This window comes from Falco biarmicus, chromosome Z (assembly GCF_023638135.1).
Source record: "Falco biarmicus isolate bFalBia1 chromosome Z, bFalBia1.pri, whole genome shotgun sequence".
Taxonomy (NCBI): Eukaryota; Metazoa; Chordata; class Aves; order Falconiformes; family Falconidae; genus Falco; species Falco biarmicus.
Window position 1 is genome coordinate 22,890,237 of NC_079311.1, and position 143,452 is coordinate 23,033,688.

The following is a 143,452-nucleotide window of genomic DNA, read 5'->3' on the forward strand; positions in this document are numbered from 1 at the left end:
AGTAATTGTTGTCACTATTTCAAGTTTATTTTTTAATCTAATTTGGACAGTATGACTGGTTTTGCTGTAAATGGACTTTTTATGTTTTCTCTTTCTGATCTGCAAAGTCTTGTTTCCATGTTAACAAGCAGTGAGTGTGTCTTGCATCTTCCAGCCATATACCCAGAATAAAGGAGGCAAAAATTGTGACTGTAATTGACATATGTGTGTTGCTGTACTGGTTATGCAGTTACAGTTCCAAGTCACACACATGCTCAGTTAGCTGCTTAAAGTGTAAGGACTTACAGGAACTACAAATGAAAAATGTAGAAGTCCACCATTCTAAAAACATAGCTTTTTAATTCTGATTAAAAATTTAATTCTGATTACTAATTTAATCACTTTACTCTCATAGTGAGCTGTAGGGACTAGAACTGAGAAAAATAAAAGTAATCATAAAAATTTAGAGCTCTAATGCACCCATTATGAAATCAGTGTCAAAACTCTTATACTCTTCCAGTTATAGCAATGCCAGGCCACACACCTGCGACAGACCAAGTGACTCTATTTGTGTATGGCAGCTTTGCTTTTGTGAACAAATATTCCTGCACTTGCTCCTAGTAACCACATCTTTGCCAGCCAGCCATTTTCCTCATACACCTAGGAACCCCTCTCTTTTCTGCAGGGCACACTTCCCTAGAGAACCTTCATTATGTTGGTAATGCATTCTCATCTGCCTCGAACTTATTTGAGGTTTCTGGAGTGCTGCTGAGAGTGGCCTGAGTTAGTAGACTCTTGGCCTTTATGTGATGGGAAGAAGAAAATCTCCTGACAGCCCAGTTCTTTGCAGAAGCCACAGAAAAGGCCAATAAAAAGCCATAAGAATGTTTATTGCACTTGACTGCATTAATAACCAGTTACTGACAAGTAGCACAGGAGCTGATAAATTAAAAACTCATGATGAAAAAGTGGCAGAGACAGCTGCTGAATAAGGTCTTGAAGCCCCAGCATGACTGATGCTGTCAGCAGTGTGACCTATGCAGTGTGCCAGTTTCAAACACAAGCAGCTGCTAAGGTTGTTGATTGAATATACAAATGCGTACCAGGGACAGCATCCAACTTTTTGCTGTGGTAAGGTTTGGCCAAAACTAAAACTTTCTGTAATTTTGCCAGAGCACATTTCTGTCCTCTGCTTGCCAGACCTAAGAAGGAAGGAATTTTGGAAGACTGGGACATGAACTTAAGACTATCACCTTCATCACATTCAGAACGATTTTAAGAAAACCTTTGAGGCTTAAGTAATACATTAGAAAACATTTGTGTTTTACTGGCCTGCCTTCAATCTCTTTTTCTTTGTTTATTTCAAGTACATTTGCAGGAACCATTTTCTTTTTTTTTTTTTCTCCTTTTATAACAGGAAAGGGAGATGAACAAGAAGAGCCGAGAATGGAAGATGATGTGAAAATACATGAGGAAATTTTAGAGAATGGAAAAAACAGAAGGAAGGAATTGGAGGAAAAAGGAAGGAATGGGATGAATTATTAAGACCTCAGATTCAGTTGTCATTTACACTTATAAATCAGGAGTGAAGAACGCTAAAATGATGTGTTCATTTGGAACACCTGAATTTGTCACACGGATTTGTTAAGTTTTTTCATTTCCCTTCTGGCCTTCCACTTCTAGTGTGAAATCTGGACTTGAATCAGGATTCAAATAAAGGTTTACTTTCTTGAAAGACATAATGTGTGTTTTACAGAAAGGAAAGGAGATGGTAGTTTAGAAGAGCAGATGTTCCTATGGCCATTATGAATACAGCTTTTTTATATACCTAATATCTATATTCTTCTACAAGCATTTACAAAAGCTAAGCAACTGACTCCAGGCCTCTTTCTATATCTTGTGCTTTTAGTTTCTTTGGAGTTGCCTTCTACACAGAACAAAACATGAAAGCCAAGCACAGCTTTATTCAAAAATGAGTTAGGGTGAGTGGAATAGGCACTCGTGGGGAACAGAAAAGGGATCTTCTGTCTAGCCTGGAGTTCCTCAGCATCTGGGCCAAGTCAGGCACTGGCAGAAGGTACTGGAGGACACTGACACTGGGGTGTGGCTGCAAAGCAACAAATCTTTGCATGTCTAGGCTGTCAGAGCTGCTAGCACTCCAGGACCGTTCTCTGGAGATAATTGTTCTCTGGAGAGAAAGGGAGAAGCAATGACCACTCTCTGACCCCATCAAATAAAGGGGAGCTGATGGGGCCAGGTACGATCATCCTGTAAAGAGGGCTTCATAGACAGTCAAAGGGCTGAATGCAGGCCAAGTTACCTGTAGACAGTAAAAGTTTACTGTTGGTTTCTAGAAAGGAAAAATACAGAATCTAGGCCTTTAGTAGCTATCAGGTGCTTCTCAGATGACACCTGGTGGACAGAAACTGAAGAGGTGAAAGCAGACTGCTTTCACAGCGCAGAAATACCAACGCTGCTTGCATCTGCACTACCGCATTTACTGCCGGTGTACCTATCAGGTGCCCTCCCTGCTCTGTTTATCCCCCACCAGAGTGCATTATTACAGCACCCCAGAATAAGCACATACCATCTATGTACCTGTAACTGCTATTTTTTGCACCTGCTTCCATTTTTTTTATATTCTATTCTGACACATGAGTCTGAGGCTAGGCTAGAATGGAGACATCGTTTTCAGAAACAAAAATACAAGGAAAGCCTATGTTGTTAGCAGCAACTGGGTGCTTTTATAGGCTAACTAGACAATTTTATGAATGTCTTCACAAGTGGATAGTTGTATTCATAGGGTTAAAGGCGGTGATTTTTATTGACCATCAGTTTACTCTTTCTCTTTTAAACCACTTCCAGTTTGCTCCTCTAATGCTGGCTGTCTTTCCTGCTTGATACTTTACAACTGCCCTAGTGCATTCCCGTTGAGGATGCAGAGATAAAGCACCGATTAAAAAAAAAAAACCAAAAACAAACACCACCACTCTGAAGAGAAACATCTACTTAGAAAGATTTGCATCCAGTGAGTGGATGCTTATGCCTCCTGGTAAGACAGGTGGTTTCCTCCTCAAGGATCTCATGTACAGGAATATGATGTTACTGTGCAGTTCTTTTTCTCTATTTGACTTGGAAGGTTTCAGGGAAATGGGAGGTACTGCTGAACTAATACGGTGACAGATGAGGCCTCTTTCATAAAGAAAATATGCTGCTGTGATCAGTTCTTCAATTGCTAGCATTACACCTCCCAGGTTAACAGGGCTTTTTATGTTATTTGAGGGGTTTTGTTCTATGTATACCCAATTCCTCTAAATTTTAACAGCTTTATTTTTTCTCTGTATATTTCCATGCTTTAGTTTTGTGCAAAATCTTGAAAGATTTTATGAAGAACATCATACACAGTAGTCCGTGATTTAATAACTTCAAACACCAAATGAAGCGAGAAAAAAATGTGGGAGAGGTCAGGATTACCCTATGTAATCATCTGCCTTGTTTCTTCTGGGTCTAGATTACCTGGTTACAAAAGGGACACAGAGGCCACTCAACAGTTGTGGCATTGTACATGGCCTGGCTGGAATGGAGTCAACATTCCCCACTGCAGTCCACATATAGCTCTGCTTGTGTTTGTAGCTAGAACAGTGCTGATAAGCGCTCCAGTGTCTGGGCTATGGCTGATCAGCGCTCACACAGCATCAGGGCTGTCTCTCCAGCACCACCCCTCTTAAGGCCCAGGGCAAGAGGCTGGAGGGAACACAGCTGGGACAGCTGACCCAAACTGACCAAAGGGATATTCAATACCATATGATGTCATGCTCAGCAATAAAAGCTAAGAGTAAAGGGGGGGGGGGGGGCATTTGTTATTAAAGTGTTTGCCTCCTAAAGCAACCGCTACATGTACTGTGACAATACTTCCCAGTAAGTGGCTGGCCATCACCTGCTGATGGGAAGAGGAGAATGAACCTTTTTGCTTTCCTTTGCTTCTGGGTTCAGCCTTTGCTTTTATTCATTAAACTGCCTTTACCTCAACCCACGAGGTTTTAATCTTATTTTCTCCCCCTGTCCTGCTGAGGAGGGAGAGTGATACAGGAGTTTGGTGGGCACCTGGTGGCTAGCCAACACCAACCCACCACAGGCATATCTTGGCTTAGATGAGTCCTGCTCCACAGAGAGAATGAAGTAACATTCTGGCCCAGCTGAAAGCCAGGGTTCATCTTTATACAGCTCGATGCTTGACCTCCCCCAGTGTTCAGACCTAGAACTAGCCAAGCCTAGCCCTGCTCCAATACCTGAAATATCTCTGCACATGGTTTCTAGGGCATCCCTGTAAAGTCCTCAGGATTCTGAGTAACTCATGAGTACACAGATTGACCATTCAGAAATTGGTGAACTATGTAACAGTATCTGAATTACACCATGACTGGAGTCACCTTGCTAAAATGCTTGTTGAAAACAGGTGCTTGCTGTGGAGCTGTGCTGACCAGTTACCAGTGGAAACTTTGGAAGTGCTGACAGTCACCAAAGGAAAGCAAATGCAAACAAGTTCTAGAAGACAGTTTTTTCTCTGGCGTCCAATCGTAATGGACAAGACAAAGACAATTTTGAAAGACTGCTGTGGAGAAAATACTTTTACAAGCCATTTCAGGTAGCAATCTGTGAGAACAATCTTCCTTAATTTATGCTGATTACTATTTTCAGGTTTTGAAATGTTCTCCTTTACTTGTTAATTCCTATTCAGTAAATACAAAGAAATCAAATGTAAGCACAGTCATAACATATAGAAGAAAAATATATCAGGAAAGTGCTCTTAAAAACATCAATTAGGCAACAAAATGCCCTCAGCTTAGGCCATTTGTTTAGCATCTGTGGATGCTTTTGTGCTCTGCAGCTGGGAAAACACCAGTTGGTAGAATCTCTTTAGCTAGAACTGCCACTGCATGAATAAGATTATTTCTATTCTGCAGAAATGCTAACTGGCAACTCATTAAAAGTTTGATTGGTATATGTGAGTGAAAAACAGTATCTTGAGAGTCCCAAAAATGTATGGAATAATGCGAAACTCCTTATTTTCTCTCAGGTTAATGAGGATAAATGAAACCAGGCCCATTAGCAAGCGTGCTCTGTTAATTTAGAAAGGGCAAAAAAAGTGTTAAGTCATATAGGCAAGACAGTTAATCGGTCATAGTCAACTTACAGCCATACACGGCTCTTCCCAATTAACAATTAACCTTAGAAGAGCAGGCCAGGGTGCCACCCTACAGGTTTGACGCATCCCTGCGGGCATGGCTCCTCAGCAGCCCGCCAGCCAGGCCCACTGCCCACTGGCTCTGCCGCGGGTGACCGTGCCGGGACGCCAGCATGCAATGCCCAGCCCGCGGCCCCTGAATTTCAAGACAACTCACGGGGCTCTGCCAGCACCGGACAAGAGCGTGGGGCCTTCGAGGCCTTTCACCGCCCCACACCCACACCGCCGCAGCCGCCGGCAGCCGCTGAGCACTTCCCCCTCCCAGGCGGCCGCTCGCCTCACACACGCACTGCCCGGCTCGGACAACGCCGGGCAGACCCTCTGCGCCTAAAGCACGCCTTTTTCCTGTCGAAATCCCAGGATTTCAGGACGCTTGCACCGACGACACGCCGGGCGCGGCGCCGGCCGCCCCTCAGCACCCCCGGCGGGGCGGGGCGAGGCGCCGCCGGGGCCGCCGTCAACATGGCGGCGTCCGCCCGGCAGCGGCAGGTAAAGGCCGCGGGGCGGTCGGCCGGGGTCCCGCCGTGTGGGCCCAAGGGGGGGCTCCCGCCTGGTGTGAGTTGTAGGGGTAAACGTTAAATGTACACCTGTGGGAACAGCGCGGGTTTGTGGGGCCGGCCTCAAAATGGCAGCTTTGCAACCTGAGCAGGCGGCTTCCTCATCCGCGTTCGGAGCAGTGGTTGTGTTAAGGATGCTTGGGGCTGCTGCGAATCTTAAGAGTTGGCAGTTTGCAGGAGTTATTACGCATTTTTTCAGAAGTTAAGCAACGGCTTTTCTCGGACAAGATGAAATGGGGGTAATCCACTTAGTGTAGATCACATGCCGGTGGTCAGGCAGGTGGGTGACCGAGCCATCAGGGGTGATGGCTCTGAGGCATAGCCGCTGCCCGGGCTTGGTGCTGCGGCATGGTGAGCAGCCTGTCTGCACTCTCCATTTTTCTGTTGAAAAATGCGTTTTTGTATACAGTCATCAGCTTGCCATCACTAGTTTTACACCTGCGTGGCTTAAAATTAGTTGAAATGCACAGGTATAAAACTGAAGTAATGCTGTTACTCTGCACTGTGGTGTTGTCTGCTTAAAAATAATGAGTGATTAAAAAATAAATACTGTTTTTCAGTAACACTTGATTTTGTTATGCACAGAATGACAGCTGTTCCAGTACTGCAGGTGCTGGTCGACAGTTTCAGAACTGGAAGATGAAAGCTGCACAAGCTAAAAAAGTTGAATTTGTAAGAACTGCAGAAAAGCTAAAAACTCAGTAAGTTAAACACTTAATCATAAGTATATTTTCATGCTGTTCTGGAGGTTATAACCCAAGGTTCGAAGTAAGAAGTTATGGTAATGAAACCTTTAGGCTAAGATTTCTTTTTGAGCTCCAGTGAGCTCAGGCACATTATTGTGGTGGTTGCAGGAGTTCAGGATGGGCTCATGAGCTCCAGAATGCCCTGTTGTTGTAATTACCATTTGGACTTTCGTCAGTCATCTTCTTTGGTAAGCCACTGCTGCACTAGATGCGCAGAAATTAAAGTGCACGTGGCATAACTGAGTTCTCAGTTTTTCTGCTCAGCTGTGCTTACCCTTCTAAGGACCTAAAGCCCTTAAGACATACCACCAAAAGGGGAATTGCAGCACTGGCCTGGTTTCAGGTGGGGTAGAGTTAATTTTCTTCTTAACAGTTGGTGCAGCGCTGTGCTTTGGATTTGGTGTGGGAATAATGTTGATAATATACTCATGGTTTTAGTTGTTGCTAGGTGATGTTTACACTCAGTCAAGGACTTCTCAGTTTCTCAGGCCCTGCCAGCAAGAGGGCCGGAGGGGTACAAGAAGATTGGAGGGGAGACAGCCAGGACAGCTGATCTGAACTACCCAAAGGGATATTCCATACCATATGATGTGACATCATGCTCAGTATATAAAGCTGGGGAAGAAGGAAACAGGGGGATGTGGGGAGTTACAGTATTTGTCTTCCCAAGTAACTGTTACACGTTATGGAGCCCTGCTTTGTTTTGCTTTGCTTGTGTGGTTTTTGCTTTACCTATTAAACTTTCTTCATCTCAACCCATGAGTTTTCTCACTTTTACCCTTCTGATTCTCTTCCCCATCCCACTCGTGGGGGGAGGGAGCGAGTGGCTGTGTGGAGCTTAGTTGCCAGCTGGGACAAGCAGCATTACAACAGCTTCCTCAGGGAACACTGAAAGCACTTCACCTGGAATATCTAGGCCACTGCTTTGTACAGTTGGGGTTCAAGACAGCTTGAACATGAAAGTGATTTAAATCTGTTTCCCCTCATCTTGACTAAGTGCTGTAACTACACTGGCAGCTGAAAGAACAGGGAAGTTTCCTCTGGAATGGATGAACTTTATGAGGAAAAGCTGGTATAGCCACCTGGCTGAAGGAGAGCTTTGTAGTTATGAATACTGAATAAATAGTGACACTTAAGTCTCACAGCAGTGTTTTACACTGTCTGGCTAATCAAGCTTCTCCTTGGTTATTCTGGATCCTGGGTTATGTCTCAAAAATTGACTGATGGATAATGTAGACATTCCTATGCAGCTTCAAACAAGGTATGCCATTTAACTATGGCACATTGTCCTTCTGTTGTGCTTTGAAGGCTTCTAGTGCACCATGTGGGGAGATTTAGCACTTGGGTCTGGTCTGTGAATTCCCATGGACAGCAACGTATTTAAACAGTGAACCATAAACTGCACTGTATAGGAGTTTGAACCATATAGTAGCAACAGTCAGCTGAAGAACCAGGCTACTACTGAGAGAGTTTCTTGGGCTGTCGGTAGATTTGCTTATCGTTGGGAAACCTGCCAGATGTCTCTACTCTGGCACCAGTGTCCTCAGGACTGCAGTCGTTTTGCATGTGCTGTTCTGTAAGTCAAACCTTAGTATACTGCCTGGTTGTAGTAAGGGAAAGCACATCCTGCTTGGAGTTGTGCTCTGAAGCTTCAGACCTTAGTAAGAAAGTATAAGTCACCTGTAGCTCTCTGTACTGTACATAAAACAGTCAGCAAGTAAGGTAGCGGCTTTAATATCTTTAATACCAAAGTTATTTAACTGTAATTAAGTTGAATTTTCAGTTGCACTGGTACTAGTTGACTAGTGTTAAGGCTGAGGGAATGTACTTGTTTTGTCAGTGGTGGGGCTCCATCTATGTGTGTAACTGCATTAATACAGCCTGTCTATCCCTGCGCTTTCCAACGGCAATTGTCAAAAGGCTGCCAGATAGTAAGTGTACAGATGAAGTTTCAGGCCATTTCAGCATGTGAACCACTGCCTGCCAGCAAAGTAATTCCCTTGTTGACTTCTTCACATTCTTGAGTTACTTTGGTGTGTAGTCTTTTAACTGTAGAAAGATTGTCCTTGAAAACAGCTGGAGGAACAAACCGGTGATTTGTATAAAATCTAAGACAGCCCTGTTGACACAGCCTCAGGTGGATACTAACACCGGGAAATCTTGGGGCTTTGCTAACTCTTTATGTCTTACTCAGAATGGCAACCTTTTTTTCCAGGCTTGCAAATATAGAAAAAGGAAAAAATGGACATCTTTACAATAGGAGGAGTAATTTCAGGGTAGAATACAGCATGCTAAAGGAACTGGAACATAGCATGACTGTCAGCAGGAAAACTGAAAGTAAGTTGCCGCGATTGAGAGACGGGACGCAGCTTGATGCAAGCAAATGTCACTTTAATTAGCCTAATATCATGATTATATACACACAGGTAATTGTTACATCTTATTCTGATTGGTCCAAAAACTTGCTTATTCTATAACTGTGTGGCAACTCGCGCAAAGATCTCACGCTAGCTATTTAGCAATTCCGCAACACTTAAAGACAACAATGTCTGCAGTTCTTGCACCACTTCCTTGGGCAAGCTGACAAACCAACCACCTTATTCCTTGTATAGTCTCAACTTGATACTTATTACTGAAGGGTACAGAAACAGGGACTTTCTCATGTCCCTTATCACCAGGCCTTGTGACCCACAAGCTGGAGCACATTCCTTTCAACTAACTGATTGTTCCTTGTGGTCCTCTTCCCAGGCCCCCTCCTGCTGTAAGTGGGGTCTTATTTAGGGTTTTTTTTGCTTTTTTTTACTTTACTGATTGTTTAAATGGTTTCATAATCAGTAGTACAGAGAGACTAGCTCAGGTGGAAGGCAGATGCTGATAAAAGTGTAGTACTTCACCATGTGTACTGCTTATAAAGAAGACTTCCACAATTCACTTGCAAAACTCAGAAGCATAAACATTTTGGGCCTTCCATGTCCTTAAGTGTTTTCTTCTAATCCTGAATGTATCTGATACCACTCACAACAACTTTGGTGGAAAGTTACTGTTTTGGAAACTTTGAATCAATTTTGTGTGTATATTTCAAGATCTAATGCAGTCTATCTAAAGTACAAGAAATATACATTTGCTGCTACAGAAGTTTTCACTCACTAATTGCTGCCTTTAAATGTATTTCTAAAGAGTTCTATGTTTGCATTTTTCAAATTCATCGGTAATAAATGTTAATAGTCTAAATGGTCCTGTGAGATGGTGAACAGCCTGACCTACAGTATCTGTTCCGTTTATGAACCAAGTAAGTACTCCAGGGAAAAAATGGGACTCCCTGGTCACAGTACCTACATTCTTTCCAAAGTAATCAAATAAACTATTCTATGCCTTCTGATACAGAAGATCAAAACAAAATAAGTTGAAGAAAGGAAAGGACATGTAAAGATAACTAAAAACATACTTGCCTTACAAATGTGTATGTGTCCTAATGTGCATCTTTTAATTAAGAAAACTTATCATATCCTTTACATCTTGCAATCCTTAAGAAATTTAAGTATTACTGAAGAATGACTAAGATAAAAAGTTCAGAAAATTTTACAGGGGTAAGAAAGGATCTTGGAAGTATGGATGGAGATACTGGTGTGAGATAGTAAAGAGGACAGAGATGAGAGGCGTAAGGCACTGCGTGTGACATGTGAAGGAGTGTTAGCATATGATCTTTTAGGGTGTGTACTACAACCCCCAAACTTCCCATTTACTATGTTTAAGGTCTTTCGGCACGATCTATGTGCTTTTACGCTCTCTGTGGTCTCAGCAGGAACTAGTAGGGTGATGACGTAGCTGCGTTTTATTACATTTAAGTCTTGGACTCTGCTACCCCTTCCTTAAACCTAATCTTTTAGGACAGAAGATCCAGCTCCTTAGTACCTAAGATGTATCCAGAACTACATCTTCATCAGTATCGTATTTATGGACGTAGGAGAAGCCAAGTGGTAACAAAGCAAATAAGTGCATGCATGCGTGGAGTACATGGAAACATTGATTCTACTTTAGTTAATACAGCAAATAAATAAATTTTTGCCGAAGTAGTACATTCACATACGCTTCCCAAATTTGCTTTCTTTTAATTGATGAGTGTTTTGAAGCCTAGGTCAGAGTCTCTGTCAAAATTCTAGATGAGTTGTCATCTGCGTAGGCAATATTCTCCAAATTCTAGTCACCTGATAAAAGGTTTTGAAAAACAAATAACCATATCAAACTGATCTAATCTAGATATGACTATCCTGTTGACCCCATTAGAAATAAGAGCTACTAATTTTAAAATCTGTTGCCACCGTGTGGGGAGGTACATGACCTGTGCAGTCAGCTACATGCAGTTACAGTCATGTTAAAAAGCTTAGTGTTACAGCCGTTTCTTATGATGGAACAGAATTCGTGTCCCTGCTTAGATGAAATCCCCGGTTTATTTTGGACACTTATTGCCCTTGTTCTTGTATTGAATTTAATACACAAATAAACTGTTAGAACTATCAGCACTTTATTTTTTGTTTGACAGGAGCTAAAATCCTGGAGCAGCTGTCAAAAATACAAAATAATGTGAAGACACTTCAGCAACAATTAAAAGATGTGAAGCCTACCCCAGGATGTAAGTTGTGATGACAGATTTAAAAACATTTTTCCCTGTAGATAGATTTCTTGCATAGCTGGGCTTGTGAACCTGCTGCAGACTTGGGATACTCCTCCAGTCTGCTTTGCCAGAAATCTGGGAAGAGAAGAACACAGAAGTTTAAGAAATGGTGAAAGATTGTGCAGTCTGTGTGGAAACAGAGAAAATTCCTCTGTCTTAGAAGTGGTGTTGGTTTGTTTCTTTAGGCAGTTGAAAACCAGGTATTTTATCTATGTAACTCTTTGCCTTATGTAAAATAAAGTTAGTATTCTAGTGCCATTCAGATATAGCTCCCTTTCATCTGGTAAGAGGTCACAGAGTGGTGTCAACAGGGAACTTATTTCTAGCCATCCACATGACTTGAAGTGTGAGTTGGAATATTCTATGAAAAGTGCTGAAACAACTCATCCCGTTGGGTTGTTTTGAAACTTTTGGAAAATAGGCACTGAAAGGGCTTTCTGATGCTAACTAAAGTAAGTCTCATGTCATTTCTTCAGTGTCTATTCTATAAAAAAATACATTATGTTTTTAAGCTGTCAGCAAAGATACTGAGAACTAACAAGGCATGAAAGCTGAACTAAGTTTTTGATGATGTAACTGTATTAATTTAGTTTATTATCTTCTAAAGCCAGGTTAGTTAAACTATGTGTTTAATATATGTCCGTAGAGATATGCTCATTTCAAAACAGTTTTTAAAACTTTTTTCTACCATTGCAAAATATATCTTCTCTAGCAGCTGTCTTACTGTCTTTCTTCGTATCAGGGCTACAGCATGCTGACAATACAGGACAAAGTCTTTGATGTTTCTTTGTCAGCTTTGTAAAAGTATGTTAAATAGGATTGCTACAGCCTGGTATAAATGAAAAATTTGCGTGTACTTCTTAAGTCACTACCTGCGTTGTTACAAAAAAACAAAAGTGGAAAGTTTTTAGGATAAGGCTGTCTTATGTTGTGCAACAGTTGAACGTTACTCAGAATCAGACTTGTTTAATGGAAATAAACATTTATACTGGCATTTGCATCTAGTTAGCTAAATCACTGTGAAATCACACATTTTGACTAAATGAGAGCCTGTCTTCTAAGGCAATGTGTTTAGGATGGAAATGCATGCTTTTTTTGTAGACTGAATTAAAAGTGTCCTATAAGTCTCTGCAACTGCCTACATTTCTGGATAGTGCTGAATTAGTGGTAAATATTACAGACTTCTGAAGTTATATGCTCGTTTCTTCTTTTCCTTTTTAGTTGTTGACAGGCTCAAGGAAATGATGGAAGAAGTTGAAAATGCAATCAGTGCTTTTAAAGAGGAACAGAGGCAAACGTATGTTTAGACGTACTTCAGCTACAAGAGAAAGTGCTTTCATAAGACACAATGAAAACTTTGCATTAATCAAGTAAACTGTTCTTTTGATTTATTATTTTGCTAGTGATCCTGTGGTATGTAAATCAAAACTCAAGCTATCAATGTTAGAATCTTGATAAACAGCCTTTTAGCTGTTTATATAGCTATTGGAGTGATCCAGTATAAGAATAATTTGCTTATGAGAAAGGCTGAAGATGACATTGTGGGGGTTTTGTTGTTGCTGTGTTTTTGGTTTTTATGTGGGTGCCCCCCACCCCCCCTTTCTCTCTGCTGGTATCAGGAGGGGATTGAGTTAGTTGTTTAAGTGCCATAAATGTGTGCTTTCATTAAAAGGGTAACTTAATTCTGATTGTGTAGTACTTTTTTATGGGATCATTACAATCGTGCTGCCATTTGTGCTATCCTTTCAGTTCTTAATCTTTGAAGAATAGATTTTGTCTGGCATTGAACAATTCCAGAATTCATTTTTGGTGAATGTACAATGAATACTGAATTTTTTTCTTACATTTCAGTGTTTGTTCTCTTTTCAGATATGAACAGCTTTTAAAGGAGGAAAAAACTGCCATTAATGAGCTCAGTGTCTTTGAGAGAAAAGTGTGGGCATCAGGCAGCTCAACAACAGAAAAAGTTCTGAAATTACTATCACCCAGGGCCTCAGTTGGTGAAACACTGGAAAATCATCTACCTGAAGAAGTAGTAGAGTTTGAAAGATTTCTTCAGCGAACAGGAGGACGGCAAGGAGGCTGGGATGATTATGATCACCAAAATTTTCTGAAAGTATGGACAAAACACAAAGGAAGGCTGTCTTACATGGATGAAGCCCTTGGGTATCTCTGTGGAAGAACAAAAAAGGATATTGAACAGCATGACAAATGGTATCAAGAATTTCTAATTTTACAGGAAAGAAAGAAAGAGGTAAAATAACCCATCTAGGGTTTTTGTAACTTTAAGAAAAAGGACTTATTTTTTAAATGTATATATATCTTATTTTTGTATTTGCCTCGCTGGTGGTGGTGCTAGGTGGATTTCTATTATAGTTGATGGTATACAACTGAAGTCCTTAGCATCCACAATTTGCCAAAAATATTTGTCTTGAAGAATTACCAATAAGCACAGACTTAACAACACACTGAAATGGACTGTGTATTGCCAAAGTATATTATAAATGCTTTTGGTGGCAACAGTCCAGCAATTTATATGCCAATCCCAGAGCATTAAGTGATCCTGTGTGAAACTGCAGTCTTTGTGGCATCTGTCCTTAAGTCTGTCCCACTGTAGGGGTAGTATACATATGCCATACTGACATACAGAATTATGATTTCTTCCAGAACTGTATCTGAGTGATAAAAAATACACTGACAGAGTTATAAAATAGTAGGTGGATTTTTTAACTTGAAGAAAAAAATGAAGACCTGAAATATGATTGCATTAAAAAAAGCATATTGCGCTAACATTCGCAACTACCCAAAGTTAGTATGAATGCCATAACTTAAATAATTTTAGCATTCATGTATTAAACCTGCCTGTGTGATCCATAAAATAGGGGAAAAATACTGTGAGAAAGCAGCCGTAGGTGCTTCATTGCCTTAAGTTTTGCCCTTGGCAGACTTTTAATTCTTATATGTGGTTTGTGTCCTTGGAAGGTATGTTTTCATCTGACTTAGTCAATGGGAATGTGTGGAATTTTCATGAAGACCCCTTTTTTCCCCCTGGTATTCTCTTGCAGTCAATTAGGAAGTGGAAAGAAAAGCAGCAGCAAGAAAAAGAAGGAAACTTGAAGGAGAAAAAGAAATCAGAAAAAATGCTCAAGGAAGAATGGCTACAGCATGAAGAAGCTCAGAAGCAAAAGGTGGAAAAAGAAAGAAAAAGACAAAAAACAGCAACTGAAGCATGGAAGAAACAGAAAGCAATAGCATTTGCAATGGAGCAAGCATCACAACTGAAAATCGAAGAAGAGAAGGAGAAAAAGCAACAAAAAGAATGCCAGCGTCAATGCCACATTAAGTTACTGTTGGAAAGATACACCCTGCAGAAGAAAGAAAAGGAGAAACTTGAAAAGCTTGAAAAGGAGAAGAGAGAGGAAGCTGAAAAGAAGGAAAGGAAGAGAATTGCTGCAGAAGAAATAACTAAGTTTCAAGAGCGTGTGCGTAATTACATATCCATTTGTGCACATTCTTTGAAATATGTCTGCTTCCTCCTACAATATAATCTGTTAAACACTTTATAACATCTAAGTTTCATTCATGTAAATCTATTTTTGATTCACTATGATATAACAGCATCTGTTACATACAAGAAACACTATGAAACTATTTTAGACAAAGATGTTCCTTTTCCTCTAATGTCAGGATGATTCAAGCCACATGTTTATTTCTACATATAGAAGTGGTTTTATTTAGTTTAATGTGAAAATGTTTGGGGAAAAACAGCTTGGGCTGCATTGCTCTCCATGCTACAGAAAAAGTCGGAAGACCTTGTTGTTCTAGCCACACATGAAATAAAGAGATGTTTCAATGTCCTGCAGGTTTCACTAGCTGTAAGGTCAAGTTAGATCCTATATCTATGTAAATCTGGTTATTGGAGAACTGATATTATTGTCAGCATTCACATTTATATATATAATTCTTATAAGCAGAGATTCTTCAACTACTATAATCCATTTTTTTTACCAAAACTGTAACTATCATTTATGCAGGACAAGTGATAGCAAGTAGTGTAAATTTATTCTGTACTATGACAAAATAATGTAAAGACAAAAAAAAAATTTAGATGTGAAAAACCTGCACATGTACTTTCAGAGAGCTTGTTTTACTTCCAAAGAAAGCTTGCTTTTACATTTGTTATATGTTTCAGGATCTACATAAACTGGAGCTAAGGATTCTACAAAAGCAAGCTAAAGAAGTAGAGAAACAAGAAAAAGAAAAAAGATTGGCAAAGTTAAGAGAGAAGGTAACCGGTGGGTTGACCTTGGCTGGATTCCAGGTGCCCACCAAGCCACTCTGTCACTTCCTGCATCAGCAAAACAGGGTGGGGCGGGGGAGAAAAGAAGATGGAAAATAACCTTGTGGGTCAAGATATAAGTCACGCACACGGAAGCTAAGGAAAACAAAAGATGTTAATCTCTACTTCCCATCAGTAGGTGATGTTCTGCCACGTCCCGGGAAGCAGGGCTTCAGTACCTGTAGCAGTTGCTCCAGAACACAAACACCCCAAATAACAAATGCCCCCGCTTCCTCCTCCTTTCTCTTAGCTTTTGTATCTGAGCCGATGTCGTATGGTGTGGAATATTGCATTGGTCACTTTGGGTCAGCTGTCCTGGCTGTGTCCCCTCCCAAGGTCTTGCCCACCCCCAGCCCACTGGTGAAGGGGGGAAGGTCAGAGAACAGCCCTGCTGCTGTGGGACGCTGCCCAGCAGTGGTCAGAACACCGCTGTGTTATCAGCACCCTTCTAGCTACCAGTACAAGCACGGCCCTACGAGGGCTGCGGCGCGGCTCAGCCGGGCCCCATACAGTAACTTACCTTTTTTTTTTGTTTTAATCTGAGGTGTGTGCAGCTTGGTTGGTTAAACAACCTTTTTCCTCATGGATCTAAAAAGTAGTTATTTTATTTATCTAAATGGTTGACAAAGAAAAAAAATAATCAGTCATGTTTGTTATCAGGAGTCAAAAATCCAACAGGCATAGTTCTTCTGTTCAGAAGAAAAGAAAAAAACAAACAACCCAAACCAAACCAAAACAACAACAACAAAAAACAAATGCAAGTATTTATTTTCCTCCCAGCAGTATTTATTCTGGGAGGATGTATATATGTATACATATATGTATATATATGTATGCCTATAGGTCATACAGATGAGCTGCAATATGGGTGGTAGGTTTTAGTTTTTAAAGTTTTCTACCATCAGTTAAATGAGCAGGCTGGCTTCCAGAAGAGTTTTGGGAACAGTGTTTGGGTTCTTAAAGAGTTTAACCTTTTAAATTACTGAAGTTTAATGAAAGCAAGCAGTTGTTGCCTCTCTACTGATTTCACGTTTCTGCTGTTTCCTGTGATAGTGTGGAGGGAAAAGTCTTGTTAGCCAGATGCGTTTCATTTACTCTGCGCCTCTTCATATGATGAAGGCGTAATGACTGTATGTGGTGCATTCTGTGATCAATGAAAATGACCGGTTTGTCTGTTTCACTCTGAGGTCGAGATTCATGTCACCAGAGACCAGACCAGGCTGTACAGACCGACCAAGGGCTGGGAGGAACGCATGAAGGAGACGGCACCATCTGCCGCGGAGCCGCAGTCCCGTATTCCTCACAGGTAAGGTGGGTACGATGGATGCATTGCGTGACAAAGGCACAGTTATATATGAGCTCCTCATGCTTTTTTGCCTCGTTTTCAGAGCTATCCCACCCTGGAGACAAGGGTTATAGATGAGCTGCTGCCTTTCCCCCTCACTGGGCGATGACTTCCTTGACTGCGAAGCGGCCTGCAGCCCTCGGGAGTTGTCACAAACCATGCTTGACACAATGACGTACATTACCCATGTATTTGGTGTGTGTGTGATTTGAAACGTCACCTATCAGACTGGCAGGGTTTGCCTGAGGGCATATTCCCGTGTGCATCAAAAGCGCCTTTCCCCGCCGGTTCCCGCCGCACGCACCCACGGGGCGCGGGGCACGCCGCGGTGACGTCGCTGCGGAGCGAGCGACGCAGTCCGGGCGCGACCGAGTGCGCGCGCGGGCGGCGCCAAGATGGCGGCAGCGGAGCCGGAGCCGTGCCCGGGGGAGCCGGAGCCGTGCCCGGGGGAGCCGGAGCCGTGCCCGGGGGAGCCGGAGCCGTGCCCGGGGGAGCCGGAGCCGTGCCCGGGGGAGCCGGAGCCGTGCCCGGGGGAGCCGGAGCCGTGCCCGGGGGAGCCGGAGCGGCTGGAATTCCTGCGGGAGCGGCATGTGCGCTTCTTCCAGCGGTGCCTGCAGGTCCTGCCCGAGCGTTACTCGACCCTGGAGACTAGCAGGTTAGCGGGGCCGTGCTTCGGGGCCGCCGAGCCCCGTCGCCCTCGGGCTGGCGGCCGGGGTGTGGGCGCGCCCCCGTCGCCCTCGAGCTGCGGCGTGGGAAGGCGGGACAGAGCCCGTTGCATTTCGCTCCGCAGCCCCGTCTCGTCCCGGGGAGGTGGCGGCTCTTCCCTCTCGGACGGGCGGTGGCGTTGACGGGAAACCCCCCCTCCCCCCCGGAGAGGCGACGGCGGGCAGGCTGCAGCTCAGCACCGTGCCGGCCGCCGTGGCCCAAAGGAAAGGGCTGCCTATAGATCCGCCCACCAGCAGACGGCTCGTAAAATAGAGGTGTTGGTGTAGGGGTTTGGGCTGTGCTCGCTTGAACTCCCCGACATCCGTGAGGGGAGACTCATGGTCCTTTCAGTCCACATTCAGGCCTGTGATTCGCTTCTTTTAATCCACCCTGGAAGGCGATTTTGAAATAAATTACTTAAGCCTTTTGTAGCTTGTAATCAGCATGTGGAAGGTTTTTGTTTATGTAACAGGAATAGTTAACTTTATACTAGCTAGTGAAGATGTAGAAGTACTAGTGAAGTATGTGCCTTGCTTTGAATTAGGCTGACATGACAAGCCTGTGATGGCTTCTGAATGCATTTATTTCAGATTCTTAAGGTAGTCAGTTACATCTGAGGCACAAAAGGATCAGTAACTTGATTCTTGGGCTGCACTTGATAAAAAACTTCGAGATATGTAGAGGGTTTGGTATCTTACTGAACCACTAAACACATGGGATGCTTTTTGCTTTGTAATCTGCAAGTCCTGCTGTGAAGAATGCTTAACGGCTTTGATCTTCATGCTAAATCAAGCATCATTTCAGTTGAGAGTACAAGCAAAAACTTGGCAAAAACATGTAAGGACTAGTATGGATAGTGCCAGACTGTGTGTGGAATAGTACATAACTTAATGCTCAAAAGGAAGGTTATAAATTTTCCTTTCAGAGTGTTACAAATACCGTACCCAAGAAAACTCTCCAAATAAGTGACAGTTGAGAAAGACGACATTCGTTTATTGCAGTGCTGGGTGCAGGGGAGATCTTTCCTCCTAACATGCACACCAAGGTACTCAAGGGTACACATTGTATACCATAGAGTATTTGCATACTCATTGTAACCAGTCTGTCAGTGAATGACAAGTTTCTTACTTTTCATGCAAATTAGTACACATCTCAGATAGCTCTATTGATGCTTTTCACCATACTCCCCAAGGCGGGGGGGGGGGGTGTGAGGGTGGGGGGAGCTGTTTGAGTCGTAGGTCCAGATCTCCCACTGCCACAATTACTTTTGTCCTACTTCCAACTGACTTTCTGTTGGTGTGTGTGGACTGGAACACTTTATCAGTTTGTCTCTTCTTAGGGCCAGAGCTTTCTCACTTGAAGGTATCTTTTGCACAGCATAGATGGCAGTGTTCTTTTCGCTTTCTGTCTTTGTTTCCCGACCTTGTGACATCAGCAAAAGGGGGGGAGCTGGTTCTATGTTCTTTCTAACTAAATTGTGTAAGTCTTTGGTATCAAGAGGTATAAATCATTATTCATTAAGAATTAGATGATATTTCAATGTACTTTGTCGTTTATTTTAAATGACAGAAAAAGGAAGTCTGGGCATGCTATACTCTTACCTCTTTCTAGGCATTAAGAGTTACAGTAACACGCAGACATACCAGAGTCCTAACACAAAAGGCCAACCTTAGCCACACTGACATACGGAGAAAGGCCAAAGAAACGGCATTTGTTCAACCAAGATGAGGGAGGATCTCATCACAGTCTCCCATTACTGAAAAGCTAGTTACAAAGAAAGGTGAAGGTGCACCTTTCACAAGAGATCACAGTGATGGGGCAAGAGGCTATGGTAGTGAGGTGCTTCATAGAAAAATGTCTGGATATAAGAAAAATGTTCTTCACTGTTAGAGCAGTTAACCACAAAGAGGTTATTCAGTGAAGCGGTGGAGTCTCCCTTGAACAGTTGACTTGTCAGGATCTTGGGACCTCTCATCTAAAGCCCCACATTCTGCAGAAGGTGACATCAGTGGTCCCCAGAAGCCCTTGTCAACCTAGACATTTCTGTTCTGTGATTTACAATGCCAAGCTGTTGCAGTTTGCCACTGAGCTGAAACAGAGAGTCTAGTTTACATGTGGTCTTCCCCAGTCTTACTGAATAATCCTGACAGGAATGCAGATTGTTTTGAGAACTCTTGAGAAATTAATGTGCTGTCTGAGCTTAAATTTAATGTGTGGTCATAGTAATTGCAATACATTAAATGACCAGTGCCCAATGTATTGTACATAATGGCTGTGCAGGACTGAAAAAACTGATTTCTGAAAATTGGAACCATCAGTTTGAAACTATTACAGGATGCCTAAGTTTTTGATTAACGAGCAGTCTAAGTCTTCAATTAAAATAAAAATTGTCATTGTTGAAAATCATGCATGTTTTGAGTTCGTGAAGTTTTTACTCAGCCAGAGTTTTTTTACTCCTGTTATACTGATTTTTAGATCAGTGTTCTGCAGGTGTGCGTACATGTCTGTTAACAAGCGCGGAATTGAACCATAAATGTGTCATCCCCCAGTTTCACCTTGGAGGTGCTTTTTTTGTGTTTTGTTGTTGTTGTTTGCCTTTTTGACAAGTTCAAGGTCAAAGAGTTCAGCAATCCTCCTTGAGCTGGTACTGCTGCAGAAAGAAATACTTTTGCTCTTTTAGTCTTACTTTCCTTGTTCCTGCATTTATGTGGTTCCATGGTGAATTAGATAGGGAAACTCAAGTAAATTAAAGAGAGGCTTGTTAAAAAAAAATTAATAATTTGTCAGTGAATTAGTTTTGGCTCACTGCACTGCACCAGAAACAACTGCATTTGTTGTCATCAGGCAGGGTGTAGAGGATGAAATTCTCCACAGAGTGCTGGGCTGCTCTGACTTGAGCTGTAATTTGTCAAACAGTAAGGAAGTAGATGCAAAGTTAAAGAAATCTGGGCTTACATTTGTTACTCAACTTACTGGCTCAAAGCCTGCATAAATATTTTTGTCTGTAGTTACTGCATGTAGCATCAGCAACAGTAGTTTTTAAGTGAGCTGATTGGTAGTTTCGTACATACTGATTGTCAGTACTGTGACATTTTGCAGGAGAGTGCAAGCCGCCTAGTCTCTGAAGTCTTTCAGGTTGCTCCCTGCTGCCCTTTTTGGCACGCTTCTTCAGTTTCTCAAATCGGTCACTTCAGATGCTTTCTGAATTTTGCTGAGAAACTATAGTCTTTGTCCATGCCTGAAGATGAAGAGCTTTGAATCTGTCATCAGAAATGTCTTTACTCGCTTGTCTTGGAGGGGAACTTAATACAAATCATACCTATGTTGTAAGCTTTCAGTAGGTCAGTTAACAAATAAATTTCAGCCGTCAAGCTTCGATACTTGACTTCCTAAATTAATACATGTGCAGTAACTAAAGTGGTAGAAGGCATGAAGAAAAGATACAGCAAAAATTATGCCAAACGTCGGGGTTGTCTTAAGGGCTGCTCTCTGTTGCAATTGCTATGTAGAAAGTTTTTACACTTGATGGTATGTGTCAGCTAAGGTGCTGCAAAGAATTGTCATTGTTAGTCTTGGAACATGTGTGTGTTAATTTTCTGTGAGGCAGAACAGCTTATAGAGTAAGGATGCAGCATATAGGTGGCTATATCGGGACCTGTCAATGTCCAGTGGTGCCAGATGTTCTGGCCCATCATATGTGAATTCCAACACACTGTTGGCTGTTCCTTAGTCTGCTGGTACTATTAACACAGAGAATCAACTGAAACCTAACAGTATGTAAAACCACTGTTTACATTAATTTATCTGACATACATATTTTTAAGTATGAATGAGATTTATTGTCTGTCTTGTCTGTATAGCCTTGTGGGTTTGGACCTAGTTTGCAGCAGTTTCTAGTGCTGAAGTTGGCATGTTTGTGCCTCGTTGGAAGTAGCTCTAGCTGCGTAACGTGGTGTGAAAATGTCTTTAAGTAGTTTCAGTAAAATATTGTCAAACTTACTAATTGTGGAAATAGGAAAATATGTGCAAGGTTTCAAAGAAATAATTTACTGTAACTGAACAGTGTTGTGTTTTTTTATAAAAGTAGTAGTTTTACTTGAAATGGTTATTATGCGGAGACAGTTCGGGTTACACAGATCTGGTCAATGGCAAAGTTAGTATAAGCCTTGAAGTATTAATTTTGCAGCTTGAAAGACAATTTTTTAGTCATCGGATGTCTTAAAAGATACTCGTTCCACTTAAAAAAAACTTTGTGTGCAACATACTTTTTGGGGCTTTCTATATTCAGAATTTTTATTTGTTACAAGAATAGTAAAGAGACATATTTCAGAATCCAGTGATTACAGAATAAGTTTACACTTCTGCTACAAATACTTGCAGTAACGGATCTGTACACTATTCCATGTTTGATATTTTTTTTAATTATTTTATTTTTTGTTTTTGCAGGGACCTTAGAGCTGCATGGAGGGATTTTTTGAAAAAGGAATGTTCGTGTTCAATATCCAAGCATATTATAGATTAAAACCTTTTGTTTGTAAGAGTGGTATGAAAAACAATGTAAAAGCTGAGGGTCAAAGTAAAAGATAGTGTAAAAGCAAGTAACCTCAGTTTAACAGTACATCATTCAACTGAGTTGTGGCCACTGCTTGTGCTATGTAATCCCAGATGGTAACAGTTTTGAAGTAGAAGTTGTTGACTTAAATTCTACTTGGGAATGGCCAGATAATGATATAGCAGCTGGTCAGGCTACTGGTAGGAGTGTCACCCTTTTGACATTGTGCCATTGTATTGAGATTAGCGTTTGCTGCATTGTTGTTTTTCTGTGATTTAATCAGAAGAATTCTTTTGGAGGTGTGTTTTAGGTTGACTCACATCACCATTTTTTCTTTGGTCTTACTATTTGTGGTTCTGATGCAGAACCACATGCAGAAGTTAAGTGGTTGTAGAGACTTCTGTCTACATCTGTCTCCTCGTCTTCAGAGGTACCTAATACTTATGGTCAGGGTGGCTCACCAGCTTGTGAGGTAATTGGAGATTATAAATTAGTCTGCTAATGAAAGCTGGCATTAACTTTTGGGTTTCTTTAGCATGCTGAACTGTAGTTCCTGCCTGTGTTTCACAATCCATCATCTTATCTGGTGAAAGGAGAGCAAGAATTTCTAGAAGGAGAAGCAGATGCAAGTGTGGGTGGCAAAATATACATCCAGCTAATTTTAACCTGAGTCAGAACTTCCAAGGTACCATCACATGAACATTTTCTCTCATAGGAAGCTATCTTGAGTTCCTAACCCAGTGCTGTTGCTTCAGTGCTTTGTTAGAGCAAGTAGTGCAACTGTTCGAGGGGCCGTGCTGTAAGCTAGGTGACTGCAGTGGTTTGAGGTAAAAAAAATGAACTCCAAGGTGTTAGATAACAGTTAAGGTAGAACACTTTTATGGAAGGAAACGAGCTGTGGGCAAGAAGGACATTCAGCATACTAGCTACTTCACTCCTGTAATGGATACTTGGAGTTGGTGTGATTAATTGTAGATTAAGTTAGTCAGTTATCTAGGCTCCTTTATACCAAAGGACAAGAAATAAGTACCTCTAGACGGTAATTCATACTTTGTGCCTATTTATACATTGACTGGTTACAAAGGAAGCCTTGCTGGTTGACAACTAACTTCTAAGCCTACAAAACTGGGTTTGGGACACAATGAGAGGCAGCTTACTGCAGTTCAGGGTTACCTTGTACTTACTGCGTATTTAGGGATTGACTCATCAGGGAGAGCTAGGGGTCCATATGTTAACAACCTAGTTTAGTTTGTTGTATGGTTTTTTCAGGTAAGCAGCCCTTAGTTTAATGTCTGAATTGGCATGTTATTACTATATAAAAGGAGGCGTGGCTTATATGAAAAGAGAAATGTTTGTACTACAAATAACTTAATTTTGTCCAGTAGATAAATTTCACACTTTCTGAGCTAGTCTCTATGCGTTGCACCACTATCATAGGCTGAGAATTCTTAGATATATCTGTTTCTGCAACTGTTTGTTAATTTCCCCATGATATTTATGGTGGGAAGTGTAAGTCTTATCTTTTTCTTTTAGGTTGACAATTGCATTTTTCGCACTCTCTGGTCTGGATATGTTGGATTCCTTAGATGTGGTGAACAAAGATGATATAATAGAATGGATTTATTCCCTGCAGGTCCTTCCCACAGAAGACAGTGAGTGAGTTTTTAGTTTTTTTTTAATTTATATTAACACCTTTACTTTTGCTTTTCACCTTGGGGAATAGTGGATGGATCTTGGTTTTTATAAAATACAAGGCTGATTTTCCTGAAGGAAGAGTTGCACCTTTAAGCATCTGAGAGGATGTTTCACCTGGTTCTGAAAGAAATGCATATGTTTAAGTATTACAAGTCTAATGGTGATAATATTGACTTCCGCTAATTGTAGCTATGCCAGGAGCTCTGAGCACAGGCATGGTTGTTTGGAACAGGTTTTGGAAAATGGGAGATGTAAGGTTAAGCAAAACGGATAAAACAGTTCCTGCTTTAAAATGAAAAATCTGTCCCTTAGATCTGTGAAGGTTAAGTTCACGTAAGGTTTTTAGAAGGAGTAATGCTGTTGCTACATCGCAGCCGTGCTCAGATTGGAAGGTGCATAGTAGATCCAAGCCGGAGAGGGAGCTCGTGTCCCTTTCCTTGACAGAAGTCGAGGAGATGCTGTTTCTGTGGGCTAGTTGGTATTGCCGACTTCTTTCTGTGGCAGCGCAGGTGAAAGGCTAGTAGTAGTGGAGGAGTGGAGTGGGTGAGGCACCTGCTGCTTAATGGAAGGTGGTGCTGGCGTGTTAAGTGCTGCTGTGGTGATAGCTCCAGGCTGGGTGCTAGAGAAGAGGTAATTCCTGTTGCCAGTCTGTAAAATCGTGAACATGCGCTTTGTATGTTGGATGGTTTAGAAAGAAAATCGTGTGTTTCCTTATATCTAATCTAATTATATATTACAAATTAGGTCTCTTCCCCTAAAAGAAGTTTTATTAAATGAAAGCATTTTTATTAAGTACGCATATGGAAGTCAAGATTGCTGATGCTTTATTTTTACAGTTATAAGAAGATCTGTTCTGGAGACTTACAATCAATCAGATTCAGCCCAGGCATTAGTTCTATTAGATCTGGGTTTCCTTGTGTTATGTTCCAGGACTGATTATCGAAAATTAGAGGATTGGATCATATGATTATTCCCACAATGTTTTTGATCATGAGGAGATTCCTGTCCTTTAGCAGTAAAAAAAAAATCCAGGGTGTACATGCTTTGGTTTTAGGAGTTAGTAATTTTCTGATCTTTATCCCAGTCTTCAGGAATGTATTCTGGAAGAACAGTGAAGATTGCAGGAACAGAGAATGGAACAGGCATTTTTTGTTTGTTTGGCTTTGATAGTATGCAGTAATTCTCAGGGGGGACTTAGCCAGTGTTTGGAATAGTCCCATTGTCAAGAGCCTCCTAGGGAGGGCAGTATAAATCTCAGCATGCAGGTGTGGAAGCTAACACTCCAGGGCAAAGCTGAGATGTGCTGCTTTTTCTAGCTATCATCCCATCATATAGCTACAGCAGAGTAGTTCTGGGGAGGGTGCTTTTGACAGTGCATTCTGTGCTTTTAAATTATCAGTCTCTCCTTTTCACCAAACTTCCCACCAATCCTGATCTTTATATGACATGTAAAAGCTGTGTTCTTCTTATTCTCTTACGCTTTTGGTAATAAAACTACTCTGTCTGGTCACTTGACTGCTAAAACTTCAGCATTATTTTTACTCTTCTTTTTTCCTTTGTCTAATGGACAATAGATGGTGCAAAACGTAAATGATACAAAAAGCAGCAAGTTGGTTATTGGATGAAAAAATGTACAGAAGGGAATGTATACCTTCCTGTAACATCTACTTTCAATAAATGTATTGATTTTCACTTCTTCAATTCTGGGTGTATGCAACGTTTGTTAACTGGTAGCCTCCCAGCAGTAGAGCTCTAGCTCCCTCTTTAGCCCCTTAGAAGAAGTAGCTGACTCTGATAGACTGCAACAGTGAAGTTTTTTGTTTCAGAATGCTTGTGCATCTCTAGTTAAAGAGAATGGTTGCTAGCTTGATGCATCAGAATCCTGCGAGGTAAAAAAAACCCCACAACTTTACTTTGTGTTGAAAGAAAGATCCTATTGCAGCTTTTTTTACATGCATGCTGGTAAACCTCTCATTCTGTGGAAAAGTGATTTTTAAGCATCTAAATTACAACACTGTTTTACAATATAGTTTCTGGAATGATGAATTCCAGTAATCTTCCCTTAAGTATCTGTTGTATTTAATACAAGTCTTTTTATTTGTTTAATTAATTAATTTTTTATTATTTATTTAATACAATTAATTTTGGCTCTGGGACTGAAAACCTGTTTAAAACTTACATTTTAAATTGGAATATATTTTTACAGAATCTTGGGATTTGTTCTTGATCATATCACTGTTTGAATTCCTAAAATGAGGAGCAAGACAATACCCGTAATTCTCATCAGAAAAATAAATTTCTCTGCTGTTCAGGTTTGTACCTCCAAGGGTTCCATATCCATAGCACTTCAGTTGATTTTTATGTAAAACACTTTTTTAAGATGGAAAATTCACTATTTTTTTTGAGAACTACTGCTACCTTACAGTTGCTTTCCCAATGGATGGGAGACAGAGCAGTTGATATTCTGAAAAATTACTATCTGATAATTTTTATCAGTGACTATTATCTTAGGTGTACTGGCTGGGATATAATTCATTTTTTCCATGACAGCCTGAATGCTGCTGTGTTTTGGGTTCATGGTTAAAACAGTGTTGGTAATACACTGGTGTTTTAGCTGTTGCTGAGCAATGCCTGCACAACGTCAAGGGTGTCTCTTCCCCCCCCCCCCCCCCTGCACTTTTTCTCCCCCACCAGATACAGCCAGGGGACACAACCAGGACAGCTGACCCCAAATGACCTGAGGGATACTCTGTACCATCTGCCATCGTGTTCAGCAGTAAAAGCTCCAGGAAAGGAGAAGGGGGGTGATGTTTGTGGTTGCGGTATTTGTCTTCCTGAATAACCCTTGCATATGCTGAGGCCCTGCGTTCTGGGAAGTGGCTAAACACCTACCTGGCTGATGGGAAGTAGTGAATGAATTCATCCTTTCCTTTGCTTGTGCCCACAGCTTCTGCTTTGCCTATCAAACTGTCTCTGAATCTGTGAGCCTTCTCCCCTTATCTGTTTTCTTGCCCTCCAACAGGACAGGGATGTGAGTAGGTGGCCATGTGAGTGTTTAACTTGTTGGGGTCAATCCACCGCAGCAGGGCATTACAGAACCTGGTAGAAAATTCAGAATTCGGTGGTTTAGAATACTACTTAGATAGGGTCTCACAATATGCTGTCATAGTTTTAGGTAACATGTTTGTGTTTACTGGTATGTGATATGTGTGATGGTTAATGAAAGCTCTATTCAAAGTTTGTAGCCTTTGAAATTTTTATGTGGAACTAAAGCTCATGAATGCAAAGTGGTGACATCTTGATCTTGCTTAGTAAGAAAGCAGATACATACTCTGTGAGCCTAATTGAAATGCTAAAAGTTAAGACCGTTCAGGATAGAATGTATTTCTTCTGTGGGTTTATTGTAACTGTGATTCAAACAAATAATGTGCTTTAGGTACCATAATTCCAGCTCAAATGTTGTAGAGATAGACTCAATACTAAATCTAATTAGAAGGAATGGCATGCCACTGATGCCTCACACAGAAACCTGCCATCTTTAGCTGAATGCTTGGTCTCATTGCTGTCTTCTGCTTATTTGAAAGGCCCCTGCATTCTGTAACTCGTGCAAAACAGTTTGGCTTTATATTTCATAGATTTGGGGTATCGTTACTTTTCCTTCACTTTTAGTAAATGCTCTGCTTAGGTGCATGGCTAATACATGTTTCTGTTTTGTGTGCACTGCAGAAAGACATCACTGTGTTTGCCTTTAGAAAGAATCTGAAATCTTGCATAAAAACTTTATTCTTTTTGTTTTTTTCATTTTGAGGAGGGTGGTGCTCTTCTACAAGCTTTATCAGAAATTATACGTGTTTAGACTAAGACATACTTTTAAAAGTTACTGAAATTGGAAAAGGGTTGACAAAAGACCCTGTTTCAACTGCTTGTTCTTAAGATTCTTGTCAGAATAGAGCTTTACTGTTTTTCCTCTCATAAAGCAGCTACTAGACAGAATTTCAAAATTGTTTTAACTATCCCATGTTCTTGCAGGTCACATTTAAAACCAGTTCAGCACTTTTGAAAGAGTGAATCTGGAGCTCTGTACTAAAGTAATCTAATTACAGACACAGTGGGGGCAAGCTCCTTGGCTATATTCATCCACCATCCTTCTCGATAGAAACTGACACTTGTTTGACCCTGCTTGAGAGCTGGTTTAGTTTGTTCAAGTGGCAGAAAAGCATGCATTTATTTATCTAACAGAAGGTTAGCTTTGTGTCATGTTGGTGAGCTGTGGTGGCTGGAAGTGCTACGCCAGTCCAGGAGAAGATTGTACTTTTTGACAACTGGATGCTTCACTAGCTTTGCTGTACTGAAGAAATGGCACCAAAAGGACTAAGGCAAATTGCACTAAGGCAAATTTCATTTATGGGTTTGAACCCCCAGGACCTGTGCATAGCAAGCTGAAAACCATTACACCACATCCGGGACCTAAAACTTTCTTCTGCAGAGTCTAAATTTAGATTTGTTATAATGGTTCTTTCTTGTTTACTTGTGTGTCAGTACTGAAAAAAAATGGATAAAATGTTGTTGACTGTTTTTGAGATCACTGTTACATATGAACTTTATAATCATGAGTTTCTTGAACAGATATACAAATTTTCCTCCAACATAACATAACATTCTTTAATGGCTACATTTGAAGTATTTATCTGGAGGCATAATGGACTTCCACTTTAGAGAATGCAACTCTGCATTTCATGACATATTCTGGTGCTTTGATTTATAAGAATAATTATTTTTTTAACCCTAGTTCAGTAAGAATTGCTTATACTTACTTTTATCTGAATGTACTGACTGTGTCAGCCTATGTTAAAGCTGTGTTGTTGGGGTTTTTTTATAGTAAAATTTTAAAGATGTATGTAAGCTTGCTTCTGTACTTAGCAAAATGAGAAAAGCTTTGGAACCAGAGGAATGCATAGGTAACATGAATGGGAAGAAGTAGTGGTAAAAATTACCAATCTTCCCATGCGAGAAAAATCATAAAGACATAAATAACAAAGATTTCCTGCCCATAACAAACGAGCTCCCAGGATAAGCCGTTTCTGGTCATCACTTGAAGCTTTGTTACGTGTCTTAAGGACTTTCTGGCCTGCGCACACATGAGTAACGTGATTTTCTTCACAGGGAAGTTTCAGCTCTTCTGGTTTGGGCAATGGGTCAGTTTTCTTTAGTTCTGTTTCAAATGTGAAAAGCATTTCCAGGTATGTTTTGTTCTGCTTGCGATAGTCACGCAGCAGTTAATGAAACATTTATTACTTTCTGCTCTGTATTAAAATCTTTTCAGAAGGTGGTTAAATATGCTTAACTCTGAAAGTGAACGCCAGGTGGTGCCACTTCATAACTGCAGGTACACTTGGTGTTTCAGCATGCTGCAGCCGAGTTAATCATCCCAGCAATTTTTTACAAGGGACATAAACTATGATTATATCCTTTTTTCGGGGTTTTTTTGTGGTTTTTTTTTTTTCCAATGAGGATATGTTTATTTTCTAATTTCTGATTCTAACAGTCTGTTGTTCAGGAAAGTAGGCAGGAGTTTGACTGGCACTACTAAGCTGTTACGTAAGGTAAGGAGTTCAAATATTTTGCAATAAAATCGCAAAACCAGCTTCACAGAAGGTGAGGTGATGTGCATAAACTGGAAGACAGTGGTTTTTCCCTAATTCCCCTTTGGTTCCCATTTGGTTTTGAACTTGTATGTTGACAGGAAAAAAATATTGGAGAGGTTACATCGAAGTACTGGAGTTAGAAACAAGCTGTTCTCACTTCCTGTTTTAACATTTCCTTTATAAGTCAGCATTCTGGTTTTTAATACAAGAATTTTAATGGAAATTTAGCAATTCACTTGTAGAGCAGAAGGTCTAGGAAACATCTATTGCATGCACATTAATGGCAAAGGTTTTTTTGTTTGGGGGAGGGGATAAAATTCCCTCTAAAGGTTGTGCAGTATTAAGGGTATTGAAAAGCCATGCAGTTCTTCTGTTTCTCCTAGGAGCCAGTGTGTGAAGTCTAGGCTGGGAGGTCAGAAGTCACTGATGTAAAGAGTCACAATAGATTTTAAATCAACGATAGCAAAACAGCTAAAAATCCAGCATTTTAAAATTACCAGTGCTGGTTTTTTAGTTGGTAGCTGTTTAGTAGTACAAGAGAAGTTTTAAAATATTGCATGAAAATTGAACAGCTAAAGGGAATAATAGATCCTGATTTCATTCATGTACTTTGTTTTTAATTTCTTCTTTTCATAGCAGCTGTCAATTCAGAAGCCTACCAAAGTGACCTGCTAACAGCACACTGCATTTGGGTTTCATACTGCCATTTCTACCTTGAAATAAATTGAAGTGCTTAGACTAGTAAAAGCTTCTAGCTTAAAGGTTGCATACATGCAGAATTTATTTAAAATTACAAGCTGATGTTTTGATAAATTATATCAGAACTGGTAAGACCACATTGCATAGTGATATTTTTAGGACTTTCCACTTAACTATTCTTGTTTGGTTAGTCTGGTGCAATTTTCCCTGATCTCCATGAGGATTTTTAGATTGAAGGCTGAAGAGCTGAAAAAAAAGGGGGGGAGGGTTGGGGAGAGAATTTTGGAACACTCAAGTGCTGTTGAGTTACAGCAGTCATTAGACTTTCACTTTCAGAGGCTGAGGAGAAAAGTAATTGATTTTTGCTATGCAGAAGCAGATCTGAGCCCTGCAAACCTGTGCTTACCTCTAGACAGTGTGTGGTGCACACTTCTGTATATTGCTTGCTCAGGTATTTTGACATACTTAAAACAAGTTACACTGAATCACTAACAGAAACGTTTGACAGCTAGTGTTCTTGTATACCTGTGTTTTGGGTGAGAGAAAAATGGCTTCAATTAAAAATTTGCCTTTCATACCATTTTAACTATTTCACTCTGACAATATTGAGTTTGATCACTGCAAGCTTAAAACTGTGAACAGTTTGTTTGTACTTGTACATGTTGCAAAGTATCTTAAAACAATTCTGCTTGGAAACAGATGGTATTACCAGGCAGGAATCCAGAAAGGAAAAAAATCTGTTACCTCAGGGCACTTTTCCAGGGGAGCAATCCTTTTTTTTTTTTTTTTTTTTTTTTTGAGCATGAAAGGCAATTCTGTGCTGATATGAACGCTGTATTTCCACCAATAAAAAAAAAAATCTGCTGCTTTGTCATTATAGCAGAAAGTTTGCTTGTGGTTTCCTTTGTTTTGGTTTGTTGTTTTTCTTATTAATCAGAGTGGTAACAAACTGAGGTCGGGAACATACTGACAGACACATGCAAACTCTAGTAATAACTGTGAATAGTGTTAAACTAACAGATCTTGATCTGGACTACAGAGTTGTGGTTTATAAATGAGTGTTTCAGCAAAGCAAGTTAGTTGAGTCTTTTTATCTTTTCCAGGATCAAACTTGAATCGCTGTGGATTCAGAGGCTCTTCATATTTAGGGATGCCATTCAATCCCTCCAAGGTCAGTTAACTCTGTGTGTGTGAAATATTTTCAATTACACGGTAAATGATCTTGTGTGTTTTATAATGTTAACTGCACAATTACAGAATATCTGGAAGGCATGGATTTTTGCACTGTTAATACACTGAAATGTTTGCAGAGTTTTTAAGAAACATGCATAGGAAACGTACTATACTAAAATGGTACAATTTCCAGAGCAGTGAAGAAACTGACAGAAATTGTCTCAGTGCATTCTGCCCCTTCTCTGATCTGTTACTGAAGTAAGGAAGCTTCTCTAACTCAGGAACTATTACCTGGTAGAGAAGGGCAGAATGACTCCTATTAAGTGAAGCAGCACACGCTGTTCTTCAGTATTCCTTTTCCTGTGATGAGACATGCATATTTGGTTGTACCTGGTATCTGATCAAACATAGGCAAGGCCTTGTTCATCCCAGTTTGTCATGACTGGAAGAGAGGATGCTTTGAAGCCCACAGAACTGAGGTTCAAGACAGAGAAATCTGTGTATGAAAAGAAAGTGCCCTTAATACAGGAGAGAAAAGAGGTTCGCAGAGGCTGCTAAAGATGGTGCAGAAGGTCTGATATGGTTGGAAGAGGGAAGCCGAAGCCAGTGTGTGGGAAGGGCTGCCCAGGGAAGTGGTTGAGTTACCATCCCTAGAGGTATCTAAAAGACATGTAGATGTGGCACTTAAGTACATGGCTTAGTGGTGGACTTGGCAGTGCTAGGTTAATGGTTGGCCTCTATGATCTTAAAGGTCTTTTCTAACCTAAACAGTTCTATGATTCTAAGGACTGTGAAAGAGACACAGTAGTTTTGTCTGGTGTTGGAAAGTGAAGTGTCAAATCTCACTAAAGTGTGGATAAAAGATCTGGAAGAGCACTGAATTATCACCAAGTATTTTATTTTTGTAGTGGACAGATAGCAAGATTTTACATATAAATGAATGAATGAATCTTCAGATCTGAAATTGAAAGCAGGGATTGACATCAGATACCCTAATAGCTGTAGCTGAGTGTAAAAACATTTGAACTAACGAGTATGAAGGTAGTGCAGCAGCCTGTTTTGGCCTTATTTTTGTTTTACTCTTTAACAGCATAACTTTATGCTTCTGAACAACTTGTAGGAATTTTAATCTACATTGGAATAATAACTGCGTATGCCTCTTAGCATAGCAAGTCAGCCAAGTACTCATAACAGTAATATTCAGGGGTTGGGCTTTCTGACAAGGGGAAAAAAATTGCAAAGAGTGTTTTTTTATGTTTCTACACTGGGTTGCTACAGCAGCATGTGACAGGCAAGGTAATTTGTCTCTTTGTTTGCTTTGGTATTTATTCTGTTTCACACTACAGATTGTGTCTGCAGTGAGCTCACACTGTAGTAGCAAGATGAATTCATAATCTGTTTTAATTGGAATTAGCCTCAGTGGCAATCCAACCACCCACTGAGCTTGAAGGAAAAAAGGAAAACTTCTGCTTAAAACCTTAAGCAATTTAGGCTTATATATAGTGGTGACTTACTAGGATGCTTTGTTAAAATGTGAAGACAAAATAGTATGAAAGAATTTCAGTATAATTGTGTAAAAAACCCATACAATTATTCTCAGAAGGAAGATGGTAAGTCATCTAAAGTAGTTGAGGTTACTATTGGTGGCATAACATTATAAGCATTGTAAAATGAATAAAGATACAATTTTATCAAACTGAGATGATACAAACGTATCAGTCATGTTTCCTGAAAGGTTTGGGTCGGAGCTGTGTGGTGTATTAAATCAGTTTGTGCTTTTGGGAACCTTTTTCAAATCCTCTCCAGTTTATAAAGCTTGAGGAGTGAGTTATGGATGTAGTTCTGAGCTCTTGTAAAGGCCCCTGAAAACAAAAAAGTCCATGAGATTGGCAAAGCATCATTATACCTTCCCAGTGCTTTCCAGTGTTTTAATTTAACTCTCAACTTCCAATAGTACATGCTTCATACTTAAATATTCTCTTTTCAGGAAGTGTGTTGTAACCCATAGGTGTCTTATAATGTGTTAGCCAATTTGCAGAAGGGACAAAGAGGTGGAATCATATAACCTGTGGACATTAGCTGCAAGGCTATTATCTCTAGAAAACTGTTTGCAGGATGTGCTTTTTATTCAAACTTGCAATACTTTTTTCATTGCATCCACATTACAAGGATGAGAACTGCTTGATTTAGTGGCATACAAAGGTTTAAAGTATTTCCAGCACTGTTGCCCTGAAATGTTCTTTAATAACTCGGGAAGACTTGGAATTCCACTGCAATGACTTTGAATTATGTTTAGGGTCTTGTCATTTTTCTTTATTCATCATTTTATAATGTTCTATTAAATCTGTGTCTTGGAAAAGTATTTTTTAAAAAGCCTGGAAGTGTTCGAGGTTTGCATTGACAATTACTATTTATTACATGCCACTACAGTGTTTTCATTCTTGAGATATGAGAAAGGTACCATACTGGAGGTAGCCAAATGTCCTCTGTCACTAGGGACCCTTCAAAATAATAGAAGAAAGCAAGGGTTATATTAGAATTTACAACTTTACTAAATTGTTACCAGGATAGCTCATTTGGGTTCGGTTTGGGGTTTTTTTAGATGTTACCTTTTCAATGTTTGATGGTGGTGTTTATGCAGATCGTTGGGACTTTATGAAAAGGCAAAAACATAGCCACTTGACCCTCTCAGCGCACACAACCTTAAAAAGTCTTAACTGTAAATTAAAGCTAAGAGTGCTGCTTCTATCACTGCATTTAAACATGAATCATTTAAAATTGGATAACAGTTTTCTGAAATGGCTCCAGGTTCTGTAGTCTCTCTTGATTTGGTGTTATTGGGGTTGAAACTAGCTTTTCAATTTAGGGGTGAACAGTCTCCTTAGTCTTTTGGATGAACCTAGGTCTTTTCAATCTCTTAAAAGTGTTACAAATCAGTTTTAGGGGCTAGATTGAAAGCAAATACCTGGAACTTTTATCCAAGATGTCAGTAAATAACATATGTTTTCACTTAGGGAAAAAAAGATCTGTTTCATGTTCCTGACATAGCATTGTATTTTCTTGAGGTTCAAACAATCCATGCTTGTAACATGGGTGCCTGGTGTGAGAAGAAAGTTTTTTGAAAGTGGGACCCTGCCTGTGTGGGAATATGTTTAGTATTTAGTTTAGCTTTCTTTATTAGTGTTTGGAGAGGTCTTGCCCATGCTTCTGCAGCAGAGAGGGTTCCTTAGGCCTCTCTGCAGTGGTCAGCAGGAATTGCTGGTGACCATGAGTTATGTTTAATTAGCCTTTCTGGATAATGTGGTAGGGAACATCATCGCATCACTGAACCAGATTTAAATGTTTGAAAGCTTCCCCTCAGCTTGCATCTTTAAGTGTTAGTTCTTTCATGGAAGGCTCAGACTGCGGAGACCATGACAGTAACGCCCATAGAGTAGAACCAGTTTACTCCATCGCTGAGATCCAAGTTAAATCTATTTTCTGTGTGACCTGCAAACATAACTATCCCAAAAGGTAAGTGTATAGAGAGAACAGGACCTGGACATATCCCCGTTGTTGTCTTCTCAGAGTATGTCTGCACCAGTGTATTGGTTCCGATCAGCAGAGAGCACTTTATAAGAGCAGTTTAATGTGCTCGCTTCAAAAGAGTGAGACACACAAACTGGGCTCCTTTTGAATAGAACTGAACCAGAAGGGGCACTCTGAATGAGCTTCTCCATTAGTGGGCTGTCAGTCCATGGAGCCAGACTACAGCTGGCAGAAACTGTGGAATGCATACAGTGTGCACACCAGTACTGCAGTACCTACTGTTGTGCCTTCCAGACCCACACCTGTTGCATTACTTCTTCATGTACAGATAACCTTCATTATGTGTATATTTCTTCTGATGGATTATTTTTAAGTGTTTAACAATCCATCAACAATTAGATTGAACAGTTGGACAGAAGGTATTCTGAAAAGAAGATATTTGGTTGTTAGATTGAAAATCCCTGAAATTGGTACAATAAACCAAATTGTTCCTTCTGGGATTAGAGCCTGGCATCCATGCAAGTTAGAAAAATATGTTTCATCGCTACAGTAGCTTTTTCTAAGCTCTTTGAGGGCGTAACTGTCCTCAGTGTGGGGTGCTCTGTGGGCAAGTCTGTCCGGGATTGGTGCACCTCTTCTACAAGGAAAGGCTGAGAGAACTGTGAATGTTCAGCCGGGAGAAGAGGCAGCTTAGGGGAGATCTCATCAATGTATATACATACCTGCAGGGAGGGTCCAAAGAGGTTGTAGCCAAGCTCTTTTCAGTGGTGCCTGCTGATAGGACCAGAGAGGCAATGGGCACAGACTGAAACACTGGAGGTTTCCTCTGAACATCAGGAAACACTTTTTCACTGTGAGGGTGACTGAGCACTGGCACAGGTTGCCCAGGGAGGTGGTGGTCGCCATCCTTGGAGATAATCAAAGGTCATCTGGACATGGTCCTGGGCACCCAGCTCTAGGTGGCCCTGCTTGAGCATGGGGTTGGACCGGATGACCTCCAGAGGTCCTGGCCAGCCACCAGCACTGTGTGTTTATTATGTGTGTGTGACCGGGGGATGCTCAGGGCAGGAGACAGTGATGGGGGCACTGGCAACTCAGGGGTAGGAGTGGGAGTTGTTGAGAATGTGCACCCTTCTCAGCAGAGAGTCCAGAGCTGGAAATGAGGGAGAGGAAATGCAGCTCTCTGTGCCCACTCCCTTGTTCTCCTGCTCTGTTGCATAGCTAGAGCTTTTTCAGTGCTGCCCCATGCACTTTCACCTTGTTTTCTGCCTCCCTTTCCCAACTGTGATTCCCTAGTGTAACAACAGTCCCTTGCTGTCTAGTAGGTAGTAAGTATTTTTCTTCCAATTTTTCATTAGAAGCAAAGCTTTTTGGCTTTGGAAGTAAATGTGACTTGCCTGAAAAATACCAATTACACATAACGTAATCTTAAATTTGGGTTTATATTGCTTTTTGCATGTGTTTTTGGATGAACTGCAAAATAAAGATGGCAACTGACTAGGCAGTAATGCTAGTAAAATGTAATTTAGAAACTGGTTTGTTTCTGCTACTCAGTATTGAAATAGCTTTCATCCTTTTTAAAATAGTTGTCTTCTAGTTGCTCCAAGTTGAACCATCCCAAGTATCCACAGTCATCTTGTTACATGTGGTTTCTGTTTTACTGAAGTGGTACAGTCCAGGATGTTCCTGTAAAATACTAGAAGGAAAAATAATAATTTTAGCACAGCCGTGTCAATCCCCCACCCATTATTGTGATTTGTATCATGTGACTAGCCAGCATTTAACTCATATTTTAGCTTCTCAGTTGATACTTGCCATGTAAATACTTTGTTTAAGCTTTGATTATTGTTTTAGAATAAGAGATGAAAGTAGATGAGAGGCTAATGTGGTATTGCTTCAATTGACAGAGAGATTACTAATAATCCCTCACACCGCTTCCTACTTGTAGATCATTAGATTGTAAAATCTTTGTTGAAGGGACCTCCAGAGGTCTGGCTGTTTAACAATACTCACCCAGCTGCCAGGAAGCTAATGCCCAGTGGTGTGTCAGGATAAGCTTAGGTACAGGTGAGCACATCCCATATTTTTGCTTAACTCCTGCATAAATACCACTCTTGGCAAAACTTTTTTCCAAAGGTTCCTACTGAGCAACTGTTCACAAGGGTAGCAGAGCTGTGCAATAGCTGGGTTTGATTAGAGAAGCTAAGTGGGATGCCTTCTGTTTAACCATAATGAGTGAAGGGAAAAGAACTTTGTTTACCTCTTAATTTTTTTAAGAAAAGAATGCTTGACTGTAATGTTGGATCTCAGGATGTTTAAATATTTTTATTTTTTCCCCCTTTTTTTCTAGGGTCTGGGTATATTTCATCCCTATGATAGTGGTCACATAGCAATGACTTACACAGGTCTGTCCTGTCTGGTTATTCTTGGAGATGATTTAAGTCGAGTCAATAAAGATGCCATACTGGCAGGGCTGAGAGCTCTCCAGCTGGAGGATGGAAGGTAAAAGATATTTTATATTCTGCAACTCTTCAGAAGGTTAATAGAAAACTCAGATGTGGAATGAAACATAAGAAATGTGGGTTTCATGAAAGTAGCTATATAATAGTTTTCTTTCTATTAGAAGATATATTGGTGGGTAATCAGTATCAGTCATAGAACACATACTAGTTTGCAGGACCAAACAGCACTTCGTATGTAGATTCGCTTTTATATTGTAGAATGATGGTATTTGCTTGTAACTGTAGAAATTTATTACTGGAAAGTTAATAGATTATTTATGTCTTGAGGTTAGTAGTTTTTCCTGCTCGGTCCTTCAGGTAAGTGAACTTTTCAGTGTTAATAGTCTCTGTTTTTTGCAGGGCCCTGGAACACTGCTATGATGATATTTTCTGTTTTTGTGGGAGGACGGACTTTAGTTTTGGGAGACTCAGGGTATCAATATACAGAATGAATTAGGCTATGTGTTACATGTAATAGGAGTGTGATATTACTAAACATAATTTTGGAATCTGTCCTTTTTGCATGCATTTTTTTTTAATACATGGTATTGTACATCTGCATCTATTGGTTGGATTTTTTGGTTTTTATGCTGGCTGAAGCTGGTAGCTAATGAAAACTTCTGCTAGTGCACATGAACTGTCTGTTGTTAAACTTTACTGGGTGTCACTTTTGAAAGAGTAATTTATGAAATGCAGAATCATAGATACATTGTTCCTTAAGGAATTATTTTTCACTTCACAATGAAATTGCTGTCAGCCTTTAAGAGTTAAGAAAGCTTTTGTTTTGGTCAAATGGCTCTGTATTGCCTTAGACATGTGTAATGAAACTTTTTTGCTGTAACACAACTAGGAAAATGCAGTGTTTGTGTTTTTAGAAAGAAAAAACAAACACAAACCTCCAGAATGTTCAGACTGTAAGTGGTGAATATGAGCTACATGCAGTACAGTTTTCTGTTAGATATAGCACCAGACTGACGTGAATGGGCCAGGTCCTAATGCATGTGTACACATATACATGTATTTGTTGATCTGCTACAGTTTGCAGTTTCTTCAAGCAAGAGGTGCGTGTTCCATTGCTCCATGCATTCCTGTTATATGTCAGACCATTTTTATTTTTAAAGTATATCGGAAAGGAAGGAGTTGATCCCAACTGACTAGCATTTTGAAATGGTTACTTGTCATCTTGCCTGTTTACAGTAATAAGCCACATACAGTTAATCTCTATGTTCATATCTTGTGTTTTTAATGTACAGACTGATCGCTCTTGCACATGATCCTATATTTTAGATTCCGTGCTAAAGAGTGCCAGCTAACCCTATAGGGAGAGTGCTTTGCACTGCTATAGAGTTTTGTGCTGGCAAGAGTCAATTTCTAGTGACAGACATTTTCATACCTATGAAAATCACTTTTACTGCCCAAAAGGGGAAGGATGTGGGAAAACCAGAACTTGAGCTAACATCTTGTCCAGATGGAAACCAAGTAAGTTCAGTGAGGGAAAGATATATTTTTCTGGTGTTATCCCAGTATAAGTATGCTAGTCTTAATTAATAAAAGAAAGGTGTGAAGAAACAAATATTGAAATTTAAAAAATAAAGTTAATTGAAATTATATTGCCTTTTTTTACATTATGGATAAACGTGTATTTTAATTTCTACTTTACCTTAGCTGAATGTGATTTGAAGTATCTGGATAACATACAATGCAGTTGTCATCTGAGGACGGGTGAGACTGTAAACCACAGTACTGGCACATGTTAAGAGGTGTCCTTATTTCCCAGAATGTCCTGTGCCATATCCCGAGAACAAGGGCGTTCACTCCTGTCTGAGCTGTGGAGAGCAGGGCCTGGCACCGTTGAGGTTGGAAGAGATAGAAGTATCTTTCAGTAGGCATTGGTGGGTTTGTTTTGCAAGAAGATAATGGGGTATATAGTTGAATTGCAAGGTCAGAGAGGGAGTCTCATAGTAGTGATAGTCCCATATTTTTTCCTTCTTTTTGGAAGAGATTTGGCAGGTGGACTGACCAAAATACTCATGTGCTGCCTTGTTGCAAGTGGTTAAGTCATCAAAATAGAGTGACTAGCTCTTTGAACGAAATGGAGGCTTGTCAGGCAGCAAATCAGAACAAACAGTTAAAGTTTTATTTATTGTTACAGGTAATTAAACTTATAACCTATTTCTGTTTATCATAGAATTGTTTAGGTTGGAAATGGCCTTAAGATCATGAGTTTCAACCATTAACCTAACACTGCCATGTCCACCACTAAACCATGTCCATAAGTACCACATTTACACATCTTTTAAACACCTCCAGGGATAGTGACTCAACTGCTGGCCTGGGCAGCCTGTTCCAATGCTTGACTACCCTTTCAGTGAAGAAAATTTTCCTAGTATTCAATGTAAATCTCCCCTGATCTAGCTTGAGGCTGTTTCCTCTTGTCCTGTCACTTCTTATGTAGGAGAAGAGACCGACCCCCACCTGCCTACAGCCTCCTGTCAGGGAGCTGCAGAGAGCAGTAAGGTCCTGCCTGAGTCTCCTCCAGACTAAACACCCCCAGTCCCCTCAGCCGCTCCTCATCAGCCCTGTGCCCCAGCCCCTTCCCCAGCCCCGCTGCCCGTCTCTGGACACGCTCCAGCCCCTCAATGTCCCTCTTGCAGTGAGGGGCCCAGACCTGAACACAGGATTTGAGATGCGGCCTTACCCATGCTGAGTACGAGGGAACAATCACTTCACTAGTACTGCTGGCCACAGTATTTCTGATACAAGCATCCAAGCCACAGCATCCATCTTCATTTTAACAGTCTCTGAGAGAGCCCAGGGTCATACCTAGATAACCCAGGTATAACTTTCAAATGTTTGTAGAGTTTGCAAAGATTGTAGCCATAAGAAATGAAAAACTGGATTGAAGGTAATTTTCACTGTTTGCATTGGAAATGGTAGTCACAGCAATTACATTTATGTATACATAGGACACCAATCTTGGAAGCTGCAGTCAGGAAAGAAAGCCTTGTGAGCTATTAAGATGTCTAGGAAGGCAAAAAAACCAGTAAATGTTAAAATGGTAAGTCATACATTGGTATATATTGTCGTAAGTGAGACTGTAAGCATTGATGTCTTTGAAAAAAGACCAGTGTCATTACATTGCTAGAAATAAAGTTACTCAGGTTCCTAAATATCCATGTTGCTTGGCTTAGAATCACATCTTCTAAAAACAAAATATAGCATCATTTTGGGATATATTTATGGGAGTACTGTCAATAGAAGTAACTATTTTTAGAGGAAAAATTCCACAATTCCTTGAACTGCTCTTCGTGTTTTCTGACATAACGGGCTATACAGTGTATAATGACAGAAACTTTCTTTCAGTTTCTGTGCAGTGCTGGAAGGAAGTGAGAATGATATGAGGTTTGTGTACTGTGCTTCCTGCATCTGCTACATGCTCGATAACTGGTCAGGCATGGATATGAAAAAAGCGATAGGCTACATTAGAGGAAGTATGGTGAGTATTTGCAAGTGTTATTTCTTACTACATGTTAAAGGTACTAGATCTATTTCTCAGCTGTAACTGAAAATCTCTCCATCCAAATTGAAATACTATGGTAATTTCTTTCTGTTCTGTTCCTACTTGAGTAAGTTGAATACTGAAAACTGCGTTGTTCTTTGGCATTTGTATTTTCATTGTAATGCGTGTACTAGCAAGATAATTTTATTTGTTGTGTTTGTTCACTGCAAATTAAATCTGATCTTTTTTCTTTAAAACTCAATTTAAAATTGAGAGTAAGTTTTTTGAATACTGGGGCCTGATGTTCCTATGACTTAAAAAGTGCATAAATAAAGCACTGAATAAAATTCTCACATTTCAATGAGCTGTAGTTCTGCTTTTTAAATTATATACAGAATCAAAGGAAAAACTAATTGTTGACAACAGTTCAAGTAATAAACCAGTTATGCGCTCGGTTGTTTATTCGGTATTTGGAATGATGGAAAATGTAAGTGTATGCACATTTTTTTTCTGGTCTGTGCAAGCTGTATTCGTAATTGGTTGGAGTAAATGAGTTACCAGTTTTTTTCATGATGTTTCATTGAGTTTCATTTTCCAATATTAAAATAAATGCTTTTGAAAGAAGCTAAGTAAGCTTGAAAAATACAGCCCTCTGAATGGGAGTAAACATATATAGTAAACTCTTCTGGTCCACAAAAAAAGAGCCAAATTTATGATGACATGCAACTTCTGTTGTAAACCAGTATGTTTTAGCAGTTGCTGCCAGCAGTGAGATTGTAAAATTTAAGTGAGAAACAGGTCCGAGGAAGACTTGATCTCCTGCTCTAGACCAAATTGGGGTTTATATTTTATTTATTTTTTAAGGAGGTAGTAAGATGCATATGCATTTCTTACTGTACATCACAAGAAGCTTTCTGGCATACTGCTGTAGCCTTGGACCAACTGAGGTGATCAAGGGCAGGGCTCAGTTATACAAGCATACAGACCAGCAGTTTGTTCACACTCCAGTAGGACCCTTTCCCCCCTTTTATCCCTTGCTTGTTCCTCCCCTCTCTGCTTTAATCTTTCCCTTTCTCACCATTAGTCCTTTCCCTAGCCATCCCATAATAAGTTCTGCACACCCTTGCGTTTCCCAATAAACACCCCATAACAAGTTTTATACAGTCTCAGGGTTTTCTTCCCCTGCATCCCTTAAGAGCCCCTATATCTCAGTAGTTGGCAGCTGTCTCGTTTTAGCATGGGTCCCAACCGTGAGAATATCCCTGCTGAATCATCTTGGTGGGTTTCACCCAGGGACAATTGTTTATCCGATCTCCTCTCACAGTCTGAGGGAGTAGCTGAGTCAGAGTGCTCACTTTTCACTGATTAGGTCAGGAGGGTTCTTTGTCCTCTGATCCTTGCTTCATGTTTACTGAGGTTAGTCTTTAATCAGATAGCTCAGCAGGGATACCACAGGAGAGTAAAAAAAGAATAGAGAACAAAACCAAAGAGCAAAATCCTCATTGCGTTGTTTCGTACATCCCATCAACCAACTGTTAGTTAGCGTTTTGTACACTTGAGTGCAGTTTCGGTCTGAAACTGCATGGTGGAACTGTGGAAGGTACAAAGAACGTTGAACTGAATTGTCAGAGGTATGAATCAGCTTGTGTAAAAGAAGCATTTAATATACTAGAACTCTTCATTCTGGAAAGAAGGTGATTAAGTGGACTGTGACAGAGGTATGTAAAGTAATAGGTAGCACCGAAAAGAGGAAGTGAGCAGAGAGCAATTCTAGGACAAGAACTAGAAAGTATCATATGAGGCCATTGGTAGAGCAGGCAAGTGGAGATTTTTTTGAAAGTTTGGAGCTTTGAAATGGCACTGGAGATTTACTGGCTACGGTGATCTTGAACCAAATTTATAGTTTGCTTCTAGAGCCTTAGCATTAATCTTTGTAGCTGCAAATTCCAATTGTAATGTTTGTATTGGGAAAATAAACACCACTTAAATAATAAAATTTAAGCCTGAACAGAACAAGACCTCTTGGAAAAGCTCGTAGTAATAATTTGGTTGACCAGCGAAGTAAAGCTGTAGTACAGGCATGGTCAAAGCCCAGAAGACACTGTGGCTTATGAAGACTGTCTTTTCCTGGCTAGCTTAGAGAGTAAGTTAAAGAGATCCTGTAAGCAGTGTTCTGTAGGCACCAGTCATCTTAGCATGTGCTAATGTGTAACAAGAGATGCTGTATTTTTATCCAGGTTTACTGTGAATTGGTATGCACTGTGTTTAGTATGATTTTTAGAAGCATGGTGTACGATTAGTTCGTTGCAGAGTTGTTACGCTCATATACACTAGTTTTGTCTGGGTTTCCTGGGTGTACAGTGCTTGGTCAAACCAGTATTTCAATGCACTAAGCGGCTGCGAAGTGTCTAGCACTTCTTGGCAAACACACAAAATCTTTGCATCCTGCTTAGTCATGTTGTAGAGCTGAAGATGTGTCTGAAGAAGTCTCAGACATTTGGGGAGTTGCCTGTTGTGAATATCATTTCACAGTGGTGGTGGTGGTTCCTACTTCTCATTGATCTCTTTCCACAACCCTCAGTGAGGTGTATTGCAATTCAATCACCTATTACATGAAACAAGGTTTTCTTGAAAGTGTATTTCTTAAATAAATACAATGAATGTGAAATGTGGTATCCAAGAATGTTAGCTTAATTTCTCCTCTTTAAGATTTTGTAGACAGTGCTAAAAATAACCTATATATAACAAAGTAAATTATATTTGAGATTATTTCATGTTATTCCTTGTGTAATTAACTATACAGTGAATATTGCTATAGACTTTCCTGCAGGTGCTTATTACTGTTTTCCTACAATGTTACTTCTTTCCGGTACTTCCATTAATTCTGATACAAGAGAGACGCATTGCTCAGTAGTAAACTGCTGTGACAGAAACGTATGGTTTTGTTTTACTATTGTATGTTATCATTTGGATATAGATGAAGCAAGTGATAGTTAACAAACATTTTTTCAGTAATTCAAATTAACATATGCGTGAAGTGCAGTCTGAATGGAGAGTAACAAGACCGGATAAACAGAGTAATTTTTGTAATAAGCTTCTGGATTTTTTAGCTTATTCTTTAGAATTTATTCTCTTTAGTGATTCGAGAATTGTGACAGATACAACTCAGTGCAGCTGAAGGAGGGAGCAAGTTTGTGTACGTTGGGCATGTCAGGAACAGCAGAAGGTTGGAACATGAAACAATGGTGTGCTTTATTCAGATAAGTAACTATGTTAAAAAGAAGTGAATGTTCATACACAAAAGATAGCCTTCTTGTTACAACTTGACTAAAAATTGTTTATACAATACTGGTCACAAAAAATAATTCTGGATCAGTTCTATTGTCAGTAGAATAGATTCCAATCACACAATTATTATCAGCATAATCAGCATAGGTGTGACTTTTGGCTTTCATATTTGAAAGTCAGATGCATTACTAATCAAAAAGCAACAGACACCTGAGTTGCTGAAATTCTGAATTACTTCCACAGATTCTAAAATACTGGTTTTTGCAACATTGGTTTACCACAGATGTGTTTCTTTTAAGTAGAGATACTGCAAGAATCTTTTTAAGTATAGCATCTGCTTCTTCTAGAGCCCTCTTGAAATGCAGGTATGAATCTGTTGATATAAGTAAACTTGTTGTGAAACTTTTAGATTGTGAAGCAAAGATTGTACCCAACTAGATTTACACGTTTCCTGAGGATAGTATTTCATTATGCAGTTTTCATGTTGTAGTAACCTAGAGCCTCTTTTGCATATAATTTCCTGGGTCTATTCAAAATAACAAAGGAACAAAAACTTCCTTGTTCTTTAATGCACACAAGTCCCCAAAGAGCAGCTGTTGTCTGTAAATAAATAGGCACCAGTCAGCCAAAGGTCAACTATTGTATGTTAAAATTTCAAGCTAATTGTATAGCCCAACATAGTGCACTGTCTGGGATGCAGGCTTAACAGCTTTTCTCCAGAGCTAATTATGTTGTCATACATAAAGCAAACCACCTCCTTTTACAATTACTGTTTGTAAAGTTAATTAGCTTTGCCAGCATAGCTTTGCTAATCAGCTTGCCTTTGCTTAGCAGTTAATGGATCTGCGGGGTGTGGTAGCACATTTGCATTGCTTCTCAAAAGGCAACACGAAGAGTTTGTGTGTTTTAACATTCAGATGTTCATAGGTATTTACTTTAAATGACTGGTTCAAACTTTAGAAGGTCAAGCTGCAGCTTGAAGTGTATGTGTCAGATGTTAGTCTTTTTAGTTGCTTCAGCTTGCAGCTACAATTAATAAAGTGAGGAATATAGCTTTAACATAGCTTCTGTGTGTGTTTCCTTTTTGCTTCTCAATGTCATCTTTAAAACAGATCTACAAATTAATCCTTCAGGACATTCCTTCAGAGCTGCTAGCTCCTGTAGCCATTCCTTGGTGAGGACTATTGAGAGTCATTAGTGGTCTTTCAAGGTATCCTGTGTCTTCGAGCCACTGTTAAATGTTTTGGAGAAAACATGAGAAATTCAGTCAGTGCCTGGTGGGGGAAAGTTGAAATCTCTTTCTAACTGTCTGATCAGATATTGAACCAATCATTAAATGAGCAGTTAATATAGAAGATGTAGGACCTGTGTAATTTAACTTCAAAAATTAAACTTAATTTTTGTTCCTACTAAACAGTTTGGTATTTGTCCAGTGATAATTTATTAAATATTCTATGAAGTACTGTAAGATAAACATTTTCTATTTTAGAATAACTTACTATGATCCTTTGTTTCTTATGCAAAATGATTTAATGAATTTTTAGGGAAGAAGGCTTGATATTCCTACATATACAGTATCATCTGCTCCTAGATTGCTTGTAACAGACCGGTACTGTAATACTCTTGGTACTTTGCTCATCAGACTCAATTTCATTCTTTTTTTATCACTTAACAAAGTGACTTTTCAGCATTGTTAAGGTATTTTTTAAAAGGAATATTTTATAGGGCATGTTAAGTTTAGTCCAGTAGTATGCTTCATTGTGTTGTCACTTCTGGTTTGCTTCACCTCCTGTCTTCATTTTTTTTTAAAGGCTGATGTTCTTGCTCCTTACTGAAGCATTTCTTGTACTTGAGTGTTGTACACACAGTAGTACCTTGCATTTTGCCTTTTTGTATGTTAACCAGGTTCTAGGTTAGATATCATTTATCCATTTAATTTTGTTCAGAATGATATATCCATTTTCTCTTTTTATGAAGACAAAAATACTGTTTGTTCTTTTTCCTTAATGGTTATCTGCATCTCGTGCTTTCCCTTTTTGGCAAAGACATGTTTACCCATTTTCAGATTTCTAACGTACGTCACAACTAAAATGAATTCCATGAAAGTCATAAAAGCTGCCTGCATTGAAACAAGGATCGTTTGTTAACTGTTTTGTGCTAAGAGCTTTTTGAGGCATAGGTTCAGAACTTAATCAGGTTAGATGGTGGTCATGGTCTGATGATAATTTTGCTAGTAAATTGAGAAATCACAATGTCTGTGAAAGTGATACGGTTTTAAAGTAACTGGTATGTGGGGTTTTTTTCTTCAGTCTTACGATAATGGCCTGGCACAGGGAGCTGGACTGGAATCTCATGGTAAGAATGTTAGTATGTTCTACAACTATTCTTAAGACTGGGATTGAAGATGCTGTAAAAGATGCAGGGTATGTTATGCCTCTCTTTCTTTTCTGATTTTTAAGGAAGTGGGATGAGGAGGAGCAAATCAAAAATACGCCTCAGAATATCGTCTCTCTTCTTCCCTTAGTTCCAGTTTAATAGCAGACCAGATGGGCTCTTAATATATCTTCATTAATCTTACCTCATGAATTTTTTATTGAAAGGTGTTGGCTGTAGTTCTCATCTGTCACTGGGAGAGCAAACTTTTCCCACATGTACTATTGCTACTCTCTGGATTTATCTGTCAGAGATTTTGTGCAATGCACCTGATAATCTCCAATTTCAGCAGCTATTAGTAAAACATAGATGTGTTTCTTCTGATAGATTACAGCATCTGTTGGGGGCTCAAACTGTGAAGCAGCAGTTAATTTTCGTAAACAGTAGGTAGTTGTGAAGATAGGGATTCTCAAGGGACTGATATTTTTAAGCAAAACATTTCTATGCCCTAAAGTAGTGGTCTGCTGACTTTTATGTGACTGATACTAAATCTATCAAATGTTTGCAAATTTTATCTTTAGTGTTGAGCTTTGATAGGATTCCATCTGTTTTCTTTCTGCAGGATAGATGAAATCGTTAAACTTAAATTATACCACTATGTATTAAAAAAATTAATTAATTTGCTGTAGAATGCTAGTGATAACAGACAGCATTACTTCAGCATCCTTATGCTGCGTTTCAGCATCCAAATAAAGATAACCTTAACGTTCCTGGGGTCTTCTAGCAGCAGGATATTTTAAGGAGCTTTGAGCCTCAGGTCTTGTATCAGCAGCTTGCTTATGGTCTTTCCCAGGCTGTATTTTTATCATACCAGGTAATAGGCTGAGAATGAGTTTTGGTGGACTTTAAAGTGATGGCCATGATATATAAAGAACATGAGTTTTTCCACTAATTCCAAATTTTACCATGCAGTTTCCTTGACAACAAAAAAATTCCTTAGAAGTGTAATTTGTGTTTATTACAACCATAAGACTCCAGAAGTCTTTTCACAGTATTAACTATGCCTTTTCTTTTTTTTTCCTTGATTTTTTTTTTTTTTTTTTTGGCTCTCTGCTCACCAGACTTCTGTCTGTTTATATCCTCTGGGGTATTTTGTCTGAGACTGCCTTTGGCATCTCTGCTTCAGTCTGATTGCTGGCATCCCAATAGCTTTCTTTTTGATGTTATATAGGAAGAAATGTTTTCTGTTACATTGCAATATACTTATTTCTGGACTGCTGTGTAATGTAAATTGTGCAGCATTGGGAAGCAATCCAGCTTTAAGAAAATTAATTCAGGTTTATTTGTGCAAGACTTGGCTGACCTAAGTGCTGAACTAAACTGTTTTTATTTATTTGTATTTTAGACTTAAAATTAACAGCTTCATACTTTTAAAAAATCCATTGATTTAATTGTTACTACCCTAAAGTAGTTAAAGTTCTGACTGATACCGTATAGGTTTCAGTAAAAATCTGGGTATCAGAATATTGCAAAACCAACTCTGTCTTCACAGGTGGCTCTACATTTTGTGGTATTGCGTCACTGTATTTGATGGGTAAACTGGAGGAGGTTTTTTCAGAAAAAGAACTGAACAGAATAAGAAGGTGGTGTGTCATGAGACAACAGGATGGCTACCATGGACGACCCAACAAACCTGTAGACACTTGCTATTCCTTTTGGGTGGGAGCAACATTGAAGGTAGGGTACAAAACAGCTACAGGATAGTTACTGACATGTTTTGATTTCTTTAAGCATTATATCTTTTCTTTCCTTGTAAGAGTTACATATTTGGCACAAGCGCATGAATATGCACAGATCACTATAAAGGTATTTAATCTTGCAAAAATGCTGGGTATGGAGGTTTACCAGACTAGTGCTATCTCTGCTAGACTCCTTCTCTCAAATAGGCACTATATGTTAGTATTAAAAATATGCTATTCAGTATATTACTGTAATGGCCTGATTTCTTTTCAGCTCTTGAACGCATTCCAATATACAGATTGTGAGAAAAACCGAAATTACATCCTGTCAACTCAAGATCGCCTTGTTGGTGGATTTGCCAAGTGGCCTGATAGCCATCCAGGTAAATGTACTTTTCAAAATTATGGTGAGTGCATTCTAAGCTAGAAATACATTCCAGCACTCAGACATCTGAGCGTTGTAAAGGAAGCTTTCTCCTCAGTCTCCTTCAAAAATGGTAGAGTCCCACCTTAAAACGTAATGAGATTTTCATTATCTGAGTGGAAAAAGGTTTAGTTTTCCCTTGTTCACCCACAGAGCAAGTGAGCTGTTGTTATTCAGACTACTGCTAAAAGAATTATCACTGTCTATTTAGGGTTAGAGAAGCCTTTCTCTGTGTGTTTAACTGTTCTAGTTTAAGGCAGTATTGTACAATGTGTATCTTTGTAAGTCGTCTGAGTGAAATATTTCAAAACATTTGTTTCCTTAATAAAGGAATCCTTTAAGCGTATTCAGAAGTCAATGATGTATGTAAGCACACAGTTTACATAGTTACATATTATACTTTACAGATTGTAGTTACACATAGCAATTGTATGTACTACAGCTGAACATTATCCTTTCGAAGTGGATAATTTGAAGTAGTGAGAAACTTAAAAAGATGCTAAAGACTTTTAATTTGAAATAATTTTTAAAGATGATAGAATTCAATGAAGTATTGCAAACTTGTGAAAACAAACCTGTGTCAGTGCAGTTGCCCAATGACCTTTTGCACAGGGAGATAAACAGTCTGTGAACTGTAGAAATAAGGTAAAAATTTAGTCATAATAAAGGGATGAGTCTGTTCAGAATCTGTGCCCTGATATCTCATCCTTTCATAATTTCATTTTGAACAGCAGTTGAGAATTTTTCAAGGTGGACCTACACTGAAAACAGTGCTTGTGATAGATTTACTCCCCCCATTCCCCTGAAAGCCAGCTTGGGATTCCTGAGAGCTGTAGGTTTATTTACTCTGCATTATATAGATGTCAGTATCACTTGTTTCTGTTTATCTTGATGAAATTTACTTAGGTAATTTTTTTTTTAATCCCTAGCTCACTGTTTAAAACCTCAGTCTTGTGCAAAGTTCCTTAACCTGTCTTTTGGCATAGCTGTGATTGGTTGAGATAAAACCTAAGAAAAGGCAAGACTAATAGTAAAGCTTTTTTCCTTTGATCTGTGTGGTGTTCCAGCCTGATATAAAGCAAGCTTTTCCTCTCTCTTTTGTTTTGTGGTAATAGCTTAGCTTATTGCAGCATTCTTTCCTCAGGCAGATGGTGAGATAAGTCTGTGTTCATGTTTCGGAGGAAAGAGTAAAAACTTAATGCAGTTCTAAGGTGAAGAATGACTATAAACACTACATTGCAAAGATTGTTTCTGTGGAAGTGTGATTTCATTGTCATACATACACAGCTGAGCTCCCTACAAGCTCAGCATAGTATCTGGAAGGCAAGCTGTCTTTTGATCATTGTGTGTTTTCATAATAAAGATTTCACATTTTACTATCATGAAGCATCTGTGCAGCTTGATTGTTCTCAAAAGCCTACTGTTGCTTAAGTGTACACAGTCCTCTTCAGTGTACATGCAAAATGTGAAAGTAATGAGAGTGGTATGGGTCATCTTGCAAATGAGTTAATAGTTCTGTTGAGGTTGAATATGGACAGAAAGTATTAATTCTTCTTGAAGCATTTAGCATTTGTAAAGCTGGTAACAGTGGTCTCAGTTTGGTTTTGTTGCAGAACTCAGATGTGGCAGAATATGCCAGGGAAAGTTTGCAAAGTAAGAGCACGCCACTTTTGCAAAAGTGGTTTTGAAGATGTATTCAGATTTTGAACTTCTGTAGCTTCTGTGTTATAAAAGCTGTGTTTAAATTTGGATAGTCATCTTCTCTCTGCTGTGCAGTAATTTTTTTGGAAGTAGACTAGAAGAAATTGCAGAAAACAGTCAACTGCTTGTGATAATCTGTGTTACATGGATTTCAGAGTTGCAAGTGACTATTCTTCTCGTCATTCAGGGGAATACTATCCTGTAGTCCTGATGATCCCATGCTAACCAATCAATACATTGTTGGTTCTGGAGACCAGTAGCATTATTTAACACTTTTTCTTGACTTAGCGTGCTGGTCCAAACACTACTTATTGAGCAATGAGTTTACAAGGCGTTATTGCCTTTGAAAATAAATCTAAAAAGTCAAAAGACTCTTAAATGCTAGTAATCCTCTGAAAGCATGAGCATAACAAAGTAAGACATGACTTGTTTTGTTGATAGTAATTTACAGGTTGTCAAATACAATAAGTGCTTTTATCTGAAAAATCTTAAGAATATCATTATAGTAGTAGTGGTATTACTTTTTTGTAAAGCACGAAGTGACGCTGGCTTAGTATGGAGAGTCATACTTCAAAACAGAACTGAACATCTATATATTTATTCTGTTCTTTGTTTACAAGTGACTGATATGGGGTTTTTTTTCCCAGGTGTTTCATGTTAAGTGGTTAGAACTGCTACCTTGTGAGATCATTTTCTTCCTAGCAGCCCATATGGTGCTGTGTTTCAGATTCATGAGCAAAACAGTGTTGATAACATGCTGATGTTTAAGCTGTTATGAAGCAGTGTGTACATGGTGTCAGTGCCTTTCTTCCTTCTTCTCACACTGACACAAGAATAAATTACTTCAAAAAAAATTATATCTTATCTATAATGAAAAACAAGAAAGAATTTGCGAAACAGAGTATGTTAATCAGCCCTTAAAAATAGTTGTTAAGACATGGCCTTGGATGAAGGAATAGACACCACAAATACATCAAAAAATAACAAAATAAGCATAGGGAGAACCAAATGGTTGGGTCTGTACATACTTCTTGGAACCATTGGAAAGCGGAATACCTGTAATCAGGATTCCTATCCCTGCTAATGTATCTTGAGCAGTATTATAGCCTTTAATATAAGCCGAGGATCTCCCAAAAAATTACTGCACTCATATCCAAAGATGCAATCCCCCAAAAGGAACAGGTAAATTAGATCAAAATAGGTTCGGAGGTTACCATTCAAAACAGAATGGCTCCAGACATGCTGTTAGTATCTAAGCAGGGGTGTGTGTACCAAAGTGGTAGAATATCTACTGACCTTAATGAGATAGAAAAACAAACTAAAATTTTACATGAGATAAAAAAGGATGACGCTTTGGTTGACTTTGCTGGAAGTGGCTGACCTCTTGTGTACCAGCTTTAAGTTCATAGATAAAGAAGGTAGGCATACAATTCAATGTACATGGAGATGTTCTTCAATCTTGAGTGGACTGACTAACGAAAATGTAAGACTAGTACAAGGGGAAAATGTAAATTTTTCCCTTACCATCTCAAAGGAGGGATTTGATTTCAGAATTATTTACTTTAAAAAAATAAATATGTAAATATCTATGATGAAAACCAAGAAAGAATTTGAAAAACAGGATGTTAATCACCCTTACAAATAGTTAACAAGACATGGCCTTGGGAGATGGAACAGACACTATAAAGTACGAAGTTAAGAAATATCATTTGGTTCTTATGTTTATCTTGTTTAGTGAGTGAGACCAAACAGAAGATTACTGGAGCTGTGTATGAACTAGCCTGATTAACATACTAAAAGATCCACCCTGGAGCAAAGAAAGCCCTCTACTAACAAAGACCCTCCCCACAGAACATGCTGAGTGAAAAGAAAGGACACTGTACCTTTAAATGGAGATGAGGCTCCTAGGAACCCATGAGAATTAAGTGTGGCTAAACATAATTGTAAACATTTGTTCAAAGTGTAGAAAATGTTTTGCTGTGTGTTAAAAGGTGTGCGAGCTTTGTGGATTTACCACCTAGCACACATCTTTACACAGATGTGTAATAAACATGTATCATGGCTCTGTGTGGGGATCGGCTCTTGCACACTGGGTGAAGAACACGCATTTGGGATAATGACGCTACCCTGCCAGCGAGCAGACTGAGGGCACACCAGAAGCTGGGACAGGGCACTGCTGGGATGGCTGAACCATGCTGGCCACAGGGATACCCCATACCGCATGGCATTGTGTTTGGCAAGAAAGCTGGAAGAAGGCAGAGGAAGCCGGGGAGACATCTGGAGTTGCAGTGTTTCTCTTCCCAACTAATCATTACATGTAAGAATAGCCTTGCTTTCCAGGATTTTTTCCCCATATACTATAACTGCCTCGACCTGTAGTTTTCTCACTTCTGCTCTTCCTTTCCTCTTCTCAGGCTAGGGTTGGAGGGATAAGAAGTGAGTGAGCAGTTCTGTGGTGTTCAGCTCTCTACCAGGGTGATTCAAAGAATCTATCACCAATATTCGAGTGAGCAGAGGTTACCCTTATTTGGCAGCGCTGGGTGCATGGGGGATCGCTCCTCCAAAGGCATGCACACCGAGGGAAACTTTCAGCCCCCTCTTTATACAAGTCACTCATGTCTATTCATTAGCTGTCTGGGAACTCATTAACATATCTCACACCTGGACAATTAGCACACTCCCATTTAGTATATCTTCAAGTTAACAACATTAACATATCTTGTGCCTGGACAACTAGCACACTCCCATTCAAGGATTTAGTATATCTTCGAGTTAACAACAAGGGTCTCCTCAGATAAACATGAGCACACCGTTCTTTAAATAAATCATATATGGCTCATTATTCAGGGTTAATCCATAACATTTTGCTAGAGCACATACCTAAGCCATTTTGGTTTTTTCAGTCCTGTGCATAAGTCATGATGAGATTTAAATAAACTTTCCTTTTAAACTACTAGATGTACTGCTGCGTGCTCTAGGAGGTTGTGCAGCAATTTTGATTTATCTTGCTTGTTATCTTCAAATGATACACAATATAAAAGTATTGGAAGCACATATGAAGTACAGGTTATGCAACAGAAAGATCGTGGCTTGAAACAGAGGAGGACACAGGCTGCATATATGTGTTTTGGCTAGAACTGATTTGAGTATTAAGTTAGCATGGAATTGTGCAGCTGTTGGACTTTGTGGTTAAACCCAGCAAATAGCCATATACAGGTAATTAGATTTGTATATGGTATCAATGCAGCTGTCCCCAGGGGTTGGTACACTGCACGTCCTGAAGTGCAAGTCTTCTTGCCTGACATCTTTCTGCAAGGTCAGTAGAGGCTGTTTTTGTTGAGCATGCTTTTGTCTGCATGTTAGTACTTGTAGGCAGAAGCCTTCTTTCAGAGTCTCTCTATCCAGATACCTTGTTGTAATATTTTAGTCAGATATGGCTGACACCTCCAGAAGATTACGAAGCATTGAGAATTTGTAAGGGGCACATGAAGTTTGCATCCTGTTCCCATCTTTAGCCTATGATTTCATGGGCAGATAATCCAATACAATGGCTTGCTGCTGCCCAGAGGAGTCGGGTTCAATTCTCTTCCTCCTGACTTCCCCAGGTACCGCTGTACGTCCTTTCTGCTCTTAGCACTAGCTTTGGTGTATCTCAAAACCTTCTGCAAACCAGTTTAATTCACTGAAATGTCAGAAAACTATCCATGTTCTCATGCTTGAGTTAATTTTCTTCCATGTTTTTTCAATTGCTTTAGGTCATGGAGGGTGTTCAGCAAGCTGTAGTGCTGGTATAAGGTAGGCAGCAGGAGTAGCGTGGGACAGGGGGAAGAAAGCATTTTTTGGTGGCGATCATCTGTTGTGGCTGATAAGCCACCTCATGAATTCCTAATCTTAGGGTATTCTCTCATGAAGGGGAGGAAGCTAGGTAAAGTAATGACTTCTTTCATACTTGTAGCAGTTCGGTAGCTATTGGCATTAATTTTGATGTTTCAGTAGTCAGCTGTTCGTCAAGTAATCAGCCAAAAAAGTCTTCCCTGTTTGGAGAAAAAAAATTTTCTTTGTGGACTGAAATTATTTGCAGATCCTCAAATTATTTTGCTATTTGGGCTGAGCGCTAAGAAGAAATAATTTGTGGGCTGGGATTGTTAGGAAACAGAAGTAGACTGTAGTTAAAGAGATTGCAGACTATCAGTTCATGGCTGGTGGCTTTAGGCAGCAATTTATTTATTCTGTTAAAACTCGACTTTAAAATTTAGTGCCTGTGTGTTTGTTTTCCTTGGCTGTAGTTATTCAGGGGTGTTGGAATCCAAGAAAGCTTAGCTGTTACAGCCTGACAGCCTGACAATTTTCTTTTTCCTTTTCTGTCCTTCTTTCAGATGCTTTACATACCTACTTTGGGATCTGCGGTTTGTCGTTAATTGGAGAACCTGGTATTTGCAAAGTTCATCCCGCCCTGAATGTAAGCACAAGAACCTCAGAGCGCCTTCACCACCTTCATCAGATCTGGAAAACAAGGACTCTAAACACTGATCAGACAACACACACCTCTCTACATGACTGATTTAGACTTGAATTTAGTTCTGGTAGCGTAATTGTAGCCCAAGGTTAAAAGCCATGCATAACCAACGTGCTCTTTTAAGTGCTGGAGTCATACAATCAGATCTGTGTTCCTGGCATAACTTCGATAGGGAGTTGCCTTCAGCAGGTTGTTCTGCATTGTGAAAAAAATAAATATTTTGATTATATAGAAGTTTGTCACCGCAGACTGTAATTGGCTCTTCAGATGGCTTTACTTCTAAGAAATCCCTTGAGGCGTTTAAATTTCATTTTTACTTTATTTTTCTAAATTTGTGCATACTGTGTCAAAATATATAATAAGAAAGTATTTTCAAAATCTGTTCTACATATCATACAGTATAGCACAGATCCTTGGAGTTCTTTATGATCTTAATGTCTTACATACTTCTGGGTAGACAATCTCCCATATTAAGTCACAGTTAAAAGTTACCTTTCATTACCTACTTTCAGATTCCATAAAATTTGTTTAAAAAAAAAAATCAAGTAAATACAAGTAAAATTATTCAATATACTGGACTTCTAAAGTTATGTGGCCTTACTAAATGGATTCCATAATTCTTTTTGAGTATCTTCTACACAGATGCAGTTTTCATCTGAAATACTCTCTTCATGTGAAATTGAATGAGAGTGATGTATTGATGTATTATGTGATGTATTATGTCAATAAGAGATACTCAACACAGTCTTTTGGAAGAATAGCTGTGTGCGAGAGTAGCATTAGAACCTGTTTCTGACGTCAAGCCTTTGCAATAAATAAAAATCATACAACTGCACTCTGGTTTATTTTTTTTATATTTATTTCCTTTTTAGTGTGAAGTAATTCCGAGATTCTTAACCATTCTGTGTAAAGAATGAAACAGTGGGCTTTAAAGTAAGTGGCAGTGGTTTACTGTTAGAGAGGTGATGAACATTCTCAGTTTATTTAGTAGTGGTGCCTTACTTCGATGTTTGACATGCTGCTCAGCATCAAAGCAAATAATTTTGCAGCTGTTGTGTTTGTGGCAGGTGATTTCAGACATATAGTAGACATCAGGGTGTCTTTCTGCTTGCCAGTTATTAAGGCATATTCTTTTTTCTAAAGGACTTCCAAACACTGGTAACTGAAGACCAGTCAAGACAGATTAAGCACAGCACTTCCCACCACTAAGCCCAAAGAGGCAGGACATAGACCCCTAGTCAGCAAAAAGAGCTTCAGGAATATCCATGGTTCTGGTTTTGTGATACAGTGCAAGTGGAAATGGTAGAGTTGTTGCACTCCTCTCAGACATGTCAGAGGGATCCTATGGGCATCATCAGGCTACCAGAATAATCCTGGTGTCCAAATCTGCAGCAGCCTTCCTACTTAAATTGTTCTTATTTCTATAAGCAGACTGATTTCCATGGTGGCAGTAGGAACACCACCAGTGGTGGTGGTCTGCTTGGAAAAGCAGAGAAGGAGCATGGGGCAGGGCTTGGAAGTAAGATGCATGATCTAGGCAGGTCGCAGCAGACACCTTCCTTCTAGAAAGAGAGGCTTACGTAGCTGGCAGAACGTAAGAAATCAGCATGGAAACAAGGACTGTAGGGCTAGTATTTGGGAGGGGGAACGAGGTGCTTGAGTAGTGTCGCGACGGAGGGAAGACACAGTCACTCAATATGAGTGATCAGCAGGCTTCATTTATTGTCCCTTACAGTCACCTTTTATGCCTTGTAATAATTAGCTCATACGTATTACAAAAGTTAAGCTCATTACTGGTTAGTTGCCTAAATACCAAGCCCGCCCCTTGTTTTTCTTCTGTAGTTTTCTGTTCCCACCTGCAACATTCTTTTCCCACCAAAATCTTCCTGTTACTGTGTAACAAGGACAGCCAAAGACAGTGTATTTTGCTTTACTTCAGGTAAGCTGAGAGCGATGTGCATTTTTGTCCAGCCAGCTAGACTATGTTTATGTAAACTTTTTCAGCTAGCCAGTTATCCACAATTCCCCCGTTTTCATTTTGGGCGACATAGGCTTGGTTGACCATTTTCAATAACAGCATTTTAACACAGGAAAACTACACAGCTAAGCACTACTAAAACTATTACAATAATGATCAAAAATAATAATCTCGTTTGCTATGAGATTGTATCTTTGCTGTCAAAAGTTCGAGTTTTTCACGCATGGTCCTCTGTGTGTGGGATTGGAACAGATGTCAAATAGATTCCAGAACAGGGCCTATCGCAAAGTGCAGGCGAAGCAGCGTTCTCGCGTCGAGCTCCTCCAGCGTGCTCTACAGCAGGTTTTACCCAACAGCTGGGAACCCAAATAGTGCCTGAATTGGTAGAAATACAGACATAACCACGCCCCACATAAATCACCTCCACAGGACCTACCTATTGTCCTGTTTTTGCATCCTTATACAGTACTTTCATGTGTGGTGGCCTGGGGGGTTCTGAGCCAGCGTGGTGCCTTATTATAGGCGGCTCATTACTGTCCCCAAACACACACAAATGATTAAGCACAAAAAGGGCCTTCGCTACCCTTTCTCTTACATCCTGAATCTCTTTGAACTTTTCTATATAATGTTCTAGCGTCCCGTTAGCCCGCTCTACAATGGCTTGTCCAGTTGGAGAATGAGGGATTGCAGTAACGTGTTTAATATTCCACATTTGCATAAAGCGTTTAAGTAATCCGCTACCATATGCAGGACCGTTATCAGTTTGAATAGTAATAGGCACCCCTAAAACAGCAAAGCAACTAGTTAAATGCCGGCGCACGTCCCGGACCTTTTCTCCGGGCTGTGGTGTGGCCCATAACATATGGCTATAGGTGTCTATAGTAACATGCACATATTTGAATCGACCGAATGCAGGAACACGAGTAACATCCATCTGCCAAACATCATTAGACTGTAGTCCTTGCGGGTTGACCCCGCAACCAAGCCCCAAGCCTGAGTTATGGTGACTACATATAGGGCAGGCCTTCACAATGGCCCGAGCCTCCTCCATAGACAGTTTGTAGGCTCGTGCCAGCCCCTTCGCATTTTGATGGAAGATCAAATGGGCTTCTCGGGCTCGACAATGTGGTGCTAATGGGGGTTCAGTAGCGATCGCAACGAGACGATCAGCTCGAGCATTGCCCTCTCCGAGGCCTTCCCACTGGTGGCTTCGGATATGGATCACCGCATACGATTCCGATCTCTGTGTGATTGCAAGCTGCAAGCTCACAAGCAGTTCTGTCAAGCGTTGATTCTTTAATTCACGCACGCTTGCATCTTCAATCCGGCTGACTATGCCGGCAACATAGAGAGAATCTGTGACTATGTTCAGTGGCACATCTCTCCATCTAATAAATGTCCAGACCACTGCATAGAGTTCTAGCGTCTGTAGAGAATCCTTTGGCTGCGCTTGTAGAATTTGGTGTTGCCACCCTTGCTCATCTTTCCACGTTATGGCAGTGGTCCTAGAGCGTCGACCTGCATCAGTAAAGGCCGTGAGAGCGTGCGGGATAGGCTGGCTGGATCGCTTTGGCTTAACAATCCAGCCCATGTTCTCCATCCACGACAGGATGGGCGATGGGAGTGGTTTAACTATTATCGCTGCTCCATCGTGGAGTAATGCAGCCTGCAGTTCCTCGGAGTTCTGCAAGTACCACTCCAAGTCGATCTGTCTCATCGGCACCCATACCGTGCCAGGAGGAGTGCCATCCACCTGTAAAATACGACAGCGACCTTTCTTGATCAGCTCCGTCAGTGTCGAGATCTTGTCTTGTATTGTGCGTCGTGGTTGCAGCGGGGGAGCTATCCATTCCAATACGATGGTGGAGTACTCCCCTTTCTCCCCCGTTTTTATTATTTGCTGTGTTAGAGCACCCATGAGGTACTGAGCGCCACATAAGATAGTCAAATCGATGGGTAACCGTACAACACGCCGATGCGTGGAGCGCGTAGTCACCATTGAAGCTATTTGTTGTAACGTTTGTTCTTGCTGTTCAGTAAGCTGTACTGGGGTTGAAGGATCTGTCCCTCTCAACAGGGGGTGTAGTTGATTTAATAGTTCATTGGGGATGCCCACTACAGGCCGGAGCCATTGCAGATCACCGAGCAGTCGTTGGGCGTCGTGAAGGGTTTGGATATCCAAGTGGAGTGACAACTTCTGAGGCTGAATTGTTGTATCAGTGATGCGCCACCCCAGATACTTCCAGGGGCTTGATTCTTGCACCTTTTCGGGTGCTACTACCAAGCCTCTAAGCTTGAGTTGTTCAGTTAAAACCTGTTTCTGTTGTAAAGAGAAGGGTGTTGGCTGTGCTAACAAGATGTCATCCATATAATGGTAGATTAAAGTCTTAGCCCAGCGTTGTCGCAAAGGTTGTAGTGTGGCAGCAACATAGAGTTGACACAAGGTGGGCGAATTTCTCATTCCTTGCGGGAGGACCGTCCATTCAAAGCGGGAGGACCGTCCATTCAAAGCGTTGGTCCAGTCCCTCCTGGTTGATCGCGGGTAAGGTAAAGGCAAATCTGCGCTGATCATCTTCATGTAAAGCAATTGTGAAAAAGCAGTCTTTCAAATCTACAATGAGTAAATGCCACCCTTCCGGTATCATAGCTGGGTTGGGTAAACCGGGTTGTAAGGCCCCCATATCATACATCTGTTTGTTTACCGCTGGCAGATCGTGAAGCAATCGATATTTTCCAGACTTTTTCTTGATAACAAAGATGGGCGTATTCCAGGGGCTCGTTGACAGACGCAAATGACCTTGTTGATACTGCTCTTTAACCAGTTCATGCGCCTGTTCTAGACTTTCCCTTTTTAACGGCCACTGCTCTATCCACACTGGTTCCTCTGTCTTCCATCGGAGTGGGATCGGGAAAGTCCAAGCAATGGCCGCTCCTAGAAAGGGAGGTCTGAAGTGAGGACCATCCCCGTTTGGGCCAAGATATCGCGACCTATCAAAGCATGCACCCCCTCAGGCAGTGGAATAATCGAGACACAACAGTTTATAACTTTGTCAGCTATAGTCCATCGCAGAAGGGGGGATTTGCGAGCGAGGGTCAATCCCCCCACTCCTGCAACTGTGGCATTGGTCGTACAGGTTGGCCAATGCGCCGGCCATTTCTGTGAACTGATTATAGAGACATCTGCGTCAGTATCCAACAGCGCAGTAATCGAGAGTGTCTGGTCTCCATACTGCACTGTGACCGATCACCGTGGTCGTTGACGCAAGCCAATAGTCAATAAAGCCATTTGCCCTGTAGACCCAAAGTTACCTTGTCCTCGAGGTTGTCCTTGCAGTGGTTGGAGGGTGCCTGCAAGATGCGGTAGTGGAATCAGCTGGGCTATCTTGGTCCCTTTAGGTGTAAAGAGTGGGGGAAACAGCGTCTGAGCCATAATATGAATTTCTCCGTGAAAGTCCTTATCAATCAGTCCCACCAAAACATTGAGTCCCAACATGGTGGCTGATGAACGCCCTATGAGTAATGCTCCAACAGCTTGTCCGCCTATACAAACTGGGCCTTGTATACCAGTAGCAAGTTTTGCAGGCTTTGAGTCCAAGAGGGTACAATCTACTGTTGTTGCCAGGTCCAAGCCGAGGCTTCCGCTGGTTGCAGGTCGGAGAGGAAAGGATTTTGTGCTGCTGGGCAGGCAGCCGCTTTTTGTGTCGGCGCGGGGCAGCTCTTCCCACTGGGTCGCCCGTTTCCCGATCGACGACAAGCACCTTCATTGTGAGTGTCCGAGCGGCAGTTTCGGCACCATACAGCGTTGACATTGCAGTCCCGTCTCACGTGTCCGGTGGCACCGCAACGGAAGCACCGTAGACGAGATGGGCCGTGGTCATTTGATCGCCCAGCAAAGGCTTGCAAAGGAGCAAGGGCTGCCAAGACCTGACTTTGGGTAGACTGTGCCTGCTCTTTTAAAGCACTCCCTAGTTCTTTTATTGCCTCGACTAACATAGCCTGGGGCCCGACTGGCACTTGTGCCATTCTTTCCAAAGCTTCTTCTATGGTCCATGTCCCTGGTAGCGTAGCTAGGATGTTACGTGTGGCTGGGTTACAATTCTGTATGGCACACTGCTTTAAAATGGAGCCTTTGAGATAGTCTTGCACCCCAGCTGCCTGTATGGCGTTTGCTACCCGATCGATAAATAACCCAAATGGTTCCTCTCTTCCCTGCTTGATTCCCATATATGAAGGGATTCCCCCAGGCTCCTTTATACGGTCAAGCGCTAGTCTAGCTAGCCTCATCGCTTCCTTGGCCTTATCCGGTCCCATCAGTGCCTGCGCTTCGGTTCGAAAATAGGGTCCTAAACCCATCAGCTCCTGTAGAGTAACCCCATGCAGCGGGTCCCCTGGCTGTCTAACCACTGCTACCGATTCCTGACAAGCAGCCTGCCAATGAGCGTTAAACAGCAGCTGCTGATGTTGGCTCAAGATTAACTTCATTATACTGCGTATGTCACTCGGGAGTAAGGTATTAGTTCCCCAAAGATAATCTAACATTTGTCTGCTGGGTTCCCCTTTTAAACCTGACTCACCCACCGTAGCCTGTAGCTGAGTTAATAATTTCCAATCTAAGTTAGTGAGAGAAACCGTGATATTCCCCTGCGCATCTGGCTGTGAATACATGACTGGGAAAGCCTCATGCACGATTCCCGCGGCAAAATCGCGTTCACCCTCAAGCATAGCACTGTCTGCTATCTGCTTCCAGACCTTTTGCCTATTTTGGGCAACCTGAAGACATTCTGCAAAAGGATTCGTACATTCCCTACTCTCTACGGTCTATCATTCCCCGACGGAGGGGCTGAGGGATTCGAAGAGGGTGGCGACGGGAAGGGCGACGGGTCCCAGCTTCCCGCAGCCCCCTGCTGAACCGTCAGCGTACGCACCGAGGGAGGCAGCGGGCAGTCGTGGGGGGAAGCCGATTCCCCCTGCCGTGCGGCTATTGCAGTCCCGCTAGCAACTCCCAGCCGCTCAGAGGCAGCAGCAGCCGCTCTCTGTTCGGCTCGATGTTGCAAAAGGGCATTAGTGACAGCCTGCCACGGTTTCATCAGTTTTTTGGCAGTTTTATTGTCGGCTATTACTTCGGCAAACAGTGTGTCCCCATAATTATGCCACTCTGCATGCTCGAAAACCATATCTGGATTCCCAAAATGACCCCTTGCTACCCCATACGCTAATAACCCGGGTAATGCCTTGTTACAATCTATGTCCCGAACGCTCCGCTTTTCTAAAAAGCCTTTGAGCAAATCATACGTCGCTTGTCCCTCCATACCGTCGTCAGCGCTGTTGCAGCCTTTGCGAGACTTCGGCGACGCGTGGCCGGCGGGACCCTCTGTAGGTGCTCCCGGGCGCGGGGACTGTGCCCTTCCGCCTCCTGCGCTGCTTTCAGCACCGGTACCCGAATCTCCGTTGAACCGTGGCTCGCAGGTTCAGCCCTCTCTAGGGTCCCTGTTTGGGCGCCATTTGTCGCGACGGAGGGAAGACGCAGTCGCTCAATATGAGTGATCAGCAGACTTCGTTTATTGTACCTTACAGTCACCTTTTATGCCTTGTAATAATTAGCTCATACATATTACAAAAGTTAAGCTCATTATTGGTTAGTTGCCTAAATATCAAGTCCGCCCCTTGTTTTTCTTCTGTAGTTTTCTGTTCCCACCTGCAACATTCTTTTCCCACCAAAATCCTCCTGTTACTGTGTAACAAGGACAGCCAAAGACAGTGTATTTTGCTTTACTTCAGATAAGCTGAGAGCGATGTGCATTTTTGTCCAGCCAGCTAGACTATGTTTATGTAAACTTTTTCAGCTAGCCAGTTATCCACAGAGTAGGACTGGTGCAGAGTAAGAGAATATTAAATTAATAAGAATATTAAAACTGGGATATACAGAGGGTTGCAGCAAGAGAAAAAACTGGGATATACAGAGGGTTGCAGCAAGAGAAAAATAGGGAAGGGAATGTGGAGTAAGAGGGGAACCAAAAAGGTGGAAAGGATTTGAGTTGCGAAGTGTTAAGTGCATAGATTGGGGAGCAGGAGCAAGAGGGAGGTACTGACTCAAGCAACATGAGGGAGTGAGGAGTGAGAAGGGTAGAGTCTGGGTATTGCCTTTGTTCCCCACATCCTGACATTGACCTGAAATTCAACTGCAAATAAAAAGAAACAGTAGAGATCCCTAAAAGAGAGGACCTACCAGGCTGGGGGTGCACTACAGCAGCCCTGTGGGAGTCTGTTTTCCTGACAGGGCGTAATGGAATGTTGGTCAGCAAAGGCCGAGGTAGCTTCCCTGAACAGAAGATGCTCAGGTCATGGGCTTCTACCTAGCTGAGAATCCTTTAAGAAGAAACAAACAAAAAAAACTTTGGAGTGAAAATAATTCAAAAGTACAGTATTTTCTTGTCCTTGACAGCAGGTGCTAGAGTGGGTTTTTGGAACACGGTGAAGTTACAATGAAAATGAGATGTAATTGTAGCTATGCGTCCCTACGTGTGTCTCTGCCTTGCTGGAGAACTGTCTACAATTTTTTTAGCATTTACTACATCACTGTTAGAGGAAGTAGTGTTGAATTTCAGAAGTTGAATAAGGTGCTTTAAGTGCTGGGAAACAGCCCAAATATTGATTCTTACTTGACTTCAGGGGAATGATGTATTTGATTATCATGGGGCAAATCCGTACTTGCAAAATCCTAAACTATAGTTCCTGAGTTTCCCGAGTTTCCATGATGTGAACTCACCTTCCCTTATCTGTGAGGGGCATCAGGGTAAAGAAGCAGAAGTAGGGGGACAACAGCGAAAAATCTTGTTCGGTGAATAACAAGTTAATTTCTCATGGCAAATAATTTTAACAGTGTTCTATTTTGAAAAGTGGCTAATATTTCTTGCTTTGTTTTCCGTATTCATAAGCTACCTTGGGTTGTTACAGATGTTACGTTTCATATCTCCTTGGTGCCCAGTTATTCTACAACTTCTTTTTCTTCCCAGCTATTTTCTTTCCCAGCATTTTTTCAGGCTGAATGTTGACAGCAGAGTTGCCTTTTTCTAAAGGTTGCAGGAGGTGTACTTGTTTCCCATTAACTCCCAAAGTTTGTTCTGAAGCCAGCAAAATGTGTAGGCCTTCACCCCGCACTGAGAATCTAATCACTTTAATTGGTTTGAAATCTTTAATCTTTTTTAAGTTAACAAAAATCTGTGCTAATAATGAACTTTGCATGCATGATTTGCCTTTCTTAATGCCCCAGCTGATGTCAGGCAAACAAACGGTGATCACTGAATGTTCCTGTGTAGCAGACGCTTTTGATTCTGCCTGTGTAGTTAATGCTAGACTGCACTACCTCTCCCATTTTTATGGTTATTGTGTTTTCTGATTAGACAAATTTAAATGATAAATTGATGGACAACAGTTTCACAAGTAAGTAGAGTCCATAACCTAAAATCACTTTCAAAACAGATGTCTATGAAGCTTAAATGTAGCTAAAAATGTAAATGGTGTGATTACTAACCACCTATATTAATTTTGTGTTAACCATAGCTTTACATGTCTGAGGCTGAACCTAAAGAAATTAATAAATTAAATGGTTTTATCATGTGCTTGAAAATGCATAAAGTCTTGGCTGTCAGGGATTGCACTATGCAGAATGGCTACACTGCCACAACCTTTTGATGTTCCAGCAATGGTGTCATACAACAGACCTGCTCCCTATTTCTTACCGTTTCTCAAGAATGTATTTACAATATTAATGCCTTCTGTAATCCTCAGCAGCACTCAAAGCTTGCTGATGTTGGCTAGGGATGACAAATATATACAGCTGGGTGCCCCTAAAGGGCTCACAAACTATGTCTGTGATTCTGCCTCCTCTTCCAGAAAAACAATTTTGAACTGACTTGTTGAACAAGGGAAGTTAAGTATTATTCTTTCAATAGGATCTGAGGACTGAGGAGTCATTGGGGCTTTCACAGCAACTTGATTTGTACATAGCTGCTGGCAGATACAATAACACTATTTTGGAAGACCATTGTTAATTACCTTTAAGTTTATGAACTTTTAATCTTGAGAACTTTTTTTCTAAATGAAACAGTTGTCAGCTGTGAAAGAAGCTAATAGTTAAATTGGGTGTTGAAGAAATACCAAAAATATGTATTTTGAAGCACATTATTAGGTCTGCCTTGCTCCATGCTCTTAGTGCCCTGTAACAAAGTAAAAGACAACCTGAGAGGAGCTGAAGAAGCTACATCAAATATGCAGTTCTCCATGGAAGCCATTATTGAAAATTAAATGCCCTGTAGAAACTATAATATTCCCAGAAAAATGCATTTCATCTTTGTTGCAAGTCCTCAGCCATCCAGTTTGGGGTTACCATTTGTAGAAGGGGAAGGAACAACGATTTCCGAAGTCAGAGCCTTTTTGGAGAGCCCATCTCCTTGCATTTGGAAGAACCTTGCTATTGGTGCTCCTGTGGAGGTAAAAGATGTCAGGATGTAAGAAGGAGAGAGACCCCAAAAAGCAGATCCTATTGCTGCCACTAAAATGTGAACCATCTCCAAAATTCATCAGTTGAATGAAAATACTGGTCTGTCTGGGTTGGTGTTAGATACTGTGGTGGTTATGGAAAGCTCTTGTTTTGTTGTTGCAAGTAGAGACCACTTAAGTTTTTCTCACTTTAGATAAGCACTAGGTGAAAGAGAAGAAAGTCTCATCATCCTTATACTAAATGTTTACTCCACTGAGAGGTCACAGATTTACACTTTCAGCCCACCATTTTAAAGCTTTTGTCTTCCTGGTCTCAATTTGCTTGATTAGTTTCTAAATTTAATAGAAATCAATTAACTGTTTCTTTGGGAATTGGGGAAAACTGTTACTCCTTATGAGCTGTAGCAGTTGTGGGGTGGTTTTTTCTGCAAGCCAGACCGGTGTTGTGGGTGAATAACTGCCCACACAGTTCCCTCTGAAGGGCACAGAAACAACCACCTCCAGAGGCCTTCCAGCTGGACCCACCAAAGGCAGCAAACCCCCACGGTACCGCTTTGCTCTTGAGGCACTGACAAAGTGCCTTGTTTGGTAACCACATTGCAAGGACATCCTTTAAGATGTCCATCTGTAGGTACAGGCTCTGTATTTAGGAATGGGACTGGGCGAAAGTGGCCATTATCACTGGAGATGCAGGATTCCAAGGAAGGAAACAGTCCCACCTCTCAATAAAAAAGGGGAAGTTCGTCAAGGAGGAGAAAGTCTGTGTGAGAATAGTTCGCAGCCTCTCACTTCAAGAATTTCAAAGTGTGCATGAGAGGGGAAACGTCTGTGATAAGGAAAGAGTTTTCAGCTTCCCAGATTGGGTTGTTTATGTTAAACCCACCACGGAAAGGAGGGAGATGATGCATGTGGAAGCCTGTGTTTGACAGTTTTGGTCATCTGTGTGTATGAAGGTGGCTTCCATGTTAACTTGTAACAGTGCTGATAACCAGGCTCTGGTACAAGGACCAGGAGCTACCTGGTGCACCAGTTAAACGAAGCACCTTGCATGCTTGCATTCGAGGAGACCATGGAGGCTTTCACAAATGTATTTCTGCAAGAGCCATCCTTGGTTTTCCCTCCAGATGTCTCCCCATGTCCCCTTTGCTACAGCACGAGGGATGGAGGCTCTGCCTCACCCTGGGAGGGAGGATCCCACCTTGTCCTTCTGTGTGAAACCTGCAGAAGCACAATTTGACATGAAAAAGTACAGGATCGAAGTCAAGGCACAGCTTCTGTTGTTTGTCACCCTTCCTGAGTGCTTGTGGGAAAGGCGTGGTGCTTTTGCTGCCTAGAAAGCTAAATAAATTTGGTTTATTTAAAGGTTTTGCTAAGCACAGAGCTTAACCTGTCCAGGAGTACTCATTTAGCAACCTTCTTTAAATGATGACCATGCCCTGCTAAAATAGGCTCACTTTACAAAATTACTTTTTATTCTTGGAGTCAGTCTCCATACTGCTTACTACACCACTAAAGCCTCCTTTTACTTCAGACTCATTGTGGAGGAGCATCACACCAAAAGGCATCCTTGTAAACCTGCTGCCCAGGGAGCTTTTGTCGGGTGTGCTCTTTCACAGCAGGTTAGAATAACTTGGGAATGACATAGGGACAGCTGATCCTGTCTTGGAGCAGTTTGGTGGCGTCTTAAGGACCTCCCTGGATTATTTGTTACAGTTCTTTAGTCCTACTTTAAGATTGCAATGTTTTTAATTTCCACACACACCCCCCCGCCCCCTCCCCAGCCCTCGCACTTGTAAATTAAATGAGGGGAGTTGAGCTGGTGGGATGGTTTAATACCGTGCTGATGTGCAAGGTACAGAGATGGGAATGTGTGTGTGTGTGTTTCTATAAAGCATGAAGATACTTCAGAGGAAATCAGAAATCTTAGAAGGATTGGGCATATTTGCACTCTGGTCTGTATGCTTATACTTTACAGACCAGCTGTCCTCGGGTGGTGCTTGCTGGCCAGCACCCTTCTGAAATAGCTTCTGAAATATGCAGCTCTTTGGTGGGGCCAAGGACAGGATTCTGCTAGAGATGTGCCCGGATGAGGCTTTCCAACACAGCCACAGGGCTCTTCTATATTTTTGTATATGGCTTTATATATAACTCCCAGTGTATGACCAGACAGAGTGTATCCTACGGAGTGGTGATAACACGTGCCCTCTGTGGCCTCCCGGTTGCTATAGATAGCTTCCTATGCAGACCATGCAAACTGCTACTACCACCAAGCTTTTCTGATGGCTCTGTGCCTTGACATTTGTTGTCAGTGTAAATAAACTCCAACCTCAAGCAGCTTCCTTCTGCAAAATGAGGAGCTGCTGGTTAAGAGTGAAGACTGCGATGGTGGGCATCTCAAGAAAAGACGTAAACCATGTTAAGAAGGTGACCTTCCCTGGCCATATGCCAAGTCCTGTCCCCTTCCCCGCTGCCACCCCAGGCTTATCCTGGTTTTTATTAAATGCAGATATGAGGGAACAGCAGAGGCATGTGTTCTCAGGTCTGCCCAAGATGCACACCCCTCCCTGATGACGGGTGTTCTCGGCTCTGAGGCTGAGGGGAATGGCAGCTATCAGCAGGAAAGCTGTTCTCCAGCCCTGTAAGGGCTGCTGGCATGCTGCTGTGCTCAGTGGCCCTCAGCACCAGACCCTGGCAGACACCAGAGCCTGCGCCCTGCCCTGCGGTGCCCCACACACAGCAATAGGTGTTGGCAACAGGTACGTCACTAGCACATTCCTCCTCCTGTTCCTGGGTGGCCCTGACTCTGCACCTCCTTTACCACCTGCCTGTAACCCCTCTGAACTGTTACAGGCTTTCTCACCCCCTGTGACTCCAAGTAATGGGTCCAGGAGCCACAGAACAGGGAGGCTTCACAGGTCCGCCCGAAACAAAGACAAGCCCACTGCTTTTGGCTGCAGCGGAAACCTGAGCAAACACACAGACCGGCATTTGAGATGTTGCATAGTTTCTGGTCCCCAGGGAGGGCAGTTTTTAAGCTGAGGATTCCACAGGCCATGAAGAGTAACAGTTCCCACGATGTCCCTTCTATAAAAGGAAATTAAGTCTGCAGCAGCTGTTGATCTGATAGCCAGTCTGAACTGGATCCCCCTCCCATGTCCTTGCTGGCTGCCCAACTTACTCCAGCTACCCATGGACAGCTTTTGCTGTCAGAACAAGCTGAGCTTTCTGGTGCTTTTTGATGCTAACCAGATCTAGGGTGAACAGGAACATAAAGGAAGTTGGTGGCATTTTTTTTTTTCTTTCAAAATTAAGTGCTCCAATATCAGTCACTCTGGTGAAGGTCTGTACACTGCAAACGCTGGCAAAGGGACATTCAGACACTTTGGAGGTGGTTTGTTCTGTGGACTGAGACAGATCTAGGTTACACACTACTGCTCACCTACTGATACCAGTTGGGAGCAGATTAGTCTTGATTGCTTTAAACTAATGGTAAAAGGAAAAACAAAACCAAACCAGGCTAAAACATAATTTTGCCAACATAGTTTATTTCACCCACCCCAGCTCTACATGAAAACAGTAAAAAGGTAATAAATAATGCAGTATTCCTAGCTAGCAGTGATTCAAAGAATCTATCACCAATATTCGAGTGAGCAGAGGTTACCCTTATTTGGCAGCGCTGGGTGCATGGGGGATCGCTCCTCCAAAGGCATGCACACCGAGGGAAACTTTCAGCCCCCTCTTTATACAAGTCACTCATGTCTATTCATTAGCTGTCTGGGAACTCATTAACATATCTTGTGCCTGGACAATTAGCACACTCCCATTCAAGGATTTAGTATATCTTCGAGTTAACAACAAGGGTCTCCTCAGATAAACATGAGCACACCGTTCTTTAAATAAATCATATATGGCCCATTTTTCAGTAGGAGAAGGATTTGTCTGGTCTCTAAGCACTCTGAGACCCTTGGCTGGTGAGTTATCCGGGGAGGATGCTGGGAGGAGCCACCCTTGGCAGACCACCATGGATTTGACTTTCCCCTCCTTCACAGCAGAGCAAAGTGAGCCTGCCTCCTGCCTCTGTGAGGTTAGTGTACTACAGCTGCATCACAGGGAAATCTGTTCCATGTCGCGACGGAGGGAAGACACAGTCACTCAATATGAGTGATCAGCAGACTTCGTTTATTGTCCCTTACAGTCACCTTTTATGCCTTGTAATAATTAGCTCATACATATTACAAAAGTTAAGCTCATTATTGGTTAGTTGCCTAAATACCAAGCCCACCCCTTGTTTCTCTTCTGTAGTTTTCTGTTCCCACCTGCAACATTCTTTTCCCACCAAAATCCTCCTGTTACTGTGTAACAAGGACAGCCAAAGACAGTGTATTTTGCTTTACTTCAGATAAGCTGAGAGCGATGTGCATTTTTGTCCAGCCAGCTAGACTATGTTTATGTAAACTTTTTCAGCTAGCCAGTTATCCACAGTTCCACCCAGCAGGGCTGTGCATCAGGGAGGCCCTTTTAAGTATGCCAAGGAGAGCTACTGAAGTTGTCAAGAAGCCTGTAGAAGGCTTCATTCAAAGGAATGAAAAGAAACTTGCATGGAAACCCAGGGAGATCTCCTTCTCTAGACACTTCAGAATAGCGCCTGAGTGCTTGTCTGCCCATGGTAGGGCCCAGACTCCCATCATCAGGGACCATGCCTCTGCACATCACCATGTGACAAAAGCAACCAAGTTTGTGCAGCAAGGTTTGTACTAGCTCACTGCACGGCAGCGTGTGTGGGGCAGGAACATCTTCAGAGCAACAGCCAGGTGCTCAGGGCTGTAGATCTCTTACACTGCACCCTTGTGATGCTCGGCTTGTCCTGCACTGCAAAGCACACAGGGAACCAAACAGAACCATGATTTGGGGTTTTTGACCCCAAATACTGATGGCCAGCCTTAGCATCCATCTCACATCTGGGACAGATTGCTGCCCCAGATCCTCTCCATGCTCCACACAAAGGAACCAGGGAGCAGGAATGTCACTGTGCTTCACCCTCGGCTTTTTGTTAACACAAGGAACAATTTGCTTTGTGGTGATGTCAGATAAACTCCCCTAAATTACATTTTTTGGCTTTCTGCAGCGAATGAAGAGACGGGACGTAGCTTGATGCAAGCAAGATGTTGATGTATTGTACACAATCAGGAGTTTATACATGTTTCAGAAGCTGCGCGCTTTAAACAGATTGGTTCTTTAAGCTAAGCATTGCATACTAGGCAATCCCCGATTGGTGGTTAACTACAAACAAAGGGCGCTTTAAATAAGTTTTTACAGTCATTAATTAACAGCAACGTGTTACTTCTCCTTGGCACCATCTGTTCCTCATTCCCTTATCTTTTCCCAGCATGACTCATCCCGTTGATTGTTATCTATTCACATTCCTTGTCCTCCCAGGGTTTGTGGCCTACAAGCTCGAGCACATTCCTTTCAGCTAACTGATTGCCACTTTATGGTCCTGATTTCCAGGCCCCCTCCTGCAGCCTTCTGCTCTGCACTGCACATCCCTTTACATACATAAGTCAACTTTGTCTAAGCCAGTGGCTCTTTCAGGGGTCACCAGCACCTCTGCCAGCCTTCAGAGGGGGAAGCAGATGCAGGAACCCTGGCTAGCGGAGTGCTGCCTGCCCATGCTGGCTGTGACAGTGCTCCTGCCCTGCTGCAGGAAGGTAGTCCAGCAGCATATCTGCCAAGTCCTGATCCCAGCTGGATACTGGTGTTAAAAGCAGGTTATTAGTGTTAAGGGTCTGGAGAGCCTTGGATGCCTGGAGGACACCAGGTGAAGGGGCAGGCTCATTCTGGTGCAGTGGGTTAGCACTTGTCAGGCTCATGCAGAGCATGGTGTGGTCTGCGCTGGCCTTGCTCTGTGCAAATTCAACCCACAGGGATCTTAATCCACTTTCAGTAGGGATTAAAGACTGTATTAACACACGGGTAAACACAGGGGAAGAGCTTTATTGCAGGAAACACAGGGCATGCCATTTTGGAAAGGAAAGTTAACTCAAACCTAATCCTGGTGTAGTTAAGCTGAAAGAAAAGTGCAGGAACCCAGCTGGTGCATTTAAACCTCAAAGGCATAAATTGTACAAGCTTTGTAGAGTGATGTAATAATCTCTGAATGCCAGCTGAGCCTGAAAAGTTTTCATGTCTGTGCTGCTTTCTTCAGAGCCTTTGCTGTTACAGACCTGCCCTTTCTGCCAAACTCACAAAATCACTAAAACATGGGTTTTAGTTGCATGCAGATCTCACCAGATCTCATCTTTCCTTTATCTTTCCCCGATTTGCATGTCTCTGATTTCTTTATTAAGCACATTCTTTTAAGGAAATTAATAGAATCAGTACATTAATAGACACAAGCCTGCTGTGTTTTGCTCTGTTAATATTTGTTAAAACTCTAGATACTCGAAATTCTCTTTATATTGTCAAACTTGATTAACTGGAGTTGCAACAAAAAAAGGCAATTACATTATGTATTCATGGTATGCATCATTACGTACTTTAGCTGATTCCTTATAAATATCTAATAACTCAATACATCAAATATTAATAGTAGTCTGCATACTTAACCCATATTTCTTAAATGAGCTTGTTCTCAGAGGCATGTGATATTGTGCTAGTGTCACATGGGACAGGCTAGGAGGAAATCATACATAAAGATAATTTTTCATGTAGCACAGATGCAGTTTTCACCCTATTTTATGTGTGTTTGTGCCTCACAAATACTGAATGAGTATGTTCACTGCATTTGGGCAGAGATCCTTAAACGGAGCAAGACAGCAAACCTAGAGGTAGACAACTGGTGTCAAAAAGGTCTAATCACAATAGAACAAAAAGTCTGGCTCCAAAATATTGTGGATCTGAAATTCACCTTTTATCTTTATTACATTTGCCTTTGCCAGAGGACCTAAAGCCAGAAGTAAGGGAAATGAGAGGTACAGGCTAAGGGCGAAACTCTTTCTTCTGGCTGTTAGCGGAGGATGATGTTGACTTAGCCACAGTGCAGCAGCAGAACTGCTTTAGAATCTCTTGTCGATCGTTGCTGTTTGTTTGCCATATTCAGTGTCATGGGTTTAGTGATCTTTTTGTTTTTGCCAATATATATTAGAACCAAGTATATAAAAATAAATAAAACCCTGTTTCAGTCTGGGGTGATGGGGAGTAAAAAATTGATCATTAAGGAAAGCTAGAGATATTGAGGAGTCAAAAGTCAAATTTTCCAACAGAAAGTGAAGATGTGAATTGGCAGCTGCATCGCAGAGAGAGATCTGGAGATCCCAGGGAGTCACAGGCTAAATCTGAATCCTGAGCGCGATTTATTAACACAGCTGTCAGGGAGAAGGTGCAGGCATTTGTCTGCTTGAGGTGGCCTTGGTGGGGCCTCAGCTGAATGGGGAAGAGAAGCAGAAGCAGATGGTTCCCTGACCCCTCATCAAAGGACTGCAGATGGTTGTGCTCCTTTTTCTTCTTCAGAGCAGCACAGGTGAGAATGGGGAGGTTGGGATGTGGGTGGGCGCGTGGAATCCCCCTGTGGTGCTGAAAGAGCTAGAGGGGACAGGGTTTGTTGCAGGGAGAGGTTCACATCTGCATGCAGGTACTTTGAGCTTTGAAATACAGCTTGCTCTCATTTGTCCTGTTTGTAAAACCTTTCCAGCCATCAGAAGGTCTCATCTGTTTTGTGGAAAATTTTTTTTCTGCTAGTGACAGTTCCCATATATATATTACTGCCAGTGGAAGGAAGCAGTTTATACAAAATTCATAAACTATTTACATGAATTCTCTTTAATATTGCTCAAGGTGGATCCAGGCCCTTAAACACTGTTAGGAGAATAAAAGCGGGTTGCAATCCTTACCAGAGGCATGCACACTTGGGTATGCATTTAAGTGGTGTTATTTTTTCATGATTTCAAATAATTGTTCAAATGTACAATTTAACACTGAATACCGGCACAGTTTCCCCCTACCTTTAACATCAGCTTTCTTGCATCTCCATTGCTCTGGCATTGCAATTGTGAATGAGAGCAGAGTCCTCTGAGATGGGATGGAAGTACATCTATACAGATCCATTTCCCCCAAGCATACTATAAAATGAAAGCACTTCTTCCTTCCTCCATACTGAATTATTTGTTAGCCCTTCCCATATCAACACCTGCAGCTGGGTTCAAATGCTCTTTAAGTAGATTTCCTCAGGTAATGTACGGGTGCACAGTGGGAGAAGACCCCCCCTCAGGATGCTAAACGGCTGCCAAGGGTCCATGCTTGAGTGGATTTCCTGTATAATGGAAATTATGGAATAAAGGGAAAATGCCTTACTATCCTAGGGGAGCAGAAAGAAAAGAGCATCTGAGCAGGCTTTACTATTCAGATTCAGTTCAGAAGTAGAAATTAAGATGAAGAAGGAGAGCAACCAGAAAATCTAGAGCTGCCACTGCTCTCCTGGGAGAGTCAACATAATTCACAGGTCAGGAAACACAGATTTCCTTTATATTTCAGTTTCTATACCAATGTGCAAAGACATAGCACTGTGTTGTGTGACATTTCAGCATTGCAATACAGAGCCAGTTTTTACATTGGTATAAAATTATACCAATTAGTTTACATCTGTTGATAATCTGGCCTGGGATCCTTGCTTTTTTGGAGACCTGCTTCACGTTCAGTTGATAGAAAGCAAATAAAATAATTCTACTGATTCATTTTAACATAATATGACATGCTCTGAGATTGATAATTCCATGACAACCAAAGGTTTGAATCCATTTTCAGACATTCTGCTTCCACATAAATGAACTGACCAGAGTGAAGAAACAAACGGAGGAAAAGTGTGAAAAGCAATTGCATGTTTGAGATTTATGTGCAACAGGTGAGTAGCTTCCAGCTATTTCTGACATACAACCTACCTTGGTAAAGGTTGTGTAAAACACAGTGACTGGTTACCAAGAGGGGTGAAAGTCCCTGGCCTACCAGCTGCAACACAAAGCTTCTCCATCTGTCTCCAGCCTTCCAAGTGCACATTCCCCTGTCAGCCTGTAGCCACTCAAGACAAAGGCTGGCACAAACTGACTTCCATCCAAGAGGAGGTAAACAGCAGCCCTCAGAATGGCTGCAGGAATCAATATCTGCTGCAAAGAATAGTCACAAATTCCTAGGTAGTCTGGATCTATGGTCATAGCTTGTGTTAATGATACTGAACCAGCCACAAGGCTCTGGCCAGGCTTGCAGAAATACACTCTTCTGCAGGGCCGATGGCAGAAAGCGCTGTCATACAGGGGCCAGGATTATCCCAGCAGGAGCTGCTTGGGAGGATGCCATTGCTGAGGCTGTGAAATCAATGCAAATGTGTTTTGTGGCATCCTCCTGCTTGCCTATCACTGGCAGCCACCCGAACCTGGAGTGCTAACAGAGCTAACACTGAAACTAAACCACTCCAAGGAAAGAGCATGAAAGAACCATAAGCTGCTTCTGTCTTCTCCTGTATCCCTCTTGTTCTGGCTGACTTCATGACTTGAGCTACATTTACATGTCTTTACATTTACAGAGCACTCTAGCAAGAACCACAGCACTCCCCGATCTGGAGGACAGCACAGCTCAGGTGTGACTGGGGTGTTGATCCATTTATGGATGCAGGAAATGAGGAGATGGAGGGAAGGGAACCAGGAATCATCCTTTCTGTCACATGTTCTTGAACTTCAGTGCAGGCTGGCCATAACCTACAGTGTGTAGCAGAAAGGGCAAGAAGAAAAAAAAAAAAAAAAAAAAAAAGAATAAAACCCCACCTAATCACATTGGCGCAGAGAAAAAGGTAATGAGACAGCAGCCAGAAATTCAGAGCACATAGTTCAAAACGCTGGTGTGATCCACGGCCAAAGAATGCAAGGCAAAAGCGCCAATTCAGACCAGGCGTGTGGTGTGTGCACCAGGGGAGAACCTTGTCTCGAAGGCCTTGGGAGATGGTTGTTGGGGTTCATTTAACATGCACATGACAAAGCTGCAGTGAGATTCAGCTGCAAAGGCGCATCCAGCTCAAAGGGTTCCAGTGGAGTAAGGAGCTGTACATTGTCTCCTTGCACTGCAGAGCATGAAGTGTTGTAAATTCCTTGTCTTTTCACACAGTCTGTCATCACTGAGCAGTAAGGTCAAAGCTATGTTTGCTGGTTATCATTTGGAGATTCACACCAATATCATGGTACAACCTTCCCTGACATGGGGATGCTGCTGTTGCTTAGGCCACCCCCAGCATGATGTCCCAGCACGGTGTCCTGCAGATGATTGCTGGACTTGAGCGGCTTGGGAGAAGCGAGGCACTCCTTCAGGCCGTTCCTCAACCCAGCCTCAGCCAGCCTTGCTCTCTGACAGCCCTTGACACTGACCCAAAGAAATTACAGTAGTAAAAATTTCCTACACAAGTACCATTTGGTGAGCCAGAATTGGATCAGAGAAGGAAAATATCTCACATTGATACATTGTGCATCGAGGACCTCTCAGCTGTGTGGGTGATGACAGCTGACTGTCCCCTGCACCGATGCCCATTGTTTATTCCTGGGCTGTTTGCACAAAAGCAATACGTGGAGTGCTGAAAGCCTGCCTATATCCCAATAACGAGCTATTTGATTAATGAGTCATCTGATATATATAATTGTACAGTGTCTAGTAACAGAAAAGTCTGGTAGCTATTCATGAGTCCCGTTTCCTGAGAAAGAAAGAGTATATTGTTTCAGTGAGTAACCTGTAGAGAGCATCTGGGATAACATTACTACTGTATCAGTACACTTAGGAAATACAGCCTCCAAGGGGATATATTATACTGTTATAAAACACCCTTTGGTATGTTTTCGCTACACAAGGGTGATGTGCTCCATGGGCTACCTGATAGTTGCAGCGCAAGGGTGGCTTGTCCCCTTCTGCCTCTCGGTTTGGGAGGGAGCTGGTGAGAGAGCAGTGGACTGGCCACTCACTTGTCCCTCTCCCCCAGGCCTTGGGAGCAGCTGGGACCTTTGGGTTTGGGACAGTTTGAGACCAGAGGAGGAAGAAATGAGCCAAATGCTGGCTGAAGTGACCTGTGGTGCCTCCACCAGAAGCAAGCTATTGCAGTGACATGGAGTGGAGACAGGCATGGAGCAGGGCTGCAATGCCTGCAAGGTCTCAAACACCGTTCCCCCAGCTGTCCTGTGGGGTTCCCTTGCCCACCGTGTCTGGGTGGAGTTCCACAGTGCCTCTCCTGCCAGCTGGCCTTCTTGCCTGGTGTGAACATTTCAGAGGGCCCTGCGGGCTGCCTTCCTCAAGCAGAACAAAGTGCTTGACCTGCTGGGACCAGTTTTTCTGCCACAGTTGTTTACAGGCATTTTGTATCCACCTTGAGTGGCAGCATCAGGCCTGCCTGGGATGCAGAAAAACAGATAAAAGGAGGTGTTGGAGTTACCACGCAGACATGCCACCAGCCAAGTCAGAACACACGAGACAGATCGTACATGTGACTACATACATTACATTAGTAAGTGTTCTCTGCAGATGTGTTTAGACAAACTGTCATCTAAACAAAAGCTTGGACTACAAGAAAAGCAGGTGGAGCCCGGGGACAAATGTGTCATGGGGTACCTCGGCATGCATCCCGCTTGAAGCTGTGCTTTCAAGTCTTTTTGAAAAGATGCATGCCCACCTCGGGCGCTCCCCTGGGCAGACCTGGCTGCGGCATCAGCCTCATGCCACGCGCCCCGTGAAGGCCGAGAGCGGTTTGTACGGTAACACTCAGATTTGGCGAGACCACGGTGGGTGTAACCCGCCGGCTCTCGCGCAGCGCTCACGGCCGCAGCATCCGAGCAGGGACGGTGCTCCCGGCACCTCGATGCGCGGTGACAGTCCGCCCGCGCTGCTGGTGGCCGACAGGTCCTCACGGGCGCCGTCGGTGCCGTAGGCCCCCTCGGCGGGGCGGGGAGCGGAGCGAGGGCGGTGTTCCCCGCAGCGCCACGGCCCCCCCGGCGCAGAGCGGCGGACGCGGCGGGGCCATGGCGGTGGCCGCGGACGGCGGCCGCTTCGGCTACATCTTGGACCTGCTGAAGCGGGGCAAGGTAGGGGCGGCGGGGGCGGGGGATGCCGGCAGGGGTCCCGGCGGCGGCGGGCCGGTGCGTGCCGTGAGGCGGCCCCGGGGTGCCAGGCCGGTGCCGTCGGGGGTGCGCCCGGACCGGGGGGTCGCTTCCCTCCTTAACGTTTTGTTTGGGGGGTACCTGGCGCCGGGTTTAGAGCTGATGCACTTGGGGGCCCCGCCTCGTATCTGCCAGGCGCTTCCAAGGCTGCCGGATGGAAGAGTTAATACATGCGGTGCCCGATGCCACACAGCGCGACACAGCCCGGCCTCCGGCTCCTGCAGGCGGCAGTTGTCCTGCACGGTGCCGTGCCGTGCCGTGCGTGCGTGCCCTGCGGTGCCAGCCCGGCACCGGGGGCTTTCCCTGCTGCCCAGGGTTGGGTGGGCTGCGGGAGATGCTGGAGTGAGAAGCGCCGACCCCAGGAAATGATGCAGAGTTTGCGGATATTTTGAGGGGAACTAGCATGTTTTTTGTATGTATCCATCAGTAGCTCACAAATACAAGAAGTTGGATTCCCCCCTCCTTTTTCGAGAATCCAACTTCTTGTATTTGTGAGCTACTGATGCTGATACATACTAAAAACAGTGAGTACTTCTGCTCTTACCAAAAGCTCCTGTGGTGGTTTAAAAAAAATAATTAGTAGTAGTCATGGTATTTTTAAACTTAAAAATAAGTGTGGCAAACAATGGTGTCGTTGGAAAAGATTGTTCTGAATGCATCCTGAAGACCTTCAGCTCATCTCCAGAGGCTGCTTTCACACCTTGGTTTTGTGCCCACTCTTCCTCCCACTCCCTCTTCTGAAAGTTGTGGATGGGCTTTTATAGCTGGTGAGAGAGGAGTTTCCTGGGTGATTTTCTGCTTCTTCTTGCCCGAGAGTAAACATGCCTGGAGCTCAAAAGGAAAATTCATATGGCCGAGTCTTGTTCCTGTCCTTTTTATGCAATACAAAGGGTTTCAGGCAAGAAGCATCTTTTGCCTGTGATTTGTTTGTAAGAGGGCACTACGCCTGCCCCTTATCTCAAAGTTAAACAAACAGCCTGTGCTGATAGCTTGAATCAGACACCCTCTGCAAGAGCATATGGCTTGGCGGGCAGATGATTTAGCACAGTAGAGTGAAACATGCATGTTTATGGAAAACAATGCTGGTGTTTATACATAGGGCATCACATTGCCAAGTTCCATCCTCAGAGGCATTTGATGTACCTGAAGAGAGAAGGAGCAGTAGCAGCTGTGTGACCTTCACAGACTTTCCATAATGGTGGTCACTGCTTGAGGCTTTCTGAGGTCGAGCTCTGACACCTCTCACTCTCCATGTTTTCCTTTTGCATTTCTTTACCTCTAGGCAGGGAGTTTAGATTACAGCCTCTTTGTAATTTATTGATGCTTCCCAGCATCTTGGAGGTGTTCTGCTGGGATAATTAAGCTGCTTTCTCAGGTGATGTAAATCATGCCAGCAAAAGGACTCTTCTGCATGGTAAACTGTATTTGCTTAGGGCAGGGGTCCTCAAACTTTTTAACCAGGGGGCCGGCACGAATGCAGTCACCTGCGGCTGCTTGGTTTCCCCCCCCAACCCCCGGGGGGGGGGGGGGGGGCGGCCGGGGGTTCTGTAAATACCAGGGGCTGGATTGAGGACCCTGGGGGGCCATATCCAGCCCGCGGGCCGTAGCTTGAGGACCCCTGGATTAGGGGCAAGGTATTACTACTTAGAGGCCCCAAGCACCCCAGTTTTCCCTTTCTCCCACATCAATAAAGCTTTTGAAATGAGGCCTGAGAACATTATCATGCTTTGGATTTACTGTTAAGCATCTGGTTTTCACTGAACGAAGAACTGTTAGAGAAACAGGACGTTAACAACAATACTTTACACTCGCACTCACCTTTCTCTGCATATGATCCCAGCAGGTGTGATACATCAGCTCTTAGACCCTGGGCATGCGACCTCTTTCAGCAGTTGTGCTGTGTTTCCACTCAGCTTCCAGCCTCTGTCAGGCCTCTCAAACAGGGCAAATCATTATATATAATCATTATATATCGCTTTTCCCTGGGGGAATGTCACTTCAAAAACCTGTTATCTCCTTTAATGATCTGTGCTAATTATTCCCCTATGACTCTGTTTCACACACAGACAACTTGCACATCGTACCTGGAACAGAAAGATGCACGTAACACTTTCAGCCCCAATAAAACAGTCCTTGCATAATCCATATACCCACAACATCTGTTTAGATTCACTGCAACACACTGTGAGATATCCTGGGCCTCTGAGGCACCTGTCAGAAACGTCACAGCAGCATCTGAGCACTCCAATTGTTAATCTGTCTTTTAACCCAAGTCACGTTTTTGTGGAAATACCCCTCACAATGCAGACGTAATCGGGCACACTTCTGGACACGTGGTAAATGGAAGAAAGTTGTTGTTCAAGTAAAGGTCTATTCTCCTCACAGGGATCCAAAACCCAGACAAGCTCTTTCCTAACAGAAACAGATTAACAATTCACTGCATTTTATACCAGAGGTACTGAGGCAGAAGGAATTCCATGACATTCTTTCAGGACTCTGAAATCCCAGTTCAAATCACAGCAAGGATGGACATTCAACACTCAAAATGACATAGTATTCTAGAAATGGTTCCAGGTTTCTTTTTTCCTCTTCGTCTCCATTGTCTATAAGTTTCCTTTTGCATCAGTCAAACACATGAACATCCCCACAATTGTTCACCCTCACTCCATTCAAAGTTGTTTAACTTGCATAGATATATGCTCTCTTCAATGGAATACATCTGCTTCTCTTGTATTATTGACTTCAAAGAATTTTTAAATGCTGTCAAGAAATACTTGTTCTGATGGGTAACTGATACCATTGTAGTCCATTTTGTAGAACCATTTTCAGGCATTTTTCTGTAAGCAGAATAAATTCAATAAACCAATGTGAATTTCAGAGAGAGGCTAGCAGCACTGACACTATGTTTGTGCACCGTTGATTTTGTTGAAATAAAGCTTTTGGCATACTCCATTTTGTAATCAATGCCTCACCCTCTGTTTTATTCCCTCACTCATTTCCTTTGTTTTGCCATCTATTCCTACCATCCCCATGGTTTGCAGAAACTGACAGTTTGTGACTCATAAGGAACAGCTTTAAAACCACTTCTCCAGAAAAAAGCATTTAGAGAAATAGTTACTATTAAACCCAAAATATAAACCTCATATAATGTGAATACAAGAAATAAAAAAAATAATTTGAAGAGCATTTCAAATCCTGCATGCTCTCCACCTGGCTCCTGTATGTGACACCTGATTTCTGTCCCTCTCTTCTGCCTGGTTGCATATAGTGACTGATGTACAATTCTCTCATGGTAGCATTTCAGCTTTTCTGCTGGTGAACGTAAGGGATAGAGCTACACAGGGATTAAAAAACTGAATCACATGAGAAACTGGAGAAAAGAAATATAGTAAAATTTACTAGCAGCTGTGGGGGCTGGTGGGTTGCTCTGGGCTGCCTGACTTAGCTGGAGTTCTGCTCCTCATCCTTTAGAAGATAAAGCTTTACATATTCCTTGCTTATGTGTAGGAAAGAGCTTGTCTGGGTTTTGGGTCCCTGTGAGGAGAATAGACCTTTACTTGAACAACAACTTTCTTGCATTTACCACGTGTCCAGAAGTGTGCCCGATTACGTCTGCATTGTGAGGGGTATTTCCACAAAAAGGTGACTTGGGTTAAAAGAGCATGTAGAAGATAACTTGTCATTCAGTTTCAGGTGACAGCTGGTTAGACGTTTCAGAGGAGCCAGAATCTGAAATTTAGCTGCTAAGAGAAGTTAAAATCCAGTTTGCCTTCACAGTTTTTAATCTGAGTTAATTAGCTGGGTTAGTCAGCCTGTGTGACAAAGGTGTGTTTCCACAGTTTGGGCATGTCCTCATCACTCCAGCAGTGGGTTCTTTGAAGCACCTACCAGAGCATGGGATGTGACACAGCGAGGGTGAGAGGCTAGCCATGCCCTGCGTGCCAGGGGTAGCTAGAATCTGAAGCGAAGGAGAGAAGGCAGCAGGACAGAATAGCAATTCCCTGTGCGCTGTGTGTGTATTGTTCATGGGTTTTGTGCCATATCTTTACGGTGCCAGAAACTGAGCCTGTGGCTGGGCTTCCTGTAAATTTGATTTAATTTTTTTATTTTAATGTAAACCTCTTATATTCCAAATCCTTTTAAAAATAACCGTTTGTGCTAAACAGTAATAATTTGTTCACCGGTATGGATCTTCCCTAGTTCAGAGATGGAGTGTGTTTTGATTTGTCATGTGTTTTTGGGAAACTTTTTCATTATTATTCCTCCCTTCGCTTGGCAAGGGGTTTACTTCTGGAGGGAAACAGCAGGGTGCTGTGTGGACTGCTGTCTGTAGGTGCTCTTTGGATGCCCTGCAGCTGCTGCTTTCCTGGTGTCCTGAGCGTGAAGCAGAGTGCTGTACACATAGCAGTAAGTAATAAAAGTAAGGATGTACTGAGCCAGCTCAGCACACTTTGAGATGTGCCAGCTACAGATCCTACCCAAAGCTGATTGCAATCCCAATATTATGGCAGTTCAATGAGGACAGTCTTTATTTGCTCAGTGCTCTGTGCATAGCAGTGTCTCATATGACCTTCCGGACTTGTTTGGTCCAGCCGACCAAGTTATGGGCAGATAAACACCAGAATGAAAGGATGAAGGATTAATATTTTTATGGCAAGGGATCTTCAATCATCGTTATTTTCATTTTGAAACACCCATGGTCTATAGGCCCTTGGTGGCTGTCCAGGGAGATGCAATGAAGGGTAACCCTCAAGAAGACAAAGATCAGCCTGTATTCCTGAGCCAAACCAGGCACATTTCTCTCAGGCATCTTAAAGTCTTGCCTTATTGCTGAGCAAACAACGTATCTTTCAGCCTGCATGACTGAAAAAATCCTGGGGAAAACAGTCATCTTCAAGGTGCAACTTTTCAAGGCTAACTAGAGAAGCAAACTGCATCACTGACGATGTACAGAGACTGGGATGAGGGCTAAAACCCCACTGCATCCATCCTGGCAGAAAATACTTCCATTGCACAGGGAGAAAAGTGTCTGCCTGCTGCCTCAGTCCCCAAGACAGTCATGTTAGCTCAGAAGCAAATCTCCCTCTTCACCCTCTGTATCTTTGCTGTGGATGCACTGGCTCTCCTCTGATGCAAACCTAGTGCAAGGCAAGTAGTAGCAGTTCAGTTGGAGTGCAGACCAGCAGAGAACAGGCTCACGCTTGAGCCATGGTGGCAAAGGCAGCATGAAAAAAAACCACTTTGGAAAGCTTTGGCCTGAGGACCTGACTGCTGAAGGCAGGGGAAGTGTTGCCAGAACCTCCAGTGCGCTTTGGGGCAAGGCTGTGTTTCTTCATGCAGCAGGACCCCAGATGTGCTCTATAACAAGCGTGGGATTTCTATAGCTTGTTGAAAGCCGGTGCCACATCCTTCTTTGAATTGTACTGAGAGTTAATGCAAAGGAGCGCTTGGGAGACTGCTGCATACCAGTGATTAAATTAACAAGCCCATTTAAACTGAGGTAGGAGGGAAAATAGGATGACAACCCCCACTCACTCCAGTTTCTCTCTTGTGCTGCTCTCTTGGGAGTGTAAGACATGCCAGCAATGCCTGGTCAGACCCTGCCTGCTGGGGGGGCAGGAGTGAATTATGAAGGATGTGTTGAACTATCTTGACACTTCCTCATGTATGAGTCCATCATTAGCAGAACAGGTGCCCAATCAATGCACGAATGTGGTTGGAAACAAAGCAGAAAGGTAGGTCAGACTTCTGTGGCCACGCTGGTCTTGCTGACTCCTTCTGCAGAGGCTAATGACAGGAGTCTTTTCTGATGGTGGTTTGTACTCTTACCTGTTTAATGTACCAGTGATTCCTAACTGTTGTTTTTTTCTCCCAGTACCATAAAGCTAGTGCAAATTTTGGCACTGCAAATGTAGTAGTCCTAGGCTGGGGGAGGACCAAAAGGCTAGTAAAGTGTGAGTGCTGAAGTGTGGTTTTTCCCTTTGGAGGCCTTTGAGGACCTATTCATCCATGTAACTTCTTAAAGTGGTGGAGGAGGAGGAGGTGGTAATTAAAATCCTGTTCTAAAGTACCCTGAAGCCTGAGCAAACAGGCACACAAACAAGCTAATAATACCTTAATGATCTATTAAGGGATTGAACAAAGAGTCACTCACAAGTCCTGGCAGTAACAGCAGTTGGCACTGTGGTCCATGTGAAGGCTGTGGGAGGACAGGAGGAAAGTGTGTGCTCCAGGTTTGTCCATGCTAGCAACACCCACCTCTGCTGGCACCTACACCTCTGGTATGAAATGCAGAACAGTTTGCATTGCTGTGTCACCAAAAAGAAAATTTCTCCATAGTGTTTCAAAGGCAGCAGTAGAGTGAAAGGGGCTTTGTTCTGGTCTGTGGCCGATAGTTTACTTGGCCCCAGGTCAACCACATCCAGCGTCAGCCACGGGTAGCGTGCAAATGTAGTCAAGGGCTTATTAAGTGCTGCATCCTTCAAAGCCTGCCTGTAACATCGGGAAATGTGGGGACAGTAGAGGTGGTTAAGGGATACCATAGTTATTCAGATATTTGCAAATCATTACTCAAAACATAGTTGGAAGACTAACAGTTCATGTCCCTACCAACCCTTTCTCCCCACCTGCTCAGTTAAGTGACATGTTCCAGTTTGAATATACATACTGCGCATTACTGGCTCCAGTTTGAATATACATACTGCGCATTACTGGCGTTACTGGCACCGTTTTGAGCACAGTACTCTGTGTTTTTATGATGGTGGTTTATAAAGTAAATGTAACATCTTCATGTGTTCTCTAGAAAGTTCTTCTTTGTAGTATTAGACATGCGAAAACATCACCTCTGTCTTCATAATTTCCAACTGTCATTTTCTATTCAAATTTCACGTCCAGGCCACCGAAGACCAGATGTAAATAGCGGCCAAAAACCAAATAAGGCATCTCAAGTGTGTTCCTTTTATTGACTCATATGCAGGGTAATTCTGAGGGGGAAAAGGAACTTCTTGTTCTGGTATTAGTCTTTTAAATAGGCAAGTAGGTCAAATTTAGGGTTTATCAAACTGTCGGCATTTCGTCGTCCAGGCAGTCCAGGCTCCATCCGCTGTGTAACGTAAGGAGACGGTACGCTCTCACCCCCGGGTTTCCCAGCTGGCGATTTTCCCCCCGGGGCCGACGCTGCGCTAACTACCGGCGGCGCCGCGCTCGCAGCGGCTGCAGCCGCGCCTCGGCCAAACCCGCCGAGGCTGGGGACGTAAAACGCATCCCCGTTTGCCCGGCGGGCGGTGAGAAGGGCATTTGCTGCGCCTCCTCCAGCGGACACGGGGCGCGGGGGTCCCGCCCTGCCCCTGCCTTCGCGGCCCAGCTGCCGCGCGAGCCGCCCGGTGGCGCCCGCGCTGGGGACGCGGCGGGGCAGCCCAGCCCGCGGGGACCGGCCCGAGTCTGCGCCGCGCCGGGCACCGCAGGCAGTTAACGGCGGCGCCTCGGCGGGGAAAGCACGAAATGCCCCCGCCGCTGGGACGGGCGGCGTGCCCGGTGCCGCTGGGCGGAAGAACACACTGAAACAGTGACACCGGCGGGGCCGGCGGGCGCGGGCGGGGCCGCGCACCCCCCCCCCGGGGCGGCTGGACAGCTCCGTCGGGCCCGCCCGGCGCCGCCCCGCCCCCTGCCGGCCGCCCCGCCCCTGCCGCGGTGGGCGTTGGCCGCCCCGCCCCGCCGGTGCCCGGTGCGGAGCGCGCTCGCCATTGTGCCGTAGGCGACACCCCTGTCCCCGCCCAGAGGACGGCAGCCCCGCCGGGTCGCCGCCCGTCTGGCCGGCCTAACAGCGCTCCGCCGGGCGGGCAGCCGCTGCCGCGGGGCCGGCGCGGGGATGGAGGGGTGCCAGCTGAAGAGCCCGGTAAGCGCCGGGGGGGAGCCGGGGGGCGCGGCCGGCGGGCCGGGGCTTGTCCTTCCCTCCGCTCTCGCGGCTTGTGCCGCGGGCAGGGCTCGCACGGAGACCTTCGGACGGGGCGCGGTGCGCGCAGGGGACGCCGCCGGAGGCACATCGGTGCAGCCGGCCTGACGCCGGCGAGCCGAGCGGCGGCAGCCCAGGAGGGGCCGAGCTGGGCGGGCGGTGCCTGCGCCGGCAACTTGATGCTTCGGCGGGGCTCGGCCGGCAGGTGCTGCGGGCGGGGGGCGACCGGAGAGCTGCTGCACCCACCAGGGCTGCGCTTCTGCGCAGTAAATAACTAAATAAATAATGTTCCTGACGCGGAACTGTTAGCCCAATGAAGTCACAGCGGTTCCAGCCCTTAAACGCGAATTACAGGCGGGAAAGCCTGTTGTTTAACCAGTCAGACGCTTAATTTCCCCACCCCCCCCCTTGAAAAACGAGTGAACAAGCTGACTTAGACGTATGGCTTCCTATTGTTGAGAAGCACGGTTGCTTTCGTTTCACTAGGTCCCCGAGTAGAATTAAGACTACTCCCCTCCTCTCCTTTCCACCCCTGCAATGCAGACGTGACCTAAGGATGAACCGGCTTTGCCTGGTGGCAGTGCTCGTTTCAGCTGAAGTGAACGCTGGCAGCGCTTTCGCAAACCTTCATTGAGATGTGTTTGCGGTGTTAGCCAGAGGAGTGCTCCAAACCAGCTAGAGCTGTGTGGAACAATGATTCTACAGAGCTGGGTTTTGGTGACATGCAGACGTACAGCTGTGCTGTAAGTCTTGCTGGCTCATGTTTTCTGCACTTACCCTTGTTTCTCCCTCTTTCTGTCACGAAGGTTACCATTAAGGGGATCGAAAGGGAGCTCATCTGCCCAGCATGCAAGGAATTATTTACCCATCCGCTGATCCTCCCATGCCAGCACAACGTGTGTCATAAATGTGTGAAAGAAATACTCTTTGCATTCGAAGACTCTTCTGTTGATGGAGGGTCTGAATCCTCTAATCAGAGTAGCCCTCGAATTAGAATCACTGCTAGTGTGGACAGAATTGACAGGATTACTAGATCAGGTATGTATCAGAATTTTTGCACCTTTTCCTAATTTTATGCATTAGATTGATTTATTTGAGCTGAATAGCATCTGCGTTGGTAAAATGCCTTCCCAGTACTCCTGATGTGGTTAGAGAGATGGCTTAGTAATAGTACAAGTCCTGTTCATTCTGTGGCAAGAACAATGGGAGTATTTTTAAGAACAATGCACATTATTTCATATATAATAGATTTGTCTTTGCTGTATCCTGTAAATCTTTGTAACCATTGTGCTTGTTTATTCTTTTATTTCAGTTACATCAAGATGCAATAGCATTACTTTCAGTAGCATTGAGATACGGATTATCAGCAATTGTATTGCCTGTCAGTGGCACTTTTGAGGTGGTTCCGTCAGGTCTTGGCCAGCCTAAATTCAGTAATTCTGACTTCCTTCTGAGCGTCTGCAGACTTTGAAAATGATAGTTTTGTCCTACTCATTTTAACGGAGCACAGATGACTGTAAGATGAGTGCGAACAGTCTCTTTCAGTGAGGTCTGCTCAAAGCTTTCAAGAGGGCTTAGTTGTAAGACTCGGTGCTCTTTGTGACAGCACACCAGAAAGATTCTTACAGCTGTCCATGTAATCCACAGATGAGTTGATCTGCTTTTGCACAGACACATCGAAAGTGCTTTGTGCATCCTATACTGCTTGAAAGAAACCTTGTCTTGGCTTTTAGGCTTCCTTCTGACATAATTATCCACTTTAAAACCACACTCCACTGGTGCTCTGGAAGAGTCACCCATAAGACAAACCCTGAAGCTGTATCTTGCATTTCACATGTTACAAATGTTCATCCTCCCTTTCCCCGTTTTCAAAACTGAAATGTTTCATTTCACCCACTTCTCTTAAAGAACTACTGAGTTGTTAGTAGTGGTACTCTTTCAAACCAGTTTGATAAGTGAATGCTGTGTTTGCTGTGGCTTGGCTGGTTGAGGCTTACATGATTTTGAGGGAATCCCCAAGCCAAATGGTCAGTTATCTTCATTACAGTCCTGTTTTCTGGACATGGGGTGCACAGCCCCACAGTCACCGTGTAGCTCTGCATATACTTTCTGAGCCCTCTCTAGCTGCAGTGTTACGTAAGTTGGAATGAGAAGGACCCACTGGTGACTGCCTTCTTCCGAATCCAAGCCTGTTCCCTTTTTTCCTCAGTAAGCATAATGTTCTGGCATGGCATTGTATTCATGGATTGAAGTGGTCACCAGTTTTGGGTGCAGCTGTCTGGTTTATGTTTTTACAGCGTGGACATAGGAGTGCCGAGTTGGGTGCCTTGTGGACTGTGCAACTTGCACTGTGGGCAACCTGACCTTCCTGTGAAAACTGCCTTGGGAAGCGTGGGAGTGTCACACAGCCTGTGCATGGGGAGCAGCTTCCCCCTGCTCTGGCTCCACCACTGCCATCAGCAGTGTAAAGCAAGGAGCTAGTGCTTTATCTCCCATCAAAAGCTTCCCTCCAGCTTGCTCTCCATCAGGCAGTAGAACCAGTGATCTAGCATGATATGGCCTGCACATGGTGCTGTGGCATAGTCTGCCCTGTGCTCAGGAGAAGCAGAGCTCCCTCAGGAACCTGACATTTAATTACTACTAGATTTGCAGAGTTAAGTTTGCAGTGCCGCCATAGCTCTGCTTGCACGATTTAGCATTGCTACTTCCTTATGCCCATAACGACAGGGCAAGAAAGACCCGTTCTTGGTACTCCTGCCCCCTGCCCCCAAGATGTATACATGGAAATTGTTGCAGCCGTTGTAATCTTTAAATCCACAGTAGTCTGCCACCGTCCCAGTAAACTGATGGGAAGTTATGTGTTTTCTCCTCATCTGACCTGCTAGCAGAGGGAGATGAATGCTTTCCTAAAGACTTCTTACCCGTTTGAGTAGCAAGAGAGGGTTGAGACTTGGAAATAATGGGCTTCCTCCTCTTCCCCTCAAAGAGTGTTGAGCAGATGCACATCACAGGAAGACTATCTCAGACAGTTCAAATCTGCAAAATGAAAAGCATATGGAAGTGTGAGCTTTAAATAATATATTTGGAAATTCAGGTTATACTATCTTCACTTCTAATGTTACAGGCATTATACCTCCATTGCTATGTGGGTGTGATATTTGTTCTCAGATGTTTGGTACCAGTAATGTTTAACCAGCTTGCAATTTACATTTGTACAATTCTCATCCTGCATCTGAAGTGTCCATACTGCACATTGCCTTGCTTAATTAATTGTGTGATCCTTAGGGGAATTTGTAATGAAACAGCTCCGTAAGAGAGAAGAATGTACAAGAAAACATCCCAAGTGGGACCTCACATGTATAACAAAAAACTAATACAATTTCTGGTAGGCTTGTGCAGGGCATGTCACTGTCCAGACATTATCATTATATTTGAAAATGGACATGATACCTTCCTGCTGCTGTGGGTTTTTTCCTTTTTTTCACTTAAGGAATCCCTGCTATCTCCATGAGGAGTATCAGCTATTTACAATTATTTTGGCATTTAAATTCTTGAGCTGCCAGAAGGAACTGGTCCAGATTCTTGTGTTTGTTGTGCAGATGCAGCTTGCATTTTTAAATACAATTTATCTTAACAGAAAAAGGCCAGAACTAGTAGAACTCTTTATTTTTCAGTTGAAATGGAGTGCATTTGTCTCTTAAAATCTAACGTGTTGGTTTAAAAAATTCCCACTGTTTATATTGTATATAAAAATAATTTTTGATTTAAAAAATCATGTTGCATATAAAATGAAAATAAAGGATATTTCTTCTTGCTAATCTATTTTCTGTAATGTTAGTGTAATTACAGTGTTGGTGTAATTGAAGTATGTAATGTGGTTATGTTGACACCTGTGCAGCACTGACAGATGATGCAGAAACTGAATGTTTGAAATCTCTCCCTGAACCCCCCTCCCCATCTATTCTTTCTCCTTTTTTCTGTTCTGCTTAAATACTACAGTTGTTTCATGTGCTAGGAAATAAACATTCTTGCCTTTCAGCCCTGCAGTATTTTAACAGCCACAGGAGAGAAAAGAGTTGATGCTTTTCATTTGAACCATTGTAAACCCAATAGCATATCTAATTTTTTGGTTTCTAAACAGCTTTCTGTTCGTTGTTTGCAGCCTCACAGAGGAAATCTTTTGGGTGGAGAGGTAGAAATGCTTCACTTCTTGTATTGGCTGGAGATAGTCTAGCATTTAGATCTCAAGTTATTGTTGGTCAGCATATAGCTTTTTGTCAGTGGTCAAGTCCACAAAATGGCTTTTGCAGTGAGCAAAGGTACCGCAAAGGACTTCTGTAAGGAAAGCTTTTCATTCTGTTTAACACTGACTTAAAGGTCAACTGGACTGGAATTCAGTTAATGTATTGGAATATATTTTTTTCTTGTGTGTACACATGACTGAACATACATCGATGGGTGCAAACACACATGTTCTCTCTTCCCTTTAAAATAAAACCCCAACAGTCACCCCACCCCAGCCCCTTTTTAATTTTGAAGAGTTTACATGCCCAAGTTTCAGTAAAATTGCTGTCTTGCTGGTAGTGAAGTGCAATTGCTAGATTGATCTTTGTAACATTGAGAGGTCATGGTTGGCCATCGCTTGTAATTGGAAGAAAATACTAGTTCTTCATTCTGTCGGAGCCCACTTAATTTGATAAATAAGCACACTGAAATTTACACCATGTTAACCTGAGTAGGTAGTTCTGGATCTGGCAATTTAGTATGGCACATGAATATATGAGGAAAGCTAAATATTTACGTTTATACACTTGTCACATTTGGCAAGTTTAGTATCACCAGGTTGAAGGATAGCCAGTGTCTTTTTGTTTTAAGTATATCTCATTTCCAAAACTGAGCTAGTCGGATCATCTCAGCCAGTGTGTGGGCTTGTTAACATAAATATTTTTTTTTCATGTGATGCTCTGTCAAAAGCGGAACACACTTCCCCCCTGCCCACCCCCCCCAAGCTCAATGTTGTCATAATATTGGCAGTCACATGAGCAATCTGTAGAAACTGTCTTTCAAGAAAGACATGAACTGAGCTAAACACAAATCTGAATTTCACACTCCGTGGAGGACAAAGCGGCTAATCGAAAGGGGAAGTTTAAATTGCTTAGTTGAAGACTGAAAGTATCATAAAACAAAGATACTGCAGGACACTGGCAGACCTCTTGGAAAGCTGTCCTTATCTGCTCTTTTTGCAGAAAGCACCCTTTATTTGGGGAAGATTAAAGTATCTGAAAATGACATTTTGCGGCTACTGACTTACCTCACTTTTTCTTTTCTTTCTTCCTAAAAATCCACCCAAAAGCATTAACTGAGTTTCAGGGGGTGGGGTGTATGGCAATATACCTTTACATTTTTTTTTTTTTAAATTCTATGAAAATCCAGTTGACTTTTAAAATCTTTATTTTTTCAAACTCTCACACATTTAACTTCCATGTCTTCCATAATCATAAAACTCTGGTGATACTGTTTACTTGGAAAACAGAATTTTACCTTTAAGATGTCCTATCCCTTTGCAAACCATCAGCTGCAGGCTGGGCTTTTCATTTTCAGTGTTGGTACCTCTCCTTGGGGAGAGGACATTTAGACATTATCTTTAAAAGACATAGTGAAGATTGCTCTTTGACTTAAGTCTTTGCAACCTGTATCCTAGTATTTGTGAGTTTGGAATCTTAAGCATAAACATGTTGTACTAATTTTTTAGTTACTGATTGAGGTATTAATTGCAAGTGGAGCAGTCTGTTTACAAATCACAGTGGAAAATTTCTTGTGATGATCCTAATATTTCACAATTTGTTTGTTGTAAACCAGAGTAGCAAAGTGTGAAAGAGAATATCTGGAGGACCTAAGTTTCTCTGAGATGCACATCTAATATGACTACAAAATCCATGGGTTCTGCTGCTCTGTTTCTTTGTGTGCCTGTGTTTTTTTTTTTACATATATATATATATATGAATATTTTTTTTTATATATATTTAAATATATAAGCAGAACTCAGTTTTAGCAAAGTGGACACAAGACAGATAGGAGAGATAGTGCTCAAAGTAATTTATCACTTCATCAGTGCTTTCTGTTTTAATGTACAAGTGTAGAAATCCTATAAGCAGAAAGCAGAGTAATCCTTGCTCCAAGTTAGCATTTTAACACTTGCAAAGAAGAGGATGTTAACATGCTTTAAGTGTTGAAGTGGCAGAGCATGCCGAGAAGCTTAGCAAGTAAACTTCCAGGGTTTAAAATGGGGAAAAAAACAATCCTAGGCTCTTGGAGTGCTGTTAGTGAAAAGAGATGAGACATCTGAAGGTGCACAGGGCTTCCTGGATACTGGATTGCTTTCTGAGAGCAGTGTCACCAGTCTTTGCAGAGCATGGCTCATTCATGATGACTATCTTGTTTCGGGCCACCACTGGCAGAATGAAAGGCCTCCACTGGAATGCAGCTGAAGTCACCTTTGAGTTAAACAAACATCCCTTCCACATTTGAGCCACTTGGCCAGACTTCAAAAGCATGCAACTGGATACAAATTTCAGATTTTTAAACTTGACCACTGCACCATGGGTTTTTGTTTTCTTCTTAACCGTGCTTTGTCATTTTTGTCATTGCTTGCTCTCTGCTACAGCATACTGCTTGTAGGCAGTCCCTGGACATTTGACACTATATGATTATCTTCTTAGTTTTAGCAAATCTAAGTACTCCAGATCCCTTTCTGTAGCTGTTGACTGCATGGCACTGCATGTGAAACCGTTTTTGTTTAGGCCATGGTGGAAGTCTGGAAGATGTGTGTTCCTGTGCGCAGTACTAGCTTGGAGCATACTTTGGAAATACAGTTTGTGTTTCACTCCTGTTGCTGTGCATTGCATGTGTGTGTTGCTGTGCATCAAGTTACAGGTACTGCAGGACGTGCAGTTTGGGTAATTAATTCACTTCAAGTAAGTACTAAAAAAAATTAAAAAAAAATCTCTGCTTCCCTTAGCCAGAGAATTGTATACCAGTGCCTTCTGTCACCCATACTGTTCTGTAAATGCAGTCCAGTCGTTCCGCTCAGAACCTACAGAAAGGCATGAGACCAGCTGGGTTTGTGACTGCCAGCTTGTACACACGTCTGCTGTGATTGTGGCTTCTTAGCTGATGGTCATGCATAACTACCATGTGGCACATTTCAAAGATTATTTTTAAGAGCAATTAGTTCCTTCTGAGAATTGGTTTTGTTTTGTTTTTTAAGAGACTGAAAAGGGTATGATATGAAGGGAGGTTTTGGATTAGGTAGAGCAGCACAAGGCGGATGTCTTTTGGGTAGAATCAAAGGACGCTTCAAAAACAAATGAAGCATCAGCACTTCTGGTGGAAAGATACTGACTAAATACAGATGAGGACAAATTCCCTTTTCTGAAGAAGAGCCAACTCCAACACTAGGAATTCAGCTGTAAGTCATACCTGCATTACAAATTTGTTAGTTACACCAACATACAGCCCTCAAAGGGATCTTAAAACCATGCTCCAGCTACAGGGGATGTTTTATTATTTCTGTGTAAGGGGAAGCTGAGAGGGCACACATTAAGGCTGAACAGTGGCTTAGCCTCCTTCAGAAATAGATAAAAGATTCTTTGATAGTTGTGCCCGCTGGGTTCATGAGTGAGACATGGGAATGCACTCCTTGTTCCGTAGCCTCAAGAATGTTACCCTGTAAATAGCTTTCGGGTCTGAGTGAGCCATCCCCATGAAAGGCTCCAAAGGCTCCTCCTTACCTTTGTGACCTGACTTAAGCCTTTGATCACTTTATTCTGGAGAGGAGGGGATATTTGTGCATAGCTGTTTGGTAGGAGTGCGGTTTCTTTGCCATCCCATTTTGAAATGAGAAGAGATAGATGTACCCTGTGTAACACTGCAGATTTGTGGTTCCCCAGTTCAGGATAGAGGAATCTCTCAAACACAACAATCTTAGCATCCCCTTGGTATGCAGTGCTTACTTACTAGTCCTCTTTTATCAAGTCCATTCAGCAAGGGCCAAGTCAGCCTCTGCATGTTTTGACTAAATGATTTGGCTGAGATTTCATATTGGTAATATCTAGTTCTCTTGTTTTCCCTTTAATTTTTTATTTGTCTTTTGAGATGAGCCAGATAAATTTGACTCATCCAAAACAAACTTTGGGGAGCTTGAAGCTGGCTATCTGTGTCTGGGAATAACCTGTCTCATTCTGGGAATAAGCATCTTTTCAGTATGGGCAGCCAGTTAGCCTAAAACTGGTTTCTGGAGGGTTTTGTGTTCAGTGTTTTGAAAGGCAGCAGATTGAGTGCATCCAAAACTAGAAGAAGACAACAGTATTGGAACAGATAAATTCATCTTAACATGGAATTGAGTTTCAGAGTAGTAGTTTGTGGTGGCCCCTGGACTTGGGCATTACACTACCTTGTCATGGCAAATACATTCCCTTTGGCTTGGCAGACTGCATATGCGTTGGGATTGTACTGGTTTGGATGATGCGCTACAATAGTTTGGAATGGGTTCATAAATTCCTGTGCTTCTCCTTCTAAACCTCTTCTGTTTATGCTCCTTCTAAATCAGGATTTGGTGTCTACACAGGCAGAAAACACAATTCAGTGACTTCTAGATTGAGTCTATTTCCTTGTCCGGGTTGCCAGAGGAATATTGATCTTGGAGAACGTGGCATCAATGGCTTATTTCGCAACTTTACTTTGGAAACGATCGTGGAAAGATACAGACAGGCAGCCAGGGCAGCCATTGCTATTATGTGTGATTTCTGCAAGCCTCCACCTCAAGAATCCACTAAGAGCTGCATGGACTGCAGTGCAAGCTATTGCAATGAATGTTTCAAAGTACACCATCCTTGGGGAACTGTGAAAGCCCAGCATGAATATGTAGCACCAACCACCAACTTCAGACCTAAGGTAGGTATAACATACCTTACAGAATTTAGGTTGCAGCATTTGCATATAGCTTCAAACGTATCTGTGCAACAGTAGTTGCTTATTGGGACCATTGTTGCTTTATTGACTCCAGCTGTTATTTATTGAGTGAAACATAAGTTTCTGTTCTTGTTGATGCTGAAGTGGTTGTTATTGGAGGGGGCACTGAAAACATGTTTTAAGGTGACACTAAAACCAAGGATGTTTTACTTGCAGGAGTGGATCATGTTATTTGTCATTTTGGTTCTTTTTTTTTTCCTTCTGTTTTTGGAAGAGTAAATGGTCTTGAACATCTAGAATGGCAGTGCTTTTCTCTAAAAGTATGGGTAAGGAGGATGCCTGTGTGCAGTAAACTTAAAAAACCCAACACAACTGGCCTCCCCCCTGCCCCTTTAAAGCAGGTTTCCTTTAGATGTTTTGTGCTTGAGCTTGATCCATCACAAAGCCATCTCCTTTCTTGCCTTCTTCTTTGCACCTAGCAATAGCAAAAGGTGGAGTTCAGGTCTCCATTGTTATTACACCCTGTTATTTTTTTTAGCTATAGCAGAGGAGAAGAATGTAATGGCAAGTTTTCTACTTTACGTGCTGCTACTGCTGCACTTGTACAAAACCGAGTGATTGTGAAGTGCTGTTACTGTTGTTTTTCCTGCTAATCATGGTGCAGAACATGGCAGTGCCTTATTGAATTTAAGTTACATGATAGGAGGAATTGTCACAGCTGCCATCTCTCTAACAAGGGACCACAGTAAGTCTTAATGTCCCAGCACTTGCTGCATGCCTGTGGCCAGTGACCTCACTGGAGGTCCAGCAGATAGCAGGAATGCTAATGTTCAAGGAGTCCTGATTAATTTTTATTAAGTTAAGTAAATTTGATGAATGTGCAATGTGTACAAGGCTCTTGCTGGTGGTGTACCTTCTTTCTGAAGCTGCAAAAATTTGAGCCTCAAAGGTTAGCGAGCAGATGATAGTGAACATGCAGAAGTCCGCTTACTGCTGTCTTGAGTCTAACACATTCATTCCAGTTAAGAGCAAGCATGTGCTTGATGTGCTTTAAAATGCGCTAGCACACACCTGTCTTGTCCCTTTATAGGATAAATGAACAAGGTAAAAGTTTGCATGCTGTCTTCTGGCTCTTGGTCCTAAATGCTGTACAGCTCCTTAAAAACTTTCGTTCTATGGTATCTAAACCCTTAAAATACCAAGGGCATCTTGTGATCCGTGTGTATTCTTAAAGGTACCATATGTTGTTATACTACATGCAGCCTGAATTTGATTTTAAAAGTCAGTAGTTGAATTATCCTGAAGTAGAGCAAAGGAGGGGGAGAAGTGATTTAGACCATCCTGTCCTTGATTTATCACGTGTATACATGTGTGGGATTTAGCTTTTTTAAATAATGTGTGAAGACAGATGTACTATTTAAAAAAAAAGAACCCCCTCCCCGCCCCGAACTATGCTATAGTTAAATTGACTATAGATACATCTACTATGTAGGAAGACTTCCCAGCAACAGTAAACTGATGTTTACTGTGCTCTTATAGAGACTTTTTTGAGGACTGCTTGAGCTTAATAGAAAGAAAAAAAGAAAGAAAAGTGCATTTTTCATTGCACTGCATTGTTAAGACCTGAACTGAATGCATGGAGTATTTGCTGGTCTCCTAAACAATGTTCTCAGTCATCACTTTCGTTTAGAACCAGACTGGACAGCACTTTGTAACGTATATGGTGGGGATGGGAGAAGCACATACTGGGCTGATTGTTCTTGAATTTTAAGAGAACTAGACAAGGTAATCTGCTGACCTGCCTCTAGCTTGTGTGCTATAATTCTTGCTTATATGAGCTATGCCCTGCTGTGGAAAAATTACTGCCACAGACTAACAGCATGACTGCATGACTTTTTGGAAATGTCAGATGTCTACCTGCACAGCTCATTTTCCTGAAAGTTCCCTATTTTTCTTTCTTTTTCTCAAATCCAGCAGTCAATGAAAATGAGATAGCTTATGACATATTCTGCTTAATGATAGTCTTTTGTACCAAGATGGCAGTGAGATTAGTGTCTTTGGGCTTTTCACCATAGCCTAAGATAACATTTGGGGGCTTGAAAGCTGGTTTTGGACATGGCCTGCTATTTGAGATTAGTGTGCTCATGTTTACGCTACTCACAATTTTCTCCTTCTGTGCCCTTTTCTGTCCTTTTTTGTGTGTGTGTCTGAAAAGGTGATACTTTTAAAACTTGAGTATTGGCACAGCTATCTTGTTCTTGCATATTGGCACACCTGTCTTGTTCTTTTGCTTGACATGCAATGGAAAAGCTTTGTCAAGAGCTCTTCTGTGGTAACAGGGAGTAGATGGACCCAAATCAAATGCTGTCTTTCAGTCCTCTGGAATGAGGCAAAATGTTATTTGTTTGTTTCTTTTTCTTTTTTTTTTTTTTTTTAAACAACCTTTCCTCCCATTTTAGATAGGTTTATGTGTTGCTTGAGCTTGGAGTTGAGCAGCACTTCCCCCCACTTTGAGGAGTTATTTCAATATGTTCAGTTTTTGAAAGATGATTTTTAGTGAACACCAGCATTTTTGCAATGTTGTTTATGCTGATACTGGAATTAGCGCTCAGCATGAACAACTTGTAATTGGAGTCAGACAGAGAAGCTGAAACACTGGAGCCTTTTGTCTTTAAAATGACTGTGACTGGCGGTGGCTGCGTTTCATTTGTTGCTCCAAGAGCAGCGGCTATGTGGCTGGTCAGAGTGTAGCTTAGACTCAAATCATTACAGTATTATGTCAGCTTTTGCTTTAAGAAACAGTTCATGGCTGTTTCAAGAGATGCTGGCATGGACATGGTTAAATTTGACAGGATGGGTATGTTATATATTGCATTTACAGAACAGGAGTGTAGGGAGCTTGAGGCATGCAAACAGCTTCAGGGATTAGCAAAACAGTTGATTGCAGTATAGAGGCTATGTGGTGTGTACGCTGACATTGCCACGTGTTTACTCACTGTTAGACTTCGTCAGACTGTGTGTGTCCATCTGCTGCCTTTCACTGGTGTGGACAAATATAGAAGAGGGAAGATAAACCGAATATAAAAAAATCTACTGATGAAATCAGACACAGATGTGGGATGCTTGAGAGTTTTGATGATTTGTTAAGCACCTCAGTTTTTAGAAGCACACCTGTGTTCTCTCTGCTCTCTACTTTTTTCAGATTTTGATGTGTCCAGAACATGAAATGGAGGGGGTGAACATGTACTGTGAAATCTGCAGAAGGCCTGTTTGTCACCTTTGTAAACTGGGTGGATATCATGCAAACCATAGAGTAACAACCATGAGCACTGCCTACAAAACCCTTAAGGTAGAAGTAAATATTGTTGGACCTGACCTTAGGAAGGGGAAGAGTAGTGAACGGCTGGTGTTAAGGGCAAGTTCCCTCTGGCAGGAAGCCAGGATGTGTGTTTAGAGGACACTGAACTAGTCATGAGGCATGCTGTTGTGCAATATCTGTTACTGTGTATATTAGTGTGGCATAGTGTGTGTCTGAGAAACTGTATTTTCTATGAGGTTTGAAACATAACCCCTTAGAAGTGTTTCCACCTTATTTTAGCCAAGTGTACAGCAGTATTGACCAGTGGAGAAGGTTTAAGCAGTTAACATTGAACAATCTAGCTTTCTGAAAATAACTGTCCTTGTGGCTTGGGTTAGCTGATGCTTTAGAAGCACTCCTGAAAACTTTGCATCTGAAGTGTCTGTTGGGACCTTATAAATTTCTGAAGTTGTGTAGCTGTTACTTCCCTAAGCACAGTACAACAGGGAAGACTTGCAAAGATTGCTTTGTTTTTAAAGAATGATTGCTGCTACCTCCTCTTCTTCCTTTTCTTCCTCTCTTCCTCGCAGGGAAAGAAAAAAAAGACCAGACCCGCCTGTCTTGTGCTCTTTGGCCTCCTTGCAAGTTTGCAAGGCTTTTCCTGTACAGCTGTTAACTCTTGCAACTAAGGAAGTGCAGAGACACTCATAAGTTCATGCTTAGAACTACTCATTTTTCTAGCAAATCTTAATACAAATGACTTAATAACTAACAGGGCTTTTCTGTAAGTTTTAGTAATGTCCTGAAGCCTCATGTTCCTAGCCTTAAGAAAGGGTGACTCCTGTGGCTGAGGAAGAATGAGCCAGGTCAGGCAGTTGCCTCTTGTCTTTAGAGGCTGTGCCCCAAGCTCTGCTCACAGCAGTGGCCTGATGTCCCTGTGCAGCAATGGCAGGTCACCGAGCAATTCTGTGTGGGCTTGCTGCTCCTAACTGGTGGCAGGCTGTTGTCCTTTTAACTAGATCAGCTGAGTGCTAGCTGGATGACGTGCCTGTGCTGTTTGTCAGTTTGGGTGAGACACCCTTATTCTGCCAGCTTCCTATTTTTTTTTTTAATAGGAGAAACTTTCAAAAGATATCAAGTACCTCATCAGTAAGGAGAGCCAGGTGAAAGCTCACATCACCCAGCTGGATCTGCTGCTGAAAGAAACGGAGGTAAGAGTGACTTGCGGGTTGTCTGGGGATGGCCCTTGCAAAGACTTGAACTGTTTTCAGTGAAGTGTTGAAAATCCTTTTTTTTTTTTTTCAGTTAGCCAGTAGAACAATTTCTGAATGGTTTGCGTTGGTCGTGAATCATACACAATAAGACATAATCCTGACAGTGTGGGAAATCTGGGCAACATACAGAGTGAAGTTAAGTTTTGGGTGCTGCTGTTGAATTGAAATACAGCTTATTTGACACTTTAACCAAAGAGACATGTTTTACATTTACAGCTCTTGTGTATTAATGGTGCTGCGCAGTTTATGCTGTCTGTTTACCTTGAGGATGTTGCAGTGAAATCAGAATTAAGGGAAAAATCTCCCTGCAGAAGAGTCATAGTTGGAAATCACATACAAGCTGAAAAAGACAATGGCAGAAATTGCAGGAGCTCCTGGACCTGCCTCTGTCTTGATACAGATTGTCTTTCTCTGCTTCTCAGTGCCTTTTGTTCAGGGCACTAGTCAGAGGTAGCACTACGGTTCTGAGGGCATCCGTGAGAAACTGGGCTGGACCTCCGGTTCAGGGTGATGGGGGAAGGTGGAAGAGCACCTAGCTCTTGGGCACAAAGACTTTGAGACTGACCTGCTTGCTTTTCCATGAGCTGTTTAGACAAATGCCATGCATAACTCAAGGCGCAGTCAGAGGAACACTTTCCTGCTCTTGGTTCTCGGTGTTAGGGTACTAAACGCTAGCTTGGGTGCAGCGCTGATCGCGTTGTCAGTCCCAAAGAGCACAACAGAGCTCATTAGTCTTGTCTGTCAAGCGCCTGACTAGATTGCTGTGATACCTTGAACAACCTTATGTATGTTTCTGTACACAGCCGCAGCTGTGGAATCTGTCCGAGTGTCTTTTGTTCCCTTCTAGTGCAACAGTGAAAGGGCTAAAGAAGAAGCATCTCAGAGTTTTGAGAAATTATTTCATGTCCTGGAAGAGAAGAAGTCTGCAGCCCTTAGGGCAATTGAAGCTTCTAAGACTTTAAGGCTGGAGAAATTGCAAATGCAAGCAGAAGAATGCCAGGGGCTCCTGGAAAATAATGGCCTTGTCGGATATGCCCAAGAAGTGCTTAAAGAGACTGATCCATCTTGTTTTGTTCAAACAGCAAAACAACTTCACGTCAGGTATCTGAATTACCTTCTGTTTGAGGGACGGGTACCCTTCCAGGATGTCTGGTCAGCCGTATTGTTTTGACACCTGCTAGCAAAGTACGGAATGTCTTGCGGAGGCTCAGGAGGTGGTCCCGGTACCGTTCAGTAGCAGTAATTAGAGTGTGCGTTCAAAAACAGCACGCAGGAGGGGCCCTGTCCTGTGGCAAGACCGAGCCTCCCTCAGTAGGACTGCAGTGGAAGGGTGGCTTGCTCAGCTCACTGCCGCTTTCCTTTGCTCAGAGATTGTATCGGGTATTTGCAAGTTAATCAAACATGTCTCTTCCGGCTTTAAACGCTTTCATCTTAATGGCTGCTCTCCATGAGTGCTTCACACCTATTTTGCTCTTTGAGCATAATGCCTCAAATTGTTAAAATGCTCTGCCAAGAGAATTGCCTGTTCCTTACCTTTACGCGGATGTACAAACAGCCTTTAAATGTTGCCTTTGAATTCTGTCTAGAGAGGCAGAACTTTCTGGGAGGTATCAGTAACTATATGAAGATGGAACTTTTTGGAAAGCAAAGCTTAGCAATTTTGTTTAAGGAATGCACACACGTGAATTCCCTTTTCTCTCTTCTGCCATGCCTCTGCTTCTGCGCTGTCAGAATCCAAAAAGCTACCGAATCTCTGAAGAGCTTCAGGCCAGCAGCTGGAGCTACTTTTGAAGACTTTGTGGTGGACATCGCCAAGCAAGAAGAGATCCTTGGTGACTTGTCTTTCCATTCCAATGGTAAGTTGCGAGCACACCAGCTCATTGTCAAGTTACAGCTTTAAGGGCTGCTCTGAAAGAGGCAAAACTTAGGCAGGGCTGCAGCTGCAGAAGTCAGTCTTGTGACTTGTGTTGTCCTTTCTGTCTCTGTGATCCACAAGGCATTACCTGGCAGCAATGTAATGAAGCTTCAGCTTTGGTAACGAAGCTAAGACGCCATTGCTTTCAGTGCCAGTTAACACTGGCTTCCAAAATATTGTAGATCAGTATTACTAGGTCTTTGCAGATGCTTTTTGTTGCACGACAAAAAAGAACAGTTTTCATACGCTTTTTTAGCTGCCAGTAGAAACGAACGATACAACTTTGAAAGTAAAAACAGAAAGCGAAGGTTTTATTTAAGTGCACATCCAGAACCATGCTCATCTGCACTCGTGAACTGAGCCAGGTTCCCCCCTGCGACTCATGGTGCTGTAGCCACTCAACAAAGGGCTTGTACATGAATTCTAGACCAAGGTGTATCTAAATGTGAGGGTTATGCCTCCTGAGTCTCTGTCGTTCCAGGTCTGGAAATACCAGAGATCAATGAAGAGCAAAGCAGAATATACAACCAAGCTCTGATCAGCTGGGAATGCCCTGGGAATGTCGACTCGGCTGATATCTATGTCCTTGAATATCGTAAGCTTAATAGAGAAGACGAGACTGAGATGTGGCAGGTCGAAGTTTGCAGCAAGAGCAAAGTAATATCTGATCTTGATGACGACAGCAGCTATGCCTTTAGAGTTCGTGGATATAAAGGCTCCATCTGTAGCCCTTGGAGCCGAGAAGTTGTTTTGCGTACTCCTCCAGCTCCAGGTATGGGGTTTTCTTCTTTCCGCAAGGTGCTGGATCTGTGTCTGTCGGTGTTGAGAGCTGTGCGTACGTAGTTCCAGTAGCTCCCAGACTTTGACTATACAGTTACTAGTTGCATAAATGTTGAGAAGCACTGTTAATGGGTTAAGTAGGTAGTATGCTGAGACTGTGTTAAATTGCATGATGTTCCTGGTAGCCTTCAGAAGTGGGAAATCCCAGTGCCAGTGTATATGCAAATGTAGTTTATAAGCACAGGAGGCCAAATACCTAACTAAGAGGACAATTTTTTGGGATACTGTTTTTCAGTTTTCAGTTTTCTTTTTGATGACAAATGTGGGTACAACAGTGAACATCTCCTGCTGAACCCAGGAAGAACCTCTGTGGAGAGCAGGGCTGGATTTCCTCTGCTGCTGGGATCTGAGCGCGTGCAGGTCGGATGCTACACAACCTTGGATTACATCATTGGTGACACTGGGATTGCCAAAGGGAAGCACTTCTGGGCTTTTCACGTGGAAGCCTATTCATACCTGGTGAAAGTGGGAGTTGTTTCTAGCCACAAGATAAATAAATTGTTCCATAATAGCCATGACGTGACCAGCCCAAGGTAAATTGCATACTCTTGCTTAACACATGTTTTATAGAAGGAGATGTCTTTTTTAAAATATAAATAAAGAGCGGTTCTGGCCTCAATTAGTACACAAGGTGAACCTAACGAGTGCAAAGTAGCTTGAAGGATATGGTGTAAGCAGGTTGTCCTGTTCATCGTCTACAGTTAGCGGGGAAAATGTGCTAGTTACCCAGAGTCCTATTTTCTTTCTTTTGAGGGTAGAAATCAGGTTTCTATAGATGTCAAGATATGTCACTTAAAGCAAGAAGGTAAAAAAGACAAATATTGCAAGATTGAAGCAATGCTTAATTGTCAGTAGTAAGACTCTGCCTTCATTCCTTAAGCATGCTAAGTTTGGCAGCCATTCAGAGGTACGATGTTCACTGTGCACATCTGTGTATCTTTGCTGTAGCTTGTGTCACGGTGGATTCCAAGCCACTGGCTTATCCCAGGCTGTGTGCTTGCATGTGGTACTGGAGTGCTAACTGAGGAGAAGCTCAGTGGACAGTGGACAAACGAGCAAAAAAGATTTCCAGCTCTCAATTACAGCTGTACTAAGCCTGGACGTGCCTAAGAACTGCAGGCTGGGAGGCTGTCTGCTGGGGACTCTGAACTTTTCCAGGAATCTGACAAATGTATTGGCTTCCTCCTGGAAGTGTAAGAAAGCCAATGTCTTGAGCTGCTTAAAGTCAGATGGAGCCTTTTTGCAAAGTGAGGACTTAGATCCTGATTTCCTGATCTCTTTTTCCGTATCCACACAAATATCTGGAAAAGTTGAGCTGACACACGTCCAGCCTCCCACCAGAAACGCAAATCTAGGTAGGAATTGTCTGCACAGAAGAATGTCTGCTTCTGCAGTCTGGCTTCTTCTGGGGACAGAAGCAGGGGGAAAAGCAAGTAGACTGAACAAAGTTGGCTACAAACTTTTCCCCAGTAACCAGCTGGGAAACAGGGGTTCAGGGAAGCCTCCAGGCAGTGCACTTTAAAAGCAACAAACAAAGTGGCAAGCCAAACAAACCAGATGCACCAAAACCCGAAGCCTACCGTGTTGTGTTGTGAATTTTAAAAGGCAATGTAATACAGCAGTGGTGTGGAAAAGTCATAGAACAACAGTAATGTTAAACGTATTTACTGGTGTCGCTTAACATTATGTAAATGAAGTTAAATGTATCTTGTCTGTAATGGTTAGTCATTTTCGCTAAATTACTTCTCAAGTTAACTAATTTACTGTTCCTGTAGGTTCATTAATGATTGCCTAGCATGAGTACACTCAGATACACCTGTTCCTTAGTAAAGCCTTCTGTGGTCTCATCCGTATTAGTGTTTAGCTGTTATTGTTTGAAGTGGCCCATGTGAGTGTCCTCCACCTACGACAGGCATCTTCCCTCCTGGCTTAGGTAGATTTTTACCCCACAAGGTTTTCCAGGTAATTGTGTAGTGTTACGTATCTTATGGAAGTGTTTTCTCCACTTCACATCACTGTCCCACAAAAACAAACAGTTGTTTTTCTGTTCCAGATACGAGCAAGACAGTGGTCATGACAGTGGGAGTGAAGATACCTTCTCTGACTCATCGAAGCCTTGCACTCTGGTCACTTTAGGCATGAAGAAGTTCTTCATCCCCACGACACCTGCTGCCCCCAAGGATCCAGCAAGCAGAATCCTTCCCCTGCCATCGTGCTTGGGCATCTGCCTTGATTGTGACAATGGCAAGGTGGGGTTTTATGACGCAGGCCGCATGAAATGCCTTTATGAGTGCAAGGTGAACTGCTCTGGCATAATGTACCCAATGTTTGCCTTAATGGGTGGCGCAGCCATTCACCTTGAGGAAGCTGTCACAGCGAAGTATGAGGAGTACCACGACAACGTTTAGTGCAGTAACCTCTTTCTATTGCTGCTCTGAGATGGAGAATGACGGCAGGAGAGCTCTACCTTGTCCCGATTAATTATGTTCTACATATATGTTGCTCACAAGTCTCTCTGTCATGTCTTTTTTTAAACACGTTGTCCAGACACTTCCCACACCAGTGTGAACTGTTCTGGGAACTCTCCTGCCTTTCTCGTGATCTGTGTGATGCTGTTCTCTACGGACTTTCTTGGCAGGAGGAAGCAGGAAAGAAGTTTAACTAGCAACCAAGATCACTCCTCATGGGTAGAAATCTGCCTTCTATGTAACTTAAATTCTTACGTAGTCAGTTTTGCACTTAATGAACAAAGCTGACAGCGTGTGATTGCTGTTCTCCTTTTAAGATACCTGCCTGAAATGCCTCTGAGGGATCAAACGCCTTCCAAATAACCCCAGAGCACCGGGGTTGGGCCTTTCAGCACGAAAAATTATACACCAGACAGAAGTCGGAACTGCATATGAACGTTTAGCTTGTATTTGGAAAGAGAAGGGTAAACTAGAATACGATTGCATGTCATATACCTTTGATGTGGCTGTAAGCTAGAACTCTGACACCTGGCGTCATGCAGTTGGTGGCATAATGATAAGTTTCTTTACTCTTCTGGGCTTTTACTATAGGCTGTAAACAATAGAGTGCAATTCTACTTGAAGTACAGAATTCAATGTCCAAAATCAAAGGTGTTTGCATGTGTGAGTAGTTGTACCTGGTATTTAGGCAAAAGCAAATGAGTTCTTGACATCAGTTGTAATATGTGAACGTTAAATAATCAGGTATTTCTTAATTTTTTTTATCTAGTAGCAGCTTGTTTTTCTAGTAAGAATGTAAAAAATGCACTGATTAAGTTATGAGACCCTATTTCTGCCTTAAAGGATGTCTCCCCTCAAATTTCTGTTCCCGTCATGTTAAAAACTATCCCACGGTAGTTCTTCATAGAAACACAGAACTACAGATCGGTTTGGGTTGGAAAAGACCTTTCAAAATCATCTAGTACAACCCCCTGCCATGGGCAGGGATATCTTTCACTAGATGAAGTTGTTCAAAGCTCTCTTCAACCTGACGTTGAGCACTTCCAGAGATGGGACATCCACAGCTGCTCTGGGCAGCCCGTTCCAGGGTCTTCCCACCCTCAGTGTTAGAAATGTCTTCCTTAAATCTGATCTAAACACACCCTTGTTACCTTTAAAACCGTTGCCCCTGGTCCTGGCTTTACCAAGGCCTGTAGAAAGTTTCTCTCCGTCATTCTTGCAAGCCCTCCTTATCTACGGAAAGGCCACAGTGAAGTCTCCCTGGGGCCTTCCCTTCTCCAGGCTGAGTAAGGCCAACTCTCTCAGCCTTTCCAGGGTGTTCCAGCCTTCTGATCATTTCTGTGGGCCTCCCCTGGACCTGCTTCACGCTGGGGGCCTCAGAGCCAGATGCAATACTCCGCGTGGGGTCTTAGGAGAGCAGAGTGGGAGAATCCACTCCCTTGCCCCTCTGGCCACCCAGCAGCCCAGGATGCAATTGGCTTTCTGGGCTGTGGGTGCGCATCGCTGGTACAAGTTCGATTTTTCACCCACCGGGATGTCCAAGTCCTTCTCTGCGGGGCTGCTCTCCATCCCCAGTCTGTATTGATACCAGGAGGTTGCCCTGACCCGGGTGCAGGACCTTGCGCTTAGCCTCGGTGAACCTCATGAGGTTCACATGGGCACACTTCTCAAGCCTGTCAAGGTCCCTCTGGCGACTGAACTGCTCAGCTTGGTGTCAACTGCAGACTTGGTAAGGGTGCACCAAATCCCACTGTCTGCTCTTAGTGGAGGTACTACCAGTGCCAGTAGAAACCCCTCCCTGAGGGACACCACTTGTTCCTGGTTTCCACTTGCATGCTGAGCTGTTGACTATAAAACTCTTTGCCCATGGCCACCCAGGCAGTTCCTGCTCCATCCATCAAGCCCATCCCCCTCAAATTTAGAGGGAAGAATGTTGTGGGGGATCATATCAAAGGCGTGACAGCAGTCCAGGTATATGTCATCGGTAGCTCTTCCCTTGTCCGCTGATGCAGCCACTCCACCACAGAAGGCCACTAGAGGAGTCAGGCACAATTTGCCCGTGGTGAACCCTTGCTGGCTGTCGCTAATCACCTCCCTGTCTTCCGTGGGTTTTGAGATGCCTTCCAGGAGGATCCGTCATGTGCTCTTACTGGCCACGGCGGTGGACTGCATCTGTCGATAGAAATCTCTGTGAAAAAACATGGGGGTTACTTGCACTGTTAACTTGTGGTGTGGAAAGATCAGGATCTAAAGTGACGGATGTTTCTAATACATACTCGGTGCTTTCTAATTTGGGGATATGCTTTCTAATTTGGGGATAGTGTTGCGTCTTGATGAGTGTGTGTGAGAAGTATGCTTACTAAGTACATGTATACAGCTGTAGAGCTATGAAATGGGACCTGAAAAATCACAACACACTTAGAAGAATGTAGCTCATAATGCAAAACCTTTGTGCCCTTTGCTGTCTGAACTGTCGCACTGACCTGACCCAGAGCCCACCCCTCCCAGTGTCCGCTCTCCCAGGCCTCTGCCTGGCGGCCCCTGTCACCTCTAATCGGCAGGAACGGTATCTGGCCAAAATGCCATCCGTGCCAAGGTGAGCACGACAGCCCTGTCGGGGCTAGAAAGGCCCAGCAAGGGCACCTTCTTGTTGGGGTCTCACCCGCAAATGTTTCTGCCTTAGTGAGGCTGTGTGGAAGCCTGCTGCACAGCTTCGTTGTGTGCTTGTATGAGAAGCACTTGGGCGTCCCAGGCAGCAGCGGGGAAGCAGTGGGTATCTCCTGGAACTTTCTCCTGCAGGAGAAATGGCAAATTGTCCCTCGTTACTTATCCTGTGGGTCATTGATTTTTGTAAAAGGTGGTTATCGTAGCCTTTCTTTCCCACTATGCCCTCCCCTTCACATTTCCTCCTGCTGTACTGGTAACCATCCTGCTACCCTTCTTTCTCCTCTCATCTTCTAAGGCCGACTAAAGGAGTCTTCCATACATGCACTCAGGCAAAGTCAAGGATGGCACAATTCTGTGTTTTCCTTCTTTTCATAGTCCTGAAACTGTATTTGCCTTTTTGGTCGATACTGAATATTAAGCTGACATTCACAAAGGTGGTTCCTGCAGTATTTTCCACACAGTCCTGTGGTCTAGTTGTACGTAAGCCATGCAGATAAGGGTTTCCCCACCTTGTGTGAATTCTGCATTTGTTAATGTTGAGTTTCCTCTGCTCGTTTACCTGATCACTTAGTCCTGAGGCTCCTGCAGCTCGTCATTCACTCCTAGACTTGAATGTTCCCGAGTAGCTTCATAAGTAACACAAATGTGATCCTTTTTTGTTTCCTTGCTTTTCCAGATCTTGGAAAGTTGTAAGTGAGAGTCAGAAAATCTCTTTCTGCTGTTAAAATTGGTTGTTCCTTCTACTTTTTTCCCTCTCGTTTAATAAACCATGATTGGCTGGGCAAGCGCTGAAAACCTTTACACATTACTACGCTGTGTTGAGTAGGTGGCTGACGTTCTTGTGTGTGTGAGCCCAGCAGTCAAACAGACCCAGGAGACAGGATTCTCTCTTCAGTAGCTGTGATTCTCCCATTGCACAGTCACCATTTGCCTGTTCATCTATGAAACCCAGTGTCTGTCAGCTGAAGGCTGTAGATCACAGTGTTGAACTTTCCAGGTTGTTGTTCCCAGGCTAGATGTCCTTCCATAGACAAATGCATCATTTTTGGTTCCTCTGTTTCAGAAACTGGTCTAAACTAGAGGTTTTGCGTCATGGTTAGCACTGCCCAGTTCCACATTTGGATGCACCTGGACCAATACCATGAGGCTGCGGCGTTTTGTTAGTTCATAGAAAGATGCATAATCTGGAACACTCCATCCTGGACACGAAGACGGTCTCTCAGACTCATTTATTAAAAGATAAATTGAGATTTACCGGTTTGAGAATATAGAAGTAAGACATAAAAAATTTGTCCTGTCTTCCGCCGCCCCCCCCCCCCCCCCCCCCCCATTAGCTTTATCTAGCTTTATCTTACTTTCATTTAAGATTTGCTGTGCTATGCAATTACTTACTCTACTGGACAGAGCCTGATACTATTTTAAACATTTATCTGCCTTTTGGTATGTCTGCTTGTATTTATTTCGTTCTGAGTTTAAAAATGGATTTGGCTTTTGGTGTTACTTGAATACTTGGGATGCATTCATGACAGTACTCTGTGGTGCTTACTCCACCGTATTAAATGACCCCCCCCCCACTGTCAGAGGCACTGGCAACTCACTGTCAGAGTTGTTCGGCTACAATGGAAGCGTCACATTTCAGAACTACAGTTCAGCAGTACTTGGCTATCCAGATACTTATTTTTCCAGAACAATTTTCTTCCTACGGAACAGCACTTTACAATGTAGACTAAGCTAAGAATGGTGTGGTATTGTGTGGATCTTTGTGCAATATAGCTGTTTGGTGACTACTGTGTGATTTGCAAAGCTCCATGCAGGTGTGAATCATGTAGACACTTTTTAGATATCTAAAGCTTTAAAAAAACAGCCTTGTTTAAAAATATCCTGAAATGTAAACATGATGTGTGTAGTTCTTATTCTTTTTTTTTTTTTTTTTTTTTGAATAAAAGCTGAAAATACAGGAGCTGGGTCGTTCCCATTATTACATTCCAGCTCTGCAGTACCCCAGCTGGAATTGTATTTCTTACAATCGATGGCAACAGGTGACTTGCAGGGAAAAAGTTCTCAAGCGTGCCCATAAACCAGTCACTCTAATTTGCGGAGAGGCTAAAGAATCTAGTTTGTCCTAATTGCCACATCAGGCTTTTACTTAAGCTGCTCTTTAGGAACTTGGCTGCCTGAGGGTCCCTCCCAGGGAGGGGAGGACAGTGTGTGTGCAGAAGAGCGTTGGCTCTTTGGCCTTTTCAAGGGAACCTACCCTTTCCCTAACGGAGGCAGAAGATGGCCCTTAGCTCTGCAGCTGAGCAGCCCAGCCAAGAGACCTGAGTGCGGTTGGACGGAGCTGCCTTGCTCTGCAGTTCTGCAAATTGGTGCCAGTGCTGGAATCTGCGTTTATTTGAAAGTATGGTGTTTCCATTTGTCAACGCTGCTGCTTTTGGGATGCTTTTAAGTTCCAGCTTATGGTGGCAGCTGCCTTCAGGCCTGCTGTATGTGCACCTGCGAGTGCTGGAGGCTGTATTCACAGTGAGTGTCCTGTGACCTGTGCTGGTGTGGTTAAAGCAGCCGCAGAGCTGATATACGTACGTGTATACTCTGGGACAGCAGGGCTGGAGCTCCTGGGAAAGCAGGAGTGTTGAAACCAAGGGCAGTATTCTGCTGCATTTTCTCAGCTTTCCTGTTTGACTGCCATCCTCACGTACGTGGTTCAAAGACACAAAAGACAAGGTTCATTGCTTGAAGTGGAGTAAAACCACAAGAGAGAAGGGTGGCTGAAGAAGCGCAGGAAGCAATATTCCTGGCACCATGTCAGCAAATGAACGCAGAGCTGGCGGGCACTTAGAGCCATAGAATCATTGGGGTTGGAAAATATCTTTGAGATCATCATGTCCAACCGTTAACGCAGGACTGCCATGTCCATCAGTAAACCGTGTGGCTAAGCACCGCATCTATGTGTTTTTGAAACAGCTCCAGGCTGGTGATTCCACCATGTGCCTGGGCAGCCTGTTCAACGCTTGGCCACCCTTTCAGTGAAGAAATTTTTCCCAATACCCAATCTAAACATCCCCTGGCATAGCTTGAGGCTGTTTCCTCTTGTCCTGTCACTTGTTATCTGGGAGAAGAGACCAACCCCCACCTACCTACAGCCTCCTGTCAGGGAGCTGCAGAGAGCAGTAAGGTCCCCCCTGAGCATCCTCCTCTCCAGACTGAACAACTGCAGTTCCCTCAGCCAGTGCTCATACAGCTTGTGCTCCAGACCCTTCACCAGCTTCACGGCCCTTGTCTGGACACGCTCCAGCATCTTGACCTTGCTCTTGAAGTGAGGGGCCCAGACCTGAACACAGGGTTCGAGGGGCGGCCTCACCAGTGCCCAGGGCAGGGGGACGGTCACTGCCCTGGTCCTGCTGGCCACACTGCTGGGGACACAGGCCAGGGTGCTGCTGGCCGCCTGGGCCCCCTGGGCACACTGCTGGCTCCTGCCCAGCCGGCCGTCACCCAGCACGCCCAGGCCCTTTCCCACCAGGCCCTTTCCAGCCGCTCTGCCCCAGCCTGTAGCGCTGCGTGGGGCTGGTGTGACCCAAGGCAGGACCCGGCACTGAGCCCTGCTGAACCTCACACAACTGGCCTGGGCCCATCGCTCCAGCCTGCCCAGGTCCCTCTGCAGAGCCTCCTGCCCTCAGGCAGGTCAGTACTCCCCACCCAACTTGGTGTCATCTGCAAGCTCACTGAGGGTGCACTCGATCCCCTCATGCAGATCGTCAATAAAGATGTTAAACAGGACTGGACCCAGTACTGACCCCACCAGCTGGATGGAACTCTAGTCACCACCACTCTCCGGGCTTGGCTGTCCAGCCAGCTTTCATCAAGTGAGAGGTAGATCTGTCCAAGCCATGAGCAGCCAGTTTCTTCAGGAGAATGCTGTGGGTGATGGTGTCAAAGGCTTTACTAAGTTTCAGGTAGTCAACCTGCACAGGCTTTCCCTCATCCATCAGGTGGGTCATCTTGTCATAGAAGGAGATCAGGTCTGTCAAGCAGGACCTGCCTGTCATAAGCAGGACCTGCCTGTCATAACCCCCTGCTGGCTGAGCCTGATCCCCTGGTTGTCCTGCACATGCTGCGTGATGGCGTTCAGGATGATCTGCTTCCCTGGCACTGTGGTCAGGCTGACAGGCCTTTAGTTTCCCATACGCTTCCTGCCCTTCCTTTAGATGGGCTAACCTCCAGTTAACTGGGACCTCCCCAGTTTGCCAGGACTGTTGCTAAATGATGGAACGTGGTTTGGTGAGTTTCTCCTGTCACTTCTTCCCTTATTTAGAAAGTGCCATGTATCAGGCATCCCCTGATACTTCAGGGTGTTTATGCAGGTGTGAAGTCATTCGTGCAGGTTTTATTAAAATTTTTTCATGCCTCACAGCGGAACAGCCAAACCATTACTGAAATTAAATCTCAAATTGTTAATTGGTGGGGTTTTTTTTTCAAATGACAATAGAGTCTATTTTAAAGAACTTCTGAGGCAGAAATATAAAGATGAAGAAGGGTAAGACTAGGACTTTTTATGAGAAAAAAGTCATGTATAATACCAGGTTTGTACTATTTTAATTTTATTTCAGTGCACTTTGTTTCTTTCAAACATAAAATTTATGAAAAAATCATTTTCAAGACACTAGCAAGGAAACATTGTACCGGTAAGATTTCTCTCTGCAAATCCTATTTCTTCTCTGGACACCTTAATTCACAGCTTTTTTTAAAGATTTATTTTATGTAGCTTTTATTTTGTCAGGCTCCATGGAGGCAAGCTGTCATTGCTCTGAGCCCCATCCAGTTCCCCATGCACCAGGCAGGTCCTGGCAGTCACATCACCCAGACTGGTGTGCTACTACTGTAATTAAATAGCAGTAACATAGAGCATGCAGTTTTGCAGGGCAAATATATTCAAGTGCATTTAAACATTAGTTTGTCTTTCATCACCTTTTTTTTATCTTGTCATGAGAGCAGCCAGTACAACAGGACACATGCATGGGCTTGGGGGGCCTTTCCTCAGGGTTTTTCCATCATTTTTTGTTCAGTCCCAGTTGCTGGTTTTTGAGCTGAATGAGCAGAGCTGAGCATGTGGGTAAGCTCTGATTTCATTGACTTTCTAGTGTCTCACCCTTTATTTAGATTTTCCTTCTCAAGTTCTTCTGCCTAGCTAGTTGCTGGATTTCTAGTGTGAATGCAAGCAGAAGAGATTTTTTAGAGAAGCAGTGCAAAGAACGCGCCCTTGGAGACCATGTAATCACTCATGAAGTTATTATATATAATGAGGAGAAAATACTAATATTCACTGGTTTAGTGTATTGACATACAACCCATTTTAGTATTTTATTATTTACAGTGATTTTTTTAAAAAGATTGCTTTATGAGCTTGATTATTTTTTAACTTTAAAAAAGACCTTTCACTACTATTTTTCAAAGTGTAGTCAACATTGTTTAAGAAATACTAATTTCTTAGTTGTGATTTTGTGGTTCTGGTCCAACCATTAACTGTGCCTGTTTTCTTTTCAAAAAGGGGGCAACAGCAACGAGCATTAGCACCAGCTCTGAGCTCAAGCTCGTGCTGCAGTGTTGTGCATCCCCTTGACTCACCCCCTGCTCACCCTTGGGGAGATCTTTCCTCACAGGACCTCTAGCTCCAGGATCACCCTAATAAGACCAGTTGCATCCATTGGTGTGACTGGAACATGTAGCAGGGCAGCAAGGAAGAAACACTGAAATATTTTTAGGGACATCTGATCAAAGCATATTGGCTGATAAGTAGAAACGAGAATAGGAGAGGTGGGCTGTGTGGTTGCACACCAGCCATTGGCAGTATTTCCTGGGAGACAGGCTGAGCCTGCTTTGTTCAGCTCATGTATAGTCAGTGTGTGCTTTGCTTTATACACTCTGCGGTCTCATAAGTGCTCATTTACTTCTCAAGGGAGAGGCACAAGATTTGAGATTGCGTGAAGTGCCCTTTGACATGGGACCAACCCAGGCCTTAATATATTTTCCAGTGCTGCTGGTAGCGTTGGGCTGTCCTCCACAAAGCATAGAAGAAATGCTAAGGTGCAAGGGCTGGCTGCTTTGAAGTAAGTCTAGAAAATGTTTCTTCTGCTTTGAAGTGCAAACCTGATGGCAAGCCACTGCTCCAGTGGCTACCATTACTTTTGATATGGCACATACAATGCAAATGAATGCTGGCAAGTGACAATCAAAAGGCTTTGAGAAACAGAGGACCAGAGAAAACTTATTCTTACTTTCCACAGCTGTTATGCTAAAGAATACTCAACATGTTGAAACAGAGTTAAGCAAGTAGGTCTGCAGAGACCAGCTTGTTGGAAATAAAGTTAAAAGCCTGCATCTCCCCAGTGTGACTCAACGGATGATTACACTATGTTTCACTGTTGAGATCAGCATTGCTCACATTTGCAACGTGTTTGTAATGAGAAATCTGCCAGAAGTTATTAAGTTGTCATTAGGGTGAACTCTGAATTAAGAAGAATATTCTTTATCAATATGAAAAAGATTTCTTAGTCATCAAGTTGACATTTTTTCCTGTTGTGGATTTACCAAAATGTAAATTCCTTACACTTGGTTATTTCTTTTTAAAATGATACACAACTTTTTTTCCCCTATGGTTCTATTGTTTGCTAATGATACCAAACAAAAAAGCAAGTTCTACTGAGAAAAAAACCCCAAACAAACACCTGTTTCTAATTTAATAACTATATTAAATTTTATTAAAAAAAATGAAAAGTCTAAGAAGTGACCACAATATCCTATGGTTTGCATCTTCCTGAACTGAGACATCACTAAGAAGGTAGATGTCTGATACAGGTATAATTACTTGTCCTTTTCAGTGGAGACAGCATTTTAACCATGTTCTTCAACCCAGCATAGCTATCTTTATGGTCTGGATTTATTCAGTTTACAAAGCAAGCTTGGGCTTCATTCACACCTGTTTACATCATGTGTGAATAAGCCCAAACATGCTTAGTCCCAAACTGGTTGAAGTTATGAAGTGCGCTCTGTTCCAAGGCTTGCCAAAACAAATAAGACATAAAAGGAAAGCAGTTTTAATTCAAGATACTGGCAAAGAAAAAAGGATATGATAATAAACTGTGCAGAAAACTTAGGAAGTGTACAACCTTGTCATACTGGAGCCTGCCAATGTTTGCTTCTCTCATCCATAACTGAGTTACTGACCAGAACATTTATATCTCCCTGCCCTTCCCTTTCTTATAGTAGGTTTAGTCTAAATGCTCGCAGAATATTTTATGTGTTGACATAAATAGTGGCAGAAATATTTAACACAATTAATTTTACGTTGTTTTGTTTAACAGCTGGGGCTTTTTATCTTATCAAAGCGATAAGACTGCAATATTGCAAGTTATCAAGCTATTTGTTGAAAAGGAAGGAAAACACTGTTCTACACCTTCATTAACAAGTGCTGATTTTATCCCTGGGTAGTTATAATTTGTTAACATTAATGTTACAGTTAACGTTAACAAGCTTCAAATTCTTCAAGTTTTGTGGTATTTTTTTCACATCTAATTATTAAAACCTATTTCTGGATTCAACAGAAGAGACAAAATATGTGTTGAGCCTCCATCAGAAGGTATTAAATAATCTTTCTTATTTTGAAGCATAGCTAAAATTGTCCTGGCTTCAGCTGGGATAGAATTAATTTTCTTCTTAGTAGCTGGTGCAGTGCTGTGTTTTGGATTTGATGTGAGAGCAATGTTGGTAGGACACTGATGTTTTTAGTTGTTGCTGGGTGTTGTTTATACTAAATCAAGGACTTTTCAGTTCCTTGGGCCTTGCCAGCCAGAGGGCTGGAGGGACATGGGGAATTGGGAGGGGACATAGCCAGGACAGGTGACCTGAGCTACTCAAAAGGATATTCCATACCACATGACATCATGCTAGGTATATAAACTGGGGAAAGAAGAAGGAAGGGGGAGACATTTGGCATTATGGTGTTTGTCTTCCTGAGTAACCATCACACAGGATGGAGCCTGGCTTCCCTGCGGGTGGCTGAGCACCTGCCTGCCCATGGGAAGCGGTGAATTAATTCCGTGCTTTGCTTTCCTTGCATGTGCAGCTTTTGCTTTACCTGTTAAATTGTTCTTATCTCAGCCCTTGAGTTTTGCATTCTTTTCCGATTCTCCTCCCCATCCCTCTGGGTGGGTGGGAGTGAGCAAGTGGCTGCCTGGGGCTTGGTTGCTGGCTGGGGTTAAACCACCACAGTCAATGCAAGCAAATATAAATTGGCTACTATAAATGAAGAGTTTCTAAATGTCAGTGAGGAAAAAAAAAAAAAGGAACAAAGACTGAAGGCTAGCGGTATCTGAGCTGCCTGTTCCAAAGGGTATCTGTTCTCAAGCACTCGCAGTGACAACGATTTAAAAACTGTTGCTTAAAAGGATATGACACTTGCTTTGACTTCAGCTTCAGTGTGTCTGGCCATCTGTTTGAGATAGGTAGTTGTTTTTTGTTTTTTTTTAGGAATGTGACCCTCCCGATGGCTTTGAAATGAGTCAAGCAAACAAAGCATGTATAAATGTGGCCCAAAACGGCTTTCGCTGCGGCACACCCGAAGTGAAATCCCGCTGCGTTCAGAGCCAGCTTTTCCGAATTGTGATTCAAGAGACCCAGCCAAAGACCGGGAAAGCCCAGCGGCAAGCTTGTCAGTGTAGCGGGACTTTCTGCCCAGCAGCCAGCCGGGGCAGCCCTACCGCTCGGACCTTGTTAAAACCAGTCCCGGCGCTCCCCGGAACGCGGCGCACAGCGCCGGGCCCCGCTCCGCGCCCGGCCGTGGGCAAAGCGCCGGCCCGGCCGCCGTGCGCTGTGCCGCGGCGCTGCCGGCAGGGGGCGGCCCTGCGCCGAGCCGCTGCCGCCGGGACCGGGGGCGCCGCGGGGACCGGGGCGCAGCGCGGCGGCCGCGGCCCTTGGTCGGTGTGTGCGGGGGAACGGGGATGCAAGCATGGGGGCGGCGCTGGGCTGCTGCTAAAGCAGCCCGACGTGTGTCGTGGCGGAAACCCAGGGGGGTGTCACAAAACTGTTGTGCCAGGGTTCAAACAGGTTCCTCCATCTCCCAGGGATAAAATCGGGCCACCCCCTGGGCCGTGTCCGAAGAGCAGCTGCAGGGCTAACGAACGGACACCGCGGCACTGGCTCGCAGAGTCTTGCTTGTGTCTTTGCCGGGTCCCCGGTGGGGTGCCCAGCCCCACGCGAAGCACCTGGGAGTGCTGCAGCCCCTCCAAGAGCTGAAGCGCAGCCGAGAAACGGCTTTGCCGGCAGATTTCCACCAGGAGCAGAGGCAGCGAGGGCAAAGCCGCCCCTGGCCTGCCGAACAGCTGCTGAGGCTGTGCTTACCCGCAAAAGTCTCCCACACTAAAGGGCGACAGCTGAACCCCTGCGCTACATCTCTGCCAGCACTGAGCACCGTGCTGCCTGGCGTCAGTGGGCCGTCTGGATGTGGCAGAGGACACGGGACTGCAGATCCCGCACCCTGTCGCCTTTTGTTGCACTAGTGCTAAGAACTGGTTCAAAGTGCAAGAACAAATTGCAGGTTGTATACACTAGGTGTACATTAGGTATTAGGCAGGCTACACACATATATGTTTATAGGGGTAAAAATTCTGCTGTGCCCTGGTCCATTTAATTAAGATAGATTTCAAAGGCTACCCAGCAGGTAAACATAAGATGGATGCAGTGAAGACAGATATAATGGAGGAAAAGCATGTTTGTTCACTTGGCAGTGCCAAGGAGCAGGCCTTTTGACAGAAAAAAAAAGATTTCTGCCTGAATTTGTTTAATGCATCTAGCAAACACACTTCAGGCCCACAGTTCAGCTCTCTTTAGAAATGCCACAAGCACTCAGCTTCGTGCCACCATAAGCAGGAGTGACCAAAACAGGGTGCTGCACTGTGCAGTAGGTCTGCTTGCTCCACTGCTGGATCAGCAGGTGATCGAGGGTTGCTTGTGTGAGTGCACAAGCCAAACAAAAAGGATATACACCTTGTAATTTGCTGAAAGAGTTCTGGGTTCTGAGCATGCTTTTGAAATCCCATTTTTTTTCCACTTAAAAGTAAAGTTGAACACATACCAACTTTCTTCCCTCCTGCATCCCTCCCACGTTCATAGTCCAGAGGCAGTGTCCTGTTTACAGTGCCAACACTTCCTGCAACGCCTATGCACTGCCTTTGCTCCCCCAGTCCCGTGCCTGCCAAACACAGAGGGAACAATATGGTCTGTGGGCAGTAAGCCACCCCAGGTGAGACAATGTGTAACCTTCCTCTGGCTCAGCAAGCAGGGACTGTGCTCCGGTGGTCTCGGGTGGAAGACATTCTTGGCATATGTCCATTACGTTTCTAGAACACACAGCTTGTTCTAATACCAAACATTCAGTTTACAGTCACTGTGTGTCTGAGACAATAAATAATTGCAAACCCAAAGAGCCTGGAGAAGACCTTTTCTTAAACTGCAAATGAAAGTACAAGAGGGACACAACAGCCATTTACACTGCAGGCTTCTGAGTTAGGAGGACAATTTCTAAATTTGTTGTCTGGATGGGCCTACAGCCATCTTAAGCAGTTCCTTGGGTATCTGAACACCTTTGAATCGTCTGCTAAGAAATACAACTGTCCAGGTTTGGAAAGGACACCTGCAGGGTGCTGCCAGCTGGCAAGTATACCAGCAAGAATGTTTATGAATTTTTTCCTTTCTTTTTGACCACACATAGAAGAAAAAAAAATCTTTCATGATCAGCTCTGTAAATGATTGCTTAGTAATAGCGAGTGAAGTATCAGAATAATCGATCCAGGAGGGTCCCGGCCATGCTGTGAGGTGTGATCATTGATAACTGTACCCTGACAAAGGATTACCTACCATGTCTTTGGCCCTTCCCAGCATGGGAGTTTCCGCAGACTCCCTAGATAGTCCTGGTTGTGTCTCCCTCTCCTGCAGCAGTGTGGCTTGCCTGATGAGGTTTTATGTATGATGGAATTGAACAAATCATCCCTTTTTCTATGCAGAAATGTCCTGAGTTTTCTAGGACTTTAATCACATCCTCCTTTGTCGCTTCTTTTTTAAGTGCTATTGCCCCCAACTTCTTTAATCTGTCTCCAACATGTTTTCTAGCTTGCTGACTGCTTCCCCCACCCTTACCCTGTTCTAGGCCCTCTCAAGCTGTTCCTTTTTTTATGGAAAGACAGCTCCAATGCTGAATCTAGAGCTGGGGAGAACAGACAACTGCTTCACATGTCTCATACATGGAAACCTATGGGGTAGAGTCTGAATTATTGGTGTCTCTTTCCCCACACTCTTGATGACTTCCTGTCTGTAAATTCAGCAGATATATGTATTTTTTCTTCAACAGGAAAGAAAATGAATTTAAGAGGAAAACTGCTGCTCTGGGGGCAAACTAGAAACCTTCTAGTTAGACACATAGAAGTTATAAAACTAGTGCTTTTGAAGGAATTGATCGGAAGACTATTATTTCACCTGGCATTACTAAGCCAGCATCTCAACACCTGGGGCTTGATACCCCTGGTTTCATAAACTGTGTGCTTGAAGAGGGCTGTGGGAGAAGTTTGGACTTGTTTTTGACAAGTTCAGCTACTGCAATGTCCCTGAGTCTTTCATGGCTCACATTTCCATGTCACCCAGCATGCTGACTCTGTATTCACCATGTATTTTACCTGCTTCTCTTGTCTTTGTGCTTTTTTTTGTTGTTGTTTATTTCCTCAGCCCTACTGAGAAGCATCATGAGTCTACCCTACAATTAGCACATAAATTGTTGTAGTCATCTCCTCTCTGACACATGCACACTTGTTTCTCTGAAGCATCTGTGTTTTAGTTAAGGGCTGTGCCATCAACACTGTGGTGTGACTAAGTGAAGGGATTTGTTTCAGGTCAAGGCTGCTAAGTCACATGTTCTGTAAAGAATAATGATGTAATTCTGTATTATGGTTTCAGCAGCAGAGCTAGCTTAAGATGTTTCTGGCCACACTGCCACCAGCTACCCCTTCCTCACACCCCCAGCCTATTGTTTTTAAAGGAATTGTGACTGATAGTCCATGGATGAGAATGAGCAACATGCAATGGGAAAGGGGTAACTTCTTTGGCAATAAAACCATGTTACGAAAATCTAACATGCAATTATGTGCTAGATACTCCGTAACCAACTACCACTAGAGGCAGTGATCTCTTCTTTGTAATTTCTTTTTTATTGTATGCTATATTTTAATCCTGATCTCTTCTAGTTGACATTGACTATAAGCAGTGGTGCCAGGTTTGTGGTATTCTTTCCGTTATTATGCTGTAATTTAACAAGATAAGCAATTTTCTGATAGCCAACCTAAGCAGCTTACTGACAGCCTGAGCAATGTGATCAGCACTGACCTGCAGAGCAGAGGGCCCTCTAGCAGTCTGAAAGCCCAGCAACTTCTTAAAAAGAGGTATTTATAAATAGTGTAATAGAGTGGGAAATAATTTTACTCCCCAATCTGTTTCCATAGGTGTTTTTAAAGTCTCTTCTGGCAGTGATTTTTTAGCACTGTGTTGCTTACTCTCTTGATCTGCTGATGCTAACTCATTAAACAGCGGAGAGCTTTGTTACAGTCCATGCCTGCTCCTGAATCAGGGTGCAGCGGAGGATTTCCTCCACAAATAGCTGAATAGTTATTTTATGTTGAGAAGTATAACCAAAATAATAAAATAATCCTGGTGGGGTGGCAAGAAAGCACACAACCCCCTGCAGGCTCCTTCCCAAGGCGTCCTGCCTGTCCATGTGTGTCAGGGTACACTGGGGCAGCTGGCTCTGGGAGCAGTGGTGGCAGAGTGGCTGCATGAGTGCTGGCTGGCTGAGGGTGCTGCAGGAAGCCACCTTGTCTGGGAGCGCTGCCTGGGCCACAAGGGAGTGACAGTCATGGGAAAGGGCTCTGAGGGACTTGGCAGCTACAGTAGTACAATGTCATACAGCAGAGATTTTTCTCTGTGGAGGGGAAGGTTCATCTAGTGTGTGTATGTGTCATGGAGGGACAAGCCACAGAAAACTTCAGTAAGCTTGACCTGTAGCATCTTGGTCTGGGACTTTGCATAGAGATGTGAGGGTTGTTTTTCAGGACGGTTCTGAGAGCCAGGTTCCCACATACATGAATCATGAGTGGAACCTTAAAGCCAGGTAACAGCAAGAAAAAACAAAATATTTGCCAGGTTCCAACTTTGTTTATATGGTTGCAGAGACTGTATGTAAATGCCAGTATTTAATGTGGTGTATGCTTTTGTGTGAGAACAAATGTGTATCACTTAGGAAAAGTGATCTGTTTGTGAGATCTGTTTCTTCCTGGATGTTTAGAAAGATACCCTCATAATGGTCCTTACTTTATAAATAGCTTCCTTTAACTGTTGCAGTTATTTGCTGTCATTCAGTTAACATTGGGAGATTCCCTCAATTCCAGACTGACAGGCAAAAGAGACTTCATAAACATTACATTATTTCTCTGCTTCAGGACTTGATGTTATCACAGTTAATGCTTTGTGAAGGTAGCTGGTAAGAGGAATAAACATGGATTTTATTTTCTTTTCAATTCTTGTGTCATGACACTTTGTTCTTTGTTTGGAATTGCAGTGAAGTGCCCCAGCCTCAGTCAGTGTTGTTCTGCTTCCACAAAGGAAGATTTCATGAAGACATCGCTTTTTTAAAGGATAAACGGTTTCCCATCAGTTTCTTATGAGTACATTCACAGCTCGAATACAGGAGACCACACAAATACTTGACCGTACTGTCATGATCAAATACCTGTGTGTACCAAGCACCTGTCTACTCATGCTCAGAAATAGGTTGCTGCAGTGCTTCTCAGTCACTGCTCCTCAGCCTCTTAGTGCTTTGCTGATGAACTCAGCGAGGTATCTGTTGGAGATTTTTTAGCAAGGTGTATATTTTTTGGATACAGCAAGATGCATGGGATGGCTGAGGTGCCTTTCAAGCACTTTGTGTCCTGTGATGATTTTTCATTCTCGTAAAAAGCTGCTTTGGGGGCTGAAGTGCTTCCTCATCATGATATACATTCAGCTTGGATAATGAGTGTGTAAGCTTCCCTGTTAGTCATTCTGGCCCTAACAATTTTTGCATGAGGAATGACAGAAAATTTTATTGTACTTCCATGTTCACACTTCTGTCTCCATTTCCCCACTTTGGAGGGATCCTGTGATATCATTCCATGGTAGGTTTCCCCTGGCAGTGAAGGCAATGTAGACTCTCCCTTCCTGGTTGCTAGTATCTATCTTATGCTATAATGCATTATGTACCTGGGTCTTTGTGGAGCTACACTGAGGATTCCCTCAGACTTCAGGTTGATCTATGAAGCTTTCTACAAAGTTGGGAATATGCCTAAAATCCATTACCTGCAGTCATAATGGCCAACACAAAATCAGCTGGTGATGGAGTCACCAACTCACCTGTTTTGGGGGTTTTTTATTGCTAGTGTGTGGGAAATCCTTGCATAGAAGTGGAGAGTGCTGTGGTGAGGGTGAGGAGTGTGGTCAGTTGCTCTTGACCAAGTCCATGAGTCCCAGGGAGCTCAGGGCTTACCTGCTCCAGTGCTAAGCCTGTCAGCCAAAGGAGGTTAGCCAGGGGTGATGTGAAAGGATTTGGGTAACCACTCCCATTAGAAGAGGCAGAACCCTTCAGTGCACTGAGCTGTGACAACTTCCCTGTTTGAGGAAAAATACCTGCTTTCTTAACTTTGATTACTCTCTGAAAATTGATGTGCAGAGGGTGCTGGAAGGAATGGTGGTTTTGTGAGCTGACTGTGACACTGAGAAGAACACTTCATTGATTAAGTAAGAAGTAATTCCCTGAGATACAAAGAGCTGTGTGTGTTACACCAACGAGTGTGGCCCTTTTTTGTTAATGACTGTGTGCCTCTGCATGGCAAGCCTTCAGTTTGGATGCTGATGTCCTCTCCAGATTTGACAGTATTCTGGGGTTCCTTTCTAAGTACAGAAAAAAATGAGGTTCTGCTCTTGCTCCAGTTCTGCCTAAAGTGAGGTCTGTGCTTACGTCTCCTATTTCCTAACTCAGGGACCATCTCAATCTGTTATTAGCAAACATAATTTCCCCCAGTCTTGCCACAGTTCACCTGGCCAAGACATAGATGTGTGTCTGAATACTCAACCTGATCACCTTCAATAGATTGCTCCTTAGCTTGCTTCCTGGCATAGCGTGGATATGTGAAGCTCATTCTCCTGGCAGCCCATACATCCTTCGCTGATTAAAAATAGAGTAATGAATATTAACAAAAGAAGGAGAAAGCCTCCTGTGCCAGGACCACAGCCACCAAACAGACAGAAAACCAGTCACTACCATCTTATCTTTCAGTGGTCCCTCTATTGTTAGGATTACTCTTACAGCTGGATGAAAGGTGAAAATAGATTATCTTAAAGCCAGAAAAAAAATCTGTGCCCTTCCAGTACCCAGCTCTGCTGCACACCTGGCCACTGTCTTCCACTGGTTTTGCTTCTGAATTTCCAATCTGGATGAAGGGCATAGTGACCTAGCAAGTCAGCTAAAAAAAAAAGAAATTAAAAAGCACAATGCAGGTCACTTCAAGAGAGAACCTCCCCAGTCTGAAAGGCTGCTTATGTTGTGATATTTAAATAGATGTTTAGTGCAGAATAGTCAATACTGTTCATGTCTTTAAAATAGAGATTGATAACTAAATAATAACAAGACCATTAAACCAGTTGTTTTCTGCAATGGATGCCGTTAAGTAAGATGCTGGACGATGGAGGAAAAAAATGTTGAGCAGGCAGCAAGCAGTGATCTACCATGAAAAATACATTTAATGTGTAGTTACCAGATACTGGCAAAATAATCATGAAGTCTGGGCCTTACAAGCCTCAGCAGAGAGCTTTACCTTTGACTTCAACGTGGCTGAAATGCTCCTCACAGTTCTTCCTCTGGCCTTACAGGGGACAGTGTGCCATGCCATGCCAGGGCCTTGTGACCTTGGTACCATGATTCATTTATTTCTTAGCACGTCTTCACTGGAAGTCCTACATGGCTTTGTGCATTTTTGCTTTCATGTTCCATAGCAATGTGAATGTGACCCATGAAAGCTCCCTCTGAAGATGTCAGTGATAGGCTCAGTTTGCTGAATTGTCCTGAAAGTTAGAGATAAGTCTGTTACATAAGGAATCGCTGTGTGGGGAAATGTTGCAACCGTGCTTATCTGAGGCTATCCATGTCTCTTACTTTCAGTCATTTTCATTTAACGGTTGGGATTTTCAAGCCTTCTACCAGTCTGACATGCATTTTGTTGTAAGTACTAATTATTTTACAGAGACTAAATACTATTCCAGTCTATTTCCCCCTCCCCAATACTTTTTTCTGATACACTAGGGTTTTTTATTATTATTATCATTATCACCATCAACTCTGGAGAAAGAAGGGTTTTGATGGGCGTGGCTGTTGAGGTATTCATTATGAAGAGGGCTCTTTTGCAAGCAATGAGATGAGGTGGTGTTCAGAATGAAGGAGCAACAAAACCCAAGGTCCTGAAAGGAAAATTAACTTAAAAGAAGTCAGAAATTTCCGACTACTTCAGTTAGAAAGAAGATGTATGGAGAGGGATAAATCCAAAACCAAACATCCTGGTAATGCTATAAAATGTTAAGACTCAAGTATTGGTTCAGAAGGAAAATATAGTGTAAGCAGTGTATAATCCAGGGTCAGGACAAATTATATTTGAGGAGAAGTCGCTTATTTTACTCAATGGTCTTGCATCCCCCCATGATGCAATTTATAGTTCATCCTAAGGGGCAAGTCCTCTTCCCTCCCCTGTGTATATTGACTTATGCTGCTTTCCCAGCATCCAAGCTCTTCTTCACAGGGACAAGTGACAAGCCCAAGGAATTTTGCAGAAGTGCCTATTGCAAATCTCTCAGCATAGGGTGGAGTGCACCTGAATATACATTAAAATTCTGAGGAGAGAATGGCCAAGGCAGGTGTATGAGAGCAGTATGGATTAATGAGATACCACCTCTCAAGCTGGAGCAAACACCCTCAGGTCAGGAAATGTACAGGCTGGATGTCCAAGTTCCTGTAACCTCTTCCATCCTTTTGACTCCAGCAAGGGTACCGAGATGACTGAAAATTGCTTGTGTTTGTGGTAGCCATCTCTGGGCCAAGTGTACACTTTCTTGTAAATTTGTAACTGCATACATTCCAAGAGGCTAGGGACAGTATGAAAGTCATGACAATATTTTTAGAAAGGTAAGTGAAATGACCTGAGTAATTTGAGGCCAAGCTTGCATTGATTTGTGGCCAGAAGATGGAATGATTAAAAGATTGAAGTAGAATTATGTCAGTCAATAGGCCTTAAAAGAAAAGAGGTCTTGTCAAGTGTACTTAATTTAATGGCTTGAGATCACAGGTTTGGTTGATGAAAGTATAATGGTTTCTTGGCCTTCACTTTTTTGGATGTATGCCAGTCCACTGTATTTCTTCCACAGCTTTGCCCATTGTCTGCTTTAGGATTTTGAGGAGATTTAAGACGTTGTCCCTAGTTTGGTGGCCATTATTTGTAACTGTATGACCCTTGGCATGCAGCTGATCAGGCAGCCTTACATTCAAGTCACAGATACCTTCTCTGAACCCCAGCTAGTTAAGTGGCCTTTTGGAGTACAGCAATTCCCACTATGTCTGCAGCATAGACACGTTTTTTTCCTTAGATGCTATTCTTCATGAAATTGCTACATTCCTTTGTCATCTAGTGTGGATGCAGTTACTCATGTAGGCTGTTCTGGTGTCTAAAATTAAACTGAGTTTAGATGCTCTTACATTGAAATGGATGCTAAAAATATGTGGGGCTAGGAAAGCACCACAAGAATGTTTTGAAGTCTGATCAATGGCCATACAAAGGGAGATTTAGCTGCTTGGTCTCTAGTTTATTTTATGGTACAAAAGGGTTTATCAGGGATGTTGCATCTAATGCTTTGTATTCTTATAATCTAACACAAAATTATAACGAAAAAGCATAAAAGTCAAAATGAGAAAATACATGCCTTGAGCAATCCCATCAAGGACTAAGATAAATGGTCAGTAATTCAGGGCACTTATGCCAGTTGACTGATACGTTTCTTCATGAAATATGTAGATTGGCCTCAATTTTGGGGCTTCTGGCAGAAGATGCTTAGTGTCATTTCATTGCTTTTGCTGTTTGGTTTCATACATTTACAAACCAACCAAACCTATGGCAGTAAACACCTACCATTAATTACAGAAATACTTGTCTTCTGAGGTCTGATTCTTGGCTGAAATGCCTGAGCTCATACTAAGATATACACTATGCTAGATCCTCAGCTGTTAAGGATTTATTTAGCACCACCAACTTATCTGGGGCTACAGTCATTAGCAGAAGTTTAATTTTGCTTATGATAATGCCAATCAAAGAAAGGCAAGCACTTGAAACTCACTTATCTCTGGTATCTATATTGAGCATCAAATGGAAAATTTTTATCAAAGCAGACATGTCATCTCTTGGGAACAAACAGAACTCTTGACTTCCTTCTACAGCAAACTTTTCACTTACTATTTTGTAACATGGCTGACTAGTTTAATTTGTCATAGTGCCCCTGTAATTCAATGTTCAAATCCAAACATGACTAAAGGAAAATAAATACTGTACCCTTTCTTACACCCTGAACCATCAAGGCCTTCTTCTAACCACTGCTTTGACTATACCTACTGCTTTGTATAGAATAAAAACAAAGACACATGGACATAGTCAGCTATTGTGTCAGCTCTACAAGGCCAGTATTTGACACAGCTAGAGGAGTACAAATGTACACAAAATTCAACCATTTGAAAGCGTAACCCTTTTGCAAGTGTAACTTGCAGCATCTATCAAGGTCATGGAAAGTGCTGTAACCCAGTGAGATTCCTACAGAGATACTGGGCTGAAATAAAGATTCACTATGGTTCTTAAAGCAGTGAGAATTAAGCACATGCTTAATTTTTTTAAGTTTTAAGTTTTGCTGACTGCAAATGTACTTGAAAACTTACCTGAACAGAAACAGACAACTAAATCAGGCCCCATAAGATTTCTGCTGATATTGTACCCATAACAAAATGTATTCTATGAAATAAAATAAAGATGCTACCCTTCTCTCTGTTCAGCATCTCTAAACCCTTATTTATTTTTACCTCCTGTCATTTGATATTGCAGCAACAAAATAACAGATAGCTAAGTCTGTCTAATAAATTATAGTCTGACTTTCTTATATATATTGACTAGATATGCAAGATGTCTGGTTAATTCTTTAAATCAAAGAAACACAGATTTAGAAAATTCTGCACAATTACACTATCATAAAATTTGCGAGTAGTTTACTACAGAGAAGATAAAATTACATACTTTTAAGATCACCATAGGCATTATTACTACTCAATCTTGCAAGATGTGTTTGCATTCACTGTACTCAGAAGCGTCCCCAGCTTCATTATGGTAATTTTAAAAAGCGAACTGTATTTTGTATCCGAGCATTTTTTGTGAATAGTTGTAATATCCACTCATTCCCTTCAGTGGCTGTGTTTGTAGAGAGAAGAGGACACCAGGCATATAAAAGATTTATCATTCTGCACCTGAAAGAGTGATTGTGCGTGACTTCTCCTGTGCTCTCTTCCCTTGCAAATATACTTGCCCATTTGTCATGGCTGGCAGTCCTGGTCTTTTGGCTAGTCAATTCAATGCTTAGTTGAGAGGCATGTTTTCTTTCTCCAAAGTTATTAAAAGAACTCGCAGTAGTCAATAATCTATATCTGTATCTCAGTCAGGTTCCTGATGGACAGCCCAGAGAAAAAAAGCCATTGGGAAGAGCTCTGCTGAAGCCAGAAGGCTTTGGATGGCATCTTCAGTGGGGGGATAGCAAGAAAAGAGAAATGACATCTTAGTTTTAATTTTGAGTGAAGAAAGTAGGTTATTAGGTCATGCCAGTTCAGCTATCTAATGGGAATTGCTCTTTTATGCTTTCTGGAGTTCCATATAGCTTTTTATCTAGTGGGCATGCACAATTCATAAGCAGCTGAAACAAACAAAGACAAAATTTTACAGAGTAGAGAAGACATAAAAATATAGAAGACTGTAAGACAGTAATAACTGGAAAAAAATAGATTAACAATATAATAGCAGAGGCATCCATTTCCTGCTATTAATCATGACTGTAGTTTTGAATGTTAATAAACCCAAATAGCTGCATCTGTTAATTCATACTTTACCTTTTAGAAAGGGATTTCTGTCATCAAAGACAAGATCAGTTTTCAGCTGTAACTCCTTGGCTGGTCTGGGAGATATCTCAGTCCACATTTCAGTCTTTCCTCTGTTTCATCAGCTTGATCAGATGAGGCTGATGGCTCCTGTCTGAGATTGTAGGGTAGAATCAGTGAGACAATAACCGATGAGCCCTGCTTCAGGGTTCCTGAGTTTCTACCTGGTGGCTGTGAAGCAGGTTTTGGTTTACCAGAACTTGGCTTATAAAGGTGGTATTATGCCAGGAAAGAGAAAAAGAAGAGGCTGTTAGCATCAAATCTGAGCTTCAAAAAGCATCCCATCACAGAAGAAGGAGGGAGGGGATGGGACTGTGGATCTTGAGAACCACCTAGGCAAATTGATACAAAGCTCAGAGTTCTCTGGGAGATACAATGGCCAAACAAGTTACCCCACTTCAGGAGAGGCCATACAGCTCCTGAATTAGGGTGCAGCTCAGGTAAGCAGAAGTCTACTTTAGGCTGTGCCTAAAACATATTGGTGATAAACAGTACTGGCACTGGGGGAAACAAACCAGCAGTGCTCCACAGACAGCCCAGTTCTGGACACGTAGCTCTGAATTTTGGTGGATCCAGAACCAGCCCACCCCATCTCATTGCCTGCTACAGGTAGACAAGATTAATATATATGATTAGAGGTCCATTTAACTTACAGTTTGAAGGGCATCAAATAGGTCCCCTAGAACAGAACTCCCTTTCATTTCAAAGGGTGAGCCTTTATAGCTGTGCAGAAAATAAGTGTAAAGAAAAATAATGAGCTGAAAGCAACCTTTCTGACCTCCAGAGGACTGAAACAATTGAAGGGAAAGGTGTCAAGTGCTACATCCATCTCAATAGACCAGAACCACAACCTAAAAATGGTCATTTAAATCTCTGCAACTACAAGCCAAAGACTTCAATGGTCTCATTCGTCTCCAGGCAAAAATTTCCAAGATATTAAAACCTCCATTTCTTTCCCCAAACAACTGCTCCAGTTCAGCTGTTAAATATTAAAACAGAGATCTGCAGGGAGCTGCCTGTCAAAAATGTGGGGACAGAGCAAATCAGGAGTAATTGAACAGGGACGCTGTGCTGCAGGCTGAACAGCCTGGGTGATGAGCACTGCCTGATGTCTCTGCCAGCCAAGGACAGCTGCTGGGTGCTGTGAGAGGGCTTGTTCCTGTTGCAGTCATCTGAATGTACTGCATGGGCTTTGTACACAGCTTTTGATTTTTGTCTTCTTGGCAAGCTGGGTGTGTCAGGAATATCCGTAGTGAAAGGCAGATGAAGGTTTGGGTGTGTTTACTTTGCAAGCTATTACATGCAAACTGTGGGTAGCTTTTCCAAAGTATGTTTGTTTTTTGAGTATTTTCCTCTCTCATAGATATACAATGCATTTGTTGTTACCATTCACACGGGTTCCCCCAAAGGATCCTAAAGCAGGATCCAAACATTAACATTAGCATATAACCGGCTACAATATCCTACTGTGAAAGCACAGCCAACCACAGAAACATTCCAGGATCCGACCCCTCAGTCTTGATTCACTGGGGCTGTCCCATCTCATGGGTAATCCCATTCAGCTAAATATTTGCTACTGAATACTCACTACTTTTTAAAGTTGTTTTTGTGTTATTATATATATATACACAATCTTGTTTTATTCCTATTTTCAAAGGTAGTACTTCAGGAAATGGAACAAAGCAAAAATATGTCTTGGACTGTTCTATAAGTTTATTTTTGTAACTCCGCTCTTCTGATGCTTTCTTGGTTTTTGTTATAACTTAGATGTAAATGTAGCACTGCTGAGGCAGTACAACACAGGACAAATGACCAGCAAATCTAGAAATATTTTAGCATTTTTTTTTCACACTGTGACTTGCGATAGTGATAGCATGGAAACCTGGGTCCGGAAAATACTTTCTGAATGTCTCTGTGCTCTTTCATATTTTAACAACTGGTATGCTATTAAATATTTTATTAAGAATATTTTCTTAACATTCCATATTCTATATTTATATTCTATATAGGAATATTCTTAAGAATATTTTCTTAAGCTTCTCATACCTTTAGGTAGAGAAACACAAGAGGGCACTTTAGTCCATTTATTTAAGCTGGCATTAAGGAGAATCCACTACTCTCAGCCCTGAAAGAGTTAAACCAGTGAAAAGGCTTTTTTAACACTTTTCTCCCTTGCCTAACAGAAAGAAACCACAGAGCACCTGTAAAACTACCAGAGGTGGTGAACTAGGCAAGGGAGTGACAAGAGAGAGAACTGGGAAGAAAATGCAGGCTGTGCTTGGGGGATGGAAGTTGCCTCTTGTTAAACAGCTGGTGATCATGCCTATTTGAGCTGTGCTGGTCTGAAACACTGGGATTAAGCAGGGGTAGTTACAGGCAAGGTTAGAAAATACCTTAGGAAAGGTTTTAGAAAATGGGTAGCTGATTAGGTGACTTGCTTGCCTTTAGTTCAAAATCAGGCTGAAAGTACCACTGGAAATGTAAGCACATGAAGTGTAAAATCAATGCTTCTTTTAGACCTTTAGACTTTTAGAGAGTTTTCTTAGGCAGAAAGCTGAAGCTAGAGGACCAGTAGCAGTCATTTTGCAATGGAAGTTCTCCTTACCTTCTGAGTTGCACAGTGATTATGAAAATGGGGTTATTCAGGTGAGTGTGGCTATATTCAGCTGCAGAATGGCTGCTATATTAATCAGTTGATGCATAAAAATTAAAAAATAATTTTTTTGGGAGAGGGTGCAAGGATAATGGCAGTAAACTATTGCCTCAAGCGCCAAGATTTCCATTCTGCTGCCTGTAATCAGACACTGTCAACAGCACTGCACAACCAGAAAATTCCTTTAACCCTCCAACAAGCTTTATGATATATGTTGGTTTTAATTTTTTCTCTTTCTTATCCCCATTTTCAGCCTTTATTATCTGGGAGCAAATGGGGATGTTCCACACTCCCTGAAGTTCAGTTGTCCTTCATTATGCTTCTGTATTACAAGGAACATTTTGCTGATAGTGGTATTCCCAAAGCCCCTTTCTTTCCCTGTCTCACTATAGAAACGTGCTTTTCAAGTTAGTAGTTGGGCAGACTCATCTTAAGTATGTAGTTGTATAGCTACCTGCCACAATGTGTTGCATGCCTTATTAGGTTATAATAAGGGTTATATCCTCTCTCTCCAACACCCCTGTGCTCCTGCCTCCCGTGGTTTGGGTGCATTTCTGTCTGGATAATAGCACTCACTCTTCATAGACATATTACTGTTTCTGAATTTGATTAGATTTATTGACAAGGAAGCACAGAGTGTAGAAGAGCTTCACCATTTTCATTTCACCATTTTCATTTCACCATTTCACCTACCACATTGCCAGAGGATTCTTCTGAGGACCAGAAAGGAAGACAATTAGAAAGGAGCTCAAAGGAACTTGAGGCTAAACTGCACAGGATGCAGTGAATTGCCCCTCATCAGTTCTCATTGGTATTGATAGTTGCATGGCAATGAGTGGACAGATTTGAAAGTGACATAGCACATGCTTTTACTAGTTTAGATTCCCTAAAAATCCACTCGCCCAATTTATCGAACAGTGTGTATGATGTCTATCCATTGACAAGCTTGTTTCCTTAGTTCAAGCTGAAGAGAGATATGAAGGGACTGAGTGATAAAGGTTGCTAGTTCAATTCCTAGTGTCAGCCAGGTTGAAGATACATCATATATCACAGCAGCAATATGACATGTATTGTATATGATTGAAGAATCCCTTGAATATTAAGCAGTGCATAGTAAAGTCAAAGGGAACTACAAACCAAATTAAAAAGACCTAATTTATTCCTCATTTCATAGCAAATCTAAATATAGGCATACGTGCAAGGCACCAAGGAATAGATTTCTTACACATGAAAGATTCAGACATGAGTTGCTATTCTTTTTTTGAATATTAAACACTCATATGTAATAAACTATCTCTCTCTCTCTCTAACTATAACCATGTGTAGAAAAGATGCAAAATTACAGAAGTGCTAAATTTCTTAGGCCCAATATTGATCTGATAAATTCTTTTTAGCCTGTGAGATTCAGTCTAGTTTTATTTGTATTGTTTATGAAGTACCCAAGACAAAGTTTGTAATGGAATCCCACTAAGATGATAAATTCACACCTAGAAAGGAATGACTTTTAAACCTGTATTATTGAAATTGATCAGAGTACCCGTGGTACACAGGGTGTTTTTTGAAGCATGCTACACTTGGCTGAGGATTTTTTATTAGTGCTAGTAAGCTAATTAGAGCTGAGATGCCAAAGGCCAGAGTGAGCCAGGGACATGACCCTTAGCTTTGAAACTACAGGCAAGGTGGTGTATATTACTGTGCCACATTTCTTACTCTTCAGTTAGGATGAAAACTAGCAAGCATACAAAAAATGCTGTAGAGCTATTGTATATATAATACAGGAATATACAGTATGCGTATACTAGAAAGAAAACATAGTGATACATCTATATGCTATATATAAGGCAATATTTTAGCTCTAATGCTATTGTGCTATTTTGGTGTCAGACAAAGAAAAAACAACAAACAAACCCCAGCTAAAACCAAACCCACAAAAAATCAAAAACATTTTGGAAAGTGATCCTCTGGGTGTTAACAGCCTTTGTCATAGAACACATGTATTTGATTTACAGATCAACTCAGTCTTATCTGCACAGCTATAGGGGAATAAAAGAGGTGAAGGCAGGAAGATACTGTCATAGCAGGGTGTGTGCAAATATATTAACAGCAGACATATGCCTGAACGTATTCACATTTTTATGCTGGTGATAAGAATGACTGGTATTTATGAAATATTAAAATTTTTTTAATTTATGTTGCAAAATAAAGTATAAAAATATATAAAAATGGGGAAAAAGGTCTAATTTTCATTCATTATAAAGGTGTATATATGAAGAGTTTATGAGTAGGACTATAACTTAAATCACTGGTAAAATATTTGTATTTAAGTAAAGCCTGCTTTCCATATTCCTTTGCGAAGCGGATGGGATTCCTTTTATCTATCCTTTACAAGAAGATGGGGCTCTCATTCATTCAACTCATTCATGCTTTGAGATTTAACTGAGTCATGAGGGATTTGCAAATGAGCAAGGCAGTGCTTGCTGATGCCAACGTTTGGACATTTGCAGTCTCTGCAGATGTGTGCTTAGCTGTGCCTCTGCTACACTATCAGCTGAACTCTTTCTGGCCTTTCCCTGTCCTACCCCTAGGACTTTCACTGCTACTTTGCAGGTCAGGAGAACTTGAGGCCCTTATATTGTTTGCATTGCTGTGCTAACACAGTTATATAGGTGGGCAGGGGACATGCTACTGACACCCCTCTGGTCTGCCTTGCACTTATCTCTGACTTGCTCTTGCTTGCCCTTTCCAGTAGTCAAAAACCTGCAGGTTCACTGTGGGAAGGCTTATTGAAATTCGAGAAAGCTGAAGAACAGCAAAAAGGCCAGGAGGCAGCAGGGCTGGCAATTGTGAAAACCTAATTTATTGCTCTGACTCTGTCACCAGCTAGCTGTATAACCTTGAGAAGGTTGTTTTTATCACTTAGCCTCTGAGAAAAAAAGTGAAGAGGACTGCAGAACCTCTGGCTCAAGAGATGCGATAGCATGAGCCCTTGTGCAGAGGCAATATGATTGTTACTACCAGACTCTGGGCAGCACAGATGCCCCCATCAATTCCTGGAGCTGGGGTGGGAAATGACTCTGTGCTCAGAGCAAGGCTCAGGCTGGTTGACTGCAGCTTGCAGCAGTGCAGTTCTGTGCCAAAGGGGCCTACTGCACGGTGACCTGCGGTGAGTGGCTTCCCTTGCTGGCAAGAAGATGGAGATGCTAGCTCACAGGAGTGATGGGTGCTGCACTTAATTACATCCAGGACAATTGCTGCAAAGTAATAAGATTAAAAGGCAAACTGTTGATGTGTACTGATATTCAAAGAGCTTTGTCACACCACATCTGAGAGTTACTGACTTGACAGAAGTGCCAGAGGTAACAAGCTGAGGATTTTTGACATTTTCTTCCTTTGCCTTACTAGTTAACATATGAACTTTTGCAGGTGCAGTAGCACAGTGTTTTGCTGCTTCATTGCACTTTCACTGGGTTGTCCCTGAACACAGATGAAAATATTCAGACAGGCATTGCTTTTTCTGAGTTGTGTCCCTGTAAAACCCAGGGGCAAGGGGCTTACCTCCACCTTGCCCCTCAGCCATGCCCCGGCTCTGGTGCCAACACAGCAGCGAGGAGAGTTTTGCTTCCTTGAAAAAAACCCCGTACCCTTAGCAGCTTGGCACACTTGTTTAGGATTCCCTAGAAGATTGAAATCAGGTGGAAAGATAAGCTGACACTGCCATTAGCTTTCAGCTAAAAAAATCAAAGTGTTCATAAATTATCTTCCCAGTTGGGAGGCCATACGAATGAGGTCAAGTACCAGTATATTTGAGCTATACTTTTTTTTTTTTAAACCCAGAGGAGGAATCAAAAACACACAGAGGTCCTTCTCTGTACCCCAGGAAAGCCATCCAGGATAACTCGGCCACCTGGGCTGAGGAGGGTGCCCTGGGCCTTGCCCCCACTCTGGATCCGGGCAGATGGGGCCAGCAGGGCTGAAGGAAGGTTAATGCCAAGTTGTAAAGGCTTTTACTGGGCTCATGGTCTTCACTTGCAGGCTGCTTTTGGTGCGGTTGGGTGGAGGCAGTAGGGGAAGTCTGTTGGCGTGGGGCAAACTGAGACATGCTGGGGCAGCACGCTCCCCCAGACCTTGGGTGGGAGGAGAAGGAGAAGCAGCAGCACTTCACCCAGGAGAGGGACAGCTGCTTTGGCTGTTCCCACTGGCCAGTCAGGATCAGTTGCCTTAAAAACAGAGGGTAATTTTGCTGGTTAATGAGTTGTTAATAAAGTCTTTCAAATGCAGACCTTTGCTTGCCCCCCCACCCCCCCACCCCCACCCCCACCCCCCTCCCAAAAAAAGAAAAAAAAGCAAAGAAATAAAAACTTGCTCTGTGAAGGAAGTCCCACAGGCTTAGTGGAAGCCATGCAGGGACAACAAAACATGCCAAGTATCTTGCAGTTACATTGGCACTTGAAGAAGCACTATGTAAGCTGCAACACCAGGCAGTTGAATGGTCAGGGTATCAAAACTGTACACTAGACATGAAATTGTGTCATGTTTGTAGAGTCAATCAGGTTTCCAGAGCCATATGGGTGATGATGACCTGTGTTGCCAGTATTGTAGGAGAGGTTGCAGTCTAACTCTTCACAGCATCTCTCAGAAATCCAGACCAATAAAATGTTTTCTGTCCCTGATTGCAGTTTCTCCTACATAATCTCCCTGATCACTCTCCTTTTTTTAGTGTGTCCCCTGTGGGTTGCATACAGAACAACATTTTACAATATTTAAGTAATCACTTCTTCAGAGCACTGCTGAGAAGGAGTGTAATACAAAGCAGGCACTGCAGTGTTTCCTGAAAGGGCTGGGGACCTTTGCTGGTTATTAAATCTACGTGCATGCCACTTTTCTGTCAGCGGGCTGCTGCAGTGGCTACCCAGACAATGCTGTCCTACTGGGTCAGCTGGGAGCCTGGAGAGCTTTGATGGGGCTTTGTTAGGGCTAAGCAGAGTAGCAGGTGGGGAACCACTGCATTTTATTGCTACACTAATAGTTACTTTTTTAAAAGAAGAGCTTTTGAAAACTAAAATTCTTAAAGGGGTGTTTAATTTTGTCAGGACCGCTATTACCTTCTGCATTAATTCAGTACTAACTGATCCAGAATAATATGCTTCTTGACACTTATCCGCTGATTGACAGGGCTAGAAATGTACAGGCTTTTGGCAGGATAATAGCTGGGCACTTGTGAGTAAACCAAAGGCTTTCCACCTGCTGGTGGATGTCTTGTTCCAAAGGGCTATTTCTCACTGACCTACCACAGAGCAATGTGGATGGAAGTACTTGGGGATTAAAATAGACTGTCATTTGAATAATCAGTGTCCTGTTCAATTTGTGTTGCACAGACAGTGAAGGTATAGCAATCCAGCTTGCAAAACCTGGATGGCCAACGACTGAAATGGGAACTGATCAGATATACAAGCATCACTGTCATGAGGTGCAGGTCAGCTGGGGCAAATGTACTTCAAATATACCACCCAGAGGAAAACATAAAGTGCAGGGTGGAAGGCTGTTGTACTCCTGCACCGGGACTCACAGACTGCTGTACATACAGATTTCTTAGAAGGGATACTGTGGAATTTTCTAGATGTGATTGACCTCTAGGACTAACTAGGTCCCAAATAATTGTCTTGGCTAATTGTTGCAGCAGTGCTTTTCTTAACATATAAATGTCCTCCATAAGTAAGCTAGATAAATACTCCAGGTCTTACTGCTGTAGGGTTCCTGCTCTTGGTGTTTTCTCAGTCTCCTTGAACTTCTGTTTATAAAGAGTATCAGTTACTTTTTATGATTCCTGTATGTCACTGATGTTCCCAGGGCTGTCCGTGTTGTTCTGGGTCACGTCCATAGGGATTGCATAGAGCTGTTCAGTGCCAATGGTGAAAGTTATTTTAATGGTCCATCCTGTAATAAGAGGGGGGCAATAAGAAGCAGCCCTAAAACCCTTTTTTTGAACAGTGCTTGGTGACCTGGAATTAAGGATATAGTGGTAGTCTTATTAACAGCAGTAATAAATCACTTAATCTTTCATTCAGCAGTGGCATTCTGAGGCACTTTTTCAGCCTTGATTTGGACCCAAGCCCAAGGCAGAATCTTGTCTGTCCTGAGTCCCTGGTAGCATTTTTTGGGGAATACTACCTGTAGAGAAACTATTTCTTTAAAAAGAAATAGTGCTTATAGCACAGTTATCAACAGAATAGTTTGGCAGACAAAAAGCACCTAATTAAAGGAATTATGCCAACAGAGTTTCAAGAAGAGCTGTGGTGTGGAGACTATGGTATGCATAGTGGGGACTGCTAGACATATCCTGTTAATGATCTGTAGCTGGATAACTGCATAGGTTTTTCTTCCAGTTCAAGTGGATTTAAATACAATGAACTTGCTTTTAATGTGAACATGTATTTTTGATTATGCACTATAGTTATTTTTATTGCTATGGAGAACGATAGGCAGGTGTATCCATTGCAGGTGATGTAAGATGATGCAGCAATAAAAGATTAAAAAAAAATAAAAACAAATAAAAAAAGCATTTTGGCTTTGGATTCTTGCATGCATTCAAAAATTACTCAGTATGAGCATGTACCAAAGGTCTTTACAAATACCATTTCTGATAATTTATAGCCTTTCTTGGAGTTTTAACAAAGCCAGTCTTCCTATTTTGTTTTGTTTGCACATTTGCAATTCAGCAAAATGGATAAAGAATTGAATAGTCAACGCACCTATTACTAGTGGTGATTTAAAAAAATGCTATTAAAAAAATTAAAAATAATATAGCATTCCTTTGACCAGATGTCCAAACATTAACTTAAGCCAACTTGCCTTTCATATAATTTTGTGAAATTACGTCCAATGTTATTAGGTCATTGTCTATGGGTCAGCCTACTAAGCAGTAAGTGCAAGATAATAAAAGCAGGGCAGGGGAACTGATTCAAGACATCAGACTTCCATTGCATGGAACTGACTCAATGCATGCTTTTGAAGTTGGATATGTAACTTAAAGTTCACAATGACAAAAGTATTTTGCAAACTGAATTAGTTTCCTTTCTGATTCCAACTCTGTGCATAGTACAGGGAAGAAGGATTCTTCATTCTGTCTCTCTAAAGAAAATGAAACAGGGAAGGGTAATTCTGACCCTCTACAATCAGCAAGTACTGGCATTTGGAGAAAAATCAGGAACTTACATGATTTACAGTCTGTATGTCACTTGGTCATTAGCAATGTTTCAAAATATTCCAGAAGATGTTGTGGTATTAATTAATGGTTTCTATTATAATCACACTCATTCTATCTTTCTGTATCTTGAGAACTCACTTGCTGTGTGGCAAAAGCTGAATAACTGTTAGCTGGAAGTGTGGTTAGATGTCTGCATACAGATAAATGAAGTCCAGAAGTTATTTAATAGGGGAGGAGAAAGAAATAAGGAATGTATGCATGGAAGAGAGAGAACACAAACTTTAAGAAGTTGAAAGGATGGCTTTGAAAGTAAAGCAGTTACTTCAGGATGATGGTTGGCATGAGGTTTGGGTGTGTTTTCTCCATTTCGTTTGGCTTGCATGTAAAAAGGACAAACCAAACTATTTTTAAAATGTGTGTTATAGGTATTGTTGGTGAAATGTCTGGGCACAGTTCCAGAAACTTATAACAGAAGAGTGAATAATAAATGCATATGTGAATTCCTTTTATTTTAATGAACAGCACTATAATCAAAGTTCATGCCTGAAATAACATCTGAAAAGATAAAAACTAGTGGTACTTAAAAATACCAAAGCATGCAAATCTGCATATATCGTAAATAATGACTGATGAATCACAACTCTGTGGCTATTTTTAGAACATAATTTGAAACTGTAGTAATAGTGATGAGAATGTTTGAATAAAGATTTATTAGTTACTGTATGCATAGTTATAAATTGTGCTGAATACCCTTGGAATAAAATGTTGCTTTGTTAAGAACCTGCTGTGATTAGGTTTCATACAGAAGACTGCTTATTTTGTATATTCAACAGGAATATTTGCAACATAATCACATATTGCAACCACTAACGAATGATTTGGAAGGCTTTTCTGTAACCCAAGAAAGAACGGTGTGAAAGGCATGACACTACTGGATCTGCCATGCTAACCTTTACAGAGCCTGTGCTGCCTTTGCCAAAGCTCCTCAAGATCCCATAGTCTCCACATCAAGGATAGAGGTCAGACCTGAAGATTCTTCTCACCTCACTGTAGGTAAGGGCACATAGATTTTAAAACACAAACAGTAACTGCTTGTTGAAGTGTAGCATTTGAAGTAACATCCTGCCAGTGCAGCTGTGTGCTCAAAAATTTTTTTTCATTGTAATTTCCCTTTGAGAATGAAATTGCATCTGAGTTACCCTGATATAGATAAGTGACATTTGTGTTGCTCCCACAGGTGCTGAGTGGTAGGGAACTGTGCTTTTGGCAGATTCAAGAGAAGCTCAGCCTGTGACTTCAGACCTCTGAGACCCTGACCTTTCTATTAAGTTGGCTGAACATTTGCATGATTCCATTGACAAGTTTGCTTATTATCTCGGAGACATTTGTGACTGCAGAACAGATATCAGCTTGGTTGATGTCCCTAGTCTGACATGATCTCTGTGTCAGAGCCATGCTAGGCTCACACTTTGGCTTGTTATTTCCCTGGGAGCAAAAAACCCTCCACAAACAGAACATGATGCATCTGCCCATAACTTTTCAGCTATCCTCTTTAGTAACTTATTTTTTTCCAGTCTGTGAATAACTATAGCAAGTACTGGATATTCTATACTGACTGCCTGTCTCCTGACCCTACAGATACTGACCACACTGTCCTGTAGTATCACTGATACAAATGCACAGACTTCTGGGGAAGCCTGATGATCTGTATCTCCTGTTACAATCTGCTTTGGGGTCTACTCCTGCAGGAACACTCAGGAGTCATGAAGACTGGCTGACTCATCTCCCCAGCTATACTTGTAATTTTCCATTTATACAGGGCTATTGCACAGAAAGTGCTGGAAAATTCCAATTGTCTGTCTCCTGAGCAAGGTCAAAGCCTGACTGGATGCCACAGGCAGAAACCATAATGCAAACCTAACATACAGTCTATTGTGAGTCAGTTGTGTGCACATCACTGCTTCAGATCAAAATGCTTAGGGTTGGTAAGTCTAAGGACAGCCGACTAAAGAAGCCTAGCTAGTTATCTGGAAGCTGCGACCAGTTACTCTGTTGTCAGGCTGGGATGGTAGCATCTGTTTTAGAAAACTTTATCACCAAACTCTGGATCCTGTTAAAATCTCATGTTATTATATAAAGGGCCATGCTCTGCTCTGTCTTTTGGCAACGATAAGCAAGTCTCAGTCTCCAGCTGCATAGTCTTTTAGCAAATTGAGATCTCCTTCTAATTCATCTGAATATTCAGACCTCAGAATAGCACAGAGACAGCACTTTTGAGGATAACTAATGATATTTCACAAAATTCAAATTCTGGCCATCCACCAGTACTCATTTTGCTAATCAAAGCGCAGTGTTCCTTTGTGAGCTGATACTAAAGCTGAATGCAATTAAAGGTATGCCGAATAGTTTACCAGAAATCAAGATCTCTCTCAACTGTGGAAATATTTCTGGCTTACACTAAAAGGAGAAAAATAAAACCTTAACTCCTGTTCCCATGTCCAAGCTTACTGTCAGCATTACAGATTATAGTGGGATAAATAGAGTGTGAACTTATATCCCGTCAAACCCTGCAATACAAAATCACCTTTACTTAACAATAAAAAAAGCAGTTTTTTCTATTTGTCACTGCGGGGTAACCTATTGGAAACTATCTAGTGTCTACCACCATATGGGACCACGCATACAGCTATGTTGAACAGCTGCTAAACAGTAATTAATTCTGTGCCTATACACTGTATTTCTTTATTTTGGAAAGGAAAATGGATATGTTTGTCAGACTCATAGCTTGATTGCCTGAGCACTAGCACTCTGTAAACTAGGGGTTCCCAATTTTTTTTTCCTTAGGTACCACCTCCAGCAGCAGCAGCAGTGGTCATACACGTAGCCCACCATTCACTGAATTTTCAGCTTGGGTGTGTGCCAAGCCTCTACCACTCTGGAGTGATTTATATACTGCAGTCTGACAATTCATTTCATATGCTGCATGTCCTGGTAAGCTTCCTTCATCTCAAAAACCCAAACAAACAAACAAAAAGAATGGAAGGGAGAATTGTGCAAATATAGAGTATAACGGATATTATTAATCAGCTCAATGTTGATTTGTAAGCATACTCCTTATCATTAGGGAACTTTTAAATGCAGTTTCAGGTGAATAGGAAAGTCTCAGGCCACAGCTGTCTGTGTGATTTCTGTAGATATGAATGTTTTCTTTCAAACCTGATTGCTGCATAATTACAGCGTCAATGACAGACAACCTCACTGCCTTATTTTTTTTCCCCAAACCCTCCCATTTGATGAAAGATTTCTTTGAATGTGACCTTTTTGGCCATACCAGCAAGCATGCTTTTCTTTCCCAAGTTTTGGTAGAGGTGTTGGGATCTCTTATTGATTCCCTTGTAACAAGATTGATCACTGACATTTGCTACCCATAAGCTGCCTCAAAAGCAGCATGGCCTGAGGATGTGAGGGTTACCTTGTCCTTTGGGAATCTCTTACTTTTGAATGGAACAAGTGTGCAAAACCCAGATTCTTGACAGTTACTCTTAATAAAAAGAAAATTTAGCAATTCAGTTAGGCTGTCTCGACATTTCTGTTTTTGCAAGCATGCACACAGTTCTGTATGCTTGCATACAGGAAGAATCAAACACCGAGAACTCCAGCTCAGCATTTAGAATTCTGCCAGCTGAAAGCCTGACTCAGAAGTGTGTTTAGTGCTCTTGCACCAGCAGAGGTTCAAGCGTCTTTTCCACATTTGTTTCTGAACTTTCTGTATTAGCCTGTCTCATATGCATCTGTAAGGAAAAGAAACCTAGACATCCATTTTTCCTATGAAAATATATTTCTAGTCAGACTTGAGTGTCTGTGTTTTGGCCAGGCACATGCCCTCTGTGTTTTATCTGCTAAAGAATGAGTAAGGGCTGTGGAGAAATGTCTCCCTAACATCATGGAGATTCAGCAAGGCTATCCCTGCCAGTGGGAGTCCACTAATGTTGATGTGAGAAGTGTTCACATGCTGAGTTGTTTCTGTTATTCAGAGCATTAACAGGGTCTATATCTTCTACCCAGCTGCCTGCTTTCATTAACACTGCAGAAATTAGGAGGATGAGCAGCTCCCATCCACTCTTTTTTATAGTTCACCACTACTCATTCACATCTAGTTGTGCTGGTTCAGCTCTTAGCAAGGGTAGCATGGAACAGTAAACAAGCTCAAGGAACCAGTACACATTTAAACTGTCCCAGCAGGAGGGTCTAGCAACACAAGCAATTTTATTGGTCCAGTTAAGGGGCAGTATAGAAGAAAGAGAATTGTGAACCACCAAAAGAAATGTTTGTCAGACATATCTGGACAGACTGAACTGAAATCAGCCACTCAGCTCAGAAGTTAACAGGGACATGCATGTGTGCACACATGCACAGATGAGATGAGTGAAAGGGAAGCACCTCAAAGAAAGGCAAAAGCGGAATCATCTTTTTAACCTTATGAATTAGATGCAGTAGACATCTGGCCAAGTGCAGTGGAAGGCCTACATCAAATCTATGTGTTTCTACAGCTTGCACTGGTGTCTTATTTACTTAGATTTTCTAGACATGTCCTACCAGAATAGTTCAGTACAAACACTGAGAAGAAGGACTAACTGACTGTCCTGTAAAGCTAAATTACAGACTTTCCTGGAATATGACTATGTGCAAATCCTGAGGTAGTCCTTGCAGTTTTGGATTAAATGAATTCTACTTTTTAATCTAAAATATTCTTTAGTTTTGATTTTTGTTATAGCCAGGTTAATGAAAGGAGAGACACCCATCAAATAAAAAAAAAAAAGCCTGAGAAAAATTAAATACCCAAACTTCAGTCATCCCCTAGCGACTAATCTGCTTGTTTCGTTGAATTGTCACCAACAAGGACATTATTCTTACTTGTGTATGGCACTCCGCTGTTTTAACAATTCAGGTGACTCATCCTGAGGAAATAGAGCAAAAGACATCTATTAACTTTGTATTCAGTCATAGGTGGAAGCCATTTAGATTTTCTAATTTACAATGCAACTAAAGAGAAATCACATTTGCAACTGTCCTTGGAGGGGGCGGAGGGGATGATTAACTAAGAATTACAACACACTCATTGAGATAATGGAAAAACTTTGGGATTATGAATGTGAGAAATCACTGGATCCCAGCAAGGGGAAGAATGTCCTCAATTTAACATGACTTCAATTAAATGAAGAACACATGAGTTTCCCAGAGGTTTGATCCTGACTGGGGAAAAGATAAAGAATTTGTTCATATCTAGTGTCTGATAGTGCAATACAGCAGAATGCTGAATATTGTTATTGGTGTCTAAAATGGTACCTTGTCACTGGTGTTAAGTTGCAGGCTCTCCTAGTGTGCCTTATGCCCAGTCTATTTGTAGTTATGCTTGTTTAGGGATGGTGTGGTTTCTTTTTTCTTTTTTCCCAGTTTGTTCAGCCCTGCTGCTAAACAAGAGTTGATTGTCAGATCAGCCCCCTGGAATCTCTGGATGCTCCTGATAAATATACAAATCTCTGTCACATGCATATGCCTACAAGGGGTACACTGATCCTCTGATGGTATCTTATGTCCTTGGCTGTGAGTTTTTTAAAGCACATTTCTTGATTGCTTTTGTTCTTTTCACTTGCCTTTTAAGAGCTATGAAAATGTTTAGGCAATGGGTGGTTTGGTTAAAACAGTGACTCCTGACACACAGAGAAACTACTCTTGTGTTTCTCCCCCACTTGCCTGCTGATTACATTTCTAACCTTGAGTTAATTGTTTTTAATCCCAATATATTCCCTTGGTTTTTGGTCCATAGACTTTGTGACCAAAATATGGACAAGTGGGAAAGATTCCAACTGACTGAAAAGGACGAGCACCTTCCGCCGCTCGGAGCAGCACCTGAGCAGAAGATGCAACCCAGACTTCTCATCAGAAACCAGAGAAGTGTACTCAGGGAAAGCAGAAATCTGCCTAGATATTACATGTGAAAAGGGTATGTTTGGCTATGGTATTAGCAGATAAAAATACCTTATCGATGGACATGTGCTCAACAGCTGCCTTTTGGTATCAGTGAGGACTGGAGTGGGACATCAAGTATTTTGGAGACAGGAAAGAATGTTTTGAAAAGAAGCTACTAACAGTAGCTAGTAAAAACTGCTTTTCCAGAAGAGATCTGTAAAGTAGGAAATACTACTATCCAAGCAGAAAAATGATTGCCAAAACCAATTCTTCAGGTACATTGACCTGATACTCAAATATGTATCATAATCACTGGATGAAAGA

At 42.4% G+C, this 143,452-nt stretch overlaps 3 protein-coding genes across 10 annotated transcripts; all 3 read left to right on the forward strand.

Moving 5' to 3' along the window:
• Positions 1-5,669: 5,669 nt before the first annotated feature.
• CCDC112 (coiled-coil domain containing 112) lies at positions 5,670-17,074 on the forward strand. 4 transcript variants are annotated; one of them, XM_056324090.1, is made up of 10 exons: positions 5,670-5,713; positions 6,367-6,482; positions 8,743-8,864; positions 11,068-11,157; positions 12,421-12,496; positions 13,069-13,453; positions 14,265-14,681; positions 15,392-15,487; positions 16,726-16,849; positions 16,927-17,074. In XM_056324090.1, exons 1-9 carry the CDS (start codon positions 5,687-5,689, stop codon positions 16,846-16,848), a joined length of 1,452 nt encoding a protein of 483 aa, XP_056180065.1. In that variant the 5' UTR covers positions 5,670-5,686; the 3' UTR covers position 16,849; positions 16,927-17,074. The 4 variants fall into 4 exon arrangements, with proteins under 4 accessions (XP_056180065.1, XP_056180062.1, XP_056180066.1 ...); XM_056324087.1 differs by having other exon boundaries at positions 16,726-16,844; XM_056324091.1 differs by lacking the exon at positions 5,670-5,713 and adding an exon at positions 5,774-5,792 and having other exon boundaries at positions 16,726-16,844.
• A 51-nt stretch (positions 17,075-17,125) lies between these two features.
• On the forward strand, positions 17,126-55,756 carry PGGT1B (protein geranylgeranyltransferase type I subunit beta). 3 transcript variants are annotated; one of them, XR_008819362.1, is made up of 10 exons: positions 17,126-17,538; positions 23,674-23,792; positions 31,283-31,350; positions 37,231-37,382; positions 40,745-40,877; positions 46,478-46,523; positions 48,094-48,278; positions 48,555-48,663; positions 52,444-52,722; positions 54,782-54,908. XR_008819362.1 is itself a non-coding variant. In XM_056324092.1 (9 exons), the coding sequence occupies exons 1-9, from the start codon at positions 17,279-17,281 to the stop codon at positions 54,964-54,966; spliced, it is 1,257 nt and encodes a 418-aa protein (XP_056180067.1). In that variant the 5' UTR covers positions 17,126-17,278; the 3' UTR covers positions 54,967-55,756. The 3 variants fall into 3 exon arrangements, 2 of the variants coding, with proteins under 2 accessions (XP_056180067.1, XP_056180068.1); XM_056324092.1 differs by lacking the exon at positions 52,444-52,722 and having other exon boundaries at positions 54,782-55,756; XM_056324093.1 differs by lacking the exons at positions 52,444-52,722; positions 54,782-54,908 and adding an exon at positions 52,141-52,424.
• Positions 55,757-77,397: 21,641 nt separating this feature from the next.
• TRIM36 (tripartite motif containing 36) lies at positions 77,398-108,276 on the forward strand. Of its 3 annotated transcripts, XM_056325300.1 has the most exons (11): positions 77,398-77,496; positions 86,329-86,560; positions 89,685-89,714; positions 94,149-94,474; positions 97,695-97,841; positions 98,906-99,001; positions 99,912-100,165; positions 100,796-100,920; positions 101,461-101,751; positions 102,055-102,352; positions 103,873-108,276. In XM_056325300.1, exons 1-11 carry the CDS (start codon positions 77,434-77,436, stop codon positions 104,225-104,227), a joined length of 2,217 nt encoding a protein of 738 aa, XP_056181275.1. In that variant the 5' UTR covers positions 77,398-77,433; the 3' UTR covers positions 104,228-108,276. The 3 variants fall into 3 exon arrangements, with proteins under 3 accessions (XP_056181275.1, XP_056181273.1, XP_056181274.1); XM_056325298.1 differs by lacking the exon at positions 89,685-89,714; XM_056325299.1 differs by lacking the exons at positions 77,398-77,496; positions 89,685-89,714 and adding an exon at positions 85,306-85,465.
• The last annotated feature ends 35,176 nt before the right edge of the window (positions 108,277-143,452 follow it).

Coding starts and splice junctions, on each gene's coding strand:
- CCDC112 (XM_056324087.1), top strand. CDS start 5,687: ATGGCGGCGTCCGCCCGGCAGCGGCAG. Junction 11,158..12,420: donor TGTGAAGCCTACCCCAGGAT/GTAAGTTGTGAT, acceptor TTTCCTTTTTAG/TTGTTGACAGGCTCAAGGAA. Junction 14,682..15,391: donor TAACTAAGTTTCAAGAGCGT/GTGCGTAATTAC, acceptor TATATGTTTCAG/GATCTACATAAACTGGAGCT.
- PGGT1B (XM_056324092.1), top strand. CDS start 17,279: ATGGCGGCAGCGGAGCCGGAGCCGTGCCCGGGGGAGCCGGAGCCGTGC. Junction 17,539..23,673: donor TCGACCCTGGAGACTAGCAG/GTTAGCGGGGCC, acceptor TTTTTCTTTTAG/GTTGACAATTGCATTTTTCG. Junction 46,524..48,093: donor AGCTGGACTGGAATCTCATG/GTAAGAATGTTA, acceptor CTGTCTTCACAG/GTGGCTCTACATTTTGTGGT.
- TRIM36 (XM_056325300.1), top strand. CDS start 77,434: ATGGCGGTGGCCGCGGACGGCGGCCGCTTCGGCTACATCTTGGACCTG. Junction 77,497..86,328: donor ACCTGCTGAAGCGGGGCAAG/GTAGGGGCGGCG, acceptor TCTGTCACGAAG/GTTACCATTAAGGGGATCGA. Junction 101,752..102,054: donor GCGTACTCCTCCAGCTCCAG/GTATGGGGTTTT, acceptor ACTGTTTTTCAG/TTTTCAGTTTTCTTTTTGAT.